Source organism: Amphiura filiformis, chromosome 16 (genome assembly GCF_039555335.1).
Source record: "Amphiura filiformis chromosome 16, Afil_fr2py, whole genome shotgun sequence".
In the NCBI taxonomy this organism is placed as follows: Eukaryota; Metazoa; Echinodermata; class Ophiuroidea; order Amphilepidida; family Amphiuridae; genus Amphiura; species Amphiura filiformis.
In genome coordinates this window covers 50,179,960-50,301,855 of record NC_092643.1, presented here as the reverse complement: position 1 = coordinate 50,301,855, position 121,896 = coordinate 50,179,960, and the positions used below count along the sequence as shown (strand labels likewise).

The 121,896-nt window shown below is 38.6% G+C and overlaps 1 protein-coding gene across 1 annotated transcript; it reads left to right on the top strand.

Moving 5' to 3' along the window:
* The first annotated feature begins 15,386 nt into the window (after positions 1–15,386).
* Positions 15,387–80,804, top strand: LOC140136147 (uncharacterized). Its single transcript, XM_072157851.1, is given in 6 exon segments — positions 15,387–15,524; positions 17,940–19,013; positions 19,016–19,057; positions 19,060–20,595; positions 78,424–78,473; positions 79,393–80,804. Coding segments are annotated over 4 exon segments (2,292 nt in total). The 5' UTR covers positions 15,387–15,484; the 3' UTR covers positions 20,196–20,595; positions 78,424–78,473; positions 79,393–80,804.
* Positions 80,805–121,896: the final 41,092 nt, after the last annotated feature.

Below are 121,896 nucleotides of genomic sequence, written 5' to 3'. Positions count from 1 at the left end.
CATATACCAAAATAGGCTTTGAAGAAGGGGTCATTGATATACCAGAAGGCCGAAAATGCTACATGTACCCATGTTTTATGCACGCCCCCGTATGGTCATTTGTACTGAGTACCTCGACCCCCCGGTTCAAGGGCCACAAGTACATAGGTATTTCCTATGCCACACATTGCTGTATTGAACTTACTGTTATGCTGATATTGCTGCTACTTTTCATTCATTTATTTATTTATTTAATTAGCACCACCACTGCATGGTATACTGCTGCTATAGTGTAACATACAAAATATATGTTTATTAATACTTATTGGACAATTATTTCAGGGTTTTAATATGTGTATAGAAAAAAGTTACACATGTAACAAGCTATCAGTATTGACCAGCATATGGGAAACACACTTTCTGTGGTACAGGTACAGGCTGTATCAAAATGATTGGTACCCATCCGTTTTCATGTTTATTGACAAGCCTGCTGCTTCCAAATGCAGCGTTGGATCACAGTAAAATGGCCTCAATTTGTAGTTTATAATCGTTCACATTATTTGTCTACAAATTAGGTGCATTCCATGTTGCATTGTGATGTGGCAGTCCTGTCCATAATCACAGAAAACTGACGGTACCAATCATTTTGATACACCCTGTATAATGCCACATTTCAGTTGCCACTTGACAAGCTTTAAATCTTTTGAAAATCCTTAAATGATGGGGCCAGTGTATGAAATAAGTATTTAAACCTGTATATTTTTTCTTGAGTCTTAATATAAACACTGCCCAAAATGAAAATTATTATTCTGTGTAGAAACTGTAGTTTTTATTACAATTTCGTTTCAAGCCTTTTTTCAGCATTTTATGTGATTTTGCCACATGCATACAAATTTGTAATTCTTTTAGTTTTCTAACATGCATCTTATTATTGGTTTTTGCCAAGTAGATATATGTGGTAATAGAGAGCTCCCAAAAGAAGTATGTGGAACTTTACCTATACGCCATTAGGCAAAGTTCTACGGTATTTTCATTATGCAAATTTCATGAGAGGTTCATGCTTAGAAATTGATGCAAAATTGATTGTAACATAATCAAGCAAATGTGTCATTTGACAAGCAAAATCCTAAATTCTTATGAGAAGAACATGAATATGTGGACTCCTTATAGACGAATCCAATTTCACACATTCCTACACCTCAATGGCAGCCATAGCTGAATCCCCGTTGGCTCCATCTCACCTAAAATGTGAAATGATGCGGCCTTGGAGGGTATTTTAATCTGCATTCTATCACCCGTGTTACACTTAGACAAAAGAATGATGACATATTACAACACAAAAGAATCTAACATCGAATTTTAAGCGGCTTTAATCCACCCAATTGGGCAGTCACAACACCAGTTTGGTACTACGGGACCCAGTTATGGCCGGCCAAATCCTGACCATGACTTGGCTCATTGGATTTGTCTATACTGCCGGTATAAAGGCTTCCATCAGGCCAAGAAAAAAAATCCAAACTGGTAGGGTAAGCTTTGTTTGTTTGTTTACATAGGTTAATCTGTAAGAAACATGCTTGGGTCCATGGAATTTTTTTTTTTATATAAAACATAGAATTTTAAAAGTTTTGAAAGTGAAATAAGGTTTCTTCACAAATTTGGTTCAGTATTCACAATTGCATAATGGGAAGGGTATTCAAATTTTTTTGTCTAACTGTAACAGTTGTGTTGTTGCTGGGTTTTTTTGTTGTTGTTGTTTGTTGTTTTTTTAATATCTGTAACTACCTCGCATCTTGGACACTCTCAGAGTGATGATTTGTTTTCTTAAGGTGGCAGTCAAGATCACTCAAAGTGGGAAATTGTAGCCATTGTTTTTATTGTATCTTCTTGGTCGTGGCGAAATAAAAATTGCAGTTGCATCATAATTATACCGGTTTTGTTTTTTAGAGAGACTGTACTTTGAGCTTCAAAAAAGGCTTTATTGGGATGATGTGTGTGTGTGTAGCACGCACAATTTTTGTATTTTAATCTATTTTCGCCTATGATCTGGATGAAAAGGGCTTATTGTGACAATGTGCGCAAATTTTTTTTTTTTACAATATTTTGGCCCATGATCGGGTGAATTTTGGTTGAAAAGGGGCTCCTAGCCCCTTTTCCTTTCCTTTGCCGTCCAGATTTTCTCTTTCATTTTTTGTCAGAGGGGCACTTTGGTAGTTTGCTAGTTGGATTTCTTGTATCATTTCCTTTCTGAAAATGTATACTTTTATGTATTTATCATCATTACTTTCAAAGATACAATACAAAACAATGTCTAAAATTTACCACTTTGAGTGATCCTGCCTGCCTCCTCAAAGTATCATTAATGATGTTAAATCTACATCAAATCATCTGTCTTGGTAAAACTACATGTATGATTGGGTTTATGTTATCATTTATACGTGCCTGAATGTGTATCGATCAAACTCTATTTAATGTCAAATATATTAATATTGTAATCTTCTACATGTAGGTCATCTCAAAATGAAAAGAGGCTCCAACTGTGCTCATTGTATTTGTTGATTGGGTGATATGGTAAATGTGGGGTACACAAATAAAATGAAACATTTGACAAACAAAATTTTTATTTTAATATCTCAGTAATTTTCTGTGCACAAATAAGCTGAAATTCCTAACCAGACTGGATCTTTTCTTGAATATAATTACATAGTACTTAAACACAAGCAAAGTGCACAAAATTGATTATATAATAATTATATTACTGTATAATGCGTCTCAAGTTGCGATTAACGCCATATGTGTATTTTGCAGTGGTCATTTTGAATTGTGTGGGCTAACTCAATTCCGGCGTCCGTATACACATGCGTTGAAGGGCAGTTTTTCAGCATGCTAGCGCCACAACAATGAATGAACTATTAGGCACTCAACTCAATTTCATAATTTTCCTAATTAGGGCACAGAAAATTAGACTTATCAAGCCAAATTTCACAAGTGATAAATGACTTATTTTGCTCAATGGGCCATTCCATTTAACATCCACGCACACCTGTGGAAGATTTTGGAAATATCTTTCACAGGGGGAGTATGAATTTCAAATGGAATGAGCACATTAATCAGCTTTATTTGAATTTCATACACTCTCTAAGAAAAGTTCAATCTTCTGCAGAGGGAGGGTGAGTTTCAAATGGAGCTGCCTAGTGTGTTCGTTCCATTTGAAAATCCTACTCCCCCTGTGGAAGATATTTCCAAAATCTTTCACAGGGGAGTGGGGATTTTAAATGGACTAGCCCAATATCATATTATTAATGGGTATGATTTGCTACATGCCCATGAGGCTAACTTAAGCAACAAAAAATTGTTTGCTTGTTCTCACACAACCAACCCGAATCTGGACAAAACTTTCACTGTCAAAAAGAATAATGACCCTAATTTTGGAAATTTAAGAAAAAAGGTTTGTTTTTTTCCTGTAGAGCTTTTGACATTCTGAGAAGTTTTCAAAACTGTTTTCAAGTCTATTTAGTCTTGTTTTATTAAGGGGGTACTACACCCCTGGCCAATTTTGTGCCTATCTTTGCATTTTTCTCAAAAATTATAGCGCATTGGTGACAAGTAAGATATTATAGGGGCAAAGACTACAACTACTGCACTGAAAATTCAGCAACTCAAGGCAAGTAGTTATTGATTTATTGATCAAATATTGGTTTTCCCTCATTTTTGACTGTAACTCCACAACTGCTGTCTGTGTTGAAATAAAATTTTCAGTGCAGTAGTTGTAGTCCTTGCCCCTATAATAGGCACAACATTGAGCAGGGGTGTAGTACCCCCTTAAGATAATTAGGCCTATACATATTTCGCTATGAGCTTTATAAAAAACATTTTACAAAAAGAAAGATCCAACAAACCGATCTTGTCTTCCACAGAGAGTGCAACTGCAAAGACAGTTTTTCTTGGCCTTCTCTTCTCATAACATGACTTGGTTTAGCAGTCAACAGGTTACATGGCATAAACAATCAGTATTTTAGCAGAAAATTCAATATTTTAGTCACAGATTTTAGCTATTAACATGATGTAATATTATTGTAAAACAGAAGCAGATCATACTTTTCAAGGAGTTATATAATTAATAGCAGATGTTGCCGTTAGTAAAATTGCAGGAATTATTAATGTAGTATTTAACATAATGTAGTATTTAACATACAAAATGTGTTTGAAGTAGAAAAAGGCTGCTTAAATAAAGTTTGTTTGAAGAAAAAACATTTGTATTGGTCTTCTTGATGTGAGTCTCTTTCGTTGTTTAGGTACAGTGGTCAGATCTGGAATGCCAGGCGTTTCAAAATTTAAAAACTTTTGACAACCATTTTCACTTTCACAAAACATTACTAATAATAACTAGAATTATGCGGTTCGTAATTAAGGTGACCCCACAAAAAGTTGTGTAAATAAAGGGTTGTAAATACAAATAATATGCAAATGAGCTCATTAATATTCATAAACATGCAAATAACTTCACACAAAACTATACAGCACATCAGCCCACCATATACTATCACAATACCAAGCTTGAAGTTGATCGTTATTGCGTTTAAGCTACAGAGTGGATTAATGAAAATGTAAGCAAAATATGCAAATAAGCTTTTTGATATTCACAAATATGCAAATAACATGATTACTGTCTTCAGTAGATAGCAATGAGAAATTACATAATTACTGTCTTCAGTATGTAGTAATAATAAGTATGATAATTTTGTAACCCCAGCTGACCCCTGACTCCAAAATGACCCCCAAGATTCTTGACCCCGAAGATGATCCTGAAGTGACCCCTAACACAAAAATAACCATTTACCCAATAATGACCCCAAATCCAATAATGACCTCTGACTCCAAAATTAAGTCATACCCCAAACAATAAATTACATAATTACTGTCTTCGGTAGATAGCAATAATAAATTACATAATTACTGTCTTCGGTAGATCGCAATAATAAATTACATAATTACTGTCTTCGGTAGATAGCAATAATAAATTACATAATTATTACATAATTACTGTCTTCGGTAGATAGCAATAATAAATTACACAATTACTGTCTTCGGTAGATCGCAATAATAAATTACATAATTACTGTCTTCGGTAGATAGCAATAATAAATTGCATAATTACGTTTTCTGGTTTATAATTACACTCTTCAGTAGATAGTAATCACTAATTTCATAATTACTGTCTTCAGTAGATAGCAATAATACACTATAATCTTCAGTAGATAGCAATAATGCATTGTCTAATTACTGTCTTCGGTAGATAGTAATAAGAAATTAAATAATGACTGTCTTCAAGTTACATAATTGCTGCCTTTAGTAACAATAAATTAAATACTACCCGTCTTCAGTAGTTACTTTCATAACAACTATATTTAGTAGATAAAGTAAATAATGACTGCAGTTGATTGTAATAAATTACACAATTACTGTCTTCAGTAGATAGCAATAATAAATTTCCTAAATACTGTCTTCAGTATTATAAGTAGAAAAAATTACATATCATTGTCTTTGGTAGATAGCTAGCAATAATTAATTTCACAAATCTGTTTTCAGTAGATACTAATGATAAAATAATAACATAATTACTGAGTTCAGAAGAAAGTAGTGATAAATTAAACTAGACTTAGCTGTGGTCTAAGACCACGAACACAGCCGTGTTGTGACCCCTTAATGACATTTGACCCCAAAATATATGAAAACCCCATAAACATTGGCTAATGTCAATGTATGTGTGCATGTGGCATCACTTTGCCATGTTATTTGTGGCAGAAGAGGCATTTAGAAGGAATTTCGTTTTAGACCGGAAGTGACCTCTAAATGACCTTTAATCCCAAATAAAAAAATACCAGAGATACACTGGATAACCACAATTCATGTGTGAACATACCGTTACTGTCCAATGTTTTGTTTAGCTAATAAATATTTTTGAAGGTATTTCGTTTTATACCGGAAGTGACCCTTTAATGACCTTTGACCCCAAATCTGTGTACACCACGTAGACACTGGGTAATGACAATGCATGTGTGCAAGTGGCGTCACTGTCCTACGTAATTTGTGGGTGAAGATGCATTTTAAAGGTATTTCGTTTTATACCGGAAGTGACCCCTTAATGACCTTTGACCCAAAATAAAAAAATTTATGGTGGTCATTCTGTCATTTTGAGGTAAATAAAATGTACGTTTTGGGGTCAGGGATCATTTGGTCGCTTTGGCGTCAAGGGTCATTTGTGTTATGAAATTTATCATTGCTATCTACTATATAGACAGAGTCAGTGGTCATTCTTAGATTTGGGGTCAAAGATCATTTAGGGTACGAACACAGAGGAGTAAGATAAGACAGAGCGCGTACCACCAGTCAAAGTCTCCGCCTCATCCGATAATGAGGGCCGATTGTTCCATGAAATGCGATAGGCGAGACTGCTACGCAATTACCAGCGTATTTTCATGGTCTATCGCGAAAAGCACGCAACGCTCTATCGCAGATATCTGCCGAAGGCACGCAGCGCTGGCGTGATTGTTTGATACAGCACGATCGAACAATCGGCCCTCATGAATATGCGAGAACTGGTACCATACAATACACGGGGACTTTGACTGGTGGTACGCGCTCTGTCTTATCTTACTCCTCTGTGGGTACGAAGCTATTTTGAGGTCAGTTTGGGGTCAGGGATCATTTGAGGTCGCTTGGTGTCAAGGGTCATTTGTGTCATGAAATTTATTATTGCTATCTATAAAAACAGAGTCAGTGGTCATTCTTAGATTTGGGGTCAAATGTCATTTACTAAGGGGTCATTTAGGATTAAAGAAACATTTTTGGGTCAGGGATCATTTTTGGCCACTTTGAAGAGGCTAATTTTGTGGAATTTTGGTCACTTTGTGGATAGGGATCATTTGGGGTCAGGCTGTCGTCAGGATGACCTTGCTATTTTATGTAATTCATTATTACTTTCTACTAAAAACAGCTATTATAATATTTATCATTTGCTGTCTACCGACGACAGGTATATAGGGTCATTTGTAGTCACTTTGAAGACGGGTATGGGGTCATTTGTGGTCACTTTGAAACAGCCCAATTATGGTTACTTTGTAGAGATGGGTCATTTGGGGTCACTGGGTGTCAGGATGACCTAGGGGTCATTGGTCACTTTGGGGTCAGTCATTTTGGGGGTAATCTGTAATGAGCATAATGAGGGTATTTTGGGGTCAAGGGTCATTTGGGGTCATTTTGTGGGATCAGGGGCTGATTTATGAGTCTGCATACTGCAGTTACTGTCCGTTTTCCTATACACAATACACAGTGCTCTTTCCCATTGACGCGTGACCTCTACAAATAGCCTACGTTAAAAGTATGGGGATATGCCTAGTTAACGTCGCTGTGTGAAAAATAACCGGCCAATATTAAAAGTACTCTTCTAAAGTTCTAGAAAATATAGTTTTGTAACATGTCCTAAATTTTTAGCTAATTTAGATGTTTGGAAATATTCGTACTTTGGTGTTTTAGTTAATGTTATAGGTAATAGTACATTGCCTAGTTAACGTCGCTGTGTGAAAAATAACCGGCCAATATTAAAAGTACTCTTCTAAAATTCTAGACAATATAGTTTTGTAACATGTCCTAAATTTTTAGCTAATTTAGGTGTTTGGAGAGGGTCGCACTTTTGTGTTTTAGGAAGGATATGTAAACGACAGATAACACCAAAAATATGAAGAAATTATTTCCAAACCGTGTTAAGTCAACAATCATTATGTTGCTCATTTTCAAGAATGCTGGTTTACAAAAAGCACGCCATTGTCTCATTTCGTGAACAAAGGTACACATACCATTGTTTCCTTTCGTTTCCTTTATAATCGGTTACCCAACTGAAGCTATAATACCAGCTTTATTGCGATATCGCACATAAAACAGACACTTGTGCACAACCAGAGAAGATCCGGTTTAATCAGTTGAGCTGTTTCAATGAGTGTTATCTTGGTTTAAGGGCTGGGGTATGAACGTTTGGACAGTATTTATTTTGGGACATTAGAGCACATCAGACATATCGAATTGCATTCTGAATACGAAGAATGTCATTCTGATATCAAATAATTTTGATTTTTGAAATTCGCAATTTAATACACATTTTATGGCAAATCATTAAAATCGATATTTTTGATATTTAACAGTACTTGAAGTAAACTTTATAAATCTGATGATTTATAATAAAAGTGTATGTAGGTGGGATGAAAAGCCGACGATCAATTGAAAATTTTGACCTTTCGTATTGAAGATATGGATTTTTTCCCCAAAACACCAAAAAAAAATAAGGTCTTTTTGGGAAAAAAATCCATATCTTCAATATGAAAGGTCAAAATTTTCAATTGACTGTCGGCTTTTCCTCCCTGCTACATACACTTTAAGAATATATCATTAGATTTAAATAATTTACTTCGAGGACTGTTATATATCAAAATTTGAAAAATATCAAATTTTTATAATTTGTCATAAAAATTGTATTATATTGTGATTTTTAAAAAATGAAAATTATTTGATATCAGAAAGACATGCTTCGTATTCAGAATGCAATTCGATAGGTCTGAGGTGCTCTTATGTCCCACAAAAAATACTGTCGAAACGCAATAAACGCTCATTTTTGATCCCTTAATAGCTTTTAATGGGGTTTAAGTCCTGCAAAGGTCGAGATGAATTCTACTGTAGACATGACTGCATGGAAGCCATCATTCTGAGTCATGATTATGTCGCTTTGGGGTCAGGTGTCAATCTGAGGTCAGTTGTCATTTGGTGTCAGAGGTCACTTGTGGTTACTTAGGAGTCAAGGGTTTGGGATAAAAGGGCATTTGGATTCAGTTTTGGGTCTGGGGTCATGGGTCATTTGTGTTCAGAGGTCATTTGTGGTCAAAGTCACTTTGTGGTTATGGGTCATTCGGAATCACTTTAGAGACGGATCATTTGGGATCATGGGTCTTTTGGGCCCAGTTAAAAAGCTGTGTCAGGTTTTCTTTTAGTTTTATTGATCCTTATCGCTGAAAATCACAGACTTTTGACAAAATGTTGGCAGTTTCTTGCCCACCCTTTTTGTCTCGCCGCGCCTGAATGACTAGTCAGAATAATAGTTTGACGAATATTTTTAATACATTTAAAAATGTTTACAGTATAGTAAAGCCATGATTTAGGCAGTGGTGGTGCCAAGGGAATTTACCTCCCCCCCCCCAAAAAAAAAGTTGGGATCCCCAGTAAAATTGTCTGATTCCCCCCCCCCCAATTTCCCCCCCCCCCCGAAAAAATTCCTAGTGCCGCCGCTGCATTTAGGGTAGTAAATTTGCTACTATTATATCAGTTGCACACCATTTAGGAGCATTTAGTGTCTGTTTAGAGCTCGAGCATGGGTAGCACTTTTACATTCGAGTGAACGAGTGAACCAGTGGGCTCCAGACCCCTTGCCCTCTCAACATGTAACGGGGCTGAAACAGGCGTATCTTGGATTTTTTTCAGGAGAAAATTGCTCCTTCCCCTATAAAAACCCAGCGCATGGCATAAGTGTAGCATGCCCAACTTTGTCCTAGAGTGGGGAGTACAAGCATTTTTGGAAGGCGGAGAGAAACAATGTTTGGCACACATTTACTGGGCTCATTTTGACATGCTCTAGACCCTCCCTCGGGTCCATGGAGAACGACTGGTAATGTAGATTACATAGCATTAAAAATCAACCCAATATGGAATCAGCGCTCAATGGACTTTCGCGTTCACTTATAATACGAGTATATTTCTATATTGCTGCATGGTTGACTGTGGTGGGTGTAATTAGTGGCGTCGATTTGTGGATGAAGAGGAATGGGTTTTGGCATTGAAGAAAATAAGGGGGGAGTTGCCATTTTTTTTTCATAGGGCATTACGTAATTATTTATTGTTACATTATCCAGAGATGGAACCGAACCGAGACTGGGGGCCAGTCTAGACATGCTCTAGAAAAGGCTTAGGAAAACAATACAGAAACGTTCAAATATGCACAATTTCTGCTCGCGACACTCCAGTGGCTCAGGAACCGGGGGCCGGCCCCCACTAATTTTGGTGGCTATGGAAAAGTAGGCCTATCGTTGCGCCCCCTTCCTAATAATGAGCCAGGCACCATTTCCCCTCAATATTTAATATCTTCCGGAGCCTCTGCGCTTGCATCATATATCTAGACCATTAAAGTTTGCAAATTGGGAGCCAAAAAATCCAGGGGGGGGGACATCACACATTTTGGTGGCCTTCCCCCAGAATTTTGAGGTGGTGGGTCTTTATGAGCTGACGGCATACTGGTAAAAGGGGTCTTTCGGTGCTGCAAACGGGGCTGCGAACAAGTAAAATGGGGACTTATGGAGCTGCGAACAGTCAAAATCAAGGGTCTTTCTTGGCTCTCTCATTGAAAATCGCCTGGGGGAAAAAAACCCAAAAAATATGAGGAATGAGCAATTTTGGGTCTTTTAGAGCTGAAATGATCAAAATCAAGGGTCTTTCAGAGCTCCATTGGCTAAACTTTACTATACCCTACCACATTTGGCCGTCGCCGAAGCTACCCTAGTTTTAGCCCTGCTACACCGACGGCGCGAAACTCGATGATATGATTACATTGAATGATGTATGTATGGATTAACTCAGTGCAATTAATAAATCACTTAATTCAGCAAATTAAATAAACGAACGAGAGAGATTCAAAACCACATTGTAGTAATTTAATTAATAATGCCACTATATAATCAAGAAGAGGAACATTAGTAAATTTTAAATTTGATTAATATTCATAGTTATTGCTTTGCTCCCCATAATCAGCCAGGAATCATAAATCTGCATAATGATCAGTTTCCATTCATTAATTGTCTTATTTAAAGAAGAGATAAAAAATTATTAATTAACTTAAGGGCTGGGGTATGAACGTTTGGACAGTATATATTGTGGGACATTAGAGCACATCAGACATATCGAATTGCATTCTGAATACGAAGAATGTCATTCTGATATCAAATAATTTTGATTTTTGAAATTCGCAATTTAATACACATTTTATGGCAAATCATTAAAATTGATATTTTTGATATTTAACAGTAGCCTACTTGAAGTAAACTTTATAAATCTGATGATTTATACTTAAAGGGATCTAAATTGAGCGTTTATTGCGTTTCGACAGTATTTTTTGTGGGACATGAGAGCACCTCAGACCTATCGAATTGCATTCTGAATACGAAGCATGTCTTTCTGATATCAAATAATTTTCATTTTTGAAAATCACAATATAATACAAATTTTATGACAAATTATAAAAATTTGATATTTTTCAATTTTTGATATATAACAGTCCTCGAAGTAAAATATATTAATCTAACGACATATTCTTAAAGTGTATGTAGCAGGGAGGAAAAGCCGACGGTCAATTGAAAATTTTGACCTGTCATATTGAAGATATGGATTTTTTTCCCAAAAAGACCTTTTTTTTTTTGGTGTTTTGGGAAAAAATCCATATCTTCAATACGAAAGGACAAAATTTTCAATTGATCGTCGGCTTTTCATCCCACCTACATACACTTTAAGTATATATCATCAGATTTATAAAGTTTACTTCAAGTACTGTTAAATATCAAAAATATCAATTTCTAATGATTTGCCATAAAATGTGTATTAAATTGCGAATTTCAAAAAATCAAAATAATTTGATATCAGAAGGACATTCTTCGTATTCAGAATGCAATTCGATATGTCTGATGTGCTCTAATGTCCCACAATAAATACTGTCCAAACGTTCATACCCCACCCCTTAAGAACATTAAATAAAAACATTAACTTTTAACAATAGTCAGTCATTAATTATAAATGTAAATTTTCTGATGCACACCAGGAAGGTTACCGTTGTTGCCGGGCTACAGCGACTTCGCCGTTTGATAATTAATCAATTAATTAACAAACAAACAAACAAACTTTATAAATATTCACCCATTAATGCGATGCCTATGAGGAAGGTTATCGTTGTTGCAGGGCTACAGCGACATCGCCGTGTGAACTTTGAACGACAATTTCTCAACAACCCTACTACCGATTTCCATGATTTTTGTACCAAATTTCTTCTTTTTAAAAGACCTTGCTAAGTATAAATGATAAAAATTATCATGATTATACGTCGTTCATAAAACGCCCCTACCACTCGCAAGCTTTACTTTACATTAACCGCGTTTTTACGTTCAATACAAATCTGAATAAAGATGGAAGATAATTACAAGTTCTGTTTCATTCACAATGTTTTGTTGAACTTGTAAAATAAATGTCTTATGATGCTTATTTTTTCACCTAATTAGTCGGAACTGTATGGGCGATGAATGACCATTTTCTTATTAATTAACTTTTTAGTGGTCACGGTCCTGTTTTTATTTACAACAACTGCAAAGTATGAAATCACATAAACCAGTGTATACGTCGTTCATAAAAGGCCCCAACCAGTGATACCCAGGTGCAAAAGTTCTGTTTCTTCTTAATTAATTTTTCAGTGGTCACGGTCCTGTTTTTATTTATAATATCTGGAAATTATGAAATCACATAAACCAGTGTATACGTCGTTCATAAAATGCCCCAACCAGTGACAACCAGGTGCAAACTAAATTATGTGCATTATGCGCTTACCAATGACAACTTAACTTAATATTTGCTCTTGTCAACAAACAAGCAACTCCCCATTTCACATGTGCATCATATGTATAACGCCCAAGCATCATCATCTACAATCCAACGATCACTTGTATCAATATGCAAATATATGATTCAATACGTGCATGTTGATTAATAGGGATTGGTTTTTTAACGGCTTTTTTAATAGTCGGGTATGGGCGGGCGAAGCGTAAATAAACATGTGTTGGTTAATCCTAAAACCAAGCAGGTCATTAATTTTTATTCTTTAAATAATCAAATAATAAAAAAAATCATTCGCGGCGTCGCTGTAGCACGGCAACAGCAGAACCTTCACCCAATGGCAAGGTATAGGTTAACGGCGTCACTCTAGCACGGTAACAGCGATACCTTCTTCCTCTTCATTACATTTATTTGCTAACATGATCAAGTCATTACAAAATACGCAAAAAGTCTAGCTTTGCGCATAAGTCGTCGCAGTAGCACAGCAACAACGATAGCTTCGCCGTCGGTGTAGCCCAGTAAAAGGTATAGCCGGCGCCGCCGCTGTAGCACAGCAACAGCGATACCTTCCTCCCTACATTAATTTGGTGACATGACCAAATAAGGTATACCTCAGTGCCGTCGGTGTTACCAAGCGGAAATAGGTATACTTACGGCGCCGTCGGTTTAGCCCCTCAAAAATGTCTAGCTTCGTGCCGTCGCTGTAGCACGGCAACAGCGATACCTTCCCGCCGTCGGTGTAGCCCTGTAAAAGGTCTAGCTTCGGCGCCGTCGCTGTAGCACGGCAACAGCGATACCTTTGCGCCGTCGGTGTAGCCCGTAAAAGGTATAGCGGCGCTGTCGCTGTAGCACGGCAACAGCGATACCTACCTCCCCTACATTCATTTGGTGACATGACCAAGTAAGGTATACCCCAGTGCCGTCGGTGTTACCATATGGAAATAGGTATACCTTCAGCGCCGTCGGTTTAGCCCTCAAAAAGTTAAAATTTGGCGCCGTCGCTGTAGCACGGCAACAACGACACCTTGCGCCGTCGCTGTAGCACGGCAACAACGGCACCTTCTCGCCGTCGGTGTAGCCCATTAAAAAGGTATAGCTTCGCGCGTCGCTGTAGCACGGCAACAGCGATACCTTCGCGCCGTCGGTGTAGCCCTGTAAAAAGGTCTAGCTTTGCGCCGTCGCTGTAGCACAGCAACAACGATACCTTCCTCCACCACACTCATTTGCTAATATGGCAACTTTAACAATTAGGCCTACATAAGGTGCACCTTTGCACCGTCGGTGTAGCCTTACGGAAATAGGTCTACCTTACCGCCGTCGGTGTAGGCCCCTCATAAAGGTCTAACCGGCGCCGTCGCTGTAGCACAGCAACAGCGATACCTTTGCGGCGTCGCTGTAGCACGGCGACAACGATATCTTCATTCTCCATCACATCAATATTCAATATTATGATACGTATTTACTCCATGAAATAAATGCTACTCATTCTTAATCAAACCACTCATTAACAATTAACATTCCTCTTATCAATATAACTTTAATCACTTTTAACAATCATTGTTAATTACTTACAACAACCCTCATATCCCTCACACTCATTATCATTATGTCATAATTATTAATTAACTACCATCGCCCTCTAATCCATCATAATAATTAGAATTATATAATCATTCATAACCAATTACAATCGGCCTCTTATACGTCACACTATATATTGTTCTCCATCTACCTTAAACAACAACCGTGTGCCCAAACTTCGCACTCATCCATCTTGCGAGCAGGTGATGTGGAATCAAATCCAGGTCCCCACTAATTATAATTATATCATGCTTATTAACATCATCTTTTGATGCGATCAATCATTATTACTTGAGTACATTAAAATCTGTTATGCATAATTAATACTTCTAAGTCATTATATAATGCAATATAGTTATTTCATTATGCTTAAATTAAATTTAAAATATGACATTACTACTATCTAGAAGTAACCACAATAATTTAATCGTACTAACACTTATTACCTTGATGAATGCAAACTTCATTAAGTCAAACGCCGACATACTTTATTAAAAACCTGACTCAAAAACCTCTAATCTATCCCATTAATAAGTAATTCTCGCCGACGCGACGTCGGTGTAGTTTTACCAAAAAAGGTGCAGCTTCGCGGCGCCGTCGATGTGGTAGGGTATTCTAAAGGTACTCCGCTCCATTTTGGTCAAAAATACCGGTATAGGGAGTCTTTCAGAGCTGCGAAATCCAAAAAGGGGGTCTTTCCGGGGGAACATAGCCTACCCATGGTCATTTGTGTTCAAGTGCCCCCCACCCCCGGCAAAAAATTTGCTATGTACAAAGGGGGGGCGAAACAAAGATTTTTGGCAGCCTAGGGGAGCAATTTTGGCAGGCCAAGAAGTGGGGGGGGGGAGGGACAAGCAATTTTTGATACATTTGAAAATTTTATACCCCCGGGCTTATAATTCATTGCACAGCCCCTGACAGGTCTTGCAAACTGACAAGCAACTGAAAGCAAACCAAAAGGACAAAAAATCACACTTTTTTATAACGCAATTTTTCACAATTTTAAAACTCAAGTTCAGGGTGTTCAATGGTGCGTTTACCACATCGCCGAACATTGGATTGTTTACAAACAATAGCACGTGGGTGAGTGTCCTGGGAAAGGGCAAGGAAGGTCACTGCACATGCGTAAATCCACCTTCTTGCAAGCTTGTCAGAAAGTTGAGGAAGTTGACGTCAAAGGCTCACGAAAAGCAAACGAAAATTTACCTTTTGGAGACAGCATTATTCTTCGTTATCAAAGATGAGTGGTACTAGCACCACCCAGACTCAAATAGAACTACGTAAGTTTGATAATAAATCTTATTTTTTGTAAAAATGGACCAACAATGTATTCGAAGCAGTCGTGTTTTTGACTGCATGCATTTCTGCATACGCTCGTGTACGGGCCTTGTATTTAAAGCGTGGTGAACTTTGGCCCCTAACTCGGTGCATACAATTAGTCCGCGAGGTTGCTATCTCCAAGTATTGGGATGTTCAGAAAAGATGTATGATGTATTCATTGTAATTTTAGGGGTTTTTTTTTACCCACACTATGGCACTTTTTAATCAATGTTTTCTATGGCTTTTCCTTTGAAATATAATATTATGAATCAACCCAAAGAAGAGCGGCAAGATTTGTGAAACGAGATTATTTTAGCCGATTCAGTAGTCCCACCGACATGTTGACATCCCTTGGATGGGATAAGCTGCAACTCAGAAGGAAAGTAAACAGAGTATCACTAATGCACAAGATCGCATATCGTCAGGCAGCCATTCCAGAGCAAACGTACCTGCAGCCGGTTAAACGCCTTACCCGCAACACAAACAACAAAGCATACCAAAGACCGTCAGGGAGGAAGGATTGCTTGGTCTATTCTTTCTTCCCAAACACAATAAGAGACTGGAATTTAATACCACAGAACATTGTCAACATTGAAGAAAATAAGCAATTCAAACAAGAGATCCTGAAACATTATCAACATCAAAGTCACTAAGTTAAACATCTACGCATCGCATCGCGCACTAATCCCTCCTCGCCTGGTTACGATTGTAGCGTTGAGGAGTAATTAAGCAGAAGCAGAATGGTACATTCTAACTAAAGTAAATGACTAAAGTACACATTCTAAAAATTATATATTTTATTTTGATTTGTTCGGTTTGACAACCCTGGATAACCCAAGAAAGCCTCTATTGAAGCTTATTTGAACACCGGGACGGGTTGGGAACAGGACTCGGGGGTTAACACCCTACTCTTTTCGAAACTGGCTGTGAGATACATGTACGGCTTAACGTCCCCTCCGAAGGACGAAGTACTTTCATGATTCATTTACCCAATTCTAAATGAACCATGGGGAAAGCGGAAGTCTGAATTTAATCTACAGATTGCCAATTAATATCAGATGTATATTTTCCCCAAGTCAATATCCCAGCAAATCTCCACAGCGGGGGATCCCTGCATTCCGTACATGCTCGTCAAAAATTTTGCGAAATAAGGGGTGTTTTCAGATGAAGAAACGCGATTCGCGAAACACAAAAAAAGGGGTGTTTTTTCAAACCACTTGTTTCCCGAAATTGAAAAAAAAAAGGTATTTTCATTGAAATATCACTTCTCTTGCTTTATACCAGAGAAGGGGTAATATTTGATATCTTCTGTGGTTTTACGAAAATATCGCAGTTTCACAACAGGTCCTCCTGATCCAGTCTGCAGAATAATAACATCAACGAGGCTATAAAACGCCTGCGCCAGTGCAATTCATTGTACGCAGCATACGCATTTCTGCCAGAAAAGGGTAAATTAGAAATATCATTCGCGTTTTAACGAAAATAGGGGTATTGTCGAAGGGCAAATAATTTGCGAAATTGCTAAAAAAAAGGGGTGTTTTTCCCCTGAAAACAGTCGCTGTTCATAGGTTTGCCCCATTTTCTAATGGTGATCACCTCCTTATTCCATCTCATATCTATTACTCTCTTTGCCTTTTGTATGAGGAATTAAATTATCTGACCCCACACAAAAGTACAAGAGGAAATATGGTGGCTATCTTGACTAGATTAAAAGATGAGGAGAAGATTAGTAGGCAAAGTACAAACGGTTGTCCGCGGAGAATGTCCCAAGACTTAATTGCACGTCGAAGATTCACAAACCCAGCACACCGCTTAGACCTATCATCAATTACACCTCCACCATAGGATATGAATCTTCAAAATGACTCCCTGACATAGTTGTAAGAAAGTACAAATAACAATTTATTGTGAACAGTCCTGATGACTATTACAAAACTGTACTTCTCCGGCTATAAACAAATAAGCATATTTGTTGCGATCTCCTAGATGATATTATTGGGATTCGGTTAAAACAAGTCAGTATTGGTGGAATTGCATTGATTTGTATCCCTACCTACTGTAGAAATTTCAATTGAATAAACACAGCCTGACATAGCGTGACAAGTTTTCGCGTACACTGCGTGTTGTACGCCAGCATGTGCAACTGTGCATGTGTAACACGGAAGTGAATCCAACATACCAGTGCACTCATGATTGGTTAGTATTTGTAATCCAAGGTAGTGCGTTCATATCCAAGGTAGTGCGTTCTTGTTGTAGTTCGAAATACGCAATATACGATGGTGGTTGGATCGTGTACAGCTGTTGAAAGCTGTGTTCATTTAATTAAAATTTTTACTGTAATAATATTAATAATGTTTACTGTTTTCTTTCCGCAGCCCGTGGTTGTACAGCAGACATTCACATCTGTGGACAATGCAAATCACATTTCACATCGATTGCCGCCTTCATAGAACACAAGCAAATAGGATGCACATTGGCACCCAATACTCCATCAGAGCTCATCACAAACGTCAACTTATCCTCATCATCTACTGTAGGAACCACTTCTGCAAAACAAAGTAAAAGAAGAAATAGGGAGATACGATCTAAGGTTACTACTCCTGAAAAAAATGCGCCTCCAACATCATCACAAAGTGGAAGTCATGATTCCAACGTGGCTTTAAGTCAAGATACAGAGAGTTTACATTCCTCCAGTAGTCAAAATAAACCTAGAAGTAGGAACCCGTCACAGCAGTCAACTCCACAAGCGAGTCCTCTTCAAGCAAGTACACCTTTGACGGAAAAACGTTATAAATGTAACAACGGTGATTGCGACTTCACCACTAGACACTTGAAAGACATGCAACGCCATATTAGGATCCACACTGGCGAAAAACCTTACGAATGTAAGTACTGTGAAAAGCGTTTCTCACGTCAAGATAAACTGAAAATCCACCATCGCATCCACAGCGGCGATAAACCATTCCAGTGTAGTCAGTGTAGCTACTGCTGTGTGGATGGTGGAAGCTTAAAGAAACACATGAGGATTCACAACGACGAACGCCCATTTAAATGTCAGATATGCGAGTATAGAAGTCGTAATTCGAGTCAGCTGATTGTCCACCTGCGTACACACACCGGAGATACCCCGTTTCACTGTCAGTTATGCGATGGTAAGTTTAAGATCAACTCGGATTTGACTCGACATATGAGAACTCACTCGGGTGAGAAACCTTTCCATTGCAAACTGTGTGATTATAAGAGCTCCTTGAAGAGCAACTTGTGCCAACATATGCGAACTAATCACGAGAATGAGAAGCGATTCCAGTGTGAGGAGTGTGGTTTTGCCTGCTGTACAAAACGTCAAATGAAACAACATTCACATGGTCATGCCACCACTAAACCAATCAAGTGCTTGGAGTGTACATTTCAGTGTTACAATAAAGTGGTGTTTAAGAGACACGAAAAGAAAACATAGTGATGGCGCCGTATAAGTGTAAATATTGCGATTTTGATTGAAATATCCCGGTCACGTACCTCCGCATATTAAGAAGCACCATCCAGAGACTATTAAGAAAAGACCAAACAGAAAAAGCAAAAAATCAAAGTCAAAAACGCTGCCATCGACTTCAGGTCCAGACAGGACTTTACAAGTGATCACCAAGAAGCCATTTCAGTGCGACACGTGCGAGGCCAAGTTCATGCGACAGGATTCGTTACTGAGCCATAAACGTCAGCATGAGCGTTTGACAACCAATAGGGAGAAAGAAAGCACTGCTTATGCTGGTTTATTGCAATTACAGTATTCTGGTGTAATTCCTGAAGCCCAGAATAATCCCTATAATACAGGTAATAGCACTACCGCAAAAGAAATGCCTGATAAACCAACTGATGTTCTCAACACTCTATTGAGTGCCATTGAGTCCACTGGCCGGTCCGAAGAAATTTCTGGGCAGCAGCAGCAATGTTCCCAACAGAATTCTGGTGCGGATATGGCTACAACTGCTGCTACGACGGGACAAGAAATGGATATTATGGAAGTCCAGTTCAATACGGATGCCATAAGTGAGGTTGAGGTCTCCTCGGATAATCCTCAAGATGGGACTGACCAAGTTCAGAATCCTGTGATGATTGTTCAGTCCAATTCAAATATAGATCCAAATGCACAAACTATCACTGTTGAGGTTCAGGAACGAGGTGTTGTGTTAGCTCAGGTGGCTTCAAACAGCCAGACCTCTTCAAAGACTCCTGTCAATTCAAATACAGCACAGGATCGTTCCTATCCAGAAGCGACCCACAGTCCGGCTTATTTTCAGTTAATAGAACCTCAATCAGTCCCAGGCGCAGCAAAAAGCTCAGTTGCTTCAGTCAAATCCAGCCAAGCTCAAGCAGTCCCGGATAACACCAGTCGACAAGTTACACAAGCTACACCGAGTGTGACAATGCCAGAGCAAATGTTCAACTTTCAGGTTCCACCACAGTTTATTGCTCAACAGGTGAGAAGTCCCGTTATACCGACACATCAGCAAGGCATCCAGTTAGCTACATCTGAGATGCGAGTAATGCCAGGTGTCCAAACAAGCACAAACACTGCTCCTGGAGTGGTCAGTGTTGGTCAACCTATTGCAGGAGCGCCCCATCAACGATATTAATACCGCAACGAGTATCTCAACAGCAGCAAGGCACCCCTGTGACATACACCATGCAGTCTGCTAGGCCTACGCAGCAGCAGCAAACTCAATCTCAACGCGCCGCTGTACAAAGTAATCAGCAGCAGCAGACTTTGATAGTACAACCAGGTCAACAAGTACCTTTGACCTTTGCCCTATCACAGCAACAGCAACAAGTTCAATTAGTACAGCAAACTGGTGCAACTTTACATCAGGTAACTTTCCCTCAACCTACTATGACCGCTGTAGCATCAAGCTCATCATCAACGATCCATCAGCAACAGCAACCAATCCGTATTCATCCAACCCAATCCCAATCATCTGCCACAGGAGGTGGATCTGTCAGCAGGGAGGGACAGCCAAGGATGATGTAGTTAGCAAGGTAAGTTAGTTACAGTTCTCAGCAAGGTTCCTTCGCACTGCCGATATACGCACCCTGTTTATTGCGTAAAAAGAACAAGGTCAGGATCACACGATAATACACAGTACAGTGTGCTCAATGAACGGAGTACTTACCGATATTCTCATCACGTGCTTCAATTATCCAATCGGGACTCCACATGGTCCTGTGTCACAACCTGGGGTAACTTTGTGTTACATAGTAAAAAAGTGAAATGTTTCAAACATTTTACCTGCACGTCTCATTTGAAGTGGTTCATCCTCCTGAGCATTTTGACACCTTTTTTTATGGAAATCGGTTCAAAAACGAGAGAGTGCGGGCAAAAACAATCACAAAGTAGGTGGGATTTAACCCCACCTCTTTTTACCACATTTACAATCATTCTGAGCAAGTATTAGTTTTTTAAATGACCTTCTGTATTTATTAACTTGGTTTAGATGTCTGGGAGCTCATTTAGACATTTTTTTACTAGATTCAAATTTTTAATGGGGGTTTTAGATCAAATTTACGATACAAATCCCTCCTCCTAATCCTCCTCATCCTAATCCTCAACCACCCTTGGCACATTTCATGCCAAACGTCATAAGAAAATAATCAAAAATTGTTTTAAAATAGGTTAAAAACATGAGTAATAAAGAATAAATTAGCCTCAATTTAAGACCTAATTGACTCTTCTAAGTGAAGGAATACTCAAGAGACAGTGTTTTGAAATCCCAACTGCACATCAAAATGTAACAAAACCACCTTTTTGGGTACCCCAGTATATGACACAGGATCACATCTGTATTTATGCAGTACATGTGCTACATCAACAAAAAAGTGCAAAGGAACTCAGATGAACAGTGTAAAATGCATTCATAAGGGGGCTATAATTTTCTTCGGAAGGGGGTCCCAAATTTACAAACAGTCTGCATCAATAAAATTGCAACCCCCCTATTTCGGCAACAAAAATGTAATTGTTATGACCCCACCACTGATACACCTCACCCCCTAATCATATTGAAATCAAGTCATTTTGAATAAAATAAATACACTATCTGTAGTCATCTTGTGCCTCCCTACATTTTGGTCATCACTTTTTTTCCCCAAAAAGTTATGACCCCCCTATTATATTTGAGACCTCCTACCCTCCAAAGAAAATGATAGCCCCCTAAGTGTGTTAGTCCAAGAAATTGGACTGAAAGTGTGTGAACTCATAATAGCTCATCATAATACTAATCACAGAGTGTTCGTCCGTCCGTCCGTCCGCGCGCTATCGCGTTCGCGTGGTTGCGATATTGCGTACGCGCGGTGCGGTATCGCGTGCTCACGGGGGCTTGCGAAGAGTACCGCATCGCGCATCGGAAAGCATTATAGTGTGACTAACAGGTGCATCTCATCGGACCAATAGGCCTATTTTAAAGACATGATTAACATAAAAATCATCAGTTATGGTAAGGCCTATATAACCCGTTTGCGTTCACATTTCTCCCGATTGAATTGACGGCCTACATCCATGCAGATACTACCAGAATTTCGGGGTATTTTTGGGTCCTCCGATGTGGTAGCATGCAGGACAGGGCTTGGAAGAGGCGAACAATGGGTTTTCAGATTATGGGTTCCGAAGTAAGCATCACAGCTACAAAACAGAGTTGATAGTTGTGTCTTAATCATTGAGAGACGTATAGCGTAGTAGTTTGAAAGGTCAGGACAAATATTATGGGTAACGGGTGTTGGGTAATTAGAGAATAGAGATAGGCCTATCACAAGAACTGCCCAACCCGAGAACCGCGAAATCTAGTTACATATAATGCAGCCTGTGCTTAATCCACTATACTGGATTATCACCAGTGTGCAAAATAAGTGGTACTCAAAAGCATAGACTACCAAACTTTGTACTGGACTACCAACAAAAATTGAAAATTATAGCAGTCCATGCAGACAGACTATCAGTTTTTATTGTATTGTAAGATATTGTCAACTTCATCAGCTCCTTTCCCACTTAAAGTCTCAGCTGTCGCTCATAATTTCATGACCAGCAAGAATACTAGTAGTTTATAGAGTTTCCTCCACCAAGGAGCTGTATTTTGTATTTAAACTTGTTAGGAAACATTTGCAGTTACCCCAGCACATGTTCTTTTCAGGGTGGTGGGGGATGTTAAAATATACCAAAGAAGGTTCAAGTTAGGAAGAAAATTTACTTGAAGGGACCATTTTTTTTTCATATTAAACTGTACACAATAGCCCAAACGGGTTTTTTGTCCGATATTTTGCATTATATTACTGTTTCTTAAACAAAAATTGTTGTTAGTCTGGTTTAAATTATTTTGCTTTGTTACTTAGGTTGTCACATTAAACATTTCACTTGTAAACACTAGTTGTTTAGTTAATTTGCAATGCATGCCATTTTCATGCAATTCCTTTGTGCAATGTCCATCATATGCCTATATCATTTTTTTGATATTTTACATAATTCAATTGGCATTATGTTTTTAATCACTTATGTTTTGTAAAGCGCCTTGTGATTTTTGATGTAATGTGCTATATAAGATTAAATTATTATTATTAATTATTATTATTGTTTGGTATATTTTTAGAGTGGTTAGGTCCACTTTCTGCATGCAAGCACATTTATTATGGAAAAATGTCCACATTTTGGAAATTCCAGGCCACTCAACTCCACAGGAATTACTGAAAGATTGATGTGAAGGCAATGCAAATGAATTACTATCCAGTGAAAAGTTTGTCATCATTTTGAATGATGAAAATCACCCCCAAAGATTTTAGATGACTATTGGAAAAGTATGTCTGCTGCCCTCTATTTAACTTTTTAACTATCGGCCATGTAACCAAGCCAATAGCTACTGCGTCTGTTTGGAAAGTGTGTTTGCTGCCCTCAGTTGAAATGAATGCAATGCATTGTTTTTTGCATCGAGGGATGGGTACCATGCATAGGATGGGGTGGGACTGTCAAAGTGTGCTCAGGCTTTAACCCTAACCCAACTAGGTCTCACTAAAGCTCACTATTAAAACCACTCTGCGTGCATGCATTCCACGGGACTTGATGCCTTAATCAGACCAAGTCATATATACCCAGGGAATCGCTGGTCGGGCCAATGTCACCTGTGTGGCTACATGCTGGGGATCTTCTACGTGGCATGCGAGGGGTCCGAGGTTTGAATCCTAGGGGTGCCAAGTGACTTTTCTCTTCATCTTCTCTCCTTTTTCGTTCCTTCTTTCCCTTCCGATAACAAAAAACCACGGGTAGGGTTAGGGTTAAGGTTAGGTTTTAGAGTGAGAATATCCAAGTTATGTTTTTAATTAATTTTTTGATTATCAGAAAGACTGAGAGCCAGATTAAGAGATGCGGATATTAAGTTGATCATTATCTGTTATACTGTAGTTTCATAGTATACACATAATGCTCATGTTCTCTTTTGAGCAAAAAAAAAAACACCCCTAAGCAGGTATTTATCATGGTTTCATAACAAATGCCCCCCCCCCCCCCGAACAGAAGTAAGTGACATCAAAAGTAAGTGACATCACTTTTGGCCTGTACCAAAAATGCAACTTCTGACGCTTTTTTGTGTGAAATTAGTCACCTAACCTTAACGATATGTTACAAAATTGCTATACATGTATGGCAGTGTCATCATTACAGCCATCACAGCCACCATTAAAGTTAAGTGCCATCCCCCCTAAATCCTTCCCACATCTGGGCCACATCTCATCCCTAGGAATGGTATATGGTTAGTGGCGGCACTATGGGGGTGGGGGGCAAGGGGGCATTTGTACCCTCCAAATATTTTTCTTGCCACCCAAGTAAAATTCGAAGTACACCAGAACGAAATTACTATACATTATGCATAAATCGTGCATAACTCATAAACGCCAAATCGAAATCAACTGAAATTTTGGGATTCAGCTTTTTCGTGGATATCTACTGAAAATGTCATAAAAAGGGGATGCTAGGATCACAAAATACTCCTATACTGGGTAATATCTAAACATGATCTAGAATTTTACAATTCCAATATGAAGTAGAAATTAATTTATTATCAATTTCACTTTGTTCCCCTGACTGAATGTAATTTAAGTTCCATTTTGTTTGTTCATTTAAATACAGCTTTTTAAAAGAAACCATGCAACATTGTTTTCCTGCTTTTCCTGGTTTTAAGTGATTGATTTATATCAAAATGCATTGCTGGGAATGTAGGTAGCTCATTGACACTGTTAAGTGCATATACTGCCCTCAGTTGATCATATGTGACCAATTGTAACTTTCATCCACTGGTTACACATACACACTGATACAGACAATGCATGTGGGCTATTTCATTATAAATGACACGTTCACAAAAATGGCTTTTATCATATCTGGTTGATATAATTAGGGTGATAATGCAGTGTTATTAACTTAATTCTAAGTATGCCACAAACTACAAGCTACATGAGCATTTTTACAGAATTCTGTCTATTTTTTGTATAAAAAATTGCCAAAAGGTACATTTTAACCCAATTTTGGAGTCCCATTTCATTTTGCCCATGTATTCTGAATTAATTCTTTGAAAAATTAGGTACATTCTATGGCAATGTGCTTGTTGCAATGAAAATATGATATGTGTGGAACATCATGCAAGTTGAATGGTGAAAATTGGTGCAAAAATGTTAAAATTCAGAGATTCTTGCAAAATTGGCATTTTCGTTAAATAAAAAATGAGTGTCCTCTCCAATTCATGCCTCCATTTTTGTTAACATTAAAGAGGAAATATAAACCCTTACCCTACCTGTATAATCTGTGTTATATTACCAATTGATGGGACAGGGCACTGATTGAGGAATTCATTTATTTTACATACAGTAGACCACTTGTTCTTGATACCACAGTTCGCGTTAAAAATTTGTCCTCTCCAGAACTGAAGTTAATTACTAATTGTTGAAATAAGAAGGATTATATCATAGAATGTGAAATTTGTAGAGGAAGAGTGGTCTTCCTTCTACCAAGGTGGCACATGATTTGGTATTTGTTGCATTTTTGCAAGCCTGTATCCACGATTCTGTTTGCAATTTAACAAATGTCCTCTCCAGCACAATTATGTCATTTCCATGAATTGGTAAACAAACTAAAAAATAAAAATTTCAAAGAGCCAAACCCACAAGAAATTTTTGCATTTTATTGCAAATTATGCTTACAAACCACTTTAGTGTTCAAATTATTGTCCAGTTGTTGAGAACACATATGATATTATTCTGTATTTATCTTTGGTTAGCTAAAAATTGCAATATTCCTAATTTAACCAGAATATTAACCCTGTTTGTAGTGGATTTTAAATGCTGGGGATCTTTTATGCAATAATATTGATGCAATAATATTGATGCAGCTATTTCTAAAGTTAAAGTATGCTTTATTATGTGTTAAAAAATGTGTCCTATCCAGAACAAATGACACAGGAGGGGTCTTTTATTTTAGGTTTTCCATGACTAGTACAACAGATTGACGCAGAATACTCACTTATGCATCAGTGTAGCTACTGGGCAGGACAAAATGACTATTTCATGAATTTTTTATGTGAAGATAAAGTTTATCCTTAAAATATGTAGTAATTTTGTACCATTTATCTGGATTAGTATCAATTTACTAATTGTTTTATATTGAAACTGGCATATTTAAGACACTGAAGTGTAAAGGAACATACAACAATTATTACAGACTAAATATGAATAAGTATGAACCCAATGTTGGTTACATATACTCTTTCAAAGTTGTGTATTAAATTGTTTAAAAAAATGTCCCCTCCAGATGGCAGCTATGTTTTACACAGCAAAAATTCAATTAAATTTTTTTAATGGTTCCTGAGGGTTTGACGCTCTAATATTTTGAGAATTATTGACACACCATCTGAACTTTGAAATGATAATGAATTTGCATGAAATAAATGAGTTTGAATTTTGACCCCTTTTGGGACTCAATGTTGTCATTTATAATGAAATAGCCCATGTTAGCACCTTAGCAATACCAGTAAATGGACGAGTCATCCAGACCTGTGGATACCCAATACCATTGGCTGAAAAGCTTAATAATTATAATGCGGTGGCTAGCTTAGCTGAATCTGAATGTTAAGTTACAGCAAAAGCTAGCCAATCGTAAGGATGTCAATCACCACAAGTATCAAACTCGCATATCAACTGTGTAAACTAAGCTCTAGTTAAAATCACAAGCAAGAAAATGAAATGGAGAAAAAAAAGCCAAGGACCTTTAATAGCGTCCACTCACTCAGTAGCCCGAAACGAGAAAATAAAACATAAGCGGTTTGGCTTACAAGTTTTTTAATTTGTGCAAAAGAGTCATAGCAGGGTGTTCAGGTTACACTTTTACTCCTAGGTGGTATTGTGTATTATTCTTCAGTCATCCATCTATGAAATAGGCAAACTATTGAGCAGTGAAGAAATTCAAGCATGTAATACCATGTAGTTGTAGACAATCCATGTATCATTAACTGCCATAATATAAGTGGTGCTGTTACATGAGAGGGGCATCAAGACAGATTGTTTATGTTTGGCAAGAAGTTTGCTGGCACCAAAGGGTCAGTGGTCTTCAGTATTAGATGGCTTGATAGTTGACAAGGGCAGCCCTCTCATCTCATAATGGCAAGAAATTATAGTCATAATGATAAAGCCTTGTAATGAGGAGTTAGTAGGACAGTAATAGCCTGTTTTGTAAAGTGACATGTGATTGGAGACTTGGTGCCCTCTAAGGTGGAACAGACAAGCCTAAAAAGTACACTGCACTGACGTATTGAGAGATGAAGTCATGATAGAACAAGAGCAAAATCATGTACTATCTAATAATAGAGGGAAAAAACTTCTCCGTCATACTAAAAAAGCTTGGTTTCTTTATGTTTTCGAACATTTTCTCTTCATTTTCTCATCCACATCTTGACATCTTCTTGTCTCAGTGTAACCTGTATGAAGCATGGGGAGCTGATCCTGGTTGTGAAGGTTTATTGTGGTACACTAAGGTGTGCACTTCTCATCTGCACTAGTCCATGATTTATGATGTGAGGTTCCTGCTCCCCCTCCTTCTCCTCCTCCATCTATTATGCCACAGAAATGAAGGATCCGAAAACAAGAGGGGCAGGTTTATGGGTCTGGAGAATTGAAAGTCAGGCAAATGAAAGGGTATGGACAGAGGCGGCACAAGGTTTTTTTCCCAGTGGGGGCATTAAGGGGGCAAAGTGAATTGGAGGGGGGGAAAAATCAACAACTTTTGCACAAAATTACCACAAAAAGGTGAAATATTCGTAAGTTTGGGTTTTTACTGGGGGGAAACGGGGGAGCAAGAGTTCTGACTGGGGGGCATTTTCCCCCTCATGCCCCCACCCCTGTGGTGCTGCCACTGGGTATGGAATGTAATGATAGGTGAGGTAAATGTGTGCTAGTGATATAGCCAAGGGATTTGAGACTTTTCCACACTTACAAAACCAAGGGAATACACATGTTTAAATGAAAAAAGGGGACTTAAAGGGGGGTAACCCTATTGGTTTTGGATATGGATTGTCTTTAAAATTACATAATAATATCAAATATCGCCTCCTTTATGCTGCTTTGTGAAAAAACGAGAGCATTTTCAGCGTAAATGTGAATAAATAGCCAAATTTGCAATCCAATACCTTGGTACGTGAATTGCATTCTGGGCAGGCAATGACGAATGCTGACATGCTGTACAATGCCCGGCCCGTATTGAACGGAAAATGTTTTTTTTTTCGTACCGTTTCAGAAAAAAAGGAAACAAAATATATTTCCCCTTGCAATATGTACATTTCAAATGAATATAAAAAAGTTTGGGTAAAATGGAGAGGAAAAAACCTTCCGAGACCGGGTTTTGAACCGGTACCTCTCGGGTAAAAAACAAACGCGCTAGTCAATTGAGCTATTTAGCACACCACGCTTACTGTTGCCGTTTTCATAACTATATCGGCGCACCGTCTCCTCAGCAGTTAGTGTGGTTCGCTTTTTCACAGAATGTGTATGACGCTGAAACCAAAGTAGCTGTTGCGGTGACTGATATTTCGTTCATAATTCCCTCCCAGAAATCCAAAGTATTTACCATTGTTTACAAACTGGTATACCTGTAAAACCGCTGTGATTCATGATTTCTCGAAATACATCGACTTGGAGCGTCAAATTTCAGGATAGTAATGAGAAAAATAGTATCTATTATGTGATACCAAAACCTCATCAACAATGAAAAAAAATCGGGGGATGATGCTGTCGATCGGGTTACGGACCTTTAAAAAACTAATTTGGAACAACATTTTTACTCTAAAAGCATGAATTTTTAGATCTTATCATTAGGTGTCATCAAAATTTCAAACCCTGATAATCACAAAAGAAGGTGAGGTGCTCTTCAGGCCTGTATCTTGTTGGGGCTCAAGGAGTTCGATCAAAACCCCACAAATTTTTGGCATAAAAAAGAGAAAAAAAGAAGAGGAATGACAAAGTGGAAGAGGAGAAAAAAGGAAGAAAAGTGTGAAATGATTAGCTTACTGATCTTAAATGTAAAATATATTACAAGTTTCAATACAATTTTAGAAACAGAGATTTGTGTGGCTATGTGGGGGATTCATTTTGTCTTTAAAACTGACTAGAAATGGCATCAGAGCACATCTAAAGATAGTGCGTTGAGACCCCGCAACTAGGAACCCTTGCTCTGGGCCTGTACTTGCAGTTCAAGAACCACTTCACTTTGGGATTTCTTGATAAAAAATGATATATACAAATGTTGCTTTTAAAACAGAAATGGAAGGCAAGAGTGGATTGGGAGTGAGCTACAGGAATATTTTTATTTGCTGCTACCAGGTAGAGAGAGTGAGAGAGAGAAAAAGGGGGAAGAGAGCGAGCGAGACATACTGCCCTATTGACCATCACCCCTTTCAATACTTCCCAGGCAGGGATGACTAACAACACCAATACAGTGATTGATATCTCATTGTCACCATTCCTAATCACTGCATCCTAAGTCATTCACACCAAAAAAAGTATTGATGAAGAAGTTATTCATTAAAAATTGGTAACAAAATTAATAGAATTTTAACTGAAATTCTTAATTTCAGTGTTTTTCTGATGTCTTTTGTATATAATTTGCTTTTTCTCATCTTTAACGCTTTTGCAGTTTGATTGATGCAGAAGGAATTTGTTAAAAATTGGTAACAAAATTAATACAATTTTAACTGAAACGAGTATTTTCAGTGTTTTTGTTGTCTTTTGTATAAATTTGCTTTTTCTCATCTTTAACGCTTTTTAAGTTTGATTGATCACTGTTGTACACACATTATGGCGTAATGGGCTATTCGATTTAAAATATACCCCCCGCGGAAGATTTTGGAAATATGAAATTCAAATGGAGCTGCCTAATGTGTTCATTCCATTTGAAATTCATACTCCCCCTGTGGAAGATATTTTCAAAATCTTCCACAGGGGTAGTGTGGATTTTAAATCGAATCGCCCAGTAGAAATAGGTGAGATAAGAAACAAAAATGAATTTTCCTAATTGTATGGGCAGTCATGGATGCAAGCAATCAAGGTTGGTTCAGTGAAACTCTATACATTTGCCTATTAACAAAATGCCAATTACTTTTTTTGGTAATAGAAATAGAAATAGATTTCATACTTTTTTCTTTTATTCTTCATGAAGCATTATATTCATGCATGTGTGTGGTGTGGTGCAAGGTTCGTTATAATAGGCGGGTCATTTTACTCATTTTTGCAATAGCGACAACTTTCTCATGTTTTAGCGCTCTGTTGAATACCGACAAAAAGTCTGAGCTGAAGAAATCAAAGATGGCACGCCTGGATGGACGGGAACAAAAGAGGGCTGTCATGGAGCAATGTAAAAACTATCAAATATGTTTACCTAGAGAAATTTTGGTAGGAGTGTTGCGTGACACATGGAGGAAAAATGAAACCTGGAGAGCGCATCGGGTTGCCGCTAAGTTAAACACAAATTTCACAAGAAAAATGTATTGCATTTTGTCAGTGTGTAAATATTGAAGCTATTATATACCCCGCTGCAATTTTATCCAGTAATGAAATAGAAGGGGAAAAAGCTGAAAAAAGCTACTGAATGAATGAATGCATTGATCAGCAAATGCAGTAACCAATTTTTATGGTCATATTGGACACACAATGGTATAGAGATGGTTTTTGATTACTTTTTTTGGAAGGATTGGACTCTGTCGTTTACAGAAGGGTCGAATGACATGTTTGATTTTTCGGCTCTCTGATGTTGGAATCGGAGAGATGTTTTTGCTTGGTTTTAGATCAGATTCATTACATTCATCATACATATTGTATACGCTGCTATATTTGGGTACAGATATTTTCACAGTTTATAAGTTTTAGGAACATTGCTAATGCTTATTTTGTGACATTTATGTCAAGTACAATGTATTAAACTCCGCATAATTAGCAAAAATGTATTTTACGGGTCGTTATTTTCACAAATCATTATCCACATCTACTTGCAAAAATAAAGTCCCCACAAAAATGTCAGGTTTAGTGTATATTATAGTTTTTATAGAATTCTGAGCGTGAGACAAAATAAAGTTTACTCAGGAAAGATGTATTTCAGAATATTGGAGACGGAGGGCATTCTGAAAATAAAATAACAATAGGTAATATTTGCAATAATATTATGAATAAATGAAATTGAACCACCTTTTACTGATTGACTGACCTGTAAATGTCTATCATATTTGATGTGAAATGTGGCAAAGTATTACTTTAATAGAGCCTGATGTGTAGTGTAGCATCGTAGGTACATGGGGGAATGTTCCCCCCTCCCCCATCGGTCTGAAATTTAGAAAATCACACAGAAAATTGGTGTGTGCCCCCAATCAGGCTTGGTGCCCCCCCATTACTATGACTCATGCTACATAACTGTGCTATGTCAAAGGCTCGCCATGTTTAAAATACTAGTGCACCTGTAGCTTTGCAGCAATGCATTCTGGGTAGACATTACAGTGCATTTCAATTTGGGCAAACAGCCAAAAGCTGAATGAAACTTGTCCAGAGTTGCCCATTACACATCTTTGTATCCACTTGCTGCTGCTTTTGCTATCCAGTTGGGGTATTTTCCCCTAGATGACCTTTGACCTCGAGGGGGCCCTTAGAAAACCACGCGGTCAACATGCTTTTTCCATCACCTATCCATATCCGAAATTTCGGCTCGATGCGTCGAAGCGCTGCGAAACGCATAGCCGGACAGACAGACAGACAGATAGATAGACAGATAGATAGATAGAGACCGCTTATTATTTTATTAGTATAGAAGGTTTGCTATCTTGAATATGAGATGAAGCCTTTGCTATGTCGAATCGAGAATATCACATAGTGTAAAGGGTCATTAGTCCAAAATGGGATAAACTTAGTGTTTTTATGGCATTTTAGGTTAGGATTAGGGATAAGGTTACGGTTGGGTAGCATTAGGCTTAGTGTTAGGGCTATGAAATCTTAGTGTTGTCAGTGACCATACTGGAATGCTTCCCCAGAAAGACCCCCTCTTTTTGGATTTCGCAGTTCCAAAAGACTCCCTAATATAAATTTGACCAAAAGAGAGCTCCAAAAGACCCTAGATTTTGATCATTTCAGCTCTAAACGACCCCTAAATTGCTCATTCCTCACATTTCCGTTTTACTTGTTTGAAGCTCCAAAAGACCCCCCTTTTACTGGTACGCCGTCAGCTCCCCACCAAAAATTTATGATGTGCCCCCCCCCTCGGGTCAGTATCACCTTAAGGTTTTTGAGATGGCAAGGAATAAAGTTTTGAAATGGCCGATGGTGACCCCTAACACCAGACTTGTCAAAAAAGAGATGTTAGTGGATTGCCTGGTGTAGGGAAGAAATAAGAAACGTGCAATCAGGTTGATGAACGAGTCTTGGCCCATATAGCAGTGGAAAAAGGATATCTATCCATTACCATGGTAATGTGCTACAATGGTCTATTCCAGTTGAAATCCATACACCCCTATGGAAGACATGACCCTAATCTCCCACACAGGGAGTGTGAATTTTAAATGGAGTCACCCATTCAGTGTCGTCTGCTCCAAAATGTGCTATTCCAGTTGAAATCCATACACCCCCTATGGGAGACATGACCTTAATCTTCCACACAGGGAGTGTAAATTTCGAATGGGGCAACCTGAATGGGTGACTCTGTTTGCAATCTGCACTCCAGTGTTGGAAACATGCCTCAAAAAGTTACAGGCCAGCCGGAGCGGCAACTAGATGCCAGTCAGAAAAGTTACCGGCCAGGCCAAAAAGTTACAGGCCAATGGCCGGCTGACCGGCCCTATTTCGAACGCTGCTGCACTCCCTGTGTGGGGATTAAGGTTGTGTCTTCCATAGGGGGTGTATGGATTTTAACTGGAATAGCCTAATTATATGTCACTTATCTGGCATGCTTAGTGTAGTCAACATGATATCAATAGGGGTAATGTACAATTGGGCAAAATAATTTTTGTAAAAAGCAACAGAAATCATGATTTAGTGCTTTCAACATGATGTTGAAAATGTATGTTACAGGGTGTCCCAGAAAGAAGTGTACCATCAGACACTTTCATTTTTTGGTATTTTTATGCATGACCCAATCAAACATGAAAAAAATAAACGTATGAACTGAATTTCTGAGTTCTGACTGCATGGGCTCATTCTTCCCATGCCCTATCCCCCACCCATGGCACCACTACTGCAAAATACCCCTAGTTTGACCATACAAGGGAAACTAACACGGGGGGGGGGTACTCACATTTGTTTTAGGTAGGTGTGCCACTGAGATTTTGAAAGTGGACCCATCAACCAATATACAAATTTTCCAAGAAATTTGGACCCATTGATATACCACAATCCAAAATTGTCAGCCAAATTTAACACAAATTGTCTTAAACTTTCCCCAAATTTTTTTGGGAAATTTCAAAAGTTGTAGCTATAGAGTGAGGCAAAATTGGATTATTTTCTAAAAAAAATTTAGAAAATGTTGAAAAAAGGACCCATCCATATACCAAAATTGGCCTAAGAAAAGAGACATTGAGATTTCAAAAGGCCGAAAATACTTCCCATGTTTGTGACACATCCCCGTATAGTCATTTGTTCCCCCCCCCCCCGAAACTGACACTCTGATATGTGGAGGTTACTGACCTCTAATTGCCCTCACCAATTGATTGATACTTATTGCATATTCCATGGGTCATCTTTGTGTTATAGGTTTCCACACCTGTGTTGTAACAAAATATAATTTTTCAATTTTATTATTGTCATAATGGACAAAAAAAATTGCCAAAGTTGTTGACAAAAGAAGACATCCCACGCACAAGTTACGAACTTTTAAAAAAATAGACAAACAAAATCATGCATCATTGATAATAATCATTGCAGGTTTGACAAGGTGTAATTATCTTTCTTATGTCATTAATTAGACATCATAACAGGATGCAGCTAGGGTGCTTTGACTTGGCAATCATGCATGCAATCCAATATACCTGTTGCCCGGTCAGCGATATTGCAGCCCAAATTGCGGCTAAGGCTGGTGATCGTCTGATCTTGTCTTTTTACAAAAAAATCTCATGAACACTGCTCATCGCTTGAGCTACAGTCCCTGACCGACAGGGCGATAATGTGTATGTGCAGTACCCCGGCTAAGTCTTGGACGAAGTTCTGTCGATATGTTGACATAATTCACTTTGTCGACAGGATTCCGACAGAGGACCTGTCGACACCTCGGCCTTACTGCAAACCCCAGCCTTTTGCCCTGGCTCAATTCCTCACCCATATTCCTGGATCTTTCGTAGCTTTTCGTCTTGGCTGAACAAGGCCCGGCCCTGCAGGGAGACAAATTTATGTGTGTAACTCTCCATCCAAATGTTGTCAACTGGTTGGCTATCTACAGGTACCCAGGGACTGGGGTTCCAATTGACAATGACAAGTGCATTAATCACTTAAGTAGTATGAAGGGCCATACTGGCCCCTATTATTATGAGCTGATCCTGTGCACCCCCATCTTTTCAAGATGAATTGATGCTGATGGTGCAGGGCCAGTGACAGTGGCTCTGATTTATTTTAATCTTGCATTTTTTTTTGTCCAGTTTACATCTTGTTAACAGTACACCCATGCATATTTTGTGGCAATACTGTTTTGGACGATAATTATTGTTATGGAATCAAAACAAATAAAAGGGAAAAAATAAAATATGAAGCCAAGCGTGTGAAATCTAGACATTATGTATTTCTATTGTTCAGTAATCATACCTGTGAAAAAAATGAACTTCAATGTCCATTGTTCTCGTGGGGTGGTAGGGTTCGATGACATTGCCTTAAAAGTTTACTGAAATGCGGGCTGAAATGACAAGGTTATTGTAGTGGAGTGATATAAATAATGTATAAAAGGTATACATATTATGCTTTGAAACCATAGAGAAGGGGAGAACTAGAATAAGTGGAAGCATCAGGAGGCACTTTTACCCCCCCCCCCCCCCTTCTTCATGTGGATTTCCCAAAAAAAGGAAAATCATCAGTTATCTATAGAAAATTTGTTAAAATACCACTTTCAAGCAGCAATTATTTTGATCTGGTATGAGCGCATATGGCACTTTTTCAAGCATTTTCCAATTCCAGAAAATCTTGAAAACACATCATGCCACTACTACCAGTACCTTTGCCCACTAGTACCCTGCTCACTGTACACCAACCAAGTTCTTGTCCTGTGCACAGAGAGCATTGTGGGTTCTGTTGTAGGAATTACAAGGACAACTTGTGAAATGAATTCAAGAGGTGGAAGTAAGCTTTGGAGTGAGTCTGGTGTAATGCTGGATGAGTGTCAATCTCACAATCTGACTGTCTTGTGTCCTGATGATTGTCAACCAACCACAGTGGCAGCGCCAGGAATTTCTTGGGGGGATATTGGGAGCAAAGTGAATTTTGCGCAAAATTGCAGCAAACAGTTTTAATTGGGGTTTTTACTCCCCCTCCCCTCCTATCCCCCACCCCCCATGTAGTGCCGCCACTGACCAAGTACCTCTTGAATGAACATAATTTGAGTTTGTGACACTTGCACCCTGATGAGAAACTGATGAAACTGCTCTCCTACACACGTTATGTGAGAAAACAGTTTGGTAAAGTGGCTTCACCGCTGCTCTGTCCCGCTGCGGATGAGCCTTTGGTGTTCTGCTCGCTATGGATCACAAGGGACTTTGGCAGAGCCTAACATCATTTGCGCTCAATGGTGTAACCAAGGGGAAAGGGCTGTTTCTACAGCCAGTATGCGGTCTTGAGCAGAGGGTGTCAGACGGCACTGGGTCAGTATCAATAAAACTTTGCTCAGTGATCATTGAACATAACCAATATTCATAACTATGGGATGATGTGTCCGTTTGATTCATTCAGTGTCAATGACACAAATTACTGTTTGCACGGATGATTTGATAAATAAATAATACTAACATAATCATTTCTATATGTGTTTGTTTAAGTGTCTCGCCAAGTTATTGATTGATTATATCATATTTAATATGCGTGCATTATCATGCTGAGAGTGTATTTGGTGATTGGCTCAATATATGATAATTCAGTTCGGGGGCACTGCTAATTCAAAGACGTCTCTGATATCAAAGACGGGTCAGTGATTTCACATACGGGGGTCTGTGATATCACATACGTCGTGCTTTATTTACAGTTTGGGGCTAGATGCAGCATATCGGAAAGAAGGTGACTGTATCGGAATATGCTTTCCTATGTTTAGCAAATATCTGCCTGTGCAAACACCATATCTATCTGTGCAAATTCTGACAAATGGTCCCAGAAACACTTAGATTGGCAAAATCGAGCCATATCCAACGTTTTGAAGTAACAATAAATCCCAAGTCATGGGGGGAGTGAATATTTTGGCAAGGCAAAAAAAGGAGGGAACAATGAATTTTTGGCCAGTCAACGAGGGGGGAGGGGAGCGATTTTTGGCACGCAATGTGGCGGCAACTTTTCAAAAATATATTCAAAAATGACTTGAAAATGGTAGGCCCCTTACGGAAACGTTCAGGCCTAACCTCGTGGCCTGACTCTTGCACACGTGCATGGGATGAATTCGGAGAAATATGGACACTTGTATTTTATTGATAGGGGTAGGGTTATGTTATGATTAGGTGGCTCAAAATAGATCAACAAATTACGGTAAACCAGGCGCGTGCCCACTGCCCAGGGAGTGGGGCTTTGGGACCTGCAGCCCCGGGACTTAAAAAAAAAAAATGAGGGAGACAGGGAGAGAAAGAGAGAAGGGAAAGGGAGGGAGAGGAAGGGGAGTGATAGAGCAGTGGCATAGCCAGGCCCGTTTTTTTTGCGGGGTGCTGATTTTGAAAAAGTGTTTCTTTTTTTTCCATCAGGGGGCGATTTTGTAAAAAGTGGACCTTCTTCACAAACTTTGGACCTTTTTTGACTAAAAAGCATAAAAACATATTTTTTTGCTCACTACGGTCAGTAAATTATGATTTTTTGAGGACTTTTGCCTCACCGCACGGCCCCACTCTGCACGGGCCTGGGCATAGCCAGTGGGGCAGTATAGTGCCCCTACAAAAATTGAAGGGCGGAAAAGGAGGAACAGAAAAGGTCTACTTTTTTCGGTCTGATTTCCCAAAAATTGAAAGAAATAACCCGACAACTGAAAACATATATAAAATAACTGCCAATAATACCGGAACGAAAATGTTACAAAAATCAGGACAAAATATTAGCAAAACTGGGTTGAAAATTTTGTTTTGCCACAGCCACCCAGGCTCATTTCAATATCCGGGGGAAAAGTGGAAAGAAAACAAGGAAGAAAACAAGAAGAAACGAGGAAGAGTAGGCCTACGTTCTGAGTCATTGCGCATCATAATTATGTTCATGCTTGAAATTTGTGACGGTAAGTCGCATCCACTGGAAATCCATTCTAAAATACATATTATGCATTATCATGACATGGTTATATGGCCTATAGGCTATGCTTAATCATGATGGTCGGAAAAATAAGTTAATAATAGGGCCTAATGCAAAATGATGCACCAATTGGCTTTTAGTTTGAGGATAATATTCCCCTCACAAGTCGGGTCCGTTGAAATCTGTTATGCCCAAAATAATACTGAATAATAAGTGTAAACTTTTACACCAAATGACTTTATTGTGCCTTTCATAACTTTTTGAAAATAATTCTCCAACTTCTGAGGGAGCACATCCCCTCAGTCACCCTTCTCCGTCGAAAGAGAAAAGTCTTACTTGCATTTATCCATATAGGCCTAATTGAGCAGGTTCATACCCATGCAGAAGTCAGGTCCGCAGGAAATTTGTTAGGAATTATAGGCCTATCTTTCATAGATAAAGGGTTCACAAAAAATAACTCCCCCTTAAAATTACAAAACATTTTTTTACATAACTTGACATACATTTCGTGGATTTGAAAAATTTAAAAACCTGTGAATAAAGGAATTGTTTTTCTACCCTCCCAACGTTCTTTCGTCTGAAAATCTTTTTGTTTTGGCCAAAAATAATCACATTTTCTAAAAATGATGCTTTCAGAAAAAGTTGCACTTTTCAACATCCTCATTTATGTCAAAATTAGCTTCAACAAATCATTATTTTGCACTACGTGATGGTTGTATGGGGACTAAGGGTTCAGAGACAAAAAGGTGAAGGAAAAAAAACCAACTAAATCAATCGTAACATTGATACCGAGAAAGTTTTGTACATTACACGTATGGGATGTTGAAAAGCGCAACTTTTTTTAAAGCATCATTTTGGAAAGATGTGATTATTTTGACCAAAACAAAAAATATTTTGAGAAGGGATAACTTTGGTAGGGTAGCAAAAAGATGCCTCTATTCACAGGTTTTTAAATTTTTCAAATCAACAAAATGAATGTTAAGTTATGCAAAGAAATGTTTTGTAACTCCTAAATTGATTTTACCATTTTTGAAACACCGGCTCAATAAAATCTTCTAGAAAACCCCCGTACATGTTAATTAGTCATTGTTTTATACTGCAAGATGATTGCATGGGTGACTGGGTAATCGTATACATAAAAATTAAAGAAAACAAAAACACCATTAAATAAATCAAAACATTGATATCGAGAATGTTTTTGTACATTAAATGTATAGGATGTGGAAAAGTGCAACTTTTTCTGAAAGCAAAGTTTGGAAAATGTGATTATTTTTGGCCAAAACAAAAAGATTTTTTAATGAAAGAACTTTGGGAGGGTAAGAAAATGATTTCTTTATTCACAGGTTTTTAGATTTTTCAAAACAACGAAATCTATGTCAAGTTATGCAAAGAAATGTCTTGTAATTTTAGGGGGGGAGTTATTTTTTGTGAACCCTTTATAATGACTATAGGCCTATTATAGCACATCCCCCTCAAGCAAAACAGAAAAGCCTAAACTTAGGCTGAATTGAAGGAATTATTGAGCACGAGTGTTAAATATAGGCGGAGACTGGGGTAATTGTGGCCCGGGGTAATTGTGGCCCCTTTGTCTTTATCAGGGTGTCTTTATAAGCATTGGTCTAGGTGACTTAACTTTGTATTGTATGAAAGAGTGGTCTTTATGTTACTGTTTGGTGAAAAAATATTCAAATAGCATTAACATTTTTATGAGGGGGGTCTAATTAGCGGAGCGACATCGCAAATGGCTCTAAAAAGTGGCAAGTCCACTTTTTATTCATAGGGGTGGTACTTATTGGTTGTATCACTGACTATTTTGTATGTGTTTGAAATGAAAGGTAATCATAACAGTTCCCATTGATATAACAATGTTATAAAAAAATTGTTTATTTAATGAGCTAAATTTGCATATTATGTAATACCCGGCTTGGGATAAATGTGGCCCCTGTTCATGTCTTAAGCAAATTACTTGCATCTGACCCCCTAAAAAGCTATTTTGGTCATTAATCTGTTAGGCCTATATGTTAATCAAATGAGCCATTTGGGGTCATTATTGAAAAAAAAAGACATATTTAGTATGTTTTTAAGTCAAAACAAGGAAGTATAATGAACAGTCAGATCCGGCAGCAGTTTCGGCATGCAAAAATTAGCATAATAACAAGTATTTTACAAAATGCCTTAAAATGCCCTTTTCTGGTAAATAAACCAGTCCAAATGGCCTAGAATTATCGCAATGACTGTAAAACATGTTATTAATAGTTATCAGGAAGAACTGGATTCACAATACTCTTTAAATTCTTTATTTTGTTCAGGGGCCACAATTACCCCGCTTGGGGTAATTGTGGCCCCTAAAACATGTTAATTATTATGCAAATTGCAATATATTTTCCAATTATATTTATCACATCTTATAGGTACCCATTGCCTCTATCCACTCATGCAGAAATTTTACTACTCCAGTTCATACTTAAAGAATTACATGGTAAAAATGCAAAAGGGGGCCACAATTACCTCAGTTTCCCCTAAGCCTAAAACTAAAATTCAGCGGCTCAGTTGGAAATCTGTAAAAAATATATGCTCGAAAATAACCAATAAACAGTTTTGATGTGTCCGGAGAATTGAAAGTCTGCAAAATGTCGTCGAGGGAGCAAAGTTATTCTGCAGCATTTAAGCTCAATTATGAAAAAGAGCAACATTTTTTTAGCATTCTCCGATTTCTCACATTCACTAGAAAGAGTGTATCCCGAGCCCGTGATTTAATTAATAAATTGTATAGTAAAATTAGCAGGAGCTATCAGGCACTTGGGCTATATAGCTACAACCCTGTGATCGTGCTGATTAGGCCTACTCGCAAAATTGTTCCCGTTGCGCCAGTTCACGTTCACAATATCGTTTGCGGCTGGGTTTTGAGACTAGGGAGTATGTGATTTATGAGACGTCTTTGAATTATGATACTGTCAGGTGACTCGGCACTGAAGAGTCTTTGATATCAGAGACGTCTTTGAATTAGCAGTGCCCCCGAACTGAATTTAAATAACAAATCAAAGCTTTTACTGGAATTATCTACATGTAGTGTCCATAGGGAAAATATTAGCAAAGCACTTGCAGTAGACTAGATTTGTTGTGATAGATCTGCCCCTGTGGTTGATGTTTGTTTATTGTTTATAACATTTGTTTTCTCTGTTTTATTTATCCCCATGGGCATTACTGGTCAAATTATCAGCCTCCAAAAACTATTTTGATTGGTTACAAAGAGAGCTATTGAGGTATTGAGCCACTCAAAGACATGGTAAGAAAAGTCAAAGGGCTTATTGGAAATAGCTTAAAAGTGCTTGGAGGTCCAAAAGCTCTATTATGATTGGTTACTCAGATGATTTACATCATGTAATTAACCAATCAGGAGCACTGTAAGAAAGGCAGTAGTACCAATGGCCCAGCCCATGGGGTTAAATGTTGCCATGGTTGTGCAGTAGCGTAGCCAGGGGGGCAGACTGCCCCCTGACAAAAAATGAAAGAAAAAAGTGCCCCTCTGACCAAAGGGCAAAGGAAAAGAAAAAGGGCAAGAAGCCCCTTTTTCATCAAAATTCACCCCGATCATGGGCCAAAATAGTGTAAAATACAAAACATTTCGCACTGCGCGCGCACACTTTCTCAATTAAGCGAATTTCGTCTCGATCATGGCCAAAAATAGTGTCAAATATCGCCCCAATAAAGCCTTTTTGGAAGCTCGAAAACATGTACAGTCTCTCTAAAAACAAAAATTTCATGTTGCAACTGCAATTTTTTTCAGCTGTGCCCCTGAAAAAATTTTTGCCCCCCCTGACCAAGAAAGCTGGCTACACCCCTGTGGTTGTGCAGTTTGGTTTGTCATGTAACAAGGGGAAAGTTATTCATAGAAATATCAATTTTTTGCCATGAAGAAAACTTTTCTTTTCTGTTCAAAAAATTGGACAATGGCATTCAGTTGCTATATGGCAGGGCTGTATTTGGATCATGCTCCAGTTTTTTGAGCTTCAAATTCTGACAACTGTAGCTCTTTAGCTCAAATTTAAGAAAAAAATGGATTCCAAAGTTGTTAGAGTATGCTTATTTTCTGTTTGTTTCTTTTGGTTTTGTTGTTACTTGTTTGAGTTTATATGTGTGTGTGGGGTGGGTGTGTTAGTTATTTCTAGGCCTATATCTGGTTTTTAAGTATATTTCATATATGAAGAGCTTTGTGTCAAAACCCCTTACATCCACTTGCCCAATTTTGAGAACACATCAAAAAATCATCAAAACAATCACTGATATTATGGGGGTTTGCAGCAAAAGCAAGTTTTGGCGGGATGCTCATTCTACATGTACCCAAGCATCCCGCCAAAAACTGTTTTGTTGAAAACCCCCTTATATCAGTGATCTTTTTTATGATTATTTGATGTGTTCTCAAAATTGGGCAAGTGGATGTAAGGGGTTTTGAAACAAAGCTCTTCATATATGTCAAACCCTGTCACCAAAATCTACATCACTATGTGTATGTATATATAATCTTGCAGCAATACCTAGTTGAAATGGAGTCCACCAATCGGCAAAAAAAGATCTATTCAGAGCTTTAAAATACACTATTCAAGCTAGCTCATATTATTTTTACAGGAATTCCATAGAAACTGTGAATTTATAATAGATATTAACACATTCCATTAAATAGGTTGAAAGTTAACACATTCCACTTTAACAGGTTTGACAGTTCAAATTTTGCTTTAAAATGTTGGTATTTTTTCCATAAAAGTCCACTTTCAGGCAATTTTGAACCGCTTTTGATTGTTGAATAGGTATGAAATGTTTTATGAATCATAAAGGTACAGTGTAACAGTAGAAACAGCTCATACCATAACTTGCTTGAAGACTTATAATAAAATTTCTTAAATGTGGTGGTCTTGTTATATGCCTGTGTTTGCTTTTCTCATGGTTTCCATTACATTCTGTGGATATTTGTATTGTTCAGCGACAATACCCAATGCGTCAAATTCCATTATTTTCCTTTCAATGTCGTCAGCATTAATGCTTGTCTAACAGTTGCATGATTTCAACACAATCAAAAGTTTTATATTTGAGCTGTATAAAAAACGAAATAGAAAAAGGGGGAAAATCTAATAAGCTTAATAAATCAAAGTTTGTATTTTGCCGTAAGCGTCTTCACCTTGGTACAGACCTTCTTTTGTGACAACACAGACCACACAAAAGACGTTTTTTGATATTGAAAGGGGTAGGATGAATTGATACAGCATTTTATTTTTGATAGATGATAGATTGGAAGCCCCTTGTGCCCCCTCCTTGAGTGGGAAGGGTCAGACTCAGTACACCGGTCGATCTTACCGCTTCCGATGTTGATTAAGATACTTCTTGCATCGATCCCGAGATGCGGAAAAAACCAATAGTCATTTTGTCCCACATAAATGAATAAATAACAAAAAACCCCCGATCCCCCGGTGGACTCACCCAAAAGGTGACGCCACACCATATGATAAATCCCTTATCCTCCTTGGTCTCCGACTGACACAGACGTGCCTATCGATTATTCATAGCACTGTGTATCAATTTCTCGACCAAAGGCGAGATATACGGTTGTAGTTTCACACCTTAGGTAAAACCAAACCGGTATTGTTCGGCTGAGGATAGTTTTGACGGCATTTTCTGGCGAAAAAGTGACAAAAACGATCCAAAACTTAGCTACATATCGTGCCTCCGTTTGTATACGGGACACACGAGCAATTCAAAATGGCCGCTCGCTGACGCCATTCATTTTGTTTCCCACGTAAAACAACCATTGCAGCCTGTAAGTTACAATAGATGTTTGTACATACACATTGTATTTCATGTACGGTAGGTTATTGTTGCTATGTTAGGGTGATTACTCTATCGTTATGTCTTCATTACCGTCCAATAAAGACGAGTTAATCAGATATTCATACGGTGGGGATTGGTAGGGACCCGCCTGACATTTTAGTAATAAAGTTAGCCAGTCCTTACTTTACCACTAACGTTAGCGACCAGCCTCCGTGCTCAGGTTTGCTTACTGGGCTTGAGTCGCGTGTTGGGGGGTAGTGCCCCTCCCTTTCTCCTCGCTTCACCTCGGCCCTGTCGGGCTTGCCCTTCCCTGGTGACGGAGCGGGACCCACACCCGCTCTGTTTCACCCACAGGGAGTGCTCACGATCTTCTAGATGTCTTTCTTTTGCTTAGGACTCTCCGAGTTCCAGCTTGACGATTGGGATAGCTCCGTCATCGCCCTAAGACGAAGAAGAAATCTACCAAGGGCACTGGTAAGGTCGACACGGTGGATTCTGCTGTGACAGCCCCTATGGGTCATGGCAGGTCTGCTTAAGGGGCTCGGTCCCCGGACAAGCAGGCGGTTCCTTCGGGACTGCTAAGCGCGTCCAAAGGCTCAGCAGCCAGCGAAAGCACTGACTATACGCCGGAGCAAAGTAGCAGGCAGCAGAGCGGTAACCACCAGCGAAAACCCTAGCGGGTTTTGCAGCAGGAGGATACCAGTCGACACGGTAGATTCTGCTGTGACAGCCCCTATGGGTCATGGCAGGTCTGCTTAAGGGGCTCCGGTCCCCGGACAAGCAGGCGGTTCCTTCGGGACTGCTAGCGCGCCCAAAGGCTCAGCAGCCAGCGAAAGCACTGACTATACGTCGGAGCAAAGTAGCAGGCAGCAGAGCGGTAACCACCAGCGAAAACCCTAGCGGGTTTTGTAGCAGGAGGATACCAGCCCTCTAGCGAAAATCCTCACGGGTTTTTAGCAGGAGGACACCCGCCTGTTGCAGGCATGTTCACGGGCTCAAACAGCCACAGTAGTAGCCAGCGACGGGCAGCATGCAAGGGTACCCGGGCTTGCCTGGGTTGAACCCTAGCATGCATGGGTTCAGCAGAGACGATACCGCGGCTAACGCTGTGGGTGTAGTCTTAGCAGAACCAACTGGGGTTGTCACACGGCAGCGTTCCATGGCGGGACCGCCGAGTGATACCCTGGGCCCTAGAATAGCGGCTGGCTGTCCACAGGGACTGGCTGGCGATTATTCAGGGGTTGGGCTCGCAGTCTCTCACGGGACAGCGACCCAGGTGCATTCGGTGGCAGCTACAAAGACGAAGCTACGGCTTGACTTCAGTGGTAGCCGCTATGCACCGCCCATAGCTGCCGTGAGTGGTCCGCCACACACAGCGACCTTGGGCGAAGCTCTAGAGGGTATAGTAAGTAGCTTGAACAGCCTAGCTGATCAACAACCCACTTATGTCCTCGAGAGCCAGCGGAGCGTGGGTGATCCATTACCGTCAATGGGTCAATTACCCTCTCTTGATCGATCACTGTCAAATCAACAGGGCATAGCTCCATTGATTGACGCTGCCTATTCAGGTGGCGAGGTGATTGATCGGGGGTATGCACGCTCAGCTACCCGTGGTACTAGGCAAGCTCCCTCTAGCCAAGGGACAGCCGGGATAGCGGGGGACCCATACACACGGCTTGATCCCCTTGCGGGGAACGCAGTGAGGCATGGGTACAGTGGTACACAGCCGGGAGCCCTCACGGGCACCTACTGCTAGTACCGCGCCCGTACCACGCCAGCACACAGCTTGATCCCCCAACCAGGGAACGCAGTGTCGCGAGGGTACAGCGGTCCACAGTTGGGAACCCTCACGGGTACCCACGCTGATACCGCGACCGGTACCGCAGCACCGCCTTAGTCGCCACAGTCTCTGTGGCAACAAGGGGAGGCGGTGCTGGTACTGCAGTACCATGGGGTTACCCTGGTGGCGGATCCTTTCAGGGTCAGCTGCGGCGCGGGTATGCCCCGTGGTACCCGCCGCAGGGTGTTTCTTCCACGGCCTAGCACCGTGGCAAGTGTCGCCAGCGATGGCCACGCAGTACCAACATCAGCTGTTGACCAGGCCAGCCGGCATGGGGCTAACCCAGATCTTGATCAGGGTAGGCCCCGTGCTGCTAGCGCTAGGACGACGGCTGCGAGAGCATGCGGACCCAGTGGTGCCATGGCGGATACCTCAGGGTCTTGCGGGAGTACTCCCTCTTCTGCTGGCAGGTAGTCGGCGAGCCACACAGTGGTTATGCCTTCTTACCCGCTTTCAGATGCCCGTCCTCAGTTACCGCCATCATCGGAGCATGATACGGATACTGTGGGCGAGGGAAAGGAGTCGGAAGCTGAGTCCGGTAGTGACATCACTACAGTCTCCTGCCCCCGCTGCCCCGCGAGGGGAGCAACAGCACTGATCTTCCTCCGGACACCCCCTAAGGGGAGTCCATGGAGGAGGACCAGGGATCCTTTCAGTAGGATGCTCAGCTGCTGCTTCCTCACAGGGACGCCTGCACTCTCATTCCCGGCAAACCTCACGGGTAGATATCGTAGGGCTGTCGAGCTCAGTAGAGCTATGACGTGCTTGCACGCTTCCTCTGCGTGTAACGCGGGAGGACCACGGGACCTACCTGAGGGGATCCGAGAGGGACCCAGATGTCGTCAAGCGTATTACGCTCAGACAACATCTGAGCTCTTCCGCGAGGTGAGCCTATTAGCGGTGCTAACAGCTAGCCTCAACGAGAGCTCCATGGGCCTAGCCCATAGGGTGTCCACTCAGCCGGGGAGGGGCCTGCCACTCCAATCGCTCAACGCGATGGAAAGGCAGGGTCCTTTTCTCTTTGGATGCTTCTGCACTACGGTGGAGGACCGTGCAAAGAAGCTACCAACGGGAGCACTCTGAAGAGGTCGGAAACTGCCCTTACCATGGGTAGGAGCTCCGACTTCAGCAGGCCGTGCACCACCAACAGTACCCGAGCCCACTACCTCTGCAGCACCCATTTCTGGGAGGCGCAAGGGTAGCACAGGAACAGCTGGCAAGCCCCGAAGAAGAGCAAGCGCTCTTCCAAGGGAAGCTAGGCAGAGCATTCCCTGGGGGGATCTCCCAGTGGACGACCGCTTATGGCTTTCACCCAGAGGCGGGAGACGATCTCTTTGAGCGCCTGGGTATGGTCAGTGGTGAGTGGGGGTTACAGACTGGCAACCCAGTCTCCCCACAATCGCCTGCACATTTCAGAGGTCCACAGTAGTGCCGCCAGACGGCCCCCAGCGCCGGGCACTACTGACAGGGATCACACAGCTTCTCACGAAGCGGACGATTGTCCCGGTCACCCCCGTTCTACGGGTGATCTTGGAGCCATTGGCTCCAAGGAAGACCGGCGACGGGAGCCCCATCCGGAACCGCAGGCTGTTGAACACGTTCTTCAGGCCCAAGAGGTTCAGAATGGGGACTCTCGCCTCGGTGCTAGCCTGCCCCATCAGGGGCATGGGAACAGCATCGCTAGATCTCTCGGACGCCTATCTGCATATGCCAATCGCCTCTCAAGATCGGAGGCATCTGTGCTTCTAGGTACAGGATCAAAATTACCAGTTTTGATACCGCCATCCGCCTGTCCATCTCTCCCAGGGTGTTTAACACTCTTGGTCAGAGCGGTGGCAGCGTACCTGAAGCACAGGGGTGTCAACATCAGTTGCTACCTGGACGTTTGGCTCATATACGGACGCACTCCACAGAAGACTACGGGTCTCATGGGGTTGATAGTCCGTAGGGTGCGGGACCCTGGATTTTTTAAAAAAGCTCAAAAAAGTCCAGCGTGGTCCCGACGCAGACACCACTATTTGTAGGGGCCCAGATCACCCTCACGGAGGGGTTCGCGGTGCTCTCACCCGAGCGGGTGACGAACATGGTGCGGTGTGCCTGACTCTTGGCCGAGTCTCGGGCAAAACCCGCTGTGGCATGGATGAAGGTGGTAGGCCTAATGGCCAGTATGGTAGACCTCGTACTGTACTGCCGCTTTCTACGTTAGGCTTACCCAACTACACCTTCTAGCCTGCTTGCAGGCCCAGTCGTCACCCAAGAACCCACGCGGTTCCGTTGTCGGAGATCGCGCGAGAGGAACTCTGGTGGTGGACCCATCAGCCCAATTTGACCCAGGGTGTCAGGTTTCCTGCACCCCGGTATGTCACGTAGTGACGACCATAGCGCCAAAACGGGCTGGGGGTCCACATCCACGGAGACTCCGCCTCGGGCCTATGGGGGCCATAGAGACAGAGTTTCACATCAACCTCCTCGCTACGAGGAGGTGATCGTGGAATCACATACCGTTGTCCTGACGGATAACACAACCGTGGTAGCCTACCCCAACAGACAAGGGGACTCCGGGCCACCACGATTGAGCCTGCATGCACGACACCTGATAGGGTGGTGCAAGTTCAGGCAGATTACGATGAGAGCGATACACATCGCGGGCGTCACCAGCATCCTCGCGCACAATCTGTCACGAGGAAGGGTGTCGGGACCAGCAGAATGGTCCCTTGCTCAAGAGGTCGCTCAGACGATCTTCAAGGGATGTACCACCCTCGAAAGATCTGTTCGCATCTCATCGCAATCATCCACTGCCGGTGTACTGCTCAAGGGTCGCGGACCCCAAGCATTCACCGTGGACGCTCTGTCCATAGACTGGGGAGGATGACAGCTTATGCAGTCCCTCCGATCTCACTACTCATGAGGGTGGTGGCCAAGATCGGGTGGGAAGACTGCATTGTCATTCTGCTAGCGGCAAGGCCGCTGGCACGCCCCGAGGTACCAGATCTACTCCGGATGCCCGGAGCGGAGGTACCCAGTCTATCACTAGAGCACCTGCAGTTAGCTGCATGGCCCTTACCAGGGAACACGCAGCGGAGGGATACTTTTCATCAGAAGCTGTTTTTTCTCATCGCCGGGGCTAGACGGAAGTCTCCCCTCCGTACGTATAGCCAGAGTCTGGCTCCATACTACGCTTGGTGCAATGAGACAAATAGCTCTCCCGCTAGAGCCTCTGTGCTGCTAGTTCCGGAGTTTCTGACAGAAAAGTTCCAAGCAAGACTTCAGCGGGCCACTGGGGCCAGCTATAAGTCAGCTGTCCTCTCCATTCACCGAGGTTTCGAGACGGTCGACTATCATAGCCGATGGTTACCTTATTAGTCTACGCCGACGGTATGTTCAACGAGTGTCTACCAAAAGGAAAGTGATCCTCCTAAGGGATCCCAACACAGTCTTAGATTACTTTAAGGGTCACCCTTTTGACCTTCCGCCAAAAGCGACGCTTAAATACGTAACTCTCAAGATGGCTTTCCGGTTTGGCGTTGGCTTGGACGGCGGTGCTGAGTTGCACACGGTCTCGAGGTTAGCTTCCGTGTTCACAAACACTGGAGCGACACTGTTTTCGACGCTCTGTTCTCGTGACTACGAACGGGCGCGGTGCATACCGACATTCATCCCTCTCCAATCCCCAGGGTTGGGCAAGGTTCGGCTGAAGCCAAAGATAGGCTGGGGTGTCCGATAAGGCGCTGCAGCACTATTTCTTCCGAACACAAGCCTTGCGAGGGACTCACGACCGCATTCATCACCCTTACAGAGCCTTTCGGTCCAGCCGCTGTCGCAATGGCTGGTCCAGGCGTTAGGGGTCCGGGATCGCGAAGGTTTCGCGTCCCACGCACCCACTCGACACGAGCTATCTCATCATCTTGGGTATACCGCTCGGTTGTCCCTTGAGGAGATCTAGTAGGCGGTGTCCCGGAAGCCACCTTCGCCCTTCTCTACGATACTTCCGCTTACGTTAGTAATCAGAGACGGGCGGAGGTTTACCGGGACATTGTTCGGGCGATCATAATACGGTGGTGTACGGGTACCAGGTTTTCAGACTATACAGAATATTCAGCATGGTAAGAACCAGTGTCGCTATTCTTAACCACCAAACTTAAGTAAGGAGGTTTATGTCTGTGATCGCGTGGTCTTTTTTGTTCCCGACCGTTGGGGGGAAAAATTTTTCTGACCTCGCGAAAACCATCGCGTTACCCGCTCCCGATCCCTGATCAGATGCTGACCAATCTTGTACCTCCATCCGCCGGTTACTTGCTAGATCGATCTTTCAGATGTTGATGCAAGAAGTATCTTAATCAACATCGGAACGGTAAGAACGCACCGGTTAAGAGTCCCAAACAGCAATGTTTGGTAGACTCATAACCGGTGCGATCTTACCTTTCCGATGTTGATTATCCCGACCCCGCCACCCCTACAAGTTTGGTCCGAGTAGGGGATCCCAAGTCGGATAAGGGACGATCATAGGGTGTGACGTCACCTTTGGGTGAGTCCACCGGGGGATCGGGGGGTTTTTGTTATTTATTCATTTATGTGGGACAAAATGACTATTGGTTTTTTCCGCATCTCGGGATCGATGCAAGAAGTATCTTAATCAACATCGGAAAGGTAAGATCGCACCGGTTATGAGTCTACCAAACATTTTTGTTTGGGACTAATACCGATGTCGAATACCTACAAACTCTTGTAACCCCCCTTAAGTCATTGGTATTAACCCAGAGTGAACTGAAGCTAAACATAAACAGGAGACCACACTGGGATAGTTAGTTTAGGGGTAATTCCAGCCAACTTAGTCAGCCGCCTTGTACCTGTCAGCTCTTGTTTGTGTGTGTTTTAGGTAAAGCATATGTAGCGATGTTTTTCCCTTAAGGTATGGCTTGCCTTATACCAGTGCTACCAACATGGCCCTCTATGGTGCCAGTATGTTTTTAGAGCCACGTGCCTACATGTTGCCTCTCAATGGTGTCTCCCTCACAGGCATGTAAGTCGATGCCATCTACCGATGCCTTCGGGCAAAATAGCATTTTTTTCCCGTCTCGCTTTTTTTTTTTTTCTTATTCCTTCAAATCTCAATGTGGTCAAACATACAGCAATCTGATTCCACCTGGACTTAAGAAACAGTCTTCAAAATAAAAAAAAATAGTGCTTATGGATTTTTGGCGACGAGACATGAAGTTGGCAGTGTCGGATATTATCTGAATGACCATCCATTAAGTGAATGGCAATTACCTCTATGTAACTATCCATAAGCTTGGAATATGCGTACCTTGTTTTGCTTCGAGGCATACCAACCAAAAAAAAAACACGTTGAAGATAGGGAATGAAAAATTAGTTTGCTGGCCTACTCAAAAAACACTAAGACAAGGATTTTTTTTGCATCACAAAGTGTAATTTGGTCTTAATGGATTAGTGAGACATTGGAGAAATTCCCAAGTGATGGGCCGACAAATTTGGAAGGATGAAGAAAAAAAACTTGGAAAAAGTATCATAGGATTTTAAACATTCTCAACTATCAGGCACAGTTCCTTGACCGCAATATGGTTGTGCATTCACAGAATGACTTTTGAGTGGGTAGGGTACAAAAACTCATACTTCTTAACTTGAGGTCATATTTTGAGCTATGCTTGTTTAGTAGAATGTAATAAACTGTGCGATTAAAGATGAGATCATTTGTGGGCTCGTGGTGGAATCGGAGAATGTTAGCAAACGGGTCAGCGCCAGAAAAGTTTTGCGGGGATATTTTTAGTTGAGTCTATGATGTTATCGAGTTTACATTTGAGGATTGATTTGTAGAAAATCTTTTAGGCAAATGGAGAAATGAAATTGTTCCTGAATTGGTCGGGCTTGATTAATTGGTAATGTGCTAATTGGGCAATTTACTTGTATTGGATGAAAAGATTTGTGAGAGTCCTAATAAGGTATTCCCAAGTCCTAATAAGGTATTCCCATATTCCAAACTAAAGTTTGATTGTGTACTTAAATAAATGGTAAAATGTTTTACTTTTAGTTATTAAGTAATGCAACTATCAATTGCAAACCATGCCTCCCCCTCCAGGACCTGGGACAAGCAAGACGTAATTTTGGAAAACTGTTAGTTACAGTCCCAGCCGAGTCTTGGCACTATTTTCTTGTATATCCCCAGCCAAGTCCCCACCCCTAACCTCGGGCAACTGCCAGAAAGATCACAAAGTGTGATGACTTCTCAAATCATAATATCAAAATCATAATCAAAGAACCTATTCCCTGGTAAATCGATAGAACAGATTAGTATCCCCCTGCATTTATGACCTGGGCTTTACATTACATGATCCATATGTCCTGGCTATGTCCCGGCAGTGTGGGGACACATTGAGCTGTTACATCCCTGGCCACATCCTAGCTAAGTCCCCGCTATTGCCCAGGTCCTGGGGGCTGGTATTGCAATTGACAACCACATAAAGCTGTTTATGAAAATTGCGGAAAATGTTTCAATTCAACCAGTTTTTTTTTGCAGCAAGTGAGGTCTTGGGCTATTCCAGAAATGAATGGCACCCCAAAATAACACTAGTCTTTTTTACCAAAAAAAAAACAAAACAAAAGAAATTGAGAATTCACAGGCTAGAATTTTATGGGAAAAATTGGGAATTTCCAGTTTGAGAAAGATTTCCAGTGTCCCTAAGGAAGAAGACTTGGTTTTCTGAGTATTTTGAAAATAACATTATTTTTTTGGGGGAGGGAGAATTCCCACTCTCCCACATCTTCTTTAGTGGGTGGGTGCAAATATTTTCTGGAATAGCACATTGCAAGTTAAGAATTGTCTTATCAGTAATTCAAGTTTTAGAATTATAAAGTGTGTAAGGTGCACTACAGAATTCCATTAGTACATGTACTATGAGAACAGAAAACGTCCTAATCAAATGTATAATCGAGTAGATTTGATTTAAACACAAGCGTTGCCAGGACGAGCTTCCGCTTGAGGTTTTACAAAAATGTGAAAGCGATGGAAAAAGGGTAGGCAGGCAGGCAGCAAAAATGACTGTTGGATACGCAAACAAGCTAAGACATTGAGCGAACACCTTAATAGGTTGGTCAAAAAGCTAAAAAAGATGATGCACTAGAGGAGAATAACCAAATGAAACCTAGGGAAAAAAAGTGTTCATGAAAGTGGATAATATCTGGTTAAGAAATGAAAGGAATTGAGAATGAGAGATGACAACACAGTGGGGAGATGGTGGCAATGGCAATTGATTGGGGAGGAGAGGCAAAGATGAATGTATACAGGAAATACACAAAATAAAATCTTGAAATGCTGAAGTGCACTTGGGTTTTTATATACTTCTGTTTAATAGATCTTTTATGGATGGATGGATGGATGGTTTTGTGGAGTGACATGAGGCCTGGTTTGTACGGCTGACTTGGGTGTGCGGGATAAGTGATTTGAGAATGATGATGATGAAGAAGTTGTTATGATCAATGTGATGGTGGAAATTTGCATTTGGTGGTGTGGAGCTGTGTGGCAAGGATGATGAATGGTGGTGTGGAGGAGGGAGGAGGAAAAATGGTATTGGTGGGGTGGTGGTAATGTCTGGTGCTGAGAGTGATGTTGGAACTGATGGTGATTATACTACTGCTGCTGTTGTTGTTGTGTTGATGATGATGATCAAGATAATTGGTGTAATGTAACCCCCCCTCCATTGGAACTCTTCCCCCTGATTGCTTCTTCTCCCTCCCCAAATTAGTTGAGCAGTTGGTCTTGCTTCAACAGAAGATTGATATTTTAACCCCACTCCCACCAGCAAATTTTCTCCTCGATTAATACAATAGTGCAGATTTTCTCCTCGATTAATACAAAAGTGTAGTTTTGCAACTGATAAATATGATGATGATAATGATGATGATGATGATGATGATGATGATGATAAAAAAGTTTTCCCTTTGATATCATCTGTATAAATGTAGGATTATCTTTCAAAACTAAATGATTTTGTTTTAAATATTTTTAACCCATACCCATGGCACCTTTTAATATGTATGTTTCAAGAACAATTTACAAAGAATCTATGCAATTTTTCACTTTTACTTTCTTCCATTACCATCATAGAAATAAAGGGCACTCATCGCCAAACTCCAGGCAAAATATAAGATGGGTGTGATATTCAAACACCACACAAAATCAAATTGAATGTTATTTATTTGAAAGATTTCTGTATTTTTTCTCTCTCTCTGTTAGATTGATTTTTGAGCATTTGCCACTCAATCAGGTGGAGCATATCTTGGAGGCAATATTGATATAAAAAGACATACTGTCCTTGCAATGCCGTGGGTAGGATTCAATTAGTGCACTGCATGCTGGACATCAGCTTCAACATAAAATGCCAAACTTTGAGATATTTTCTCAAAATATCAAGAGCTATCTCAAGAACCACAGAACCAATACTAGGCTTGTTTGTACTCATTTTAATGCATTTTTCATGCTGATTCCAAATATGGTCATGCAAATTTACAATTCTGAAATTTTTGAATTTGTAAAAAATATTTGTCGTCTACAGTCGACACTCGCATAGAGAGGGATGTAAGGTAGGATTGAATTAAGATGAAAAGGTGTTGCTTTGTATTCACACATCAAAATGGACTATGTTTTGGACATGAACATGTTGACAATAACGATGAAGAAAAAAAAAACACCTTGACAATCAACGATTTAATCCATGGACTCTTGTTGAATTTTTCATGAATATATCATTGCAGTTATTATTGTGAATCACAATATTTTCACCGTACAAAATGTTCACATATTAAAAAGAAGCATACATTTCGTAGCATGTAATTTTTTCAAAAATTGGTAAATATTTTCGCCGTACAAAATGTTCATAATAATATTTAAAAGAAGCAAACATTTTGAAGAGTGTAATTTTTTCAAAAATTGATATATATTCTTAAAGGCCTACATGATTGTATAGGAAAAAGAAATTTTTGCGAATCCATATCACTTGCAAAATTCATGAAATTTTCATGCATGTATGCGAACATTTCATGCTTTTACAATGTACAGTTAAAGTGAATATTTTTGTATGAGATTAATTTATACACTTTTTATGTTCTTCCAGGCTTTTAAAAAACTTTCTTTCAAAGATGAAACTTTCTTTCATATGATGATACTAGGCTTACACACATCGTCATATGAGGCTGCAACTATTATCTGCAGCGTAAAAATTGTGTGAAATTATCACTTTCGCAGTTGTAGAAGGTTTAATAAATACTTCATAAGATTATTTTGGTGCAACATCACTTTTTTTTAATGTGAAGAAAAGATTTCAAAAGTGGATGTAACATTTTCAGACTTCATGACTCAAAGCTAATGCAAATTAAATGCACAAAAGTCTTAGTCTGTCTCAGACAATGTAATTGTAAAAACTAGTAAAAACAGCAAAGAAATTTGAAAAAATAAATCATATTAGAAATAATTATTATAAGGCAAAACAAAAAGTTGTATTGACCTTTTCCGACTGAACCAAAATCTGGAAAAAAATCTGTGTCTACTTCTAAGAACTATTTTGATTGGTTACAAAGAGGGGTATATCATGTATTGAGCCAATCAGAGATATGGTAAGAATAGTCGGTAGGACTTAAGGGAAGTAAGTTTAAAATTGCACAGAGATCTAAAGGTCTATTCTGATTGGTTACTCAGATGGTTATATTATGTAATTAACCAATCAGGGGCACTGAAAGAAAAGCAGTATAATGGACAAGTGCTAAATTTGAGCCCAGGTACAGATTCATCATCAAGTGGTCTGTGTCATGATCAGCAAAATACTAAAAGGGCCTCTTTTTTAAATCAAGAAAAGGGTACATAATTGGACAAGACAGTGTTTGCTTTTAATCTGCAATGAGGTGCTGGTGGAAAACTTAACAAAGTAACATGTGTCAGGTGATGAGTAGAAAAATGTGTCTGGCACCCCCTGATAGGTAATTGACCACGATGCATGGTACACAATGGCCTCATCCCAATGGCATAGTTCAATAACCTCAATTAGGCACTCATAGTGTAAAATTTGACCTCAAGTTGCAGAGTATGAGTTTTTGTACCCAAATTTTCTAAGGTCATTCAATGAATGTACAAATGTATTGGGTTTAAAGAACTGTGCCCTGATAGATGATCATGTTGTGGATCCTAGTAGTGGTAGCCACATCATGGTTAAATACTGAGAATAAATTGAGACTCGCCAAATTGAACCAATGTGTTACACTAAAACAATGTTGAAGACTATATGCAAATTAAATGTGAATACAAGAAAATCAAAGCACACCTAACTTAGCTTGTGTATAATATAGAAACTGTTTTAGAACTTGATGAAATGGAGGGTGTGGAATACGACATCTAGAAACACTAAGTGATTGGTTTGACTATTAGAGCTGGCATAAATGAAGGTGATTTTTAAAATAACAAAAAAATATAATGACTGATTGAGAAGCAGAAATACATGTGAAACCTTTTTGAATGCATGGGGATGAGCAATACCCATTATGTAAGTGTGGATTTCTCAACTATTTTTATCATTTGAAGGAAAAAATGGTACATCTTATCGAGATGTGTTCTGATCTTAAATGTCATTTGAACAAGAAACTTTCTGATCTAAATGGCACATGGTTGAGTTTGTGTTGAAATGAAAGAAACAAAATATAGACATCAACATATTTGCTCTATTAAGGGATCTAAAATGAGCGTTTATTATGCGTTTCGACAGTATTTTGTGGGACATGAGAGCACCTCAGACCTATCGAATTGCATTATGAATACGAAGCATGTCTTTCTGATATCAAATAATTTTCATTTTTTGAAAATCACAATATAATACAAATTTTATGACAAATTATAAAAATTTGATATTTGTCAAATTTTGATATATAACAGTCCTCAAAAGTAAATTATATAAATCTAATGATATATTCTTAAAGTGTATGTAGCAGGGAGGAAAAGCCGACGGTCAATTGAAAATTTTGACCTTTCATTATTGAAGATATGGATTTTTTCCCAAAAAGACCTAATTTTTTTGGTGTTTTGGGAAAAAAATCCATATCTTCAATCTGAAAAGGTAAAAATTTCAATTGATCGTCGGCTTTTCATCCCACCAACATACACTTTAAGTATAAATCATCAGATTTATAAAGTTTACTTCAAGTACTGTTAAATATCAAAAATATCAATTTTTAATAATTTGCCATAAAATGTGTATTAAATTGCGAATTTCAAAAAATCAAAATTATTTGATATCAGAATGACATTATTTGTATTCAGAATGCAATTCGATATGTCTGATGTGCTCTAATGACCCAAAATAAATACTGTCCAAACGTTCATACCCCAGCCCTTAAAAACTTCCAACTGTATAATTATTGGCTGCTGTAGGGGTTTTTTAGTATAAAAGTAAAGTTGTTTCAACATTATTATTTCATGACTTTTACAAACTTGCAAGGTGCAAAATTGCTATATATTTTGCATAGCACATTTTTGATTGATTATTTGATTGATTGATTGATTTTGATTGATGTATTGATTGATTGGTGGATGGATGTATTGATGGATGGATTGATTGATTGATTTTGATTGATTGATTATTAATTGATGTATTGATGGATGGATTGATTGATTGATTTAGATTAATTGATTATTAATTGATTGATTGATTGATTGATCGATTGATTAATTGATTGATTTTTATTTATAACATCTTTATAGAAAGTATTGTGCCAAAGCATTACTTCAATATGAGCCCTTAGGATGTAACCACACTAGATTGAGACAGTCAGGGTTTTTCACCTACTCTTTTCAAAACTGACTGCAATATACCTATGATTTAGGGTTAATGGTTGGGATATGGTTTGTTTAGAGTTGGGTTTTAAGGTTATGGTAACTATAAGTATAAAGGTGTAAATGGTTACCTATAGCTATAGTTATTTCAGCGATAAAACATTTCAAGATTTGTGGTTAACATTTCTGGAATTTAGATGGTATTTTCGCATAAAAGGAGTAAAAAAAAACCAATTTAGGGGGGTGATAAAATACCCCATAACCAATTACTCAGCAGTGCTCCCATAAATTTCAGATGCAGTTTTCAATTGTCAAAAGTGGCTGGAAGTAGGGGAGGGGACATGTCTCCATGACCCGGATTGATATGCATGGGATAATGATGAAGTGATTAGGGGTAGGATTATATTGGGAGGGGTAGCAACCATTATTATACAGTTGTTTTTCTTTCATTGTTGAAAGCAGAAATAATGGGGGTACACAACTTTTGAAGTGATGTGGGTGTGCCGGCAGTGATTCAGAACTAGAGACTTTTGGTGGGAGATTTCACACCAAGAAAGGGGGTCATTGGGTGGAAATCCTGAAAAATTGGATGAGACCTGAGCAATTTTTGGCTCATAACAGTGCCCAAGTACAAAAATAAAAATTGTCAATAAAGGAGTCTTAAATTTGGTAACATTTTGGTGAAATATCACAAAATTCTGGTTATTTTAAAGAAAAAGGTCATTTGGTGAGAGCTAATCTAAAAAATATGGTTATTGCAGGTGAGAAAGACAGTCAATGAATTTTGAAACAAGCAGGTGTGCTATAAATCGCACTCCTGGAAATAGTCAGGCGAGCTACAGGTGTCTGTTAATTGCACTCGGTAAGGATTTTAGGTGTGCTATCATTTGCACTCGGTAAGAAGTTTAGGTGGGCTATTTGAATTATTGCACTTGATATTCAGATAAGAAGCATTGGTGTTGAATGTGGGACTACAATGTATAGGTGGGCAATCAAACTTCTTACCAAGTTAAAATTATGCAAATTTCCTAGCACTGCCCCACGCACCCACTGCATGACATCATGTGCACAGAACTGACGAATCGTGTGCGTAGGATCGGTGAAATTTTTGTAAAATTTGGTAAGAAACACCTCGTGCATATTGTCCGTCTCCGTTGAAAAACTGGATCCTCCGCAGTAAAATCCACCACGACCACTTGAAATAAGCTTCCAGCAAAGTCAGAAAAAATATACCATGTCCAACAAAAAATTACAGATAAATGAAATTTGAGTATCTTCAGTCATCGAAATTTTTGCTCGTTTGAAGCTAGAAAAAAATCATCAAACGGCAATATTTTCCGAACGGAACCATTGATTTTCATTCCGTCTTTGCCAGGACCCAGCAGCCATCTTGAATATATATGAATATATATTACTGAGCCCAGTAAGGTCAAAAATTCATTCATAAAACCATGTCGGGTTAATTGCAACGATTCTGATCGGCCGAATAAGACCACATGTTTGTGACGTGTTGGGTTCATGAATATTTAATGAGCAGAGCGCTCCTGTCTGACACGGTAAAAAAAGATAACAGGGATCACCAAAAGTCCGATGCTATGCACTTTGCATGCTTAGTGGTGCCTGGTGTGCTAACTGGCTCCTTTTTTCTAACTTCGTGCACAGCGTGAATGGAGGTAGTTCGATTCGTGGGATGGGCTTACTCAAACAACTCAAACACCAAACTTTCGACACGAATATCGTCCCGTCTGCCTCGGTTTTTTTCAAACCCCATTACATCATTAAGCTTGTAAGTTTTCCATGTCTTCCTAGACCCATTTGTTCTTTTTGTCTGCCATGAATCCATGATGAGTAGTATAAACTGATATTTCTATCGGCAAACCTCGGTACAATTTTATCATAGCGCTACACTCACCGCTGACAGATCGCACGTGTGTAGGTCATCTCAAAATATTAAATCAGCCTTGTTCAGCTTCTAAATAATTATACAGTTCAGTTGAATGCATAAACATTACCTCATTTACTATGGTGGGCAATGGCATATCACGGCTTTGTTGTGACATGAACAGCACGTTATCATATTCCGGTAGCGTGACCTCACAAGAAAGGTCAGCTAATTTACATATTAAATTGTCGAAAACGGCCAATCAGCGAGTAGAAAAGATATTGTTTGGGTCGTCACTTTTGTAAAGGCCATGACATCGATTTATTTTATGCAAATCACTTTCGGGAACCGCTGCAACTTTGGAAACTCCTACAGGTGACAATGTGCGGTATAAATCGCACTCGGTAAAGTGATTTAAGGTGGGCTCTATGCGAGCGATCGCACTCGTGCGCCTTAAAATGCATTGACTGGAAAGAGTTTAAAATTGGGGTCCAATGTGGCTGCACATTCCTGTCATCTATTTACCCATTTACAGTGAGTCCCACTGTCCCCTGCCTCTGCCCCTTCTCCTCTCCCCTCCCCCTGAAATGATATTTATTATAGAAATCACTTTATGGAGAGGCTATGGATATTGAGTGACTGTTAAATTTATGATAAATAACATATTAATCCTAACCATACCCTAAAGCTGACTGGCTGTGAAAGAGATTAACATCCAGGACTTCAAAACTTTAATCAAGAAAAATCTGTTTACCAAGTCTTTGCCAGTGAATTATTAATTGCCATTTCAAAAAGGTGCTTCGTGTTCATCTGTATTCAGCTCGACTATTGACCAAACTAAGCATCTTGAAAGCATTTTTAGCAACTTGACTTTCTTCGTTTTACAAAGCTGCTGTGTTCTAAAATAAATTTGAAATAATATCTCTATGAAAGTTGATTTGCATTAATTATCTGAGGATTAATTACATGTTATTTCCCTTTTTTACTAATGCTAATTGTTCATCTTCTGAAATTTTGTAGAGGTAAAAATATGAGCTATAATGATCTCATCCCCAGAAGCAAAGTTCAGTAGTCTTCAATCAATTCATAGCTCAAAAGTTAACCTCGAGTTGTAGAAGATGAGTTTTTGTACCCAACACATGGAAAGGTCATTTTATGACTGTAAACATCATCTACTGGGGTTAACTCTCTTCACGCAGGTGTAACCGCAGATGACAAGTTAAAAATTTAAAATTTAAAAATTTAAAATTTAAAATGTCAGAATTTTACATTTTTACCATATTTGGATTCAGCATGAAAAATGCATTAAAATGAGTACAAACAAGCCTATTATTGGTTCAGTGGTTCTTAAGATATCTCTTGATATTTTGAGAAAATGTCTCAAAACTTGTACTTTTTATGTTGAAGCCTATGGCTAGCACGCAGAGCACTAATGCCCTGCATGCTATAGCCATAACCGTCAGATTATCGTCAAAGTTGTCAGATATTTTCTCAAAATATCAGGACCTATCTCAAGAACCACCGAACCAATACTAGGCTTGTTTGTACTCATTTTCATGCATTTTTATGCCTCCACCGGAGGTATTATGTTTCCTGGTTGTCCGTCCGTCCATCCATCCGTCCATCCGTCCATCCATCCATCCGTCCCTCTGTCCGTCCGTCCGTCCGAGCTTGCGGGTGCAATATCTCGGAACTGATAAGATGTACAGTGATGCAATTTGGTGGAGGGATGGTCATTGGCGGTCTTCAAATTCCAGTAGGTTTGGTTAGTGGGTCAAGGTCACCCAAGGTCATCTAGGGGTCATCTGAGGTCAAATTAGCAAAAAACATTGTATGGGCATGAACCTTGGTGGGTACTGTAAACATTTGGAACCAAATTTTTTAGGGTCATTTTGGGGTCATCCGGGGTCACCCAGGGGTCATCTGAGGTCAAATAACTTAAAACTGTCGTATGGGCATGAACCTTGGTGGGTACTCTAAACATTTAGAACCAAATTTTTGAGGGTCATTTTGGGTCATCCGGGGTCACCCAGGGGTCATCTGAGGTCAAATAACTTAAAACTGTCGTATGGGCATGAAACTGGGTGGATACAGTCAACATTTAGAGTCAAATTTTTGGACGGTCATTTTGGGGTCATCCGGGTCATCTGAGGTCAAATAACTTAAAACTGTCGTATGGGCATGAAACTTGGTGGGTACAGTCAACATATAAAGTTAAATTTTTTGGAAGGTCATTTTTGGTCTTACATTCCACTCGGATAGTATCAAAATACTTCCTTGCTTCTGGTACCAAAATCAAACCATTTTGATGAAGACAAAATGGGTCAAGGATCTTTCATTTGTTACACTTTTTCTAGAGTTGGCCAGTTCCTAGTGAAATTGCACCAGTTAAAATGATACGCGTCAAGGTGGAGGCATTGCGGCCGACGCTTTGCGTCGAAAACCGCGCAAGTCGAGAACCGCTCTAGTTCATGCTGATTCCAAATATGGTCATGAGAATTTACAAATCAGAAATTTTGATTTTTTTTTTTTTTTTTTAATTTGTCGTCTGCAGAGTTAAGGAGAGAGTTAAGGAACTGTGTCCCGGCAGATGGGCATGTGAGATGATCACCTGCTCATTGATGCCATCCATGGCAAACAATTTGATTAAAGTAAAGTAAACCTAGATTGAACCATTTAGCAATAACTAGACAATGGAGAAACAGGTTGTGGCATATTTGGGGTTGACACCTTACAAGAGGGAATAAATAACAAGTTTGTTGTCATTTGCTTTGCTCCGTTTATCATCACACTTCCTAGACTAACAATCTTCTCAGGTGCGGTTTGGTCGGCCGGCCGGCACTCTCTCTGCCGATGCTTTATTACACCTTGCGTAATTGACGTAAACATTCTTGAGTATGTTTTTGTCTTAGCGAGCTTTTAATGTACGGTATACATATATGTGGCTATTTGCTGAAATTCAAGATGATTGTGAGGTGCTCTCCTATCTTTTCTGTATGCATAAGTCGGTGTACTTTCATCTCTTACAATGTATCCAACATGTCTGTTTAATTTGAATTTGTTGATGGACTCTGTACACCATGTATGGCTTGCAAGTTATTTGTTGCGAGTATAAGATGGTATTTCTATGAGCATGATGAGGGGGAGAAAAGTGTGAGGTATTGGTGGAGGGAATGGGGATGGGGATGAAGATGAGGAAATGATGATGATGATGATGGTGATGATGATGATGATAACTCATGATGGTGATAACTCATGATGGTGATAACTCATGATGGTGATAACTCATGATGATAATGATGACAACTGATGAGGAGGAGGATTACAAGGGTGAGATGATGATCATGGCAATGATGACAATGAGATTGTGATGATGATGACATCGACAACAATGATTATGATAAACGGTAAGGGTGGGATGATGGTGATGGGACTGATGATTATAAAGATTTAGATAATGGTATCAATGATGATATTCATATTAATGGTAATGATATTGATGATGATAACTGACAAGGATGATGATGATAAGGACGAGATGATGATGACAATGATGATGATGGTGACGTCAATGTTGATGATAACCAATGATGAGGATGATGATAAAGGTTAGATGATACTGGTGATGGGGATAATGATAATGGTTATGATGATGATAATGGTGCTGCTGATGATGATGATTTAGATGAGGAAGACGATGATGATGATGATGATGATGATGATAACTGATGATGATGATGACAAAGATGATATGATGATGTTGAGAAAGAGGAAAAGATGGAAGAAAAGGATGAAGATTTATATGATGATGATGACGACGATAACTGATGAGGATTAGGATGATGATGATGACAAAGGTAATATGATGATGATGATGATGATAATACATGTACGATAATATTGATGTTGAGGTGGAAAAGATGGAGGAAAAGGATGTTGATTATCAATTATGATGATGATGATTACAGTGATGATGATCACTACAAGAATAATAAAAGGTATAAACCTACTCTCATTCTACATACAATTGAGAGAATTTGCTCATTTTTTCTCCTGAAGAAAATAAAAGTACCTGCATTGCAGTCATTGAAAGATTTTTTGCTGCTAGCAATATTTCCCCTAATCATACAACACAGATTTAAAGAGGTACATACCCATGTTTTCTAGTTAATTCAGCTAGAGAATGGGCCATTCCAGTTGAAATCCATACACCCCCTATGGAAAACATGACCTTAATCTCCCACATAGGGGGTGTAGATTTCAAGTGGAGTCATCCATTTAGGTGACCCCATTTGAAATTCACACTCCCTGTATGGGCGATTAAGTTCATGTCTTCAATAGGGGGTGTGTGGATTTCAACTGGAATAGCCCAACGGATCAAGCCTAAGGTGAACTGTCTTAACTCTTTGCACTTTGTGAACTTAATTGATATTTGGATTTTGCCTTCAAGAAAATCCTCCCTATCTTTCAATGCCTTTTTAATCACAACAGAACCAAAATGTTTAGTCTTGTACTTCTTAATTCTTTCCTTTTCCCCTCTGGATAAAAATAACAACAATAACACAACAAACACGACAGAGTGGATACAAAAATTGCGCATACAATACAAAATAACAATACCTCCCTAAAATAGGGGGAGTCTGCAATCTGAAGTCAAGTGTTTGGACGATGACAGTGATCTAGGTTGGGTGTTACCATAATGTCAAAGGGGAGTGGCTAAACCTGTGAGTGGGGAAATGGATGTTTAAAAATAAAATCTTTGTAAAGTCATTCATCGCCCGAGGGATGATTAAAATATCATAATGTGGCTAGGAGGAGGAGGAATAAAAAAGGCAACGGCCTTAAGTACACTCAATCCTCCAATTTGACACCGTTATTTCTTGGCTTAATCGAAGTTTGTCAGAGCGTGGCTCGGTCTGATCCATCTCCGAGGCCAGAGACGGAGGGTTACGCTGAGGAGTTGTGATAGGGGTGACGCTAATCCTTTTACCAGTGACTTATGAAAAGAATCATATAACAAACCAAGTTTGACAAGGTTTTTTGTCTGTCATAGCTGAAATATCACCCCCTATGTAAAATAGAACATCGGGTGCAATAGTGGTGCATTTTTGTTAGGAGTAGATGTACGTGTTAAGTTTTAAGCTTGTATAATTAATAGTTAATGATGCGTTTGCCTGTTAACAGGCTTTTATGTGGGCTTGATTAGGCCTAGATTTCGTCCACACCACTTGTTTGCATAATGGCGTTTGTGTTGCGTTCGGATTAAAGAGTTCAGTCCAAGTTCAGCCTTTTTTATGCAATTTTCCGGTCAATTTGATCAGTATTTTTGTTGTTCTGTCATGAAAAGAATGACTTTGATTTTTATACAAGATTACGTACAGCTTTTGTAAGCGAGATTGAAGTCGGTATTTTGTCGCCATTTTTTAATAGAATAAACTCTTGACCCATATGCTTACAATAAGAGTGAATACATTGATGTGTCAATGTAAAAATTGTGCATTTGTGTTTATTGTTTTTATCCCTTAATAAAGGTGCTTTTTCTCTTATAAACTTTTCAACTGTATGATTTTTAAGGTTATATGGAGGTTGTTTGTCATCATACAATATTTTTTGCTTAATGCATGATGAATAAAACTTATAAAAAAAATATTTCATAATTTAAGTATTGCACTGTATTTCACTATTACATTTTTTATGGAATATAAACTTAGATGCTGCTGGCATCAAGTGTGTTAAAATTCAAATTGATTTAGGTAAACACAGTTGTTAAGAAGAGTTAAAGCTTACTATACAATTTCAATCAAATTTAAAGATTTATATTCTTTGCCAAAAAGTATTGAAATATTAAATATTAGTAACAACTCTGTCCATTGCTGAAATAACGATGTCAAATTAAAGAAACCCTATACTACAAACATAACAAATTTGGCTTATTCCAAATAGTGTTTTAAAGATGGGACATGTGTAAACATATGCCAAAAAAAACCCAAATGAGTTGGTTTGCTGACTAAATTTCAACCCCCCCCCCCCTAAAACCAACCCTCTCCCCCTAAAGAAAATTAGACACCTTGATTTTGGGCTAAAATAGTGTACAATTGAAAAATTAGGTTAATTTTGGACTGACTGAAACAGGCAGGAAGAAAAGAAACACATGGCAGATTATGTACCGATGCATGGGCTGTAATATACCAATGGACCATGATGACTGGGGGATTGTAGCCCTCAGCTCTCCACCACTGGCTTTAACAAAACTATGAATAGTTCATGATATTCAATGAATTTGGTGGAAACCAGTGATGTTACACATTGGCTTAGGAAGATTTTCAACATTGGGGAGCTCGCGGGTGGTTTCCCTCTAGGAATCAGAAAATTGTGCAAAATATAGGTCACAAACACCCAGTTTCCCTCTATTTTATCACAATTTTTTAACTTCACCTAGGATTATTTCAGGGGGGGCTGAAAGGTATTCTAGCTCCCGCATCAAATTATTGACGGTGCTGAGCCCAAAGCCCCCCGGTCCCTAAGCTTATGTTACATTTTTAAACAACCAATAATAATTTGCATACACTAACAGTTCACTTGACCAATAGCATTATCCCTAATACTGCCAAATCTTTTAAAACAAAATCCAATAAGGAACACTGCACATGCATGTATCCCACATGATGCTGTGATGCAATCACCTTAAGTCATATATATACACGGATTGCTGGCCGGGCCAGCGAAACACCTGTGGCTATATTAGTCGGTGATCATCGGTTGGTACGCGAGGGGACTAAGGTTCAAATCCCAGGGGAACCAAGTGACTTCTTTGTTCTTCTCTCTTTTTCGTTTCTTCTTTCCCTTCTAATAGCAAAAAAACGCTTGGGGTGTTAGGATAATTAAAGGCAACTGCATAGTATACCAAACTTTACAATAACCATATTCAGTAAGTACAAACATTTTCACAACTTGTTTGTCAAGTTTTATCAATTAGGACAACTTTGATATATTGTATAGTACCTGGGAATAACACAGAGAGTGATACTGGGGGAAGTTAAAAGTTGGGATTTCGAAATGAATCTGAGGTTTACTCTGAAATATATTTATTTGCAGTGATGTGAAAGATTCTTGGGACATCCTGTGCAACAGAAGTGTTATTTAAGGGGAATGATAGTGTCAAAGCTTGAACCTAATGAGGACAAGTGGCTAATTAAGATATCTATAACAGATATACGTTTGTTTAGTGGTAGAAAGTGTGTCAATATTATTGCTCGAACAGTGGTATTTCAATCAGGGTTGCCGAACCTGTGATTTAGTAGCCCAAGTGGGCGACTTTTGAAGATTTTCCCCATGACTTTTGACTATTTTCTGTCCCATAGACTTCAACCAATGGTTAAGGAAAAAGAAAATTGGGTGACTTTTTAATACCCACGACTTCCGATAGTTTCCTGTCCCTGTTCCTGTGCTAGCCATAGTCTTTAACATAAGTTTTATATTTTATCCAAATATCAAGAACTATCTTTTGAACCACTCGGGGAACCACTGAGCCAATACTAGGCTTGTTTGTTCTCATTTTACTGCACTTTTCATGCTGATTCTAAATATGGTCATGAAAATGTACATTTTGAAATTTTTGAATTTAAAAAAAAATTAAACTTGTAGTCTGCAGACAATACTCGTGTGGAGAGGGTTAAGAGCAAGAAAATTGGGTGACTTTTCGCAAATTGACCCTCAGTTTGGGCTGAAAACGTGTGGCAACTGACTCATAGCAACCCAAGTCGCAAACATAAAATGAAGGTCGGTTACCGTGTAAATGTAGGACGAGAATAAATATATAGATAAGCTAACAAAGTATGCAATAAAACACCATGATCCTAACTGATCACCCTCCTACAACACCATTTTGTAACAGGTTGATAAGATAAATAACGCCCCGGAGAAATTGGACTCAAAAATTCCATCATGTTACATGGATCAGTCCCCTTCCTATTGGATCTACCTACTTCAGAAATCCCCCGTCAGCCAGCCTCAATATATATGCAAGTAAATCCTACCAGGAAAATCGTTTGCTACTTCAATCACGAAAGTGCTAAAATATCATGGTGATTAATGTTTTAACTACGCAAAGCTCTCGTGCACTTTTTTTTTTTTTAGTTTACAATAAGCTTCCATACGCATTCTTCTTCTTCGTAGAGTGTTGTTATTAGTATCAGTTTGCCCGTACTTACAACAAAGTCTCATTCACTCATACACATACAAATCCATGCATGCAACAATACTAGAAAATGACGAGGAGATAAAAGAGAAATAATGTGCCTACTTGTACCCCGAAGGATGGGGTTGGAGATTTATTTGGGCGGATGCCGCAGGAAGATGGAGGTTGTTGCCGCAGTTACCCCTTCAACCTGGTTTTGCAAACACCTCTGGGCACTCTGCGAGTATCTTTTACCCCATCATCGGCAATGTAAATTTCATTGGCTAGAATTGGTTTAGATTTGATCGTGAATCTTATCAAAACTTAGTTAAAGGGGCATTTGGGAATTTATTGGTAATTTACAAGTGGCTTTACAGCTTGTTGGAGTAACAACGGGCGATGAAACTTTTGTCGATTTAGGCTGTGTGATTAAATTTTCATTTGAGAGATCTTGTTTGTGCAAACATGTATGTTAGAAAAAAAATCCGGTGATGTAAATACCAATATTTTAGTCATACAGGACTAGTTATTTATTTATTGTTATTTATTACTACTGTTTATTTATTTATTAGCATTATTTATTTATTTATTTACTAAAGATTGATTGGTTGGTCAGTTGTTGGGTGGATGGGATGGGTTGGTGGGTGATCGGTCGGTCAAATTCATCTTGGATGGCCGGTGGCCCTGGATATAAAGTTGATGTAGATAGGTTGTACCATTATAATGTCATCTCGTATCTTTTCAATTCCTTTTTACAACATTGCAGGTTTAACCCCCCGAGCACTACCTGCCGATCTAACATTGCCACTGATTGGTCAATTACATGATATATTCACTTTAATCACCAATCAGAATGGAGCTTCGCAAATATTTCACCCCAATTTTTGTGTGTGGTGAAATCATTCTAACAATGTTGCTGCTTGGTCCAATTGATAATGAAAACTTTTTGGCCAATCGGCAGGTAGTTCTCATGGGGTTAAAAAGTAATTTTTCATAAGAAATCTAAGATTTAGTAGGTCATGTGGTTCATGAGCCACAAAGAATGTACTTTGTTAAACTCGAGGGCACGCTTTAACTATATGTGCAATGTTTTTTCTTCTTTTGATATACATTAGTTTATCCAATACTTGAAATAAAACTACAATAAAATTTCAAATAATTTCAGGTAATTTAACAAAAATAATAAACCATTAATATATAAAAGAATATTTTAAAAATCATTAAAAAAAAAATTAAAATCAGGTTTTTAAATCTTTTTGAATAAGTTCATCAGGACTGATATAATATCAGATTCTGTTGTACAAGTCCAGAATTTTACTTATGTTTTAAATGTTTCATCTTCCATGCTACTCTCCAGTTACAAGTTTTGATTTGGTTGTCAGCAGGTTGCCTGCAACCCCACAAATTTGCAGGTTTTTTACGCTCTTTTGGTCAAAAAAGGTCCAAATTTGGGTAAGAAAGTTCACTTTTCACAAAATTGCCCCCCTTGAAAAAAAAAATCAACTTTTTAAAATCACCCCCCCAAAAAAATAATCCTGCATACGGGCCTAGTTGTCAGGTTTTGTTTTGGTGCAAAGTTATTATTGTGTAATAAAAGTAGTAGTAACTGGCTGTTTAATTTGTAGTTTCAGGAGAATGTTGTATTTTGCTCAATGCTGAACATTTTAATCAACTTGCCCATTTGGACCAGTTGTCATGATACACAGCTGGCTTGTCAGCATTTAAACTTGCCCAAATACCTGTATAGATGTATAGTGTCATTTCAGTCATGAATTGAATTACAAAGATGAGGGTACTTGCTAATGCAATAGTCTGGGTTCAATTTATTTGAAGAGCAACTCATTGACCGGGGTATATATATTTAGAAAATAAAAATAAATAGAAAAAATGTCTGAAGGTAACATCTAAAATCAGATCTCTGGTGTCTTAATGTTGTATTTACAATTGGCTAAATGAACCATGAGAGTACTATGTCCTTAGAAGGGGACATTAAGCATGTTAAGCCTTCAGGTCCTTGTATGGAAAGCAACACCTATATACATTGTATAGCTTGCAGTTTGTTTTGAGCAGTGGCAGGTTGGGGAGGGGTGGGGTTTGGGTGGGGTTGTCCTTCAGCAGGGTTGCCAAAAGATTTCAGCCCAAATCGCGGGTCAAAAAATCGAAAAGTCGCCCAATTTTTCTCTTAACCATTGGTTTCTATGGGGCAGGAAACTAGCGGAAGTCGCGGGAGCCAATGTTGAAAAGTCGCCCAATTTTTTCTTAACCATTGGTTTCTATGGGACCGAAATTGTCAAAAGTCATGGGAAAAATCTTCAAAAGTCGCCCAATTGGGCTACCAAATCGCTGGGTTTGGCAACACTGTCCTCAGTTGCTGCTGTACCCCATGACTATCAAAAGAAAATATGGAAAGTTCCAGTATTTTTGGGCAATGCAAATTTTCAGATTTTGGTGCCCCTCCAAAAAATTACTTGACTACCCCTGTCTGGATATATTTAACAGCAATGTAATCCCAATTAGAACTTGATCAGTTCCCTCAGATGGCGATGTCTGAACATCGTCTGTGTCAGCGCAAGCAGAGGCACGTAGCGGCGAGGCGCTTAGTGTAGAAGCAAGGCATGTAAGCGCTGACATCGAGGTGCTTTAGGAGCTGTTGCTAGCACCAGACCCCAATATGTATGTACATATAGTCAGAGAATAATTTCATACTAATACCGTCAAAAGGAAGGTCATATATAAACTGATATCGTTCTCTTTTGCCTGGTCATATATAAACTGATATCGTTCTCTTTTGCCTGCCAGTCTATACTTTCAATGACAGTTGTATTATAAAATGGCAATAGTAGAAGTTTTCTGTGAAACATGCATGTCGGCGATTCCATAGCCCTAACTCTCTGTGTACACATTGAGTCCAGCCAAGAGATATCAAAATCTAAATTTTTTTTATCCAAACCCACGCAAAATATGATGAGCATATTTGAAGTCAGCATGAAAAATGCATTGAAATGAGTACAAACAAGCCTAGTATTGGTCCAGCGGTTCTTGAGATAGCTTGTGACAGTAGTATGAGTAAGCCTTTGTTGTAGTAGGTTAACATGGTTAAACACTCAAGAGTGCCTTTGAGATTCAATGTAGGACACAGCATTGCACTGCACCCAGATTACGTGCGAAAAATGATCAATAAAGTTGACATTGACATAGTCTTGCAGGGCAATATAAGCGTAGAAGAACTTGTCAAAATTTCAGGTGGAAAATTGTCATCAAAATCAATGCGGACTCAAATGTCAATCATTTAACCTCGAAAATGAAGGAATCCCGCCTCCTCAAATATGAACAATATCAATGCGGATCAATAGCGCGTATTGAGTACAGTATCAAGTTTTGTGAAATTAATGTCAACAAAGACTAGAGACGGAGGATATAGACAGTAATTTTAGTATCCGGGCGGACGAGGAAGAAGCACAAAATAAATTGTTCCAAATGTGATCATCTCATATAGTAGATCATCAATAATTTTATACAGCGGTTAAGATGATGATGATAATTGGGTTTTCAGGACGGAAAAATCTGGGTAATTGGGGGAAAAATATGCATTGATGTTAGACATGTATGCGTGATGGGGCTAAATCGCATTGATTGGTGGAGTTTGCTTTGACGTGATTTGATGCACGTTGTTTGTTCATTTGTTATTAACGGACTTGTTTATGAAATTAATAAATCTCAGTTTGACATGCAGGCCATTGCTGGTAGGGTATAAATTCTGTAAGTTGCTTTTTGACTGGTGTTTTTTTTTCATATTACAGCCAACCACCTGGGAACCAAGGGAGAACAGTGCCAGTGCATTGATTGGTCACCCAGGTTAAAGAATAAATAGAAAAATAAATAAATAAAAAATAAACAAACAAACAAACCACTGACAGATATCAATAATATAATAGTTAGAATATAGACAAATTTACTTTGCCAATTTTTCAGGGAACAACCCAAAATTTTTCAGGGAACAACCCAAAAGTTTGATGATGTGCTATAAATGAACATGCTCTTGTTAAGAGGCGGACCCCTCCCTCCCTTATTCCCCCTCCCTCCCTTATTCCCTCACTTTCTCCCTCCCTGCATCCCTCCCTCCCTGCCTCCCTCCTTCCCACAACTCCTCCTTTCCTTCATCCCTCCCTCGCTCACTTCCTCCCTTCCTTATTCCCTCCCTCCTCTCTTCCTCCCTCCCTCCTCTCTCCCTCACTCATTCCCTCCTCCCTCCCTCCTTCTCCATCCCTCCTTCATATTCAAAGAAGTTATTACAAACTATTCACTGAAAATGTTCACAAATATATTTCAAACTATCAGTAAACAAGCAAATAAATTTACTTCACTAACATATAAAAGGTCTTCTTACAAGGCATATTTAAAACGGAACAAATTAATAAAAAATCTATGCGATTTCCTTCAGCTGCATAACTAATTGGACTTACTGTCCACTTAAGATTTCTTTTCTTTATTCAATTACACGCTATTCTTGAAATTAAATTGATGTCATTATAAATTAATCATCAATAGCAATTGAATTAACCAAAATTTGAGGACAAATTGTCTATATGAAAGATTTTAAAGTACTTTGTGTGTCATTTTTCTGAATCATAATTAACAATAACCTTATTTTGAATGATTTTGAATGTTATTAATTCAATGTACCGATTAAAATTTAGGTTGGCCTTAAACTTATGCAATGGCTCTACCAGTTGACATCGAGTAGTCTCCACAAAATTTGTTTTTAGGAGTAAAATATTTGTTTAAGAGGTTAAAAATTAAATAATAAAAATGTGATGAAGCAAATGAGATGTTTTAACACAAAGGTGAGCTTCCTAAATGTGAGATCTGCACTCTTTTAGAAAGTCTGTGATCAAATTTAATCGGAATCAGGACCAATATGAGCTTATCTACTTTATCTGGAATTCTACTCAGATTTGATCTGAAATGGGTCTAATGTTGGAATCCAGATCAAATTCGATCCAGGCTTTCTAAGACCCCGTTTAGACTAGGTAAAAGTCGTACTTCAACAACGACTTTTTTGAAGTCGAGTTCAGTCGAATTCAGGTCTAAACAGGTACAGTCGTTGTTCAAGTACGACCGAAGTCGAGTTCAAAAGTCGTTGTTCAACAATGCTCCCGAGGTTCATTAAGTCGAATTCAATTCGACTTTGTCGTGGTTGAAGTGCGACTTTTCCTGGTTTAAACAGTCAGTCGAATTGAATTCGACTTTTTCATGCGTGTCGCTGACCTGGCGAGGTGACTTTCCGGTCCGTCGATTTGTCGCTAAGCAATGGCACTGTGATATCGATAAACAACAGCTGTTCTTGTGTATTTTCGTACATGTGCAGCATACTGTAGTGAGTGTACATCCAATTTCCACTCCAAACTCGAAGTAAATCCACAAAAATGGCCGATTTTTTCGCGGTGTTAGTTCATCTGAAATTGTAAAATCTTGTCACAAGATGCCGTCTTTTCCATTCGATCCACAGAGTTTGACCCGGTGGATTTTTAAGTGACTCGGATGCAAATGGGGCAAACCCGGGGAGCAAAATGGAGTTCATAAAGCAAGGTCAAAAAAGTTTTGGGATCGCGACCTGAATTGTGTGAGCCGCCCCGCGGATGAATCTTATATGAACTATGACGTCACAAGTTGAGCAGTGACGCGTTCTGCACATGCTCAGAATGAGGAAAATATGTGTTAAGAATTCAATATGGCGACGTACTCAAAACGTTTCTACCGCAAAGTTAACACTGACTTTTATCTCAATTTTACTACTTTGCATGTAGATTTTTTGTTTAAAGAGTATACAGGCATTGAAAATAGAATTATAATGAATTATAATCTGAGGTTTGATAAAAAAAATACTGGATGACAGAGGGCGTAAATAGTCGTAATCGAATTCAACAGAGTCGAATTCGTTCGGGCGCATAGTGTTAACACCCACTAAAAACCACAAACACAAATTAATTTATGCTAATCCTCTGTCTTAATCGAATTTGATGTCGAGTTTGAATTCGACTTTTCTCTAGTCTAAACGGGGTCTATGTGTGTGGGCTTTGTGAGGGTATTGCTATTTTGAAGAGACAGAAAGGAAGAAAAGAAGGAACAAATGAAACCAGCTAAACTTCCTAGATTGTATGATATAAGACTGGTTTTATGATATTTGTTGATGCTTTGAAGAGAAAGAAGGAAAGAAAGAAGGAAAATGACAGGAAGGAAAGAAAGAAGGAAAGAGAAAGAGGGGAAAGAAAGAAGGAAAAAAGAACAAAGGAATGAAAAAAGGAAACAGAAAGAAGGACAAAAGAAAGGACAAAGGAAGGAAAGGAAAGAAAGGAAATAGAATAAGGAAGGAAAGTAGGAAGACCAGAAAGAAGCAAAGACGGAAACAAAAAAAAGGAAAGGAGGAAGGAAAGCAAAAGTGAAGACAATTTCAAATCTATAGCTGCCAAATCTTTGACGATTTGCAAATGAACACTTATTGCACTGCAAAGCAGAAAAACCTATGCAAAATTAAATTACTACCCAACCTCCATCAAAAGTTACCAAAAGAGCTTGCTTCATAATAACCTCAATTTTTGATGTGGTTGTCAGCCGGGGTGGGAAGCCATCAAGTAGCATCATTGACAACTATCGTTGTGTAGCGATATCCATGACTAGTGTGACTGGATACTTGCCTACTCTGTCATTGCAATAAAACAAATCAATACAATCTAACTTGGTCAAATTTGAACTGTCATTCAACGTTTCATCATCAGAAATATTTAACTTGTATTAAAAACAAACGGCGCTGTCAATTATTTCTTCCCATCCCGCGTCTGAGCAAGCTAACTGTGGAATGGATGCTTGGATGCGAGAATGTTGTACATGCTTTGTAATTATTTTGCTCTTACGACCTTCTCGTGATAAATCGGCGGGCCTGTGACCTGGGAAATGTAGGCCATGTGGTCGAACTGCCTGCCATGCCATGCTTGCCTGCCTATGTTGTACAGAGAAAAAAAATAGAAAAATATATATAAAAAAGCAGAGAAGGGTGATCAATAGGGAGTTATCTTAGGTGTTTGGACTGAATATGGTTGTAAGGGCCAACAAATCAATATGGCCTCTCAATGAGGGAATGTCAGAATAACGAGTTTTTCTAGAGCAATCCGGGTCGTCCTGTTGACCCGTTATTGGCTACGAAATTATGGAAACAAATTCAATGTATGATGTGTCATTGGCTCGCGTGCTACCTGCCTCGGGATGGACGGCATGACTGTAGGCAGTATGCGCTCATTGTAACCGTGCCTGTACGAAAATATTTACGGTGGTGTCGATGAACATTCAAATGGGGTGTTTAACGTGATAATTATTTCATAGCCTAGGAGAATTTTACGGAATAATGACATAATTTGAACCATCAAAGTTTGACTGTACCGTATAATCCAAGAAAGTTGATCTTTTCATATATCAACAGCATGATTTGAACCGGAGACCACTCAAGCATGTAAAGCGATAAGGAGAACCCCACGGATATACCTGTATCGGGTTAAACATGGTCTGTTAATGAGTATGAAGATGTTGGCAGCCCTAGCTGCTAAGTGCTCAATGTCTTAACTAAGTTTACTGTCTTAGTTAGTTTCTTAAGGAATCCATCTTACGCATCTTGTTGCATGCATTCTAAACTCACTGCCTTGCTAACACTACCATCCCAACCATTCTCATCTGTGAGGACACAGTTCCTTAATGCTCTGCATTACTAGCCATAGGCATCAACATAAAAAGTCCTAGTTTTGAGATATTTTCTCAAAATATCAAGAGCTATCTCAAGAACCACTGAACCAATACTAGGCTTGTTTGTACTCATTTTAATGCATTTTTCATGATTATTCCAAATATGGTTATGGAAATTTACAATTCTGAATTTTTTAATTTTTTAAAATTTTTTGACACCCTGTGTGAAGAGAGTTTTATATTCATAGAAATGACCTTTGAATGTGTTGGGAACAGGAACTCATACTCAACATCATGAGATCAAATTTGGAGCTATGGTGGTTACTCTCTCCACATTAGTATCGACTGCAGTTTCAATTTTTTTTTATTAAACATTTTTGAATTGTACATTTTCATGACCATATTTGGAATCAGCATGAAAAATGCATTAAAATGAGTACAAATAAGCCTAGTATTGGTTCAGAGGCTCAAGAGATAGCTCTCAATATTTTGAGAAATTATTTCAAACCTAGTGACTTTTTATGTTGAAGCCTATGGCTAGCACGCAAAGCATGGCAGTGGCATAGCATCATAGGGGCACGTGCCCCCAATCGATCTGAAATTTTTTTAAATCCCATAGGAAAAATGGCTTGTGCCCCCAATCAGACCCGGTACCCCCAATCATGGTCGATGCCCCCCACCCCAATGTGATGACCCATGCTACGCCACTGAAGCATGGGGGTGTATGAACTGTGACTTTGGGTATGATGTAATTTTGGTTTATTGTGGAGGTTGGTATATATGGAGGTATGGTGAAGCTTAACATTGATCCAATGTGTTTTAAAAGGTTTCCATTAGGCAATTAGCATTTTTCATGCATTTTAGGATGATGTGCTTCTTGATTTGATTCTATAACACGTGGGTGAATAATGCTCATCAATTGCTGGGAAGAATCCGTGCAAAAAATACTTGAGTAACAATACATACAGGGGTTTTTTTTATTGAAAATTTTGTTTCCTGACTAGTGAAATGTTAACTATTAGTGCCAGGTACCAAACCAGATTTCATTCGGTACCACAACAAAATTTGCTTCTCATCTCTGTTCTTGAGATATATTTTGTAAACCTGATTTCAGAAACTGTGAATCATGATAAAATGAAACCTACGGCCTAGAGTTCAAATTGATTGTCTGAATCATCAGGAGAGTGATATGGAGCTCCCCTGAGCTGACAGCTCTCCTAGAAATCATCAGGAGAGTGGAGTTCCCAACCTCAATATTCTCAATCATATGCTGTAGAAATAATCTATGGTTCAATTCAAATCACTCCCCTGAGCTGACAGCTCTCCTAAAAATCATCAGGGGAGTGATATCTAGCTCCCATAGTCAATATGCTCATCACTCCCCTGAGCTGACAGCTCTCCTAAAAATCCTCGAGAGAGTGAGATCTATCTCCCATACTCAATATACTCAATCATATGCTGTAGAAATAGTCTATGGTTCAATTCAAATCACTCCCCTGAGCTGACAGCTCTCCTAAAAATCATCAGGAGAGTGATATCTAACTCCCATACCAATATGCTCATCACTCCCCTGAGCTGACAGCTCTCCTAAAACTCCTCAGGAGAGTGATATCTATCTCCCATACGCATATGCTCAATCATATGCTGTAGAAATAGGCTATGGTTCAATTCAAATCACTCCCCAGACATCCTCAGGAGAGCAATATGTAGCCCCCCTTGCAATTTTCAAAAGCTTGGATGAATCAATCCAGTAGTGGCACCATGGGAGAAGGGCATGGGGGAAAATGCCCCCCCAGTAAGAACTCTTGCCCCCTCATCCCTCATTGCCCCTAGTAAAAATCCAAAATTACTAAATTTCTACTTTTTGCTGCAATTTTGCCCCCCCTGAAATTCACTTTCCCCCCAATGCCCCCCCCCCCCCGAAAAAATTCCTGGCGCCGCAACTGAAACCAATCAGTCTCACCTTATTAAGATAAGTGTGAAAGAAACACCCTTAGTGACTAAAGCACTTTTTCCACTCCTGTAGCAGCCATCTACCTTGCATGCAATGAGGGAGGTAGCTGCCTGTGCTGAAATTCCTGCCCAATATATCAAATCCCGTCATCATCATTACTAACCCCAATTCGGTTCACTCCCAATGCATATAGTTTGTATATAGTGTAAAGTATCATTTAGTCTCTCATTTATTCACCATGTCTGTCATCCATGGTCCCGATGTCAAAAGTGAGCCCATTACTGTCACTTCAATCCCCGATTTCTCTTCTTGTTTGTATTCTTCTTCCTCTTTTTTTTACTTTTTCCTCATTTACCAGGAATGATATGTGTGCTGGGATTTTTTTTTTTCGTTGAAAACTAAACAGTTTGTGTAATGTGGAGCAAAAAACTTTTGAGCGACACACGATTTATGGCATTCAATGTTACTTGTAATTGCTCTGATGTGTGTTGCTATGAAGAGGAGCGGAGACAGTGGTTATGCAACAATCAAGTTCTTTCTTTATCATTATCAGGCTACCCATCATGTCAGTGTAGACAACATTATCCATGCCAATTGCCTTTGAGAGGTTTCCTCTTATTGGAATGGAACTGATAAAGGAACCCAACTGAGTCATCAGAATTTGGGAAAAAGTACCCAATTTTGAGAGAATCACAAAAAACTGAATTTTCCACCAAAATGTTTTGAACCACCTAATCTTTGCACTTTAAACTTATTTTGACCATTTTATTAAAAGAAAATATGATATTACTCATTGTGAGCTATTGTGAACAACTTGTCCCAGCACATCCCTTTTTAAAGGGATTTTTGTTTAAGTCTTCAAGTCCGTCAACCACAGTCACTATAATATCATGCTGATACTCATATACATCAGGGTGGAGAGAGGCAACTAGGGTCAGGAGGGTGAGAGTTCATAAGGGCAATGTTGGGTGAGTGGTTATAAACAATGCTCGATTTTAGATACCGGCCTATATTACTAACGCATGTACGTTCATCAACTATAACTGATGTCGCGTTTGAGTCACACCGGTTTCGTTCCATTTCATTCCATTCCATTTCATTGTCCAGACCTGGGATACATATTCTAGAATCATGACGTAATTCTATTCCCAGAATTTTGTCTTTGCGGGTGAATTTCAGGGTGGGGGGTCAAAATCAAAATATTTTGTACAAAATAGCAGCAAAAAGTGGAAATTTTTGTAATTTTAGGTTTTTACTGGTGGAAACAGGGGGGCAAGCGTTTTATGCATCCATATATACCCAAGTGGAGGAAACTATCATCCTCAAAATGAAATGTTTAATTTGATCAGCTCGTAATTACCGAGAATTGTTAGGTTTTGAATACTACGCCAAAAAGTAGACCCATGGTCTAAGGTTATGGCCAAAACATGTTGGCTTAACAAATAGTTCAAATAGGTGTGAATTGGGATATTTCTCTACTGTATACCACTTCATTCATGTTTTTTAGTGTATATACTTCTAAACTGTACCACTTCATTCATGTTTTTAAAACAGTTTAGAAGAAAAAAAAACTTTTTCTAGAATTTCCAAAATTAGGGTCAGTATTCTTTTATAAACTAAAACAAAAAAAACCTTTTTTTTCCAGATTTTCCAGATTAGGATCGGTCAGAAGAGGCAATCAAACAACTTTCTTAGGTAAGAGAGAGTGCTGTAAGTTGGAAAATTGAACATATTTGAGGGATCTTTGAGGGGCAGTGTTTAAAATGTGCAGTCTGAGCCCCAGGGTCTGAGTCCCGTTTCAACTATAATACACAACCCCTAAGTGGGGAAATGAATGCCCCACCTCATCTATCTATCTTCTTACATCAGTTTTTAAAAGTATGTAAGATAAGGTATCCCATTTTTGAAAAGACATATTTAAGATGGATATTTTAACAGAAAACTTTGCATAAGAAATAGAGTACGCAAGCACTCATATAACCCTATCATGCACCCTGCAATGTTTCCTATAGATAGATATGCTAGTATTTTACTATAGACAATCATAATTTGGTTTTTAAAAATTTACTATTTTGATCAGGATTGAGTGGAAGTGCTCTCGCTTCTGACACGGTGTCAGTTAACAATAACATTTTCATGGAGGTAATCATATTGCAAAAGTGTGAAATCTCTCTCTGATCCTTTGTCAGATGAGTTTATGAAATTTTGAGCAATCTTGCGTCAATAAAGTTCAAATTTCATGCACAATAAGCTGACAATCTTCATCAGAAATTTATACATGTATATCCTTTGACTCCTCTTCCACACAGACATACCACTATAGACCACAATAGCCTCATCTCAATGGCATAGTTCAATAACCTCAATTAAACACTCATAGTGCAAAATTTGACCTCAAGTTGCAGAGTATGAGTTTTAGTACCCAAAGTTTCAAAGGTCATTCAATGAATGTACAAGTGTATTGGGATTAAAGAACTGTGCCCTAATAGATGAGCATGTTGTGGATCCTAGTGTACACACAAATACTAATCATTGAAAAATCATGTCTAGAGCCCCCTATGGGTCTCCTTTAACCAGTCACTGCTTACACTTCTGTGTGATTTTTTTTTTCCAGCTTTGACGATGAAACCAGCAACAGATGAAAATAAGCCGCAATTGGCTCAATTTCATAGCGAGCACCGATGGCGTGACACACATGCACAAACGGAGGATCTCACGACACGTTGAAATCCGGCCGGGGTGTTTGCATTTAAGCGAATCCTATCTCGCTCCAACATTTTCAACTATATTATATGACCACTACGAACTCATCATAAAAACTTGGGGCTATGATCGCACCACACACTCAGAAGAAAAGGCCCACATATTTTTTAGCCAGTGCTCATAATACCTGTATATATACTTTTCCACTCGTAATCTGCTAGTGTATTCTTTTGAATAACGGCCCGGAGGGCGGTTTTTGGTTGCCACAGCATATCTTTATTTATAACCCACCTGAGGGGCTTTCTATGAAAAGCTCTCACAATAGGACCATATTTGAGAGAAATTTTAATATTACATGTTATTTTGGGTTGGGGCTTTCTGTGTGAGATTTCTCTAATCTTCTTAACGAAAAATGGTCACCTTTCCTGGCTTTTGATGGCGTGGATTGTTCGTGTGTGACAAGTCAAGTCAAACAGTTTTGACACGCATGAAAATGCAAAGAAAACTCAGAATTTAGGTCAAAATAGATTTCTGCAGAATAAATAAATAAAGATCAATCTGATAGAATAGATCCCTACGTGCAGATATCATGGGGAAACAGATGCATGACATCTCAGATACGTTTAAAAATTGAAATCAAAAGTAAATTAACACAAGTTAGGAGGGGGAATGAGATTGAGGTGCTGCAATGGGCTATTCCTGTTGAAATCCATACACCCCCTGTGGAAGATGTGGCCTTAATCTTCCATACAGGGAGTGTGAATTTCAAATGGGGTTACCTGAATGGGTGGCTGTCTTTGAAATTTGCACTCCCTGTGTGGGAGATTAAAGTCATGTCTTCCACAGGTGGTGTATGGATTTCAACTGAATAGCCTAATAACTTTGTTCTGATGTGCAATTTGTATTTATATTATGGGAATAAAAAATGAATTCTTTGCTGATGGAAAAATACGCAAACGATCAAATTGATATCATGTCATTATTGAAAATAAAATACATGAATACAATCAGAATTTGAGTCAAGTTGATATGAATTTTAGGTGTCGGTGACCTTTTTGCCACTTGGCCACTGGAGCTTGTGATTTAGGATTGAAATTAGGCTGATTTTCAAAAAACTTTATTTTATCATTCATTTCCGAGCCTTGAATATGTTAATTAAGCTGTATCTAGATGATTGGTACCCATCCATTTTCATTGATAATGGATGAGTCTAACAAATCAAAATTCAACATAAGATCCAAATAATTTCAAAATTAATTGTATAAAAGCTCTTAAACTATACATTCTGGACATTTTAAGAGTAAACAGTGTTGCATTAAGAAGAGGCAGACTTGGCAATAAACATCAAAATTGATGGGTACCGATCATTTTGATACAGCCTGTATAAAAAACATCAATAAAGTGTTTGAATGATCATTGCCATCTTAAATGAACCATAAAATAAGAAAATGTTAATTTTGGTTGTACAAATGTCCAACAGTAATGTTAAAGTGCAATTCATCTTAGTATAGCCAAACAGTTAAGACGTCTGACTCACGATCACAAGATTGTAGGTTCAAACCCCTGTTAGAGTCATTGTGCTACATCCTTGGCAAGGTACTTGATTGTCCCACACTACCCAGTTGTAAAATGGGGAGCTGTTAATGGGTAGTCATACTGGCAGTTATTTGGTGTGACCTGTCCTAATGGCAGTGCAATAAATGTAATAGGCTTTTTAAATTTATAAACGTATATTTATATACTCAATCTGTGATGGTATGCAATAAATATTATTTTATCATTATTGAACCTTAAAAAACACATGTTTTACGAAGAAAAACACACACCCTGTTTTATAGGTGGACAGACTTTTCAAGTAGGGTCGGCTGGGATTTTTTTCTTTTTTCTGGAAGCTAAAATGACCCTAAAAAGCACCAAAAACTGCCAAAAAAGATTTTTGCAAACATGTTTGTCAAAAATGTTCAATCAAAATCAATAAATTTTGACCAAAAAATGGCTGATTTTAGCAAAACTATAAAAAAAATTCTCCCAAAATGTAAAATCTGGGTCAGTCAAGCCCATAAAACAGGTTGGTTTTCTTCATCGCCTAACAAATGTATTTTACAGGATGACATAGGCCTATGCACACAAATAATAGTAATAATAATAATAGTAACAACAAGAATAATAATAATTATTATATTAATTACTGTTTTCAACCTAATTAGCGCCCTGTAGGATTTATCAAATGACAACTGTCAGAGTGACCCACCTTTTCAGTACACCTGTATACAACTGAATTCCATCAAATGTCAAATCAAAAAGTACCATCTTAAACTTCCGGTATAGATTATGAATTTCCCACCAGATGGAGATGTATATATCTTTGTCAGATGTAATGGTATATTTTTTGTTGTTGATTCAATGCATGTAAATTCCAAATTTTACCTGTATCTCATTTTAATAAGTCCCCCTCCACCCAAAAAAAAGTGACTGACTTAAGTGCCCAGAGTGCTAATTAGGTTGAATGCAGTATGTTAATTTTAATAACAATAGTAATGAGTACTATTTAAAAAAATAACTATTTTAATAGTTAATTATTATTAATTTAGTTAATTCAACAAAGGAATGTAAAATAGTGCAAGTTGTTTTAATTTTGATCAACAAAAGGCACCACTGTAATTGTTCACATCTTCAGAATGTAGTCAAAGCAATAGCCAGGTGGTGCAGGGTTTCCAATCCGAAAAAGTCTACTTTTTCTTTGAAAACCCTAAAAATCAGGCCTTTTTTGAAGGAAAAAATCCCAAAAGTCCACCTTTTTCTGGAAAACACTGAAATTAACCCTTTTTTGAAGGAAAAATTCACAAAAATTCCACTTTTTAGCTCCCCCACACCCCCTGGCTATGGGCCTGCATGTAGTCATACAAATTCACTCAGAACTGAATGTAGTACTTTATATGAACTTTTTTGTGGTACAAAGAATTAACCCCCTGAGCACTACCTGCTGATCTAACATTGCCACTGATTGGTCAGTTACATGATATCTTCACTTAAATCACCAATCAGAATGGAGCTTTGCAAATAATTCACCCCAATTTTTTTGTGTGGTGAAATTATTCTAACAATGTTGTTGATTGGTCCAATTGATAATGAAAACTTCATTTTGGCCAATCGGCAGGTAGTTCTCATGGGGTTAAGTTTCAATAACTCTGAATCTGTGTGATGCAAGATGTACTGTTTGATCACATTGTATGCGCATGGATAAAAGAAAAAAAGCTTTAATAGTTTAACTGTAGCCGCTTGAGAGAAGTGGAGCCCATGTCATTTATTTCTCCATTCATTTTAGCTGTTTAACCAGCAGCAACCACTTCGTGTATTCATTTCTGCCTGTTAATGTAGTACAGCTAACAATTTACCCATGACACTGCTTTGCAAAGAAGAAACAATAAATCGGAATCCCTCCACAAATAAACTACCTTCGAATCAAGCTATGCCCAATTTCAAACAATTTGCATATGTAATTGATCGCAGCCTTGTAGGCCCACAGATATAAGACACTGACGTCAGTTTACAAGCCAATAAGACCCAAACATAATTGCAATTAAGTTGGGTTTTCCTTGTAGCATTTCATCCGTAGCAACAATGATTCCTTGCCCAAAGATTTGAAAATCCCCTCAGCATTTCTATACATGTATTTGGTGGAATTCCAGCATTTTTTCCTATACTTGTTCGGATTTTTTTTTCAGTAACTTATAAAAGTGGGTTAATATTTGAACTGCCCATCGCCACAGGCAGTGTGTAACATATGCTCTTAGTGTTTTCTCACTAGTTGTTGAAAGAAAACTAGTGTTCAAGTCTGAAGCACATGTTTGTTACTTGTCGTATGTCAGTATTAAGCGAGTTTGAAAGCCATTATAGTTGACTGCAAACCTTCAAAATTGCAGAACTCCCCCCTTCGTAAGTGATTAAATTATGGTGACACTGCCGAGCAAAACCTCATAGATTTCCATTTATCCTGTATCAACCCATCTTCGTTTTGTCTTAATATCACATGCAGGGCATGCGTACATGTAGGTCATGTCGCGGCACGAAAATGTCCGCAGCCTTCCGGCGACGCACCCCGATCAGCTTCGGTCCATTTGCGCACATTAATGTCTAGCATTCTGAAATGACAACTCTGTTGCTCAGGGGCACGTGAACTTATCACGCCAAATGGCATAAAAGAAAGCTAAAGATCACGAGGAGAAAAAAATAAGTGACCTCCTAGGTTTACCCCGCCCTATGATGGCTTGGGCCGTTGATCTGCTGCGAGACTCATCATAAAACAGCGGGCTTTCATAACGGAGAGGTTTTACAACAGAATCGGTGGGATGGCATATTTCATGTATAAATTGAAGCGAAATGTGGGTCGTCGGGATTGAGCCATAACGTCAGCTGGATTTGGTTTGCTAAAGAAGGACCCCTTTCAATTGGTATAAAATATAGCACATCATTTCAGCAGTATTATTCTTGTCCATATTTAATACAGCTCGAGCGTAGTCGAGCAAGGCGCCTGGGCGGGACTCAGCATTGACCTGATCTCCAAGATCTCATGTTAGAAGCCCATTATTTTCAACAAAATGCAAAATTAATTATGACGGCTTGGGCTTGACAGTCGTATGCCTCCAACCCACTTCCCCACTTAACTCCTTTTTTTTGAGTCTGTTTATGGACAGACACACAACATTGAAAAATATTTCTTTCCAAACAAATATTTATTTGTGTAAATAAACTCGTAAAAATATAAAATTTTAATAACGATGTACACAGGTAAAGTAAATTACACCAATTTGAACCTGTTGATTACTCGAAATATGATATTGAAGTAATTTACAATATATCATAATTTGATGTGTCGAGAGCAGCAGATAAATTGTTTAGCGTTACTTGGCAAGTGTCCTAGATCCTACCATACATGCATTCTCGTCGTCGTGTCATTAATGGTACATATAATGGCCTCAGTTTATTAATTTCAGTGATACGGTAATAGCTATTGTCTCTCGCTTTTCATTTATTCTGTTAAGTATGATCTAATAAATACATCCGAACTAGCTTGCAAGGGGATGGTACCAAGTGTGAACAGATTTCTTCTTTTTTTTTTTTTAACCTGTTGCTATGGTTACTGATGAATTTGTTTGGGAGTTGTTAATGTGATTAGACACATCATGTTCATTACATGAATTAAGGAAAATATCTATTTTAAGAGTAATGTCAAAAACTTCAAGTCTTCAAGTGATTAGTCATAAAAGCATTTCTTTTTTATAATTTGTTTGAATTTCTTATATAGTTGTCAAAGAAGCCAGACAGAAATTAATTTAAATTTTTTAATGAACTTTTGTTTTTAAATGAATAAAATGTATAAAAAAAGAGAAAAGTGTTTTCAAATTAGGGCATATATGTTGTCTTATTTGGTTGGTGATTCATCTTCTCTTTTTTTAAACAAGAAGCAAAATATAAAAAGGATATTTACATTAGTGGTTCAAAGTAACAAGTTTGTGAATATAATTTTAGATGCAAGTCCATTAAAAACCCTCAACACACAGGTATTACACTTAATGTGTAAAACGAATGATTAAATTATACTTCAAAAATGTCAGTTGCTATGTATTTTAAGGATTCGTTTGAAAATTGCAAATATATCCTCTCTGATACAGTATCCATAGGCAGCAGATCATATAGTATAACAGAAAGAATTTACATTCATGAGTGAGAAACAGCGAGTAAGCAAGGGGAAAAAATGACAGCAATATTGCAAACATGCTCAGCAACAAGGCGGGTGATGCGTCGTTGTCTTCGTGTTATCAATTGACGGTAATTGAATATGAGATGTGTTGAAAGTCAGCACTTAAGGTCTGAGAGAAACAGAAAAATACTGACAGTTTATCTTATTTACTGTTTTCAAAAAACTAAATTGTTCATTCCTACTTAATCAGAAGTTCCATCACATATTTTGATAGTATGATATGACGGGATAGCTGGAGCAATCACGCAGAGAGGAGAAAAAAAGGCTAATTTGTAGCCGACAGATAAGAAGGAGCTCGAAATGAAAAGTCCATTTTAGGGGGCGACAAAAGGTCAGTAGCGTAAACAAGGGTCGTTCATTCCATGCCTAGGGATGATGTTGACCTATATTTGACATAAGAAAAAAATGATTTTCGAGATGACGAGGGAAATTATTTATTGCTATCATTTTATGCTGAATGGTTGCCTCTGGGCGGTCTCTTTTATGCGGAGATTTAAGACGCTTGATAACAATTCTTTGAAGGTATGCTATACTCTGGCTCTGTATATGTATAGTATTGCACGGATAGCCCTTTTTTCCAGTCAGACAATATTGTATAGCTAAGGCTCAGAGTTTCTAGGACTGCCAAATATTAAATTGAAATTGGATTGAGAAATCAATATACATCTAATGACCTGTTCACCTCACTAGGATCCACAACATGCTCATCTATCAGGGCACATTTCTTTAACCCCAATACAGTTGCACATTCATTGAATGACCTTTGAAAATGTGGGTACACAAACTCATACTCCGCAACTTGAGGTCAAATTTTGCTCAATGTTTGTTTAATTGAGGTTATTGAACTATGGCATTGGGATGAGGCCATTGTGGTCCTTGGTACCTTCATCTCTCAAGGTGAAAGGACGCATCTTACAGTTTGATTCACTGCATTTTACTTCCTTTGGCAACAGGTTTTTTTCATGGGGGAGACAGTGACGGCGCCAGGAATTTTTTTGGGGGGGGGGTCATTGAGGGGGAAAGTGAATTTCAGGGGGGGCAAAATCACAAAATGTTGCGCAAAATTGCAACAAAATATGGAAATTTTCGTAATTTTTGGTTTTTACCGGGGAAGGGCAAGAGTTCTGTCTGGGGGAATTTTCCCCCTCATGCCCCCAACCCCCTGGCGCCGCCGCTGGGGGGAGACAAGGAAAAATAATAGATGTCCTGCATGTGACCAGTGGCGGCATCACGGCCCCAGTCAGAACTCTTGCCCCTGCATTAAAAAAAAAAAAAAAAACTGTTGAGTGGTTTAGGGCATTTTTAGGATTAGGGTTAGGTTATAGGACTATAGGTTATGGTTAGGGTAAGGATTGGGGTTCATAATGACCCTTGTTGTTTTGTTGGACCAATGACCCTTTGGACTAACAAGTTCTATCCAGTGGCTGCACTATGGGGAGGGGAATTTGCCCTCCCCATAGTTTTTTCCCCAGTTACCCCCAGTAAAACTCAGTTATGAAAATTTCCACTTTTTGCACTAATTTTGCGCATTATTATGTTTTGATGGATGCAAGTGTGTGAAAATATTGGATCCAAAACATAATAATGATAAAATTTGATGCTTTACACCCAATATTTATTGGTCTTGGCATCTCGCTATGAGTTGTAAAATATTGGACTTGACTATGTCTCAACCAATATTTTAAAATTCATAGCACAACCAATAAATATGAGCTCAACAGATCCAATTTTACATTAAAATTGGTTGACCCCCCTGAAATTCACTTTACCACCTCCCCCCTGAAAAAATTTCTGGCGCCGCCACTGGCTCTATCCCTTAAGATGTGTCAGTGGATTTGGGAAACAACCGGGAGCAGCCCTTCAGTCCAAAGAGTCATTAGTCCAAATGAGGATAAGGTTACGGTCAGGCTTGGGTTAGGATCAGAGTTAGGATTAGAGTCAGGGGTATGTTTAGGTTTAGGGGTTAGGTTATAGGTTATGGTTAGGGTGAAGTTACCCTTCAGACTATTAACCTGTTACTATCACACCATTGGTCTTACACAGGAACCAGTGAAGACCTTTCAAATTTGCACTATTTCTGAAGTCATTGACAAATTCCTTCTGAGATGCACAACCATTTGGGGGGGCATTGGGGGTAAAAGTGAATGTCAGGGGGGGGTTTTGCAAAAAGTGGACATTTTCAAAACTTTGGGTTTTTAAAGGGGGCAACTGGGATGTGGGACAAGAAAAATATTGGGGGTGGGTTGGGGGGGGGGGGGAAATTCCTGTCACTTTAAAAGTGCTGTTAACCCATGGGCACTCCCGGCCAAATTATTGGCCTCTAAGAACTGTATTGATTGGTTAAACAAAGAGGGATATGATAAACTGCTAATTGGCATGGTAAACACTGACAAAATTTCACCATACGACTAAACTATTGTAAAATGACTAAATGCGATTTAACTATTGTAAAAAGGGTTCATGCACTTTGTGCATGTAATTTGTTCCAACAGTGGGGTAGCCAGCATTTTTTAAGAGGGTGTGCAAAGAGGGGGCAAGGGGATGCAAGCCAACTTTTAAGGGGGCAAACTTTGACGAAAATTGTCAAAAATGGGCTAAAAAGTACAAAAAAGGGCTAAAAATCTTACATATCAGGGCAGCCAGCATCCCACAGGGGGGCAAGTGGGGACAAGACTTCTCACAGGGGGCAGTTTCCCCCCTTAGCCCTTTCGGCTACACCACTGTGCCCCAATGAAACTGATACCCACCACAAGCGCCAGGAAATTGTTTATATTTGCCCCCCCAACTGATCCTGATATGCCACTAAATTTCTGACCTGCATCCTAAAGTGACCATCAAGTGACCATACAAAAATAGAAATAACATCTTTTATAATTTTATTACCACATGATCACCATTCAGTGGCGTAGCCAGTTGGGAAAGTGGGGAAGCTCCCCCCCCCTTGTGAGAAGTATTGCTCCCTTCTTCCCCGAGCCCTTTTTTGTAATTTTAGCCCATTTTTTACCATTTTCATCAAAGTTTGCCCCCCTGGAAATTTGCCTTGCCCCCTCTGGAAAGGTCCTGGCTACGCCACTTTCACCAATATTGATGCCATCCTAAAAATGCTCCATGAAGTACTCCTCACAATTCCAGCTCTGCCGGTTTATGAAGCGTTATCCAGAATGACCAATGGCCAGTGCAAGGAGTTACCTGTAAATATGTTCAGAAAAAAATGTTTATTACAAGTGCTAAATACAAATCTCTGTTTTGTACTTGCACCGTAGTAAATTGATGTCATTTGTCAGTGCCTAACTATCCTGTCTGGCTGGTCCCAGAGGGGGTCTTAACAGCAGAGATAAATTGCATACTATGTAATGTGGCTACTCTCGTTGAGTCCTTGTTGAACGCGGAGGATCTGTCGTTCGTTATGATGGGATTTAGTTGTCTGTCCTGGCATTTTGTCTAGAGCCTGTATCCTCAGCGGAGTTTGTGGTAGAATCATTCATACACGACAACACCGCTCATCCACCTTAAGCCATTGCAAGCTCTAGTGGCCGAATCCTTCATCCCAGAGGGGGTCGGTCATCAGAATCCAGATAAATGGCAATGAAATTGAAATAGACCCCCATGAACTTGAATAATAATAAACTGTCTTTTTTATGCCGGGTTTGCAGAAGATGGGCTCAGAAATTTGTACATATCTGGCTTATCACAAAAAGATATCTGGGTTTTTAGAGTGACACTGACCAGCTGAAGGGCTGAATGAATTTATTGGACAATATATGTCTCCTTCATTCACATATAGCCAATTTCCAAAAAGTGGACCTCTTTGGAATGAATAGTGCACTTCTGAATATTTTTGGTAGAAAATGGACCTAAAACTCCCCTAAAACTTGCTGGTTTTTTTTAGACTCTTAAAATGCCTTATCACAAATAAAATAAACCTTTTGTCAGTATTTCTCCCACTTTTCGACATTTTTATTGGAAAAAATAGCTAACAGTGGACCTTTGTGAATTTTTATGGTGCTGCCACCACTAAAACCCCACACCCCCTGTACCCCACACTCCCACCTGCGTACGGGTGACTAAATAGTGCATATAGTTGCTACTCAATGAAGTGTGAAAAGGGCAATTTCATTAGGTCAATGTCCTTTATATCTTGAATTTGACCACAAGATTGCATCAATCATTTTAGCTTTTCTTTTAGTAGATATGTTGTAAGTGATTCTACCATCAGAAAATCCCACACTCTATCACATGCACAGGAATCACAAGCACTCTCATTGTCAGGACACAGTTCTTCCAGCTCAATATGCTTGTACATTCACAGAATGACCTTTGTATAATGTTGGGTACAAAAACTCATCCTCTCTAGCTGAAGGTCAAATTTTGAGCTCTGACTGCAACTTGGAGGTTAATGAACTGTGGCATTAGCAATGAGATCATTTTACAGTGTGTCTGTGTGCCATTGTCTCCTTAATGCTCTGCATGCTAGCCATAGGCTTCAACATCAAAAGTCCCAAGTTTTGAGATATTTTCTCAAAATATCAAGAACTTTCTCAAGAACCACTGAACCAATACTAGGCTTGTTTGTACTCATTTTAGTGCAATTTGCATGCTGATTCCAAATATGGTCATGAAAATTGACAATTCTGAAATTTTTGAATTTTTAAAATTTGTTTGAAACTTGTTGTCTGCAGTCGATACCCCGTGTGGAGAGTGTTAACATGGTCTGAATCTTGTGCAATAGTTATTTTTTAATAGATACCTTGTAAAAATTTGTGATGGACGATGAGAAAGGATGAAGACTGAAGCTCGCTAGCTAGCTGCTGCTGGCGAGATGGATCTCCTCTGATGCGTTATGTTGCCTCAGGCTAATTGTCCTCCCTTGGATGGGTTGTTTGGCTGGCTCATAGCCTTGCCAGCCTTAGCTAGCTGCCTGCCAGACTTGGGTATTAATCCAACGGAGCTGATTTGCGAGGAAGCGTGAAAAGATGTGTCTCAATTAATCACCCCTGTTGATAAAAATCATGTTGCTATTTTCCACGCATATAACGACTATATACCAAGGGAACGTCGTACGTATGGATGTGTACATACATATCATGCTAATGTATCCATGTACCACATGCACTTTTTTATTGAATATTTTAGCCTTTTCTGTTTTCTCAATATTTCTTGTGGGCGATGTTGTAGATGAGATTATTTCAGTCAATCTTTTCTTCTCTATTTTCACGGATGAGAGTTTTTAGTCATCCCATGGGGGTTGAATATTCTACTAGTTCGTGCCTTTAGCCATATGCTGCTGGTAGGCTGCCTGCCCGCTTTACATATACCAGCTACCGAACCGAAACTTTTCCACCGGGCAAGAATTGATTCTTGCCAGGCGGCACTAGATAGCCAGTAGGGATAGGCGGATTTCTTCTTTTCATCATCTCTGCCCTTGGATGCTCAAGGCCATCAAGGTCTTCACACCGACTCTTCCATCACTCTGTGCTAGCAGGCATGCAAAATTGTAGCTCTTCATAACTTGGCTTTGTTTTCGGAGCTCTTTCAAGCGTCATTTCTGGGCCATATTTGTCAGAGTGGCAATAAAACCTCAGCGATTGTCAAAACCATAGTCCCGTGTTTACTTTGGTACGTCAAAATCAGCACAAATCTGGCTCGGTATCGGCCGTGCTGAAAAATAATTACAAGTCTGTTGTTGATTTTAATACCATGGTTATTTTGCTTTGGAAATTTTCCAATAGTCTACCTGGTATGATTTAGTCTATAATATTATGAACTACTTTTTTTTGTTGTAAATCCCCTTCGGGATGTTATTACTGACACTGTCAGAACTCCCTATTGCTGCATATTGCATGTAAGCTGCCTAAAACTATTACGGAATTGTTCAACCTTGTTACCCAATGTTAGTCTTCCATGTTTTATTGACAATTCTCTGACGACTTATAATAAAAAACAGAAAAAAAAGTTTTGTGTGTGTTTTTTTCGCCAGTTGAATAGCTTTGACCTGGGCCTCCCGTGCCCTACATATCATCTGGGAGTTAAGTTTCAGCTCACATCGCAAAAAAGTGGTTAAGCTTATAGATCGGTGGTAACAATACATGGTCTGAAGCAAATTCCTTGCTACTTGGTAATTAAATCCATAACCTTATTAATGTTGCTGTTTTAGTTTAATTAAAGTAATGAATATGTAGGGAGATATAGATACGGCATACAGATCGATAATGATTATCACACACAAAAACAATAATAATGATAGTGCATGTACAAGTCTCATGCCACTGTTGAGCTGCCAATTCCAAATTAGAAAAAAACACACCTAAATTTCAATTACCGTTTCTTTTAAGATGATATATTTGGCCATTCTGAAGTAAAGCAGATTCCTCACCTAACCACCTTATTATTAAAACAAAGCACAGCCTTTTTTTCCTAATAATTGGAATGCTCGGATTAAGTATCAATGGCTGATTTTGCTTATTTCAATTAGCTTTTCAAGACAGGTTAAAGAAATGAGTAGCGCATTTTTTCTAATCTTTCTTTCTTTTATTACCAATTAACACTTGAAAGATAACATAGACAAGCATTATTACCGCTATATAGTAGAAAGGTGTTGGGGAAGAGAAAGTCATCAATATTTAGAGAGGTAGGGTGGGAATATTTTCAATTAATCACAAATAGCCATGGGCAAAAAGCGCCATAAATTGAATTGTCACAAGTACATAGAACCTCAATTCGATAATTGTTCAATGTCGGGACGTACCGCCGCAGCCTGTTGTTTCTGCTGTCTTTGCCTCGCAAATTAAGTAACTCTATTAAATACAAAATTATTCGCAGACCAAACCCGGTGTTTATAATTAATCTAATTTCTCACATTTCAATATGTGGAACGGATCTATTGTTTTTTCTGCGTCACAACAGTTTTTTGACTTGCTCCCTCAGTAGGATTTTGTTGACTTGTCATTGGTGTGTCGTTGATTAAAGTTGTTGTCGTTGTATTCACGGGAGGGTTTGAGGATTGCTTTTTTTATAACTTGTAAAACTCATCACGCATTGGACATATAAGTCATCTGCCCATGCATAATGTGTTAAACAATTTGTACAGTAACCAGTTGAGTGCTGACAAATATTGTTGTAAGCAAAATTAGAAAATTGGAACTCTTTTTTTAAAATTTATAGCAGTTGCTTAGTATGTTGTATCACCATTCTTATCAAATTTTCCATTTAAATAATATTTTCATTATTTTAAACAAAATTTGAAGGAGAAAGAAAACTAAGATTACGGTCGTATCCAGGGGGTGCGGAGGGTGCGTGTGCACTAGGGTTTCTGAAAAAGTCACGTAAAATCAGTCTATTTTGGACATATTTTAGTCACTTGGCCCCCGGATGCACTTAGTTCCCCTGTGGTAGTCAGTTTCTGGATATGCACGTAGCATGGTTTCCCCCACCCCAGATTTAACTTTGCACCCCACCCCCTCCTCAGTGGCGTAGCGTCATGGGGGTGCATGTCATGGGGGTGCATCCCAATCGATTGCAAAATTTAGAAAATCCCATAGGAAAATTGCCAAAAACAGCCTGTACCAGCCCCGGTACCAGCCCCCATCAGATCCAGTGCCCCCCCCAATCATGGTCGGTGCCCCCAATATGATGACACACACTACGCCACTGCCCCTCCTTTTCCCTCAGGTTTTCTTCCTCAAGACCTATGTCCAAAATGATATGATTTGATTTATTGAGTTGAATTGTTCCAGTGCTTTGTAATAGTTCAAGCAAAAATGTGTATCAATAGAACAGTGCAAGTGGTATAACATGCACCTTGGGGATGAGGCTATCACCTTTTGTTTGTCACCCATCTTTGATGCTTTTTGAGCAATGTCAGCCAATTTTTCGAGTGACTTGGATTCACAAAATTTGTTTGGCGCACTCACCCTAACTCATATATGCACGGTTTTTGTTGGTCGGGCCAGCGAAACACCTGTGGCTACCCATTGCATATGGAGTACTTGGCATGCGAGGGGTCCTGGGGTCAAAAACCAGGGGTAAACTCCAACTTCTTGGTTCATCTTCTCTCCTTTCATATTCCTTCTTTCCTTTTCAATAGCCAAAAACCACTTTGAGCATGTAGATTTTGATTTTACACAAAATGTCATGCTGCAAAAATAAGAATTCTTTCAAAATTGCAAAAATCTTTTCCAGCAAAAATGGTTTATATGAATTTTCATCTGGTATAAAAAATATCCTTGCTTCATTTTTAAAAAGGCCAACAAGAATTCAATGAGCAAGTTGAAAATTAAAAATGCAAAATTAATAGAGAGGTTTTGCATAAACTTCTTCAAATATAAACAAATTATTTGAAAACTGTCCAACCAAAAACAGTCCGCCGTCAACACCTTTTTTCTTTTGTTTAAACTTCATTAAATAACAGGGAGACAAAATTTTTTAAATGTCACTAAGAGTAACATGACTAAGTAGGTTGGCCCAATAACATTCCCAACACTTCATTTTCCCTTTGTACACTTTATTGGAATTTGGTTAAAATTGGGGGAAATAGGTTGATTAAATTTCTTGTTCTACATTTTTTCAGGAACACCTCCCAAGGGTGAGTACGCGAGTTGCCACATTGGTTGGTTAGTACTTAATTGTGATTTTTCTAAGATAGGTGAAAAAACATACTATGAAAGAAGTCATATACCCTTGGGGATCTCAAAGCTCATATGTGACGTGTCATGTCAAAAGGAGACACTTTTGGGCAGGTTATCAATTTTGAGGTTTTTACATATCTTAAATATAGAGATATTTTGCTCCACAACGCCGCTTTTCCCCAATGGAATCGGACATTCCTAAGCGAAGATATTGAGTTCACAAGTTATGGTATTAGAAAGTTGGAAATTGAGATATCGGCTTTTAAAAATATTATTAACAATGTTGAGAGTAGCAATTACCTTCAATGATGTCTCAAAAAATACAAGATGCCAGTTATATTCCGGTCTGAAACTATCAGACAATATTTTTAACAATAATAACATCACAAATTCAAGCAACAAACCCAAATTGTGAAAAAATCGCCCCTGGCAGATTTTTGGCTATTTTCTCCATTCACAATCCTGCCCAAAAGTGTCTCCTTTTGACATGACACGTCACATATCTCTTATCTAATTAATGCTTTTTTTTTGTGCAAAAACAGGTAGTGCAATTACAATTCTTTTGCTTCTTCAAATGTCAATTGTAGGTGATTAATGGACGTGATTAATAAGAAGAAGTATAAGACAACAGCTAGGGCCGAAGTACTTGTAATGTGTTGATTTCACAATTAAACATAGATCAGGCGGCATTAGGTTTAGGTACTTATGGCACCCGCTACATCCTTCAATGTGTAATAGACAAGACCAACTCGGGCACTTGTCTAGTACCCTCATGCAATGATGCTACTCCATAAATACACCTAAGTGTTGTAGTGAAAAACATCTGTGTCATAAGGAATCACAACTGATCACGATTTGCCTACTGCCAGGAACTACTCCAACCGGTTAAGAGTTGTCGTTTTTGAACAAAAAAGTGCTATGGCTCGAGTATACAGCTGCGAGGATGCGCTTTGCTACAGTATTGAAAACCACGGTAGATACATGTATCGGATTTGTTAACATGAGCTGCAGTTTGGCTTGACCCTTGGCCTACTTCAGGCTATTGATAACAACCCCCGGGACACGAATGGTGCGCTGCAGGTAGCCTGGATAGGAGGATACCATAAGTATGGTTTGAGCACTCCGTGAGCGCATCAATGCGTCTCGTGTCTCTTTACATACTGAAATACACCCTCCTACGTATGTACGTACGTCCATCCTTCATAATAAACAATGTTGGGGTATGATTTTAATTACTCGCAAATAAATATATGACATAGTCAAAGGGGCACGTAACGACACGTCAAACGTTACGACCTTCCTGACAGGGCGTGTAGAAAATATCATTCCTCCAATCAAGTCTAGTCCCATATAAAGAATCATTTTCCAACTCCCCGTTGACATTATCTATCTTTTACAGCCACATTTCCTTGGCTAATGTAAGTCATACAGACCTATCAATAGAGCTCAGAAATGGAAATCACTAAAAAGCACAAAAGATTGTGATTTTGCGTTAAGTAATGGTGTTAAAATGGTCAGCTGGCTCCCCAAGGTACCATACGCATTGATTCGCAGCCAGGCCCACAATAAAGACCGATCTATTTGTGCCCGATATTGAATACAGAACCAGATATAAAATACAGGTTATTTTTCTCTCCGGGGAAATATATGGCAAAGCTCCGCCGAGAGGCGAGATGACATGCAAAATGATCGTATTTCTCCCCAGCTTATTGTTGGTTATGAGTGAGCACTCGTAATTCTCATGTTCAATATTTCATTCTGATATTGGCAGGCCAAGTGGGCGGGGGGAAATCGGATTGTCGAGTGTATAAGGGCCTATTTGAAGGATGATATTGTGTATTTGTTAGGGTCGTCAACTATGCAAGCTTAATGATGAACTCTCAGACGGGAAGTGTTATCAATATTTCATCGGCTTCGTGTTATGACTTTTTTTACTGATAAAAGTCAATAAAAAATTGTCAGATGAGTATATTATTCACGGGATGAATATATGACTTATCAAACAAATATCTGACATTATAAGAATTATCTGACAATGTATGAATTAAAGTCGCTCTCTGACTGGGAACAACGCTTTTCAAAAACTGCCTTTTTCAATCAATTTTCTGGAAAAACAACAACTAAACAATAGTTATTTGGATGTAAAAGACAGTATCTTACAGATTTTTAATTGTCAAACCATTCGTTTTGCATCAAGTTCAACCAGGGGTTTAGGGGTAGGGCCATGCCTGTAGCCAGGATTTGGGGGGGTGCAGCAGGCTCAAAAGTGGATCAGTTGCAAATTTTACCTTTAAAAAGGCTAATTTCAACATTTTTACACACAAAAAAAGTGGACCTTAATGATTTTTTTTTCTCAAAAAAGGGCTGATTTCAACATTTTGACTGATGAAAAAAGTGGACCATTTATGGATTTTTCTTTTTACAAAAAACAGACCTTTTTCTGATTGGAGGTGGGGGGGAATTGTTGTACCCTTGTGGAAGATTTTGGAAATATCACCCACAATGAATTTCAAATGGAGCGAACACTTTAGGCTGCTCCATTTGAAACTCACTCTCCCTCTGTTGAAGATTCAGGTGTATGAAATTGAAATGGAGCTGCCTAATGGGCTCATTCCATTTGAAATTCATACTCCCCCTGTGGAAGATATTTTTCAACTCTTCCACGGGGGGAGTATGGATTTTAGATGGAATAGCCCAATATATGCCATGAAGCTGTCACAATGGGTTGGAAGATGTGAATTTAAAAAGACTAATGAAAAGTAACAGGAAAAGTCATTTGATACTTTTGTCAGCATTATTTGGGACAGAAATCACGCTGAAATTCTAAAATTGATCATGTGAACATGCTGTCAATAACGTTATAAAAAAGTATAATGTGATATTTTGAACTATACGCATGGTGAACAGAAATATAATTTCAGGAAAGACAAGTATTGATTTTGATTATATTGTACTTGTCAATCTAGTGGAAATGAAAAGTATAGTTGATGAAGAATTGATATTTGTGATGTGATCAAAGTCAAATGAGTTGTCTCAAAAATTTTGTTTTGCCATGGAGGGGAGGTGGGTACTTTAAGTTTGGTTTGGGTAAGGACATGCCTCCCAGAATCTGAAAGTGGAACCTTGTACTAATTTTCCCAGAAAATTGACCCATTTTTATACTTGAAGCCCAGATTTTTGTAAATTTAACATTATTTCAGGTATTTCAGGAATGTTTTATAAAAAATGAAGTTTGGATGCCAGATAGGTGAAAATGTGTTTACTGTTCGCATAATTTTTTTTTTAATTGACAAATTTTTATTCCAAAGTTGAAAAAGGAGGACATAGATATACTCGAATTTGATCCCTATATCAGTTGAAATTCATACACCACCTGTGGAAGACATGGAGTCACCCATGCAGATAATTCCATTTGAAATCCACAATCCTATCCCTGTATAGATGTCTAAGGGCTACATCCCAAGTTCTTGAGGGGAAAAATATGAATGATACAAAATAGCGTTCTTACCTTAACAGGGGATTTTTTTATAAAAGATCCTTGGCTTGTTGTATGACATGATAGCACACTTTGCCCCAAAAAGTATTGGGGTGTGTTGTAAACAGAATATTGTCACTACTGACACTGAACACTTTTCATTGACGAGTGTTTTTCCCTCCCATCTCTTCCCCTCCCCTCTCCTCCCTCCCTCATTCCCTCCCTCCCTTCTAAAATTTGGTTTTGGGGGATAATATGATAAAATTATATTGATTAAAATTGGCCCAAATGAAAAGTAAGCACTTGTTCTATGAACAGAACAAAAGCAAAAAATCTTGATGGGCAAGGACGTGCATATAGCATATAGGACGTTATAAATGTATCGCATTCCTTGTTTTTGCTACCTGAATATAAGTATAGCATGAAATGCGCAAAATATACTTGCCATATCCTCTCCGGCAATTGTGTGGACAACACCGACTACTTAAAATCGTGACAAGAGCCACTCACCAGGCAAAAAATCCTTTTGACTTTAAAAGCTCTTCAAATTCAGAAATTTATAGCTATTTATATTATAAATAGAACCCATTTCAAGACATTTTCTGCAGCTCTAGTGGCACTTATCAAATATTGTTTTGAAAAGGTGACAAAATTGAAAAAAAAATCTTGTTAAATATAGAAAGGAGTGAACGCAAGCACTTGATCATGCCATCATAGTATCTTTTGCATTAGAAATGGATCGATAGATTTGCAAGGTGTGCAACCTTATGAAATTGATGATAGTATTTTCTTTTGTGGCTATAAAGATCAAATTCAGTGCTTGAAGGAACTAGGCTTTTTATGATATAGTAGACAAAATAGATATACCCTATGATAGTTCTGGGTTAAGAATGAGAGGTGAAATGTGGTATGGATGCAATGACTGACCACTCACGATAATGGAATTGTGTGTTGGAATTTAATGCTCTGCGTGCTGGCCACTGGCTTCAGCGCGTAAAAATTCCAAGTTTTTTCTCAAAATATCAAGAGCTGTCTTAAGAACCACTGGACCAATACTAGGCTTGTTTGTACTCATTTTAATGCATTTTTCATGCTGATTCTAAATATGATCATTCCAATGTACAATTCTGAAATTTACCCCATTTTCAAAGAAAATTTGGGACTTGTCGTCTGCAGTCGACAGTTAAGAATATCAAGGATGTGTGATTTGCATGTGATGTAATCTATATATGACAAAGTGATGTTCACTTCAGACTTGCTGTCAGGTTGATATTGTTCCATCAGAAAGGGGGGGGGGTTTCTGCTCTGTTGACTTTACATGGGGTGGGGGATGTAGACTTTCATGGTTTTTTTTACCATTTTGAATGTTGTCCAAGGAACTAGGCTTTTTATGATATAGTAGACAAAATAGATATACCCTATGATAGTTCTGGGTTAAGAATGAGAGGTGAAATGTGGTATGGATGCAATGACTGACCACTCACGATAATGGAATTGTGTGTTGGAATTTAATGCTCTGCGTGCTGGCCACTGGCTTCGGCGTAAAAATTCCAAGTTTTTTCTCAAAATATCAAGAGCTGTCTTAAGAACCACTGGACCAATACTAGGCTTGTTTGTACTCATTTTAATGCATTTTTCATGCTGATTCTAAATATGATCATTCCAATGTACAATTCTGAAATTTTTGAATTTTCAAAGAAAATTTGGGACTTGTCGTCTGCAGTCGACAGTTAAGAATATCAAGGATGTGTGATTTGCATGTGATGTAATCTATATATGTCAAAGTGATGTTCACTTCAGACTTGTTCACAGGTTGATTTTTTTTCCTTCAGTAAGGGAGGGGGTTTTCTGCTCTGTTGACTTTTTGGGATGTAGACTTTCAAGTTTTTTGCAGATATCAGAACCGGGGACTGGTCCCCCTTCTCTTTTCGAATAGCTCTGACACTTAACATGCACAGGGTTTGACTCTTCCTGTTCGACAAGATCTCATGCCAAACGAAAAGTTGACAGCTCTGGATTTTAACCACTTGGATATAATACCACAAATTTCACTTCCCATGCAGTAAAGAGTCGGTGAACCCCTTCTTGCTTGGATCCGAGTTTCAGACAGCATTACCCCTGTTTCAATATATGAAGAGAAAGAACAAAAAATGAAAAGTTAAAATAGCGTTAACTGTAAATAGTAGAATGGACAGAACAATAAGGGTTAGACGTTAAGAATTGATATGTTTTAGATGAAAGAAAATGATTAAAATTTCAGTAAGTGTCTGCCTATGTTATGCATTAGAAATGAATCAATAGCAAGTGAGCAAGGTGCAAATGTGCATTATGATATTGCTGCTTTTCACACAACACTATGGGACCCAGTTGTATTTGGACCTCCTTGATGTGGATAGGGTGCACATACATAAAGCATTAGCGCTAATCCGGCCTGAAATGTGAGGGGGGACAACTGGCCAAAATTGTTAAAAAGTGGCTGAAAAGATAAAAAATGGGTCATTTTGCTGAAAGGTGGGGGACATGTCCCCCGGGTTTGATGCCCATGACACAAAGGTAAACCTGGGGACCATTCCCCTGATTGTTGTCAGTCGGAAATACACCCAGTCTGGGAAACATTTGTGGGCTACTTATTACGTTGAGTGAAACGAGCCAAAAAAATTTGAACAGTCAGGGGAATCAAGACCTGTGGCCCCCCACTTTTGAAAACCAGCGGACGTCACTAATGATATACAGGGTTGCTGCTGGAACATATTCACTGGTATAGGTCATCGGATATTGATAGACAAGGTTGCTGTATTGTATAATAGATCCTGTTCATATTCAGTACAAAGTTATCGATAATACTCTTTCACTCCATAAAAATACATGACTATCTAAGTTAATGCACATGAATTAATGTGAATGTAAAGTCCTAATTTTGACCTATAAGTTAAAAGGGTAGTGGAAGGCAAGCATGTTGAGCATGCTCAGGCCCATGAAGAGGGTCCCTCCAAAAGACCTTGTCATTTGTTCACTGTCCTCTCATGCCCCGTAAGGCCAGTGTCTGGGGGATTAGATGACCTCTTGCTGGTGGAGCAAAGTGTACAAAACTTCTCCAAAATATGTTGGGGCACTGAAGTTTTCTATTTGGAGCACAGAGTCCCTCTTCCTCTGTGTATGCCATATGGCATTATGTTTCATTCTGATCCATGGGTCTGAACCAATCCGGATTAGAAGCATGACAGAGATCTACCCATTGACTAGAGTATCAGTTGTGTGAATGTGGATTAGGTTCTTACTATAAAGGAATCATATGATAAGGTGATATGAACGATATTACAACTCAACAGCTCAATTTCACAAGAGGTTGAAATTCATGAATATGAAATTACTATTGATGTGTCTTGTTGGTCTTTGTGGCAGTTTGCTGAAAAAAAGATGCCATTTTGTCAGTAGGCTTGGCCCTCAACGAATGAATAGATCAAACTGCTCATCAATACAGCAATTATATGTTTATTATTCAAACATTATTATTATTATTTTGAATATTTTGTGCAAAACCAAGCACAATGGGCTGTTCCATTTCAAATCCACACTACCGCTGTGGAAGATTTTGGAAATATCATCCACAGAGGGAGTATGAATTTCAAATGGAATTAACACATTAGCAGCTTCATTTGAAACTCACTCTCCCTCAGGGGAAGATTCAGGTTGAATCTTTCTCAGAGGGTGTATGAAATTCAAATGGAGCTGCCTAATGTGCTCATTCTATTTGAAATTCATACTCCCTCTGTGGCAGATATTTCCAAAATATTCCACAGGGGTAGTGTAGATTTTAAATGGAACAGCCCAAGTTGGTCATCTAGTCAATGTAGAACACTAACCTTTAAGCCCTAGTGGTGATTTGGTTGGAGGTAACCTCCTATGTGTTGCTGCCCCTACCCTAGCCAAGAGGAAGCAGCCAGGTAATATAGCTTTGTGCAGGAGGGGAAGGGTAAAGTTCAGATTTGCTGTTGTTGCTCCCTTCCCATCTAGCCTTGTCACTCTTTGGTACACCAGAAATTGTTTTCAGGGGAAAAGTGAATTTCAGGGGTAATCAGAAAACTTTGCCCAAGAAGTGGACATTTCCCAGGTTTCTTATTTTGACTGGGGAAAAAAGGTGGGGACAATGGGTTAAAATCCCCCCTCCCAGCTTTGATGCCACCATAGGAATAGAGGACACAGAGAATAAGAATCGGACGGGAGATGGAAAGCGAGAAAAAAAAGTACAAAGTGCAAAGAACATTAGTGGCAGCACTGAAATGGGTTAAGGGCTGGGGTATGAACGTTTGGACAGTATTTATTGTGGGACATTAGAGCACATCAGACATATCGAATTGCATTCTGAATACGAAGAATGTCCTTCTGATACCAAATAATTTTGATTTTTGAAATTCGCAATGTAATACACATTTTATGGCAAATGATTAAAAATTGATATTTTTGATATTTAACAGTACTCGAAGTAAACTTTATAAATCTAATGAGTTATACTTAAAGTGTATGTAGGTGGGATGAAAAGCCGACGATCAATTGAAAATTTTGACCTTTCGTATTGAAGATATGGATTTTTTTTCCCAAAACACCAACAAAAAATCGGTCTTTTTGGGAAAAAAATCCATATCTTCGATATGAAGGGTCAAAATGTTCAATTGATCGTCGGCTTTTCCTCCCAGCTACATACACTTTAAGAATATGTCATTAGATTTATAAAAATTTATTTCGAGGACTGTTGTATATCAAAAATGTGAAAATATCAAATTTTAATAATTTGTCATAAAATTTTGTATTATATCGTGAATTTCAAAAAATTAAAATTATTTGATATCAGAAAGACATTCTTCGTATTTAGAATGCAATTCGATATGTCTGATGTGCTTTCATGTCCCACAAAAAATACGGTCAAAACGCTCAAAACGCTCATTCCAGATCCCTTAAGATTATAATGGTTGGAAAAAAAGATAGGGCAGTGACACCACCACAGAGATTGATGGAAGGGAGAAAACCGAGAAAAACAGACAGGGAAAGAGTGCAATAGAGCAGGACAGACAAACAGGCAGACAGACACAGACAGACAGAAGAAATAAAGAGATTGTTGAGTGAGTATGAATACATGGGACAATTGATCTGATATGGTACAATATCCAGGAATAATTGGTTTGACCAACATTGTACGGGGAGGGAGGTAATTGCCCTGCCCCTCAGCTGGCTCAAAATATCAGTACATTTCAAACCAAAATTTCATTAACTATCATCTCTAAGGTCCATTTAAATATGTTTAAAACCAAAAAGCTTTGTTTGCATTTGTCCTGGTAACATCATTTTGGAGGTGGGTTAGCAGGACAACTTTGCAATCCCCTGCTCCCCACCTCCATATAATTGCTGAGTATGCCACTGGTTATGATATTGTCCATAATCCCGGGCCCATAATTTGGCTATGGAGACTCCTCATATTCTCTATAGCCATAATGGTTTTGAATATGGCTACACTGACTCGATACAGATTTGTTGTGTAAGTAATCAATTTTATAAATTCACAAGGTTCTTGCACATATCAGATTGTATGAAGGGAAAAGCTTGACAAAAATTAAATTGACTTTTCTTATTTGATGTGACGGATAGTTAATCAAATCAAATCTCATCGATTTTATACTGCGTTTGGTTTCTATTTTTAAAAACCTGTTGTGTGAATTACTGTTGTGAATTGTGATTTAACTGTTTAGTATCGCGCAAGACATTTTGTTGAAACAAAAAGAAAAATAATGATTGCAGAGACCGTGTACAGTTAATTTACTGGTAGATTGGCAGTTGCATTTTGCTTTCTCGCTTGGAAAAATTTCTCCACGATTTGAGTAATTGCTCAAGTTTGACACCTTTCTGCTTGGTTAGTTTGGCAAAAGCATTTTACATTGTGTTTTCTTTTTCTCTTGTTCAAATGCCCGAAGGCCAAATCTGTTTGTTTTATGCTATCTTCTTGTTCAGGGTGCATCATAGTTGGGTATATCTTGCATTAGAGAAAAGATAGAATCATAAGGCAGCAAAAAAGTTTGTTTCTTGAAGGTGGCCTGAAAACCAAAATCTGGGGGTGGGGTACTCAGTACAAAAGATCATATGGGGACGTACCGCAAACATACCCTAAACTAAATCTCATAGTTGGTGACAGTTATGCCGCAGTAACCTTGTCAAAAATGTAGCGCAGCCACTGCTGACATGGATTTATTGGTGACAACTCTCTAGTCCGAAGGTTCCCTAGTACGAAAGCTCCTTAGTTCGAAGGTTCACTAGTCAGAACACATAATTTACCATTCGATAGTCCAAATTCTGAAAAGGTTCGCTAGTTCGAATATCAGGTTCTCTAGTCCGAGGGTTTGCTAGTCCGAATAATAAATAAGGGTCTCTAGTCCAAATATAGAACAAGGCTCGCTAACCCTAAACCCTAACCCTAAACCCTAACCCTAACCCTTATTCTATATTCGAACTAGCGACCCTTCAGACTAGAGGGAAGTCACAGATTTATTTGTGTAGAATACTACAGAGATACGTTGTGCTAGGTACAAGGAAGAAAGAGCCTCAACCACACCCTAATCATTCTTCCCCTTGTCTGCTTGTAAACTACTGAAAGCAAACCTTGCATGCTATGGATGAGTTTAAACTAATGCTAACGGTGCAATTTAACGCATTATTACTAATCTCATTCCTGCAGGAGGTACCCCTTTAACCATACATTGGTTCATACTAGTTCTTAACTTTGTATTAGGGGATGAGAATAATTATTTGAAGTTTGCCATGTCAGGCTGTGAATTTGTTACAGAACAAATTAACCTCATGTACTCACATACAACTTACCTATCTCTTCACACTTACTATTCTAGTTATTGACCTGTGCCACAAGATTGAGATTACACATTTTGCAAGGTCTTTGCATGTAGTTTAACAACTATGTTTGTGATACCTCCGTCCTTACTTAGTCAGAGCAAGCGACGGACACTTTGTAAGCGAGCGCTTTCTTTATGTACATAAGACACTTCATCATTTATCTCGTTAGGTTTGATCTGGGCTAATCTTATATTGTCTCAGGTTGTGTCAGCTTTTATTGAGAGTTTCAATTCTTAAGTGTAATTTGTTGATTAAAGAAATCTTTATTTAGCCCACGTGTCAGAGAGAGTCACTTTTGCTCGCCGATGTTGTTGGCAGAGGACAGGATGTCAATACTCGGTTGACATGGTGAAGATGATGTGCCCTGATCTCTCCGGCGATGTAAACATGAGAGTAAACATATTAAGCAGGGAAAATTGAAAAAAAGAGGGAAAACTATGGGCTAAAGTGATGTTAGAAGTTGTCTGTGTATGTACAGTATGTATACTTTTTTAATGATGTGACTTGGACTTTTTAAGCTGATAGCTGTCAGGATTATTTAGGAAAGAAAAATAATTCAATTGAGAGGAAGCTTTTGTACTGATTGGTGAACTTTTGCAAGTATGGTTATCTAAATGATTGTGTATTAGATGGAATTTGTTGCTTGACTAGAGGGTTGATGCACACCGTCATCAACCCTATATCTTCGTGTTAAAAATTGCCGTGATAGTACGATGAATCCTCACGTTTTTCAACAGCTACGCATGGTGATTTTATTCGAGATAGGCCGTGCGACTTAGGCTAAGCATACAATTTGAGATTTTGAGAGCCTGCCACACTGTTTCTATTCTATGTTTTTTCGATTTTCGCATGATCAGTATATGGTTGGCCGTAACCTCCTAACGTGGAGCTGCTACGCAGTAGCTTACTTTTCGCTTCATGGAGCTAAATTGACCAATCATCTTTTCATTACGCTGGAGCCAGTGGATGCATCCTCGTTTCAGAGAGAGAAAACTCTTGCCAAAATATTAATGTTTACTATGGGGATTTTAGATGAATCGATTGTAAATAAACCACGACCAGTTGTACAGGATCAATACCATTGTTTGATTAGTGTATAGTCAATGTTACCTTGCATGCATGTGTCATGTGTGTGGCGTGTTTGTTTGTTTGTTTGTCAGGCCAGGATCACTGACACCCACGGTACTGATACTGTCATACTATCACGGTGATCATATTGTTGAATGTTGTTGACTTTAAAATAATCATGACTGCAGTCATGTCTACAGTAGAATTCACCACGACCTTTGAAGGTCAACTATGTTACATCAGATCTTCTCTGGTTAAATACACACTGCACTTGTGCCTGTTTTACCTGAGCAATGAGCTGGTATTATAGTTTCAGTTGGGTGAACGATTATAAAGCGAACGCAAGGTAACAATACTGTGGGCTTTTGTTTACTTAAATGAGACAATAGTCTGCTTATTGTTAACCAGCGTTCTTGAAAATGAGAAGCTTAATGACTTAACACGGTTTAGAAATAATTTCTTCATATTTTTTGGTGTTATCTGTCGTTTACATATCCTTCCTAAAACACTAAAGTACCAATATTTCCAAACACCTAAATTAGCTAAAATTTAGGACATGTTACAAAACTATATTTTCTAGAATTTCAGAGAATACTTTAAATATTGGCGGTTATTTTTTACACAGTGACGTCAACTAGGCAATGGCCTATACATCTAACATACACTATTTGTAGAGGTCACGCGTCAATGGTGAGCGCACTGAGTATTGTGTATAGGAAAACGGACAGTAAACTACAGTATGTATGGCCTACTAGGGGTGGTGCAATAATTATGTGTACCCGGGGTGAATTCTCAAAATGGTCTGCCAAAAATCGCTGTCCCCTTGGCCGTGCTAAAAACCTTTGCCCCCCCCTTCGACGTGCCAAAAACCTTTGCCCCCCTTTGACGTGCCAAAAATCTTTGCCCCCCTTACACATGCAAGATTTTGGGGAACCCAATTTAAAACCTTAAATTGTCTTAACATATAATGCGAAAGCAGCGAGCAGGAAATTTTGCATATTTGAACGTGTTCAGAACGCGTTTTCCTACGCCTTTTTAGGGCGTAATATAGAAACGGTGCCCAAAACATCTGTGCCAAAAATTGCTTGCCCCCCTTTCGACCTGCCAAAAATCGCTTGACCCCCCTTTCGACCTGCCAAAAATGCTTGCCCCCCCTTTGGCCTGCCAAAAATCTTTGCCCCCCCTATAATTCACCCCGGGGTACACATAATTATTGCACCACCCCTACTAGTATATAAAGTAAATCCGAACTGGTTTGCTGAAGGTCGAATTCCGCAGGCCACACCGCGCAAGTTATACAAATTAGCTCCCGGTGATACATTGCAGATCGCAGAACTGTGTGCATGGTTTACCACCACTCTGCCTAGCTATATAGTTATGTACAATAATGTATGAGTTTCTTATGAGTGCTTAATAATAAGTCGGTTCGTACTTTTCATAAACTACTTTTTTAATCACAACTTTCGTGACCGAGGATATCTTGCAACTACGTGACGCTCGTCTGGCAAATTCTTAATGAATAAATTCGCTTCACGTAATGAGTAAGTCGTACTTGATTGGTCAGTTTTACCTCCGAGTAATGAAAAACTCTAACATGATCATGATTGGTCAATTTGGCTCCACGGAGCAAAAAAGTCAGCTACTGGCGTAGCAGCTCCATGGCGGTTGTTGCGCCTACCATATCAGTATCCCATATGATATTTCTATTGCAAGAAAATTTTATCATAAATCACATGTTTTATCTGAATACACTAACTGGAAATTCAATTCACTAATTAGTGAGGACCGGTATTTTGCTGTGGATATGTTTAACTGCAATTTCGCGGTAAAAAATTTGAAATCCTGGGTAAAAATTGTGATCATATTCAACTCTTAGAGAAAATATTTATATAAAGGAATGCGTGTAAAATCCAGCTGCAATACAATGTACATTATTGACACACTAAACACTCTCTTTATCTACGTCAATAATGGAATATCGATTTCAATCGAATTGAATACATTGCTCAGTTTTGAGTTTGTAGTTGACTACTAAGCGACCTAAGCGATCGATTGCTAGCCAATCAGATAGAACTCCTTTTCTTTGCGGTCGGTGAAATACCAATCGCGCGTCGCTGACCAACGGAGTATTAAATTTATATTTATCGTATAGGAAGTCGACACTGTGTGATGTTCTGTACATTGTATGTCATTGCCTCCTCCACCTTGAACCAGGGATGTGAGAGTTCTGTGAATTGTACCTCCATGGAAATTGCCATGCATCACATCTGTTTTTCTCGGTAATTTCAACCAATTTCATTAGGATTCTGTCCACCTCTTTCTCCATCCTCTTTCTTCCCCTAGTCCTCCTCCTCCTCTTCCACCCCTCCCCCTCTTCCACCCCTCCTCCTCATCATATCATCATCAACATCATCACCATCATTACCATCATCATCATCACAACAACTGCCACCAACATCCTGAGCATCATCCTCATTCTCATTGTATCCTCTGACTATCATCCTCTTCTGTCCTCCACTTCCTCCATCCTCTTCCTTCCCCTGATCGTCCTCTTCGTCTTTAACCCCTCCTCTTCATCATCATCATCATCATATCACCACCATCATCAACATCATCATCACAACAACTGCCACCAACATCCTGAGCATCATCCTCATTCTCATTGCATCCTCTGACTATCATCCTCTTCTGTCCTCCACTTCCTCCATCCTCTTCCTTTCCCTGGTCCTCCTCCTCTTCCATCCCTCCTCCTCATCATCATCATATCATCAACATCATCACCATCATCATCACAATTGATACCAACATCCTGAGCATCATCCTCATCCTCATTCTCATCATCTCACTCTCATCCTCTTCACATCATCATCTCTACATTATCCCTACAATAACAGTACTTTATCAAAACCAATCCACTTGCCAACTTTCACCAATCAAAAAACAAGTGCATCCAGATGCTCCACCTACATATCACTATGAACCACAATGGCCTCATCCCAATGGCATAGTTCAATAACCTCAGTTAAACACTAAGAGTGCAAAATTTGACCTCAATTTGCAGAGTATGAGTTTTTGTACCCACATTTTCTACGGTCATTCAATGAATGTACAAATGTATTGGGGTTAAAGAACTGTGCCCTGATAGATGAACATGTTGTGGATCCTAGTGTATGCAATGCATCTCAATTTTATACCCACAGATATTTGGATAAGTGAAAAAAAAGTATCCCCTCCATACACCCTGCTATAGCCCCCTCCACACACAAACATTGTACACACCCATACAGGATGTGATTAGAACACTTGGCATATCACTTACGCATCTAAGCGTGCATCTTTTAATTGCCTTGCAGACATACTTGCCTGCGTAACTGTATGCAGATAGAGAGAGGAGAGAGAGAATGCAAGCTACTGCTGCATGATAACACATAATTGTTTTCTAACAATTATCATTATATAAATTTCCACATTTACATTTTAAGCTTTGAGCAATTTTATAGAGAGAAAGAGAGTGAGAAAGAGAGAGAGAAACAGACAAGAAGAAAAATAGACTAGAGGAGTGACAGATGTACAGAGGATAATGAGACACAGAGAGTAAGACAGAAAACGAAAAAGAGACAGGGACAGAGACATACAAGGAGATAGAGACAAAAACAGGAGAAAGAGACAGGGATGAAGAGACATAGAGAGAGCTGGTAAAATAGATTGAGACATGAAGGGATACACAGACAACAGACAAGGAGGGAGACAAAGTCTGTGGGAAAACAGAAAAGGGTAAAGAGACATGGAGAGAGACAGAAAAAAGAGATTCAGACATAAAAGGGAAGGGACACAGACAACAGACAAGGCGAACGAAACAGAGAAAGTCTGTAAAGGAGAAAGAGACAGGGACAAGGTGAATGAGACAGGTATATAGAGAAAAAGACACAGACAGCAGTAGATTTATAGAGATGGAAGAGAACAGGAGAGACCAGACACAAAGACACAAGACAGAAAAAGGGGGCAGAAAGTAGGCCAAAAGTAACACACAGACATACACGTATGTAAAAAACATAGAGCTTTTAATAACAATTGAATATGGTTATATCATCTGAAGTTCATCATGTTTCACCTTGAAAATAAGGGCTGCTCAGTGCCAGAAGTGGGTAAATGCAATAGCTGCCATGTGTAGATGAGTATAATATACTGTGTGTAAATTGCCAAATATTCACAGAGCATCTATTGCACTTACCCACTTCTGGCACTCAGTAGTCGATAAGACTGGCTCACTGTCTAAACCCCACCCCCAAAATGTGTTATGTTTGACATGCCGTGTCTCTCCATTTTCAAAGAGGTATTGTATGATGTTGAAGTTTGTTCAGTTTAATGTGGCAATGAAACACTTGAGGGTGTTTATCTTCCCCGTGGGTGTTTAGGCTGATGCAAGTGTTTATTTACACTCGTCCCCATTTAGTAAGCAATGTGACAGTCCCCCTTTTTTTTCTTTTTCTTTTTTTGTTGTTGCAGACTGAGCCATTAATACGACAATTGGCAGTCGACTTTATGAATTGAAGTTGAATGTCTAGTAACTATCTCATCTCCATACACTATGGACCACAAGAGCCTCATCCCAATTGCATAGTCCAATAACCTCAATTACATAATCATAGTGCAAAATTTGACCTCAAGTTGCAGAGTATGAGTTTTTGTACCCAAATCTTCAAAGGTCATTCAATGAATGTACAAATATATTGGGGTTTAAGAACTGTTCCCCTGATAGATGAGCATGTTGTGGATCCTAGTGATATACGATAGTTTCTAATAATTGAAAGATCAAGGAATTTTTAAAGACCTGCTGAACCAAAGCTAGGCATGTGTGTGCTTATTTGAGTGTATTTACAGGCCAGGTTGTGATGAAGCCCTAATTCCATCAATTTTGATATTCATGTAGGAAAAGTGTTAGCTTAAAATGTTACTTTTTATGCATGAAACATTCTAGAATACTGTTAGTGTGAAGCCTCACAAATAATTACCTTCAAGCAGATTTAGCATTTTGAGGAGTCAGAGTCAAAATGCCCTAAGTGCATTTTTTGGCTAAAATGAGATTTTGGTACCAAAATAATTCTTACAGCACTGGGCGCCTTATGATTGTGTAGCCATAAATGAAGATATAGCCACAGAAACTTATCAGTGAAAATGTAAAGCCCCAAGTGCAACACTATGCATGAAATGTGTGAGAACCAGAAAGCCCTAAGTACAAAAATGCCTGTATCATTACATGTTGGGTTTTTTTTGTACGTAGTGCCTTTCGGCTCTGACCCCTCAAATTTTTACCAAAATGAAGGTTCTTTTCAAAATCACCAAAACACTATGTTGCAAGGATCTGATGCTCTTTAGCATATGTCAGGGTTAACACAACTGTCAGTCATCCAATGAAAATATTTAGATATGAATTGATAAATATTTCTTATCTTCTATAAATAATGATATATAGAGATAAAATTTTAATTGACTTCTAAATAATGATAAGTAGAGAGATAACTTCCATTTGTTAATGTGCTATGTTTATTTGGAAAGATACCGGAAATGTCTTAATATTATTACTACTGTATTCAACCCAATTAGCACCCAACCCCTAATTAGCGCTCGCTTGTACTTTTTTCTCACTTGTTCATCTGTTCAAGCGCCTCGTTTGTGAACTTGTAGCATGTAATAGAGTAACAAAACTGTTCACTGAAGCTATATAAAATTTATTTTTTGGTTTGTTAATGTAAAATTAGCATTGCTGAGGTTTTGGTCTTTTCCAACAGACCTTGAGGAAAACAATGAAGCTTTTTTTTTCTTTTCAAATTCTGAGGAATTAACACCCATGAGTACAACAAAAAGACTTGATAGTGATCATTGTTCTCTAATAAACCTATTTATCCGTATAAAAGTTTTCCTAAAGCATTCCAAAGTAAAATTCCTAAAGCATTCCAGATATTTTGAAAAAATTAAATAAAAAATCAATAAATAAAATCTGACTTATCCCAGAAATTGAGGTGGGAAGGCATAATAAATTTTATGCTGCCTAGGAAACCATTTTGAATTTGAGTTTCAATGGCTGTGACATTTGTTTTTGGTTCTTTTAATCATTGGTGTGAGTAACAATGTTGAAAACACAGGACATATAAATAGGCACCCCCTTGAAATGATTTTGTTAAGTGTATGGGCACTAATTAGGTAGAATACGCTATTTTATGAAACTGGGCACTCATGTACGTGGAGAGTTTTATATAGACTGGCCATAGTAACAAGATATTAAAAAGTGTAGCTTTTGGTGAAAGTGGTATCAAGGGACAAAAAGGTGTCAAAAACTCTGAATTTTGATTAAAAATCAATCATTTGAGTAATTGTTACACTTAATTGTAGACACATGGCTTAATAACTCCAGCTGTAGCCATCTTGAATCAAGCTGCAAATGCCAGCAGGCAAGTTGTAAAACACAGTCAAATGGTCCAAGCTGAAACAGCAGTCCAAGAAGTTAAATGTAAGCATTGTAAGCAGCGTTCGAAATTTTGGTTGTCCGGTTGCCCGGGACAACTAAAAAAGTCGCCGGACAACCAAAAATAATGATTCGGTTGTCCGCCGGACAACCATAAATCTAGCCAAAAGTAACATTTGTAGGCCTATGGACAACCAAAAACTTAGACGGACAACCAGAAATTGTAATCTGGTTGTCCGTGGGACAACCATTTATTTTTCCTAAATTCGAACACTGATTGTAAGATAAAGAATTATTTGAAATAAAAATACTATTGTTCATTTTCCACTCATGAACACTTTTATATGTCTCTGATTTTAAGAAATAGTTTCCACCTTCTTAAAGCCAACAGCAAGTCATTATCAAGATGTTAATTTTTCAACAAAAGTGCTTTTTACCAATTTGTGAAAATGACACACAATACATATTTGATACTTAACAATACAACATTGTATTTTGACCACTATATTGGTCAGCAGAGTGAGGTAATTTGATTATTTTATACAACCAATAATTTACCATTTTTAATCATCCATTGTTGCTGTTAAGAGCCATTTTTCTTGGTATTGTTAAAATGCTATCTTCAATTGTAGCCAGTCTTGTGGTCTCCAATTTGCTATTGTATACACCCTTGAATTCAGCCATTTGCTATAACTTAACTGTACATATTTGTGCGTTTATTGACTCGTTATTGCTTTGTGTTAAATAAAGCTAAATGAAATTAATACATTTCACATCTTTCCCGAGAGGAATAAAGACGATGATTAATACATTTTTCATTACTCATTAATTACCATTTTGTGATCATTCATTCATAATTATCAGCAATTTATGCATATTAAGTATGGGTAATTAATTTAAGAAGACATTATTAAGGGACTGTGGTCAGTCTCCTTTGAGATGCCGGTCTAGAAATACAAATATTACGTACATGTGATGCGATCAGGCAAAATCAGTCGGAACTCGGATATATTGATTTTGAGATATAGCCAAATAAAGGAAATATTTCCATTTGTTCCCCATTGTTTTGAAAACTCTCTAATTGCTCATATCTTTGGAACTAGTTGTTCAATTTCAATGGGGTTTTCTGCAAAATCCAGCTTTGTAAATGCTTATTATTATCCTATAACAAACTGAAAATTTAATATTTCCGAGTTCCGACTGATTTTGCTTGATCGCATCATAAATGTTAAAGAATAAGAAGGAAATTTGAATAGGAATTATGTATTAAGTAGGTTTTAAATAATAATTTTTAAAAAGTAAATAAAAGTAAATAAACAAGCATATAAAAATAAATAAATAAAATTGATAAAAGCGTTAAAAATAATATTATAATAAATAAACATATCTGTATGCAACAACAACTGTGTATATCTGTTATTTTAATTTTGTTTAAAATTATATTAAATAAAATATCTTAAAATCTAAATATGAAGTTAATCAATGAGCACTTACATAATATGAAAAAGAAAAAATACACATTACATCCATTAGTATTAAAATGACAAATATGTCAGTAGAATTCTCTAAACTTACAAGAGTAATTTTTTTATCAAATGCACCAAAAAAACAGACCATCTTTTACAGATACAATTATAAATTTGTTTTTAAAAGGCAAACAGTTTAAATTTTACCAGTCATTATCCTCAACAATAGGAGGAGTTTCAATAAGGAGTATGCCGGCTAGTCTGTTGTCGGACAAACTTGAATAGCACACTCCTCGTACAAAACAGATGTGACGGAGATAATGAAATCGTAAATGAAATTAAAATATAGTTTCCACCTCACATGATTCCATTTTCAGTTAATGGCATTCGCTAGCACAATAATTAATTTCAGTAATTAAAAATTAATAGGCACTGGTCAGTTTGGACCAATATCCTTTTTTGCTTGGCTTGTAATGTAAAAGGGTCCCCACATAACTGTTGTAATTAACTTAAAGGAACTAATTAATTTAGACTTGCATGGGGATAACAAAAATATGAGTAAATCTCTATTAACAATTAACATGTAACAGTAGGCAGTTATATGCATGTGGGTTAGGCAAGATTATGATTATGTAACACATCGTAGGCTTTAGCAACTTAGGGGCTAAGGGGCATAGCCCCTCAATAATATTGGTGCGGGGATCAAATTCCAGGTGAAGAGAAAAAATGTGATCAAACACCAGAAAAAAGGGTGTTTTTATGTATTTCTTGCAATTTTTCAGACTCCAAGTGGGAACCTCCTCAGGTACTCCCCATGGGTCATTAACAAAATTTAGTTTGGTTAGCGCCCCGCCCCCCCCCCCATGTTGGAAATCTTTGTAAGCCACTGCATAAGTTCATCTGCTTCAATATGTACAGCATCACAGCATAGACTCTAGAATCTATGATCACAGTCATTGGCAGCACAAATTTTGCACAAAATTGTTGCAAAAACTGGAATATTTTAGAAATTTAGGGTTTTTACTGGTGGAGCCACTTTGGGGGCAAGAGTTCTGACGTGGGTGCATTTTCCCCCTCCCTATGCCCCCCATGGCACCCGCCGCTGCTCACAGTCAAAAAAAATTTAGAAACATCTTAGGGCTGTTTTTTCTTTACCCAACTCACATGTCAGTATACAGCAGAATAATGTCAAAACTCAATGGCTTTCATCCCATCCCAATTAAGCATCTATGTCCAAAGGTGTGAAATAGAGAAATTTTGAGGCATTTTTGCTCAAAATTTGTTGATTTTGCCTGCCCCCCTCTCATGCCCCCTGAAAAGCATGATACTTATTGACTCATTTTGTTGAACCAAATCAACAGAAATAGACAAATTCAAAGTTTCACACCACATTCAGCAACTCTTACATCATCAGTCACCTCCAAAGATGAGTCAAAAACATGACCCATAAACAATTCATCAATCTTTAATGCCTGTTGTGCAAAAGCATTACGATGACAATTTTACCAATTATAACTAACCAACCAATTATATTACAGCAATAAGAGTGCCCGGGAGTGCAAAATTTAATGGTGTTAGGATGTTTTTCTCTTTTGATTCCACGTTTACCCCATGGCCTATATTAAACTCAAGCTTTTAAGGCAGTGGCTAGTTGATTTTTGTCTTTGATTGATGATAATAAATTGCTTTTGAAATCTTCCTTGCAGTAATACTGTGTTTTCAGATTTGTAGATTAAGAATGACATTATTGAAATTTAACGTCTTGAATGATAAGAGGGCTATTGTTTTGTAAGAGGCTTTGGTTGTTTTAAAGTGTGGCTAGTTCGGCAATACTTTGTGTAGAGGGGGTACTATAATTGAGACCATCATTTCTCAAAGAAATCTTATTATTTTAACACTTAATTTCACAATTTGCTTTTTGTAAATTTGATAAGGCCCAATTTTTTAAGAAACAGTGTTATTGTTTACAGTCCAAGCTTTGTGCTGCAGCTTATGACCAACACACATCGCAATCTAATTTTGCTAATTGGTGCCTCGCAACTTTCGCAAGAAATAGGCACAATCTCTATTCTGTTAGGCAAAAAAACATAAGGTTGTCTCTAGCCATCCGTGCGCATTTATAAAATCAAGCAGAATAACTCCTTTTTTCCCGTCATGGTGTTTTTCCTTATTGGTTTTTCTTTCTTTTTTGGGTTTTTTTTAAAGAAATTATCCAGCAAAATCATCAAAAAGAGTAAAAATAATTCAAAAATCATTCAGGAAAGAAAATGACCTTATTAATTTGTTTTTAATTATTTATTTTCAAATTACAGGTTACAGTCTTTTAATGTTTTTTTTAATCAATCTAAAACAAAACATATGACTTACACTGGTATAACTGACTACTGTAAACACCAGTGATTCTGAGGGATGTAAAAATGAATTTCAGCTTTTATATAGTGCCTTTTCCCAGATATTTTCCCAGAATCATCACAATCAGATCGCATCGCGCATCAACTAGGCATTGTGCAGCCAGACTGGCGCAAACCTATCCACACTTAGATTGTAACATCCACCAATTATCTGTACAGCTCACCAAATTTCATTGGGTGAAGGAAGTTTTTGATAACCAAACAACCAATTTTTTTAAAGCAGGAGGAAACCGAAGATCCTGGAGAAAACCTGAGAGAGTGAGCATGGAATTGGGATAAACCAAGCACACATGAAACCTTGGGTCATGCCGGGGCTTGAACCCGGGACCTCAGTGGTACATGACGAGGGAACAACTGCTGCGCCAACTCGCTCTCTCCATTGTCCACAGTGGGTACTGGTTAGGGGATAGGATGTCCGTTTTTGGTTTACAATCATAGAAAAGTGTCACTATTATGTAGATCCCAGTGATTCTGCAGGATGATTTGTTTTTCGTTTTCTTTCTTAAAGACCTAAGGAAACACTTGACCTTGAAGAGGTAAAAATGGAAACATTCTTGAACAAATGTTGGCAAATCTTGACTTTGGTCATCCTTGGAGGGATATTACCAACAAGGAAGTCCAATAAGACTCAAGTGGACAAAACCTATACAATGCTCTAAATCCAGATTGCTTCACATCCATGTAATCCAGATTGGCTACAATCGCTCCGTGTGGAGACACGCTTGGGTCCTGATGGGACCAGGTTCAAGCAAAATGCTCAAGCCAGGCTAAAAAGTCTATATAGGCATGCACTCACACAAGCAGTGATAGAACCAAGCCAAATCCACCTTTGGTTGCAGTGTGTGAGTTCGTAAACCCCTACGAATGAGGACTTTTGTGTGTGTTTTTTCTACTAAGTGGGGACATCCCCAATTGTTTGTTTTTTTCTATGCCTAGGGCTCCTCCTATGGGTGAAAATGTGAAAACTGGGTACTCTACAACTGGGTACTTTATTGGGGGTAGGGTGAGGTCCCCGATTGGTAGGAGTTTGGCCCATTTAAAGTCCCCAGTCGACACACAAGTCCCCAGTTGTCAAAAAAAATGGGTGTGTGTCCCCAGTTGGACACACAAGTGGGTAGGGGTGCACACACAATTATGTGGACAGCATTACGCACAATTAAAATTATTGATACATGCTACAATCCAGAATGAAGTGATTTAGTTGAAACTGGATTCCAAAATGAAGTGGTTTAGTTAAAACTGGATTCTTGAGTATTGTGAGGATAGCCTTAATAATAGCGTGCCAAGATTTGGATTTATTTTTAAGTCAATTAAAACAATGGTCAAGTTTCTTACCTTAAGTTCAAGAATAGATGTTATATTAACAGCAATTAATACTTGTATGCTTGGTTTACAAGAGAGATTTAATAAAGATTTCATCCAAGCCACAAGGCTCAACACATCACTTTTAATGGAATTTAACTTTTGACTCCAATAATCTTCCTCAACTCATCCCAACCATTTGATTTTCTTTTAACCCCATGAGAACTACCTGCCGATTGGCCAAAAAGAAGTTTTCATTATCAATTGGACCAATCAGCAACATTGTTAGAATAATTTCACCATGTAAAAAAATGGGGTGAATTATTTGCAAAGCTCCATTCTGATTGGTGATTAAAGTGAATATATCATCTAATTAACCAATCAGAGGCAATGTTAGATCAACAGGTAGTGCTCAGGGGGTTAATAAAACAAAAAAATACTGACCATGTCCTATCATCTCGATCGACTAACCTGTCACACTCATAAATGAAATGGACCTATAGGGTATGGCCAGTGCCATTGCCAATTTCAACTAAATGATAACAGTTTGAGATGGGCTTTAATTTAAAAGCTATGTGATTTTTTTTTTTTTGGCTTAATGAAATGTTCAATAATATTAAGACGCAAATAATCAGGTTGTATTAATAGGGTCAGCTCTATTTGTGTCGTTTCTAATTAAACCATCTCATGTTTATAGTTTACTATTGTCTGTTATGTAAAGGAGAGGAGGAGGATGATGATGCCAACATCTCTAGAGGAAACCAGTGTTTTTCTTTCCCTTTCTTATGTTCTAAAGGTGATCTTTTCAAAACAATTCCACTATGTTTTATTATGTTTTATAATAAGTGATTGGTTTTAATATAGTTTAAGCAAATAGTGAGAAGGAAAACTGATACTTTAAAAGTCGTAATTTTCGTTTGTGTCATTTTTCGCGCCTTGCTGATTTTGTACTAAATTGCTAGTTTTTAATTTGGCGATTTTGAGTTTTCTTACATAGACCTATACATTAAAAGAACATATTGGTGTGTTTTTATTTTTGCGGTAGCTGTGTTGCGCGCGAAAATCGCAAAAATTAATGTACCGCGGAAATTTCCAGTTTTACAGCATGTATCTAGTTTGAAACTTGGTCAGGTAACCATGGAGACAGTTTGTTGATCATGTTTACGTCTCGTCGGGTCTCGAGGTTGATGAGTTAATTTTAGGTCAAAATATGCATAAAAAACAAAGTTCAGAAAATACATGTATCTTGTTTGCATATCCATATATAGTTAGAAATAATAATGCTGGTTTCATACTTTCTGCCGCCTGCCGGCGTGATGCTTCATCATGCAGCTTGCACTTTTCTGCAAGCGGAGCAGTACACCGCACTGGCGAGTGGCAGCGGCATGACTCTAAAAGCCAATGTACCGCTCCAAAATCATATGTCAGAGCGACACCCCGCACCGAGTTGACTTGAATTCAACTACTAGCGATGCTCCCGCTTGGGCAAATCGGTGGAGTGATCGATATATCGGCTTGCCGCTGGTCACCGCTAGCATTTTTGGTGCAATTGGGCAATTGAGCAAAATCATCGTCAAAACGGCAAGTGGCAGGAAAGTATGAAACCAGATACATTTATGACCGAAGATCAAAATACATTTATGACCGAAGTTCTCCAACAAGTTTGACAGCAGATTCGGGTATTATTTATTTTTAAGCTTTATTATGTTTAGCTATGGGTCACAAATTGCAGAAACTACTTTTAAAGAAAGGGAAGTTCTTTTTTAATCTGCATAAATCTGGAAGAAGTGCTGATTTTTGATGTTTTTTAGTACAATTTGAGAAAAGTTTTCCAAACTTTTGGCAAATTTGGCTTCATTTTAAACAGAAATCAAAGTCCTGAACATTTACTATATTTGTTAGTCTCTTTTTCATCAAATTTTGGTTTCTTTTCGGGGGTCAGTATTCAAAATCCCATTGGCTGGGCCAGGATTGTTTTCAGGTGGGGAAATGTAGGGGGGGCGGTAAAGTGATTGGGGGCAAAATCAACCAATTTTGGGCAAAACTTCTGCAAAAAGTGGAATTTTTTGTAATTTGGGGCTTTTACTGGGAGAGGGCAACTGGGGGTAAGAGTTCTGACTGAGGGCATCCCCCCATGGTGCTGATACTGTCCCTGCCACACATCTCAACCCAATCCAAAACCCACATGCACAGCACCCATTTCAATCTTATGTTTTAGCTGTTACATCTCATTTGTTTCAAACGATAATCTGACGCAGCCTTACGCTTGCTTACAGGAAGCGAATACTGAGGGGACAGCAGTTATCCAGTTGAACTTGAGAACAGTGAAACAAATCTGACAGCAAAACCAAACCATTGAGGAGAAAAAATGTGCACATGAATGACAAGATGGGTTAGGTTGTGTGTTTTTCAATGTATTGGGCTATTCCATTTAAAAATCTACACCACCCATGTGAAAGATTTTGGAAATAGCATCTACAGGGGGAGTATGAGTTTCAAATAGAATAGGCAATTGGGTAACTTCTATTTGAAATACTTACTCCAGTTGTGGAAGATATAGGCAAAGGCATAATACAGAGGGAGTATGAGTTTCAAAATGATTAACCCTGATTAATTACATTTAAAAAACATACTCCCCCTGTGGAAAATATTTCCAAAATCTTCCACAGGGGTAGTGTGAATTTTAAATGGAATAGCCCATTGAAATTGAACTATATCAGCATAAACAATAACACACCTATATTTTGCTACAAAAACATCCTTTTCTTAACGTTTTTTAACAGGTCTTTATTCTTGGGATATTTGTAACCATGAAAAGTGAAAAAATCCAAGATAATTTTTGGTATTTTAAGTGAATTTTTCCATCAAAAAAGGGCTGGTTTTCAATGTTTTTCAACATAATAATGTGACCTTTTCAGTTGGATTGGCATTGTTTTTTGGTGTTTTTTAGGGGGGAAGTACATCCCTGTACCCCTTCCGCTACAGCTTCACATCACTTATGACAACTTGAAGTTCAATTAAGATCATATGCAAATGATAGGTACCCAACATTTGAATGATAATAATTAATAATTTATTGAACAGCCTCTTTCTTATAGATGCAGCCATGGGCAATTGGGCATCCCCTCACGTGTTAGCAAAATTACTTATTTTTTGTTGCTATCCAGCCACTTTTTGATAATTCAGGCCAAATACCCCCCCCCCCCCACACACACACACACTTTTCAAGATGGATTGACACCACTCTACCGCCAAATATCAAAAAATCAAAATAGACCTTGTTACTATAGCGGTTAATCACCCTGCCTTTCAAAATTGATTACACTTGATCCGTTGTAATCGTGTTATATAATCTTAATGTGCTCTAGAAAGTACCTCATTTTGTTGTCCAGTATTTTGGCTATCGTTCATATCGGAATTAACCTTTGTGTTTGTATTGTTTGCTTTAAAATATTAAAAATGAAGTAAAGTTTTCATTGAACCTGTTAACAATGTACATACAAGTGTCAATGACACAATGCGGACACAATAGGGGCCTTTTTATACCAAGCGTGAGATAAATAGAAATAGCTACACACTGGTGTAATCGGGACTATCCATCTATAAGCTATGAGTTAACACTCTCCACGTGTGTGTCGACTGCAGACGACAAGTTTTAAAAAAAGTTCAAAAATTCAAAAATTTTAGAATTGTCACTTTTTATGACCATATTTGGAATCAGAAAGAAAAATGCATTAAAATGAGTACAAACAAGCGTAGTATTGGTTCAGTGGATCGTAAGATTGCTCTTGATATTTTGAGAAAATATTTCAAAACTTGAACTTTTTCCGTTGAGGCGAATGGCTAGCATGCAAAGCATTAAGAATATGCCTATGGGGTTGTGAGTATTGCCTTTACAAAAATGTATTATGCGTTATGACCTGTATGCATTTCTTCATAATAACCATAATCATGATGGATATATGTAAACTCTGGTTTTGATGCACACGGAGGGCATTGCCCACAGAACAAAAGCAGTTTCATTATTTCATGCTTATTCAAGAAAAATTTCTTTTATGACCCATGCTTAACCCTCTCGTGCAAACGATTTAGTAAAATCAGAAAAAATGTGATCGGTATTGAGTAATCAAAGTGATTAAAGCACCTTATACCGCTTTTATAATAGTGTTAACATTGTTTAATTGTATGATTTCTAGTTTGCAGACATTTAGGGGGCTTGCCCAAACAGCTGCTATAGCAAGGGGTCAAAGGTGAGAAATGGTTGCCTAGGGGTGGTACAAAAAATGGGGGTAAAAAATGGTAAAACGATAACGATGTTTCCCAGTTTAAAGGCGGACGCCAAGTCTGACATTCACCAAGAATGTAGAGCAGTTAAATAGCTAGTGTCAAAAACAATGCATTAGTCAAATCGTAGAGACCACGTTAACGGGCTTGCCATTTCATAGAGGGGAAAAAGCCAAATTTGCCGCTGTTTCACTTTTTTACAATCCTTTGAATTGTTGACGTTTTGATGGAACACATGCACAATCATACCCGACGTGGCTCCAGGCCTTGATTTTTTTTACTTCTTTCATCATGCAATAGAAATTGTAATGCAAGCAATTGCGTATCAGTTTTTAAAAAAGATGGGTGATGAAAATGCTAGAAACATAACCACTACTCCTGACAAAAAAATCTTGCAAGATGATACAACCCATATAAAATGAACGACAAGTTTTTTTTTTAAATTCAAAATTTCACAAATTTCAGAATTGTAAATTTTCATGACCATATTTGGAATCAGCATGAAAAATGCATTAAAATGAGTACAAACAAGCCTAGTATTGGTTCAGTGGTTCTTTAGATAGCTCTTGATATTTTGAGAAAATATCTCAAAACTTGGACTTTTTTTTTACTTCTTTCATCATGCAATTGTAATGCAAGCAATTGCGTATCAGTTTTTAAAAAAGAT